This window comes from Amblyomma americanum, chromosome 4 (assembly GCF_052857255.1).
Source record: "Amblyomma americanum isolate KBUSLIRL-KWMA chromosome 4, ASM5285725v1, whole genome shotgun sequence".
Lineage (NCBI taxonomy): Eukaryota > Metazoa > Arthropoda > Arachnida > Ixodida > Ixodidae > Amblyomma > Amblyomma americanum.
Window position 1 is genome coordinate 98,745,790 of NC_135500.1, and position 117,502 is coordinate 98,863,291.

The window sequence follows — 117,502 nt, forward strand, 5'->3', positions numbered from 1 at the left end:
ATCCGCTCCCATCGACACAGTTCTCCCATACCGCCCTGCCTCATCTGAGTGTGCAACTATTTCTGAAGCTGCCCAGCACGCCGAAGACTGCCGCCAGATAGCACGGTCGCTCATGGCAGACACTCAGGGGCACCAGAAACACCGCCATGACGACGGTCAACTTGATCCGAATTTCTCACCTGGTTCACTTGTCTGGCTGTGGATCCCTTCCACTGCTCCCGGCCTCTCAAAGAAACTTCTTTCGAGATACCATGGCCCCTACCGCGTCCTTGAGCGCACATCCTCTGTGAACTACCTTATTGAGCCCCTCACACCGTCTTCCGATTTTCGCCGACGTGGTCGCGAGACTGTGCATGTCCAACGACTCAAGCCATACTATGACCCGGTCGTGTTGTCGGCACCCTGAGTCGCTAGGATGGCCCCTTTTCTCCCCGGGGCCATTGTGAAGAGGGGCATCATCCTATGTTGACTGAGGAAAGGAAGAAGAAGAGGTAGCCTGACTGAGGAAGGGAAGAAAAAGAAGAGGTAGCCGCACTGCCATCGCTCAGACCGAGCGCCTGCTGACCTGAACAGACGAGAGACTCGGTCGCCGCCGTGGTTTCGCCACCGCCTCATCATTAACCTAAGCCCCCGTTACTCAATATGTATCTTTAGTGGGTTAATGTCCATATATGCAGAATTGATCATTCTCAACTTAACATTCACAGAAAGCAGTGAGTCCTCATATGACTTGATTTTTCAGTAGCGCAGGGGACAAAGGACGTGACAAGTGCACGGACATGGCAGACACTTGTCACGTCCTTTGTCCCCTGCGCTGCTGAAAAACCATGTCACACCAACTTGCCCAAGCTTCTACCGTATCAGCACTCATATGACTGCCAGCGCTGTGGCGAAGCGATTAAGTGATATATGCCACTGCTAAGTGATTAAGTGATATGGGATGACAGGTTCTGTCATAGCCACCGGTGAGGATTGTGCAACCCATGTTGCTCTTCCCGAGCATCTTCTCACGCAGCTGGTGCAACGCTTCTCTGAACTTACCCGAGCTTAGCCCAGTAACTAGGGCAAGCTCAGGTAGTAATTTTGGTTGCTAGGCAACAGCGCAAGATCGTACAGTGAACATACATATGGCGACAAGATTCTTGGTCGATATTGTTGACCACACTAATAATCTTTTTTGCACGTACAAAGGGAAAAAAAAGAAGTCGTGAAGCCGCCTGAAAGGCTGCACTGAAAAAGGTGGAAACCCATATGTAGTGCGCCAGTCAACTAATTGCTTACATGAACGCACGCGCATGCACAAGCACACATGTGCGCATACACACACCAAACACACACATGCACGCATACAATGTGTACAAAGCGTCAGTGCAGGTGTTTGGTCAGATTCTGTAACTCCTCACAGTGAACAGGGAGGGGAGTCTACAGGGCCTGGGGACCGTCAAAAATTTCAGTTATAACCGTCGGAACAACATAATGTTCATGGGAGACCTTAAGGGCGTGCATGGGCTCGGGCTGCCCAGAGCGCTTATTACGCCTGATGGTGGAGTGGAGATATGAGCCGTCCAGCGCTGAATAAAGGAGATGCTCGAGGGTCCGCCACCCCAGTTGCTTGAGCCTGGTTACGTAGTGTTGCAGGGGATCAAGCCTAGCGCTCAAGAAGCTCGTAGCCCGTCTTTGCATGCTTTCGAGTCGTTTGGAGAGGTGAACTATATGCGGAGTCTCTACGGAGACGCAAAACTCCGACCGGGACAGCACAAGAGTGGTGTACAGGGTTCGGAAAGCCTCTGGACCTCAGAGCTCTGAATTTCTCCACTTTAAATTCGTAGATCCTTGGAAGTCTTCATATACCACTCCTGGCACAATGGTGTATCAGTTAAGCGATGCAGCACTGCCCTGCATTGGCAGGTGCGGCCACCGGTGGGCCTTTTGCGGTGGGCCTTTCGGAGGGACATTTATACCCCTGTCACACGGAACTTAATTCTTCACGGCCTTTAAAGTAAAGTTGTCTTATTGCACTAAAGGATAAAAACCGAAAAGGAGCAGCGGCGCTGCTACACGGCAAATCCAAAGAAGCTACAACGCGGCCTCCGTGAATGCCAAATGTCACCGCTGTGTGTGAAGCGGCGCTAGTAACATCTATGAAATTAAAGCAGACGATAGCACTTCAGCTGAAGTGATAAGTGGACAAGAGTGCCTTCGTTTATGTGGGAAGAAGTAGCTATCACGATAATAAACGAGCGTTCTGACGGTAAGAAACGGATATCTTGAAACAAATGTTTCATTTTTTTTTTCAACGTTCCCGGTCCTACCACGGTAGGCTCACTTTTCCGTCAGCTCCTCGTTGTGTGTGAGAAGTGTACTTTGTTGCATGTGTCCTTGTGCGTATTTCAAAGAAATTAGGTTGTACCTGGTTAGCGTGCTGCCGTAATCATGAGCGACGAATCGCAAGACGTTAGAACGAGGTGTGAAACTGCCATGAAGATTGCCGCTGTGGCATCATTACGCGCGGCGGCGGATGCGGCTAAGGCGCACGGTGACGCGCTCGAAGAGCAACTTCTAGCAAACATTACCCATTGCAAAGCCGTCGCGTTCCTTCCGCGAACTGTGCACCGCAGTAGGTGGGTGTATCCCCGCAACGAGCGATGGTTTGAGGATACTTTGCCGAACCTCGGAGACCAGCATTTTCGACAGGCGTTCCCCGTCGGCTCGGCTGCTTTTCGGTACCTTGTGGACCGGTGCTGGCCTGCCATGCAGCGCGAACATAAAGATATGCGGGAGGCCATCAGTGTAGAAAAGAGAATCAGAATCAGCATCGGCCTTTTCAAGCTCTGCTCAGCTGCCCAAGACGCCATAGCTATAGTCTTTTGTGTTAGGCGGTCAACTGTGAACACTATATATAGGGAGTTTGCCGAGACTGTGGTGGATGTCATCGAACCAGAGTGGATCGGAATGATGGCACCAAATGAAATGGATGAATATGTTAGCGAGTTTTACGCTATGACAGGATTCCCGCAAGCAATGGGGCCTTGGATGGCTGCCATTTCCCGTTGTCTCCACCCCACTTGAATTCAGTGTACTATAGGAACTACAAAGGCTGGCAAGTGTTTTTTTTTCTTGGTTATCCCTTGGTTTTTTCATAGTGCATTACGTAGTTAGCATGACTTATATGAAACAAGGTAGTTTTACAATATGTGCGAACTTACCTTCATGCCTACTTACAATGCAGCAGCATTCTTTCAAAGTGTATTTAATTACCATGGATGTAAAAAAATCCTTTGCAATCTAAAATCACCTTTACAGTCGGTCACCTCTATTTATAATTCTGTTTTCAGTAATCACATGTATACAAGTTCGGCTTCATTCACACACAGCCATGTATACTGTTGTCCACATCTAAGGTGAAGATGTGTGCTAATTATATTAGATGCTTACAAACTATTGAGCAGGTGCAGGCAGGGCATGGAGCTGTCATTGCTCTCATGCCTCTTGAAAAGCCACCAGGATGTGAACATTACTCGCGTTCGATGCCCTGAAGCGCTACAGTTCGCATTAGAGGACGACTACCCTCTACAGCATTAGGCTTCTTATGATCTGCTGTCTTAAGCACACGCTAAATAATTCCATCTAGTAACCTTGTGCATACAAAATGTTCTTTTGTTTTGTGCAGGTATAGTGTCATCCTTCTGGCCATTGTGGACTATATATACCGGTTTTGATACGTTTCTGCAGGCAGCCCAGGACGGTGCCACGACTCCCATGTGTACATTCAATCGCATCTGGCTGAAACAGTTGAAGGGCCGCTATTCAAGACGCCGGCCATAGTGATTAATGGCACTGCTGTGCACCAAATCATCCTTTGCGACCAGGCGTTTGCCCTGACGGGGAATCTCATGAAACCCTTCCCGCATAATGGCCCATTACAGGAGGAAAAAATACTGTTCAATTATCATCTGTCCAAAACCCGAAGGATTGTTGAAAATGCATTTGGGAGGATGGAAGCCCACTTTCGATATACCATGAAAAGGATGGAATGCGAGATCAGGCATGTGCCTGTGATTATAAAAGCCTGCTCTACTGTCAACAACATATGTGAACATTTTGGTGCCCGGCTACAGCAGCAATGGCTGGATGAGGTTTCTCAGCATGACAGTGCTTTTGAGCAACCTGCTCATACTGCGCAGTTAGAATTTGATAGTGGGGCTAGTGTTCGGGCAGCTCTTGCGCATTACTTTCAGCAGCTGCAGTACAAGGATACTGAACATGACGAAGAGTGCTGCGCATGTTTTGTACCTCTAATCAGCATACCTAATCCTAGGTAGCATTTGATGCCAGTGTGGGACCACAGCAGGTCTAGATTTGTGTCTTTTTACCTTCCACTGCAAACCTTCGTGAAGGCGTGGCTTTCTTGCACAAACAAAATCAGAAGAATGGGTTACCCCAGTCACGTCAACTTCTTAACATAGATGTCTGAACAGCCAGGTTAATTAACTGACTTCAGTGGGGTTTCCCACCTGATTTCGTTGGTGTGAGAAGCCCTCCTTCGGGGCAATTTCTTACGTGGCATAAACTGGACATGGTTAACCTCGTGCAAGACACACAAGCACTGATATGGATATATGTGTCGATATGCGTCTTGTGTGAACAAATATACAGTATCAGTATTTTCACGATCAGTTATTGCAAGTACAAGACTGTGCACGTCAATTTTGCCTCGTTCTTTAGCCCTTGCCTTTTCTGGGGTACTTTTTGTCGCTTTGCTGTTAAACTTGCACAGCTCTCAGTACTGTATCACAACACTGCCTTGCGCTTTTCACGCACTTTGCGGCCCAATAGTACCATGTACTTGGATGTAAGCTGAGATTTATACATTTTATTTGTTCAGGAAGCCCTTCAGGACCTGAACGAGGTCTTCTTCAGTTTTCACTTGTCGCTCACGGAGCGGAAGCTCTTTTGCTCTGTACTCCTTGAGATCCTGACGCACGAGACGCAGCTCCTCTAGAAAGACATTGCTGGGTCTCTTGAGCTGCTGAGAGCGGTCGCTTCCGCTTCCGCTGCTGGCGGCTGGTACTAGCCGCAACAGTGGCAGCGTTTGCTGTGCCCCGCAAGTGTCGCTGAGGCTCTGGTGCAGGGTCTTCTACAGCAGCAGATGTGCCAGCGGCCTCGGCCGTTGCTTCAAGCTCCAACGAGCTTTCATGTACGTCGACAGTTTCCATGGCGGAGATAATCTGTATAGAGAGCGTTTGAAACAATGATGAAACATTAACAGGACGTCAAGCACTTGCTCGCAAAGAAATCGAACAAATAACCCTCAAGCTATGCCTTTTTTCTGTGCTCTCTGATGAGTGTTGTCCATGAAAGCATATTTATGCTTAAAGTGGTGAACCATCTTTTTGTCTGCCGTCACAAGAGTGTTACAAATGAAATGAGAACTCTGTCCCTTACACCTCAGTAACAAACTGAGCTGTGATAACCTACTGATATGTTTTAACTTGGCACTTACCATGATTAACCAATCTTGCGTTCATATGTTTGATACACCTTAAGGTCATAATGTATGCAAAAGTGGTATCTTTTAATCTGCCGTTACAAAAGTATTAAAACTGAAATGAGCCTCTGTCCCTTACACCTCAGTAACAAACAGAGCTGTGATCGCCTGTTGATATGTTTTAACTTGGCACTTACCATGATTTACCAATCTTGCATTCATATGATTGATACACCTTCATGTCATAATGTACGTAAAGGTGTTATCTTTTTGTCTGCCGTTACAAGAGTGTTACAACTGAAATGAGCATCTGTCCCTTACACCTCAGTAACAAACACAGCTATGATTACCTGCTGATATGTTATACCTTGGCACTTACCATGATTTACCAATCTTGCATTCATATGTTTGATACACCTTCATGTCATAATGTCTGTAAAGGTGTTTTCTTTTTGTCTGCCGTTACAAGAGCGTTACAACTGAAATGAGCATCTGTCCCTTACACCTCAGTAACAAAAAGAGCTGTGATAACCTGCTGATATGTTTTAACTTGGCACTTACCATGATTTACCAATCTTGCATTTATATGTTTGATACACCTTCATGTCATAATGTATGCAAAGGTGTTATTTTTTTGTCTGCTGTTACAAGAGTGTGACAACTGCAATGAGCCCCTGTCGCTTACACCTCAGTAACAAACAGAGCTGTGATCGCCTGCTGATATGTTTTAACTTGGCACTTACCATGATTTACCAATCTTGCATTCATATGTTTGATACACCTTCATGCCATAATGTATGTAAAGGCATTATCTTTTTGTCTGCTGTGACAAGAGTGTTACAACTGAAATGAGCCTCTATCCCTTACACCTCAGTAACAAACAGAGCTGTGATCACCTGCTGATATGTTTTACTTGGCACTTAGCGTGATTCGCCAATCTTGCATTCATATGTTTAATTCACCTTCATGTCATAACTTATGTAAAGGTGTTATCTTTTTGTCTGCCGTTACAAGAGTGTTACAACTGAAATGAACATCTGGCCCTTACACCTCAGTAACAGATCTGTGATAACCTACTGATGTGTTTTAACTTGGCACTTACCATGATTTACCAATATTGCCTTTATATGTTTGATACACCTTCATGTCATAATGTATGCAAAGGTGTTATCTTTTTGTCTGCCGTTACAAGAGTGTTACAATTGAAATGAGCATCTGTCCCCTACACCTCAGTAACAGAGCTGTGATAACCTGCTGATATGTTTTACCTTGGCACTTACCATGATTTACCAATCTTGCATTCATATGTTTGATACACCTTCATGTCATAATGTATGTAAAGGTGTTATCTTTTTGTCTGCTGAGACATAAGTGTTCAACTGAAATGAGCCTCTGTACGTTACACCTCAGCAACAAACAGAGCCGTGATCACCTGCTGATATGTTTTACTTGGCACTTAGCGTGATTCACCAATCTTGCATTCATATGCTTAATTCACCTTCATGTCATAACTTATGTAAAGGCGTTGTCATCCAAAATAAACGATACAATGCCTTCGATTAGCAACTTATGAACCGTGGTTTGTTGTGCAGTGCGGCTTCAGACTCCAACCAATCATAATCTAGCTGGATTTCTGGCTTGAATAAAGGGCACCGAATTTTCACAATAGCAGTTTTCTACTCTCTGTTAGCCTGTCATTGATATTTGTTCAGATTTCAAAGGTTGAGAAGTCGTCCTTGCAGACGGAGATTCATATTCTTCCAAGAAAATTACCGCTTCGACTGTGCTGACAGGTTGCAAGCTACTCTCCTCCACCAGATAGCGGTCATTTATCGGCAGGCTCCCCAAAAATTTGTGCAGCTCCCAGTAGAATGTCCAGGGTAGACACCTTGGCCAGTGTGCTTTCGTGACCACCTCCTGCAAACAGAGTCCCATGAGCCCTACGTCCCCAACACTCAGGTAGTCAAAAAGAGTCTCTCATACAAATGCCTATTTTAACTGCGGCTACTGAATAAACAAGGCTACTGCGGCAAGTACGTATTTTCGCACATTGCACGTTGTGTGAATAGCCAGAAGCTGCCCCCAACCCAGTGCAGTAACCCCTTACACATAATATGAGTCAGTACTATGCCTTACCTGTCGCATGTTTTGAAAGCTGCCGCGCGGTTATCATAGCACAGAATTTCGCGACACTCAGCGATCTAATATAAATCCTCGGTATATATAAAAGTAGTACTTGGCTATGTTCACTACTCACCGATATTCTGTTGTCAAGTTCTCTATTTTGGAGTGCACTTGCTCCTTTGTCTTTACGATGCCTTGTTCGGCCAGTGAATTAGCAATGGCCTCGTAAACGGGCCCGTTCCGTCTCTCACCGCGCAGTTCTGAGAAGTTTTCTTCTCAGACACGGATAAGTGCCCAGGTTTCGCGCTCCGGCCAGTGGGCGCGCGGTCCTCTCGATGTTTTTTTTTTTTTTGCTGTGCACTTCTGCGCGCCCAACTCGGCACTTGCCTGAGAGGCCTCAATACTTCCTGCCTCCATTAAAATTGTGTACAAAATTAAAATTAAACACGGTTAAAAACAAATCACTATAAATATATAAAGCAGTTCAACTATATACGAGCGGGAAAATAGAAAACACAAGAAACGAAAAACGCGCATGCAACAAAGAGCAAACGAAGAAAGAACAGCAAAGCGAGATGCGCAAGTATGTATATGTCGATAGGGCTGCTGAAAAGCGTTCAAGTCCTTTTTTAGCAGTGTAGATGTGTTAAGTAATAGCCTCATCTACGGTTAATTGCACTGTAACGCAAAATTAACCATTAAATAGAATAAATTATATACTTTTTTACGTTTTTAAAACTAAAATTACGTCAATTTTTTTTTTCGAGCTCTATAGCTGGCGCTGCCATCTGGGTTGCCCTTTTAAGCAACTTTAAGGCCGCTGTCGGCCGCCTTTGCGGCTATGGACCCTTTTCGCAAAGGTCTCGACGCTTTGCCGTGTAGATGCGCGTCCCACGTCTTTGGGGCGAAGGACCTCAATTCCCAAGGCCTTAAAAGTGCCCGTGTGACAGGACTGTTAGACTCCACCTTAAAGATATGACACGAAAGCTTAATAGGTTTATGACCATATCTACTGAATTTCTCCAGTTTGCATGCATAGATCCCTGGAAGTCTTCATATATACCACTCCTGACACAATGGTGTAGCGGTTAAGCGATGCAGCACTGCCCTGCATTGGCAGGTGCTTCAACCAGTGGGCCTTTCGCGGTGGGCCTTTTGGAGAGGACACTTAGGCTCCACCTTAAGGATATGACACGACAGCTTAATAGGTTTATGCCCATATCTACTGAATTTCTCCAGTTTACATGCATAGATCCCTGGAAGTCTTCATATATACCACTCCTGACACAATGGTGTAGCGGTTAAGTGATGCAGCACTGCCCTGCATTGGCAGGTGCCGCTATCAGTGGGCCTTTCGCGGTGGGCCTTTTGGAGAGGACACTTAGGCTCCACCTTAAGGATATGACACGACAGCTTAATAGGTTTATGACCATATCTACTGAATTTCTCCAGTTTACATGAATAGATCCCTGGAAGTCTTCATATATACCACTCCTGACACAATGGTGTAGCGGTTAAGCGATGCAGCACTGCCCTGCATTGGCAGGTGCTGCTACCAGTGGGCCTTTCGCGGTGGGCCTTTTGGAGAGGACACTTAGGCTCCACCTTAAGGATATGACACGACAGCTTAATAGGTTTATGCCCATATCTACTGAATTTCTCCAGTTTACATGCATAGATCCCTGGAAGACTTCATATACCGCTCCTGGCGCAATGGTGTAGCGGGTTAGCGATGCAGCACTGCCCTGCATTAGCAGGTGCTGCTACCGGTGGGCCTTTCGCGGTGGGCCTTTTGGAGAGGACACTTAGGCTCCACCTTAAGGATATGACACGACAGCTTAATAGGTTTATGCCCATATCCACTGAATTTTTCCACTATACATTCATAGCTCCCTGGAAGACTTCATATACCGCTCCTGGCGCAATGGTGTAGCGGTTAAGCGATGCAGCACTGCCCTGCATTGGCAGGTGCTGCCACCGGTGGGCGTTTTGCGACCCTGGTTGTTCTTCCTGAGTGGTCAATCATCAATTAATTAACTGTCATCGGCTACGGTGGGCAGTTTGCTCACAACCCGGTGGGTAGGTGATGTCACCGCAATATGTCACGTGACCTAGGTGGTTCATCTGCCTCCTAGGTTGCCTCTCTGGGGATTTTTCGTGGAATTTTCGCTCGCGATCAACGACGCCGGATTTTCGGCGACACGAGCTCCTTAACGATATCGCTTTAAAAGGAAAGTCTCACAGCATGTGCTCGGGCGGACTTGACAGCCCGGGTCCGACTGCTGGCCTGTCTCGAACACGCAGTCGCCGGGCCTGGGGCAGGCCCGGGCTGGGCTCTGGCTCATACACAGATGGGACTGTGTCAAGACTTTTGATTCCTAGCAGTCCTATGGAGTACACTCTGGGCATTCTGGCAGCACAGCCAGCGGCAAGCATGAAACAATGCTTACGACGTGAGCTGAGAGACAGACATATTCAGCGCTTATTTGGGGTTTGCCGCTCTTCTCACGCGGGGAAAAATACAAAGAATGCTCTAGTTTTTATGGCCTTCCTGCTCGTGACATTTTCTGAAAATAAAAAATGCCGGCATTAGAAAATTGTCAAAGATGTTTATTGAAGAATGAGGGAAATTTAATTTCCTCATTTGTAAACCGAGTTTATGCGACCTCATCCACCGGCTGGATGCTCACACTCGGCCATACTGAACTGCAGCCGAACCCGGATATATAGATCTCGAATGGGAACGCGAAATAGATCGATATATATATATATATATATATATATATATATATATATATATATATATATATATATATATATATATATATATATATATATATATATATATATATATATATATATATATATATATATATCAACTTCTAGCTAGAAGCGAGAATACATTGCTACCACGCTAGTAGGCGCGCATCGAGGCACCTTACAGGATGGATGGATGGATGGATACGGCTGAACCCTTTACATCGGGCGGTGGCTCAAGCCACCTAGCCATGTCTTGTGAAATTTTACTCCTGTCTTGCTTTTAGCCACCAATCAGATAATCTCCGCTTGGTTACTTCTAACCTCTTAAAATCCACTTTCCCTTCACTATCCCTAAACCCCAATGCCTTGGGTAAGTCAGCCCCGCTGCCTTCCACTGTAGGGTGAAGCCCTTTACAGAAAAGTATCAAGTGTTCAGCTGTTTCCTCCTCCTCTCCGCACGCAATGCACAAAGTGTCGATCTCCTGGTACCTGACTCTATACGTCTTAGTCCGCAAAACTCCAGTCCTGGCCTCAAACAACAAAGAACTTCCCCTACAATTATCATAGATATTTTCTTTGACAATTTCCTGTTTAAAGGTCCGGTATGTTTCTAGTGCCGATTTCGTCAGCATCCCTGTTTTCCACAAAGCTCTCTCTGTTCCTTTAACCTTTTTCTTAACCGATAATTGCTGATTTGCCCCCTTACTGCTGTCCAGATATTTGCTTGTCAATTTTCTAGTTCGCTTTCTCCATTTCGTGTCAATATTCTTTATATACAGGTATCTGAAAACTTTCCTAGCCCATTCCTTTTCCTCCATCCTTCTCAATCGTTTCTCAAATGCTATCTTACTGCTAGCCTGTCTGCTCTCGAAAGACGCCCATCCCATATCACCCTGTACCCCCTGATTTGGTGTATTGCCATGTGCTCCCAAAGCTAACCTCCCTACTCCCCGTTGCCTAATTTCCAGCCTTGCTTGAACATCTGGCCTCATACACAGGACCGCATTCCCGAAGGTCAGGCTAGGGACCATCACCCCTTTCCAGATCCCTCTTACCACCTCATACCTATTGTAATTCCACAGTGCCCTATTTTTCATGACAGCTGCATTCCTACTAGCTTTATTCATTACATATTTTTCATGCTCTGTCAGATACTCAACACTGTTATTTATCCACACCCCAAGATACTTGTACTCATTCACTACTTTTAGCACGAACTCCTGTATTCTATGCTCGCCGCCCTCTTCATTAAATGTCATGACTGCAGATTTTTCCTTACTATACTTGAAGCCTAATCTATCTCCCTCTGTACTGCATATGTCTAACAACTTCTGCAGGTCTTCCTTGTTGTCGGCCATTATCACTATATCGTCCGCATATATTAGTCCCGGTAATGTCTGTTTAATCAATTCCCCTTGCTTGAAAAAAGATAGGTTGAAACCTAGTCCGCTCCCCTCTAGCTTGGCCTCTAAACCTTGCAGGTACAACATGAACAACAAAGGGGACAGAGGACATCCTTGTCTAAGCCCCCGCTGTATCTCTACAGGCCCTGATACATTTTTTTCCCATTTTATGAGCACTCTGTTACCTCTATATATATCTTTTAAAAGATTAATTACTCCATTTTCCACATCCAATGTGCCCAATATGTCCCACAAATGCTCCTGAGTAACGTTGTCATAGGCTCCCCTAACATCCAGAAATGCTAGCAATAAAGGCCTATGTTCCTTTTCCGCAATTTCTATAGACTGTGTCAATGAAAATAGATTGTCCTCCAACTTCCTTTGTTTCCGGAACCCATTCTGTAGTTCCCCTAGCACCCCTCGTTCTCCACCCAAGCCTGCAGTCTATCCTTTATAATTTGCATCACCACCCTGTAAGCCACAGACGTCACTGTTATGGGGCGATAGTTACTTACGTATGCTTTGTCCCCCTTTCCCTTATATATCATGTTCATTCTACTTAATCGCCATTCATCGGGGACTTTCTCATCCACCATAATTTTGTTCACTACCTGTATTAATGTTTGCTTGGATTTCGGTCCTAACTTCTTTATCAACATAATCGGGATACCATCTGGTCCTGTTGATGTGCCACTAGGAACCTTCTTCTCTGCCCTTTCCCACTCTCCTTGCTCAAGTGAAGCTATTGCTGTAACCGGTCTATCCTCCTTCGATAAATTATGTACCACGTGCTTTGCTGAAAATTTTTCCGTCATCCTTGTTCCTATGTGTTTTATTGCTTCATCCCCTTCTAGTCGAATACCCTCATCTGTAACAATAAACCTTTGTTCTAGCCTAGTTTTATTACTCATTGCATTTGGATGTTTCCAGAATTTTTGGGCTGCTTTTCTATCCTTTTTATTTACTTTTGACATCCATTGGGCACCCTTTCTTCTAATTTTCTCATTAATCAAATAGGATGCGTCCCTTCTACACTTTATGAAGGTATCCCATTTTTTGTCTACTTCGGGTTTTGGTTCCCCCCTCTTCTTGGAATATCTGTGTTCCCTGGATGCTTCCTTGCGCTTTTCTATTGCCCACTTGACCTCCTCATCCCACCAACTCTTGGGTTTGCATCTTTTCCCTTTTAGCTTTACTCGCACCTTAGCTAGCTCTAGCTCCAGTAATCGAGTTAATTTGGTATAAGTCCATTCTGTTTCACTATCCTCAAAAATTACTTTCTCGATTTGTTTGGCTGCTACTTCCAATTGCTTTTCTGAGTAAAAATTTCCCCCTGATTGTTTATCTTGATTCAGTCCTACATTGCTTTTTCTTCTGAAGCTCAACTTGATACGCTTGTGGTCACTACCTAGACTTCTGGAACCATCTTCATCTATGCTCATTACCCCTAATCTGTTATACATCCTCTGTGACATTAGTGCATAATCTATTGTCGAGTGCAGACTCCCCGCCTCCCATGTTATGAGCCCTTCACACTTCTCGGTGCTGTTGCATACAACTAAATCATGCCTGTCACACATGTCCTGCAGCATGCTTCCTGTCGAATCCGTGTACCCATCCAGGTCTTCTATGTGTGCATTCATGTCGCCTAATATAATTATCTCGCCCTGTCCTCCTAGCTCATCAATGTCGCTTGCAATACATTCTAACATTTTCCTGTTTTCCTCTTTGGCATTAACCCCTGTCCACAGGTATACAAAGCCAATGAGTGTTTGCTTGCCTGCCACTGTTCCTTTTAGCCATAAATGTTCCCTGCATCCCAGTCTAACCATTTGAAAATTCATATTTTTATGAATGACGGCTAGTGACGCGCAGCGCCACCTGCCGGCGTGTTGGCAGTGCACCGATTTCTAAGCCACGGCCGGACTAAACATGTCTAGGTATGAATTTGCTCGGTCTAAGCTATGTAGTTTCTAAATATTACCTAGAGGCAAAGCGGCGTCACCGTCTATGCGAGTTTCTGAAAGAGCCATGTGTGACATTCCTTGTGTGCTACGAGGTACATTCCTTGTGTGTGCATCGAGTTGGGGCTTAAGGCCGCCCCTCTTTTTCAGCTGCATACCTTTGCAGAAAGCAGGACGCCGGCACACGCGGAAACCGCTCCCCAGTATAAGCGAGAGCCCCGAGTACATACCGGGAACGAAAATTGTCGCTTGACGCACGGACCCCCCACCCCCTTACGACGTGGGCTATCGCCGGGAAGGCATCCACAGCTTCCCGCGGTGCCTCGGGAACAAAAGCGCATTCCCAGAAGGGCCGTGACGGACACCTGTCAGACAGACAGGCAGTACTCGCCAAGAATGTGGAAAGACAGGCGCAAGTGAACAAAAGCGCATTCCCAGGATGGCCGTGACGGACACCTTTCATGGCGGACAGGCAAGACTCGCCAAGAATGTGGGAAAACAGGGGCGACCCTCAATATGGTTTCCCGGAGCGACAGACGAACCCCTTCATGATTATTAGCTGTGTCCCGCCGTCGGTAGCGCGGCAGCATCGAGGGCGCTTTCGCCCCCTCCTCTGTGGCTGACGAACGACGCGGACCGATGGTGGGTGGCGGTATGCATGCCTGAGGCAAGGATTAGCTCCGAAGGGAGAGCCTGTGGATACTCTCACTTGAGAGAGAGTGGTGACGTTTTTGTTGTTTATTTAGTTTGTGTTGTTAACAAGACTCTGGGTTCGAGGCTAAGCCCAACCCAAGGGGTTGTCCCCATCTCGCATGTTATTTTTGATTGGAGAATTGATGCTTTGGGCGGGCCACTGAAAATGACCGCCCTTAGTCCTTTGTTAATCAAGTGCTTAAAAGCGCATGCAAACGGATGCAGTCCAGTCTGAGCTGGGGCTCCATGCTTAGCATGTAATGTGATGCTACTTAGGCACTAACCTGCCCGGTCGATGAGTAAAGTAGTGCAAAGTTTGTTCTTTTGTAAATTCAGTTCTGCTTTTTCCAGTTTAACTCTCTGTATATGTATGTTGTAAAATTATGCTCTGCTGTCATCATCTACAAGCTCGCCTCCTGTTCAGCTTCCAAGCCGAACGACACTAGAGGAAGGGTTTGTGAACCATCCTCGAAGAAACGGACGACTATTGAAATTCTACTGCATACACGCTCAGGACGACATCGTTCGCCAAGAGGGCCTTCAGCGCCGAAGCCCGACGGCGTGCAGCTTCTGCCAGCAACCGCTCGAGCCCAACTCCGGAGCCACTCCATCGCCCCCATGAAGTCGTCGGCACGTAAGCTCGGACGCCCCAGCCTCTGATGTATAATCTTAATCATGTGTAATTATTGAATATACCTGTTTGTTTAAACTGAGCCATACGGTGTCTCTTTGCCTCTCCGTCCCGTGTGGACCTGCGCATTATGGGGGTCATCACACATGTAAGAGCACTTCATCCGCCGTGGGAATGCCGGGAAGACAGCAAGGCGCACTTGGCTTGGCCTTAAAACGTGACTACGACTGCAGAAATACAAATTTTCGCAAATTATATGCTGCAAAAAAGCATTGCTTCTAGTCAGTATGTCCTGTAATAAAATATAGTATCTGTACATTACAATAAATGATCAGAAAAGCAGACAAGCCCCGAATTGACCATGGCGACAGATGGGTTTCTCTTCATGCCGCCAAACATAGCTAACCGTGGAAATTATATTTTTTTTTTGCGTTTCACTGACACGTTTTTTTACTGCAAATATTCTTCCAAAAATTGTGAATTCTTAAAATACCACACTTTTTTTTCGCATTGTATAAAGTAGAAACGTTTCATTGTTATAGTCTGATATTGCAGGACGCGACATATGCCTGTGCATAGGATATGTTTGTGCCTTGGGAAACTGGCCCGGTCCCCCGCTTTTCTGTGAGAAACTAGTTTGCGCGCACTAAGTGGCGGCTCTTGGCATGTCCTGGCGCTGCGTTTACAAATTTTTCCAAGCACAACGTCAATTAGGAAGCGCAAACTTCTCCTACCATAAGTAGATGACGGCCGTACGTGTCCATGCTGACAAGTGCAACGTGCGGGTATTTGCGTGAATTGATTAATGAAGTGGAAGTCGTTCCTGCATGCAATGTGCGGCCACCGCCAGTCTTCGAAATGAATCAAACGCAATCCTCTGCGACTGCGGTTATCATAAGCTGTGCTTGTCGAAGTACTTCATTTTGCGCTTTAAAAGTGTCTCCGAGACTGCTTCCAGAAATTTGCAGAGTGGTCACAGCAGCGGACAGCTGCGTTCTCAGTTCACACACATGGAAAAAAACTTGTTCCCTTCTTTCACATTTCAGTGCACAGGTTGCGCCGGTTCGCGCTGAGCATACCCCAGCTTGCTGCATAAATGGCTCAAAGGGAGGGGGAAAACGGAATTTAGTTCTAGCAGACACCAGACACTGCTCAGCTCACTTAGATTCAAGCGCCTTCGGGTGCTTCGTATCTCAAATGAACTGCGTGTGTAGCTGCAGTACACAACCACAAAGCGCACAAAACGTCTGCAAAATCTGCAGTGATGAAAACCAAACTCAACAACCAAAATATCCAATTCGTTGCACAGTCAACAAGCCACTAGATGCCAATTCAGTTTGCTGTCTTCCCAGCATTCTTCGGGCGTCCATGGTGGAAGAAGTGAAAAGCCGCCAGCTTTCCCTCTATAGTGTGCAGTAAGAAATTCTATGGTCTATGCCGCTGCGGACGGTGCATTGAAACGAGGCACTGCATATCTTAATATGTGTGATCCTGCTACCAGTACACTATAAATACTATACTCGCTGAGATAAATTTAGGTACAGTTGGTTTCCACAACGCCTTCGACAGTGAAGCGCTTCACGCGAGTGCCGCCGCTGTGGCGTGGAAAATTGACTGCAAGAGACCGAAGGCCACCCGCAATCAGACCCCAAGTTTATTTCGTCACGCGGTTTCGCAGCACTTTAACGCTGACAGCTAATGAAAAGACCGCGCCCGCGTAGGAGAGTTATTTGGAGAGTGCCGTTGGGATAGTTAGAGCCAATTGCGGGCCGTGGCGCGCAGGTCGATGCATCCAATGACTGGCAATGTATATATATATATATATATATATATATATATATATATATATATATATATATATATATATATATATATATATATATAGCAGACAAAGTTAAGGAAGTGAGGGGTTCGTTTGATAAACTTATGAAGGGAGCCAACAGTCACCGAAACCAAGGTGCATAGGGGAATGTTTATTTTTTTTCTGTAGTGCTGATCAGTGGGATAATAATACTTCGATTAATCTATCGCTTAAAGAAAATTACTTATAAAGCAGCAGAAAAACAACCATGCCGCTGGTGGGATCCGAACCCACGACCTCCGAAAATCGCGTCCGGTGCTCTACCAACTGAGCTACGGCGACGGCTGTCCAATCTGCTGCTCTCATGGGTATTTATGTTTATTGGGTGTAAGCGAACCTTGAGAGCGTTCACCAGTGCCGCCCTCGACTATAGCGGCGGACGTATAACGTCGGGTATTATCGCGAGTGTGACGTGGAACGTCATCTAACGGCGAGGGCGGAAACTGTGCGAGAGCCCTCTTATGCTACCTATGGCATCAAGACTGCCAGAACTGAGACCCTCGTTAAGCTATTAGCAGACAGAGTTAAGGAAGTGAGGTGCTCGTTTGATAAACTTATGAAGGGAGCCAACAGTCACCGAAACCAAGGTGCATACCAAAGCCGGGGAAGCCGCCGACAGACCTCGGAAATTTCCCGCCTATATCGCTTACGCCAACATTATGCAAGCTTACCGAAAAAATGCTTGCCACACGACTGTCGTGGTGGCTTGAGCATCATGGTTTCTACCATCCCGCCCAAATTGGCTTTCGCACGTCCATAGGTACAGAAGATGGACTGACTGCCTTGGCGTCAGCAGTTCTGGTCTCAACTCGCAGCCACAATGTACGTACTGTACTGGCCATGGACGTTGAAAAGGCGTACGATAATATCAGTCATGCTGCCATCCTGGAATCACTTGACATGCTGCATTTCCCCGTTAGAGTGCGCAATTCTGTCAAATCCTTCCTTGAAGGCCGACACATTGGCATACGCATCGGTGGCGAGGCCGTCGGATCATCTGTGCCTCTTCGCGGCGTTCCCCAGGGATTGGTGTTCTCGCCGACATTATTTATTATTGCTTTTATCCCCCTTGCTTGGCGCTTATATGATGTCTCTGAGATGAAGTTCTTATTGTATGCTGATGATATAACGGTGTGGAGCACTCACAACGACCTGATGACTCAAGCAGCAGGCCTACAATCAGCCACAGATATTACGTCGACTTTTGCTTCTTCAATTGGTGTGCAGGTTTCAGTGAGCAAAATCACGTTCGTGTCAGTCGCCAACCTCTGGGGGCGCCGTAAACTGGCTGCAACACCAATTCGTCTCCGTCTATCCGGAGCTCCAATTCAAGAATTTTCGACCCTAAAAATCTTGGGCTTGACAATGCAGGAGTCAGGAACAGGTACTGCTTGGCTTTCTCAGGCTAAAAAGCAAGCAATTGAGGCGTTGGATCTGATTAGACGCATTTCTCTTAAAACATACGGAGCCTGCTCTCATGTTGCACGACATTTGGTGCGGGCGGTTGTGCAACCGCGCCTCGTTAACCAAGCCCAATTCCAGCATTTGACGAGGGCTCAATGGGATCGCCTAGAAGCTGTTAATCGAGAGGCAATGAGGGTCATCACTTGCCTTCCCCGCATTACCCCGATCGTGGCGCTCCAAAAACATGCGCAGCTGAATACACTAGATGAGCTGGTGCAGCAACGACGCGATGCTTGCCGCCTAAAGTCAAGCCTTACACACACAACGTGTGCACTCAGGGCATATGCTTCATCGCACTCCATTCTACAGCCGCCCCCGCCATTTCTTCCTCCTTGGCGCTTTGTGCAGCTTAGCGACAACAAGCCAACTGATCTACGTCGGCCATCATCTACCCGCGCGGCACCGTCGTTTCGCGACCGAATTACAGAGCAAGACGCCAATCTGCCGCATGGCTCCATCTTTATGTACGTTGACGCAAGCATCCAGGCCTGCAAACCAACAACGGCAGTTTACTGTCCTTGCAAGCCTGCTCTGAACAAAACGTCAAGGTTTCGCCTCTCAGAACCTCCTTCCTCCTCCTGTGCGGAGATTCTTGCGGTTCAAGAGGCACTTTGCTCTGTGGCCGCCGTTCCCATGCTACCCACGGCCCACATTGTCATTCGCACCGACGCCCTTCACGTCACACGCCTACAACGGCGAGTCAGTCGCACCCCAGAAATCTGCCAAGACATCCATCCTCTAGCGGCACGCATCCCGCAGCAAATCCGTATTGAGTGGGTCCCGCGTGACCTCCTGAGCGCACAAAGCCGCGCAGGTTCTGCGACCCGCCTTTCGACCCCAACCTCGTATTTGCCTCGAGTCCTCACTCTGGATGACACCAACCTCCTTTTAACAAGAAAGGAACACCTCCGGCGCCACACACGTGCTCTAATCCCTCCGTTTGCGGTAACCCTCCCCCGTGGTCTTACCCGTGCAGATGAGGTTGCGCTTCGGAGGATACGGGTCGGGGTTTCCCTAACTCCAGCTGTGACACGCAAGTGGCTGCATTTCAAAGATTTATATCCCCGCCCCGGGTGTCCAGTCTGCAAGAACAGAGACTGTGAGGCGGATATCCACCACCTGTTGTGGGACTGCCCGGCGCTGAAGCCGACGAGAATTCGGCACCTGTCGGCAGTGGGACTCTCACCGGACAATCCGGATTGTTATATTGTCTGGACACAGGGTCCATATTATCGTTCACTTCTTGTTTTCATCAAATCAGCCCGCCTTTTCTCATTTATTTAAGCATCTTACTCACTACATAGTTTTTATGCCCCCAGGCAATAAACATCGCTTCAAGAAAAAGGTGCATAGGGGAATGTTTATTTTTTTAATCTGTAGTGCTGATCAGTGGGATAATAATACTTTGATTAATCTATCGCTTAAAGAAAATTACTTATAAAGCAGCAGAAAAAACAACCATGCCGCCGGTGGGATCCGAACCCACGACGTCCGAATATCGCGTCCGGTGCTCTACCAACTGAGCTAGGCGACGGCTGTCCAATCTGCTGCTCTCGTGGATATTTAATTTCATTGGGTGTAAGCGAACCTTGAGAGTGTTCACCAGCGCCACCCTCGCCCATAGCGGCGGACATAGAACGTCCTGTATTACCGCAAGTGTGAAGTAACGTCCTGTATTACCGCAAGTGTGAAGTGGAACGTCATCTAACGGCGAGGGTGGAAACTGTGCGAGAGCCCTCTTATGCTACCTATAGCATCAAGACTGCCAGAACTGAGACCCTCGCTGAGCTATTAGCAAGTTAAGGAAGTGGGGGGCTCGTTTGATAAACTTATGAAGGTAGCCAACAGTCACCGAAACCAAGGTGAATAGGGGAATGTTTATTTCTTTTTTTAATCTGTAGTGCTGTTCAGTGGGATATATATATATATATATATATATATATATATATATATATATATATATATATATATATATATATATATATATATATATATATAATTGCCTATTGTCACAGTTCGGGAGAAATGCGAAGAAGCACCTTCCCGAACCGAGGCAAAAGGGGGTGAGGTTCACTGACGCCCGACGTTAGCCGTTTAAGTTCAGCGTTGTGAATGAGTCACAACCAGGAATGCAGGTAACAGATTCTTTTTTCACGAAAATAGACAGCGGCAAATCAAACCTGGCGTCACAATAATCATGGTATACGAAGGGATCACTGCAAACAGAGCACTATATATATGCACGTATTTACACTTGCCGCTGAAGTGCATGCAGATTACACACACGCAAGCGGATACAATCAAAGAGGACAAACGAATAATAAAACGGAGCGAACAGGTCAAATTGAAGGGGAATTGAAAACAGGCATACGGTGACCGGGGGCGCAGCGGCAGTCCATTCACCACGACACGGAGCGGCTCTCGTAGGCGAAGGTCCTTCTGGAACAGCTAGCAGATTGTCTAGGGAGATGAGCTGTCGTCGGCGTTTTGGAGTCCCGGGAGTGCTCGGCGTCGGTTCTACCCCGCATCTGCGTATACAAGGTGAGAGGTTGCCATTGGTTAGATTCTTTCAGACGTCGGGCAGCTACCGTGGCCGCGGCCAATAAGCCGCTTAGCTCCGGCTGGTCGGGAAGCTCCGCTCCCAGAGGGGGGTCGGCAAAGGAACCCCTACCTTCCAGCATGCAAAAAGTGACGAGAGAAGGAAATGCGCGAAAACGCTAAAATTCAAATTTTAACGGCAGATAACTCAGCTTCCACAAAGCGCATTTAAAAAACCTTTGCTGGACACTATTCGTGAAGCGGCGTGCTTCGTTATCTCAGGCATGCCGCAACTTTATTAGAACCCCCTTCACTGCCCCTTTAACGGACGGGCCTCTTTTTATAGGCTTTTCAGTGGACGACAGGGACCCTCGTGTCTTTTGTTCACCAATCACTGTGACCATCAAACATCGTCCACGTTCACACAACACTTTGCCACCAGTTGGCCTTCCAGTTGCAGCGGGGTTAAGGTCACTTTGGTTAGGGGCCGTGGTTGGTCACGGCGCCACCGAAAAAGGTGCATCAGAAAAAAAAAGAGAGACACGTAGACCCTTACTTTGGTAGTGCTAGGGGTCACCTTGAAGACCAGAAAAGAAAAATACAAACAGAAAAAGCTTCGCGTACATCCTCATCTGTATCCGGAGTGGTTGACTAGAAACCATATGCGGCTTATGCCGCGTATTCGTACATGTGCACAACGAATATAGAACGATATCCCAAAGCTTAATTAAGCCAAATAATATAAAAAACATGGGATGCCTAAATATGTTTAGTTAAACATAAATTCCTAACTGCTGCCACGTTTATGACACGAGTAATTCGGAATACCGGGTTCGATATATCCGGGCTCGATTGTATCAACTAAGGTAAGTTAAATGGCGTTTTTCGGAGGCTGAAGATCTAGCAACGAAATACTGCTCTCGCCTGTTCTAAAGCGCAAAACGAAAAAAGTTGCCCGCCTGGCATTTTCAGGGCCGTCGGAAAATGGCATTACGCGGAATATTATTGCGCATTCAGAGGGAGCTTCATACCGCTCGCTTTTCTTGCCATGGAAGCATAGTCCTGGACATCGCACCTGGCACGACATCGCACCTGTGATGATGCACTCACGCTGCTTGATGTTGCAGGCCGTTCTCACCTGGACGGTCTGTTCATGGCTCCTTCTTCCAGTCCACCTCCCGTCACCGTACCTGCTACTGACTTCGTCGAATTCCAGTCGAAACGCGCCACTTCTGGAAGAATCCTACCCTTTCGTGTGGCAACCCGGATCTACAACACCAGCGTTCGAGGCGGTTGGTGTTCAGTATAAGAACAACCCAGCAAGCGCACACTTTGGGCACGACATCGCACCTGGGATGATGCACTCACGCTGCTTGATGTTGCAGGTTAGTTACTTGAACAACGCGACTTGTGTTAAGAGTAACAAATGCTGTCTTTTGCCGGTGTCGTGCCCACTTGCTCTCGAAGACACGTTAAAGCGAATGTTCGCGTTTTTTAGTGCTTTTTTTTCCGGCTTGTGCAGCATCTTGCTAATTAATGCTGTCTGGTAATGTTTAATGCAACCCCGGTCCCATGTCTAAAAGCGAAGCTGACACATTTGCCGAGGCCCTTGAAACGATCCGTAAACTTGAAGACGGTTGTGCTTTCCTACTGGAGGAGATAAAAGCTGCCAAAAAAAAACAGTCAGAAAGTGAAAACAAAATTCGGCTACTTAGTGCTAAGGTAGCGACGTTAAAAGCAGCCATCGCATCACGTAGTACAACAGAGGAATAAAAAAAAATGCCGACATAGTGTGCGTCTCGAATAAGCTGACAGCCATTGCGTCAAGGTGTGACGATGCGGAAAATAGGATGTGGAGTTCAAACCTTCCATTCTTCGGAATAGAAGATGAATCGGATGAAGACTAGGCAATGTCCGAGGAGAAAATAATGAAATGCTGCGCGGAAAAGTTAGAAATTACCGCTACCAGCCATCAGTTAGAGCGGGTTCACCGACTGGGGAAATATAAAGCTGAGAAGCGGAGGCCAATAATTGCAAAGTTGACATTTTTCAAGGACAAAGCACTTATCCTGTCATCAGGGCCTAAACTTAAGGAAACAGATTTTGCAGTCCGTGAGGATTTTTCGCTTACAACGCGCAAGGCAAGGGCAGAGCTGACTGAGTTCGCAAAGCAGCATAAGTTGAAGTATAAGTTATCCGTTGATAAACTGCGCGTGGGCTCAAAAACGTACATCTACAATGTCGCTACTGATGCTGTAGTGCAGTTAATCAGTAGCTCATACGAGGCAATAGTACCCGCATCCGCAAAAAAAAAACAAAAAAAAAACTAAACCTTTCATATCTTCCCCTTTATCAGTATCATTTACTAATATCCGAAGTATCTTATCCAAGAGCGCTCATGCCTCATATTTTCTCGAAGACAGTGACTCTGATATTATAGCTTTCACCGAAACATGGCTACATCCCGATATCAAAGACGGCGAAGTTCTTTCTGGCTGCAACTCATAATATATACAGGCGTGATCGCATTCATAAGCGAGGCGGGAGCGTACTTGTAGGCATAAAAAATCACTCGAATCATTTGCTATCAATACCGATTCCGATCTTGAGATTATATGGACAGCTTGCATTATTTCCTCCGTCAAACTTTTGATAGGCAATTGTTACCGCGCGCCGAACTCCGATGACTCATTCTCAGATAAACTACGTGTAAGCCTTACGAGGGCATTTGAGCTGTTTCAAGCTGATGTGACTTATCTACTCGGAGACTTTAATTTTCCACAGATCGACTGGGCAAATCTCTCATCCCTTTGTACTGCTTCAACAAGCTTCATAAATTTGACTTTAGATTTCAACTTATTTCAACTAGTTACCCAACCCACCCGTGGTCCCAATACATTAGACCTTATCTTTACATCAGCCCCCGACACAATGTGTGACATAAATTACTTAGGCGATTTGAGCGACCACAATTTACTTCAACTGACAATAAACATCCCACTTCCGTTCACTGGCATCACGAGGAAAAAGATTCGCGGCTATAACAGAGGAGATTATAATCGAATAAATGATGAACTTCAAGTGTTTTCTGATAATATCCTGATGACCTCTTTTCAAGACAGGTCAGTATAAGATAACTGGATTCTTTTTAGAGACAAGCTCGCAGAACTTGCAGGCAAACATGTTCCACTTATCACGCTATCAAATGACAAATCTAATCCCTGGTTTACAAGAAAGCATCAACGCATGAGAAATAAGAAAAAAACGATTGTACAAAAATGCAAAGCCGGATTGTACGCCATGCGCGTGGGGTAAATATAAAACCTACCTAAATCTATATTGTTCCCCCCTTTGTGATGCTAAGAATAAATATTTTTCACAAGACCTTCCTGCGCTACTTAAGAACAATCCAAACAAGTTCTGGAAAACAATACGTCAGAATAGCGTCAGTAATGATATCTCCTTACATGACGTTAACAACACCCCTTACTCCGATGGAGACTGTCCTAAAGCATTTAACTCGTTTTTCGCATCTGTTTTCACGGAAGCTAATTCTAATATCCCGTATGTACCAGATGTTGGTTACCCCGACATGGCACCAGTTGACATTACACTCGATGGCATAGTACACCTGATAAATAAACTTAAAGTATCCTCTTCCTCTGGTGTTGATGAAATTAATTAAAAAATACTAAAAAATACAATTTCTGTCTCCAGCATCATCTTACTTCATATCTTTAAGAGTCAATATCTACAGGTGAGCTCCCCTCCGATTGGAAAATAGGAAAGGTTGTACCGGTTTTCAAAAGTGGCAACAAACACTCGCAAGACAACTACCGGCTCATTTCACTTACCTGCATCTGTTGCAAGATGCTTGAACACATTTTCGCATCACACATCTACAATCACCTGGAATCTGATCATTTTTTTTTCACTAAGCAGCATGGTTTCAGGAAAGGCTTTTCCTGTGAGACGCAGCTATTTGAGTTCACAACCGACCTACACTTCAACATGAACAGTAACTTACAAACTGATTGTATCTTTTTGGACTTTGCCAAAGCATTTGATCGGGTAGCACATTGCCGACTAATATCTAAACTTTCTGCGCTCAAATTACATTCTTTAACTCTGTCATGGGTCCGTAATTTTCTTTCTAATCGCCGGCAGTTCACCGTTGTTAATAATTGTTCCTCTCGTCTCTCCGACGTTACATCGGGCGTGCCGCAAGGAAGCGTCCTTGGTTCATTGCTCTTCTTAATTTACATTAATGACCTGCCAGTAAGCATCTCATCTTGGATACGCATATTTGCTGACGACTGCATTATTTATCGACCAATAAAAAGTACTAACGACCACCTTGCACTTCAAAGTGACCTCGATCGCGTTAACGACTGGTGTAAAACGTGGCTAATGACCTTAAACATTTCTAAGTGTAAGATAATTTCTTTTAGCCGAAAATCAGTCAATTCGGCTTTTCCCTACCACATTAATAACGATACATTGCCTCGGACTACACACTATAAGTATCTAGGCGTCCATCTTTCACCAAACCTTTCTTGGGCTGAACACATAAACACCATTTTCGCTAATGCTTCCCAGTCACTAGTGTTACGTTTCGCCTACGACGCGCGGTATAGCCGGCGCGGATGCAACGGACGCCGGGGCTTCGTTCAAAGTGGCGGTCATTTTGGGCCCGTTCAGTGCTGCCGTAACGCCTCCCGCCAAGCGCGTCCAGGCAGGTTTCAATGCCACGTGTCGTCGTGTGTGCGTGTGTGTGTGTGTGCATGTTGGTGCCCACGCTTGTCAAAGCGCGGCAGCCGGGGAGAGGAGCTCCCCAACTGGGAGGCGAGGAGGCCTGACCGGCGCCGGCCCGGCGGACGCGTCACTTCACGTCTCAACATGTCCGTGCGTCGCCGTCTCGTGCGACTCATCCCAAGCCGTTCCTTCTTGCCCTCGACTCCGAGGGTATAAAAGCCGCTGCCCCGGACGCCAAAGAGAGACTTCGATTTCTTCCTTCGAGTAAGGTGGTCGCCCTGACCGGCTGCTCTTTTGCGAAGCCAGAATAAACTTGTTCTGTTGCCAGTCGACTCATCCTTTGCCGGGACCTTCGGATGTTTCCAGCTGTGCCCCAGGCCGCCAGGCCAACGCTACCCTTGGGGCTTGCAACCCTTTTGCAACAACTGGTTGCCAGCGGTGGGATCGCGACAACGGAGGCCAGCAGCGAAGATATACGGTCAACTGTATGCTGAGCAGCACAACGACCATCCGGGAGCAGTGCAACGAGCCCTGTTTGATGAATGGTTGCCTGCAGCGGAACGACTGCGCTGAATTCTTGGCTGCGAGGTTTGGTGAGTGCGGGACTTTCTTCTTCTGAGTTTTGCCAGGCTTTTGTTAGTGTCAGAAACAGAGCTGGTAATTGTGGTTGTCGTTGCTGCCGGGTTAGTTTGCGGCAAGACAATAGTAGGCAGTAGAAAAAGCAGCATTCGGAGCAGCCATGGATTTGAAGTCGTTGCGCAAACCGAAATTGCTGGAGCTTGCAAGAGAGTTGGGACTGGATGTCTCAGACAAACTCAGAAAACCAGAACTGCTAAGGACTATTCTTGAGTTGGAGGCTGAGGATGACGAGCTGTCGGAATGCCTTGAGACCATTGAGGAGAGGGAGCAGAAAGACGAGCGCGAACGTAAAGAGAAAAAGAGGAGCGCGAACGTAAAGAGCAAGAAGAGAAAGACCGTGACCGTCAACACGCTTTGGAAATGAAGCGTCTCGAGGTAGAGATGGAACGCGCTCGTAATGGAAGTCAGGCACACGGTGCAGGAGAGCGGGTATCGTTCAAAATGACTGACCTGATGCGGCCGTTTAAGCTTGGAGAGGACATTGGTTTGTTCCTGGTTAACTTTGAGCGAACGTGCGAGAAGCAGGGGTTCTCTCGGGAAACGTGGCCACAGCGCTTGCTCACTTTGTTACCCGGCGAGGCGGCCGACGTAGTCGCTCGCTTGAAGAGAGAGGAGGCAGAGGATTTCGACCAAGTGAAATCGAGTCTGCTAAAAAAGTACAGGCTGTCAGCGGAGGCGTTCCGTCGGAAGTTTCGGGAAAATGAAAAAGGCAGAAGTGAGTCATACACAGACAGGCTTATGTCAAACATGCAGGAGTGGCTCAAAGAAAAGAAAGCGTTTGGTGACCACGAGAAAATTCTGCAGTGTTTCGGGCTAGAACAGTTTTATAGTCGGTTACCTGAGAACGTGCGGTACTGGGTCTTGGATAGGCCAGACGTTAGTACAGTGGCTAAAGCCGCCGAGCTAGCCGAGGAGTTTGTGACGCGTCGGGCTCGCGGAGCTAAGGACGGTCAAAAGGGTGAATTTGGCTCCAAGTCTGAGAGGCCGAAGTTCACACCCCTGAGAGCAAGGGGGGACACACGTAGTGCGGATGCGAGCGAAAGCAGTCCGACCGAACGTAAGGAGACGGCGGCAGCCGAAGCCGAACGCAGAAAGCGGTTCGAGACGAGGCAAGCGCGCGTGTGTTATACGTGCCAGAAGCCGGGTCACTTTTCGGCGCAGTGTCCAGAAACAAAAAGAAAAGTCGTGTGTTTGTCATTATGTAGCACTGACGAGAACATGAAGCTTCTCGAGCCTTACATGCGAGACTTCATCGTGAACGGGAAAGAGTGCCGAGTGCTTCGTGATTCCGCAGCTACAATAGATGTAGTTCACCCCTCTTACGTAGAACCCGATATGTTCACGGGCGAGTGCGCATGGATCAAGCAAGCCGTGGAAGCTCATAGCGTGTGTCTGCCCGTAGCAAAAGTGCTTATTGAAGGACCTTTCGGAGCACTTGAGACGGAAGCCGTAGTGTCATCTATGCTGCCCCCCCAGTACCCGTACCTATTTTCGAACAGGTCCGAACACCTCCTGCGCGAGAAGGGGCTTTTGTTTGGTGAGGCTAGCGTTCAGGCCTTAACCAGATCGAGAGTTCGGGAGCTCGCTGCAAAGGCGGTAGTTGCGGGGCCGACGTTGTCGAACAATGAAAAAGGGTCGGAGGCGCAGCAAGCTGGTATTCCGAGCACGTCAGAACTGGATAAAATTGAGCCTGTAGCGTTGAAGGCACCAGGTACTGGAGAGGAAATGCCCGACACGGGAAAGTTAGAAGAGGTTCCGGTCGAGCTTCCGGAACTAAGCTCAGTGACGAACAGGGAAGACACCGATCAGGTCATTAGTGACTTAATCGGTAAAGCACCGCTGTCGCCTGAGCAGAAAACCGAACTACACCAACTCTTACAAGAGTTTCAAGGTCAGTTCTCTGAGAGGCCTGGTAGGACTTCTGTCCTTATTCATGATATAGAACTTACCTCCCCAGAGCCAGTACGATCCAAGGCGTACCGGGTGTCACCCCGCCAGCGCGATATTATGGAGGCTGAGGTAAAGAAAATGCTACAGCTCGGTGTTATTGAGGCGGGTGAGAGTGATTATACCTCCCCTTTGATTTTAGTTGAGGTACCGGGCAAGGAACCTCGTCCTTGCGTCGACTACCGCAGGCTTAATTCCATCACTAAGGATCAAATTTATCCGATCCCTAACATCGAGGAGCGCCTTGAGAAAGTTAGTAGCGCTCAGTTTATTTCCACCCTAGATCTTGTCAGGGGTTATTGGCAGGTTCCACTTACAGAAGAGGCTAGTAGGTATGCGGCGTTCATTTCACCAATGGGAACATTCCGTCCTAAAGTTTTGAGTTTTGGTTTGAAGAACGCGCCATACTGCTTTTCAAGCCTCATGGACAAAGTGTTGCGGGGACAGGAAGAATTCGCTTTACCGTATTTAGACGACGTAGCGATATTCTCCGCATCCTGGTCTGAGCATATGGCACACTTTCGGGCAGTGCTAACCCGCCTGCGCGAAGCGGGCTTGACAGTCAAGGCTCCCAAGTGCCAGTTAGCACAGGCCGAGGTTGTCTACCTCGGTCACGTGATTGGACAGGGTCGTCGCCGCCCCTCTGAAATAAAGGTGGCCGCTGTGCGAGACTTCCCGCAACCACGCACGAAGACCGATATTCCGTCGTTCTTAGGTGTCGCCGGCTACTATCAGAGGTACATCCCCAGGTACTCCGATATCGCGGCTCCCCTGACGGATGCTCTAAGAAAAACAGAGCCCCAAACAGTCGTCTGGAGCGAGACAAAGGAAAGAGCTTTTAGCGCCCTAAAGAGCGCCCTAACAAGCCAGCCTGTGCTACGATCGCCAGACTACACAAAAGGGTTCGTTGTTCAGCGCGATGCTAGTGAGCGAGGCATGGGCGTTGTACTGTGCCAAAGGGAAAATGGAGAAGTGGAACACCCCGTCCTTTATGCTAGTCGTAAGCTGACCTGTCGTGAGCAGGCGTACAGCGCCACCGAGAAAGAGTGTGCGTGTCTCGTGTGGGCCGTTCAGAAATTGTCATGCTACCTAGCCGGCTCGAGGTTTATCATTGAGTCGGATCACTGCCCTCTCCAATGGCTGCAGACCATCTCTCCCAAAAATGGCCGCCTCCTGCGCTGGAGCCTCGCTTTGCAACAATATTCCTTTGAGGTGCGTTACAAAAAGGGGAGTCTCAACGGTAACGCCGATGGCTTAAGTCGAAGCCCCTAACGTAGGAATCCGCCTCAAAGTTGTTTGTTACTGATGTTTTCTTCCTGAGGCAGGATTTTTAACATATTGCTTTTGTTTAGTGTTTCAAAGTGATTATGTGCTTTCTAGTGCAATTTTCCCATTTGTGGACGCGTTCTGAGTGCTGCTTGACTACTGTAAGGAACTAGGCAGTAGTATAAAAGGGGAAAGAGCCTGGCATAGCTTAGTGAGGGTTGTCTCGTGCTTGCTGACTGAGCGGTTGCGTTTCGGCGCAGTTCTAACGCTTGCTGGGAACGAGCACAAATACGGCAACTTTCCCGAAGTCACTTTGCAGTGCCCTGTGTGAACCTGAACCTGAGAACGAGGCCTTCTCTGTGCGCTGCGCTCATGCAACGCCGAGGGACGACCGGTTTCGATTACGAGCATCATCGAGCGACATCCCTCTGGACAGCGGATGCAGTCCCCTGACCATCGGGATCTCCTTCTCCCGGCGGGGCGGTCTGTTACGTTTCGCCTACGACGCGCGGTATAGCCGGCGCGGATGCAACGGACGCCGGGGCTTCGTTCAAAGTGGCGGTCATTTTGGGCCCGTTCAGTGCTGCCGTAACGCCTCCCGCCAAGCGCGTCCAGGCAGGTTTCAATGCCACGTGTCGTCGTGTGTGCGTGTGTGTGTGCATGTTGGTGCCCACGCTTGTCAAAGCGCGGCAGCCGGGGAGAGGAGCTCCCCAACTGGGAGGCGAGGAGGTCTGACCGGCGCCGGCCCGGCGGACGCGTCACTTCACGTCTCAACATGTCCGTGCGTCGCCGTCTCGTGCGACTCATCCCAAGCCGTTCCTTCTTGCCCTCGACTCCGAGGGTATAAAAGCCGCTGCCCCGGACGCCAAAGAGAGACTTCGATTTCTTCCTTCGAGTAATGTGGTCGCCCTGACCGGCTGCTCTTTTGCGAAGCCAGAATAAACAAGTTGTTCTGTTGCCATTCGACTCATCCTTTGCCGGGACCTTCGGATGTTTCCAGCTGTGCCCCAGGCCGCCAGGCCAACGCTACCCTTGGGGCTTGCAACCCTTTTGCAACACTAGGCTTCCTTCGCCGTAACCTGAAATGCACTACCCCTCACGTGTGCAAACAAGCCTACATTACTTCTGACACACCGCAGCTAGAGTACGCTTCATCCATCTGGTCACCTCATCAGAAATATCATATAGAGGAGTTGGAAGCTGTCCAGAATAGTGCTTGTCATTTCATTTCGCAAAATTACAACTATCATTTCAGTGTATCCCAACTAAAGATAGAAATTTCACTCCATCCGTTGCAAATTCGTCGTAACATTGCCCTTTTATCTACCTTTCACAAATACGTCCACACCACCGATTCACCGCCAGCACGTCTACAACGTCCCTCCTACTTATCACATAGATTACATGATAACTACAGCTATGCTCGCATTTATGGCAACACACATGCTTTCAACTTCCCGTCACTCCCGCGTGCCGTTCGTCTCTGGAACGATCTTCATGACTGCATCGCCCTGCAGGGTAATCAGGACACATTTCGCAGACATGCGTGATTCAGGAGTGCAAACTGCTGGGCTAGTTGGTTCATATTGCATAGAAAAGGAACCAGCGAAAATAGACGCAAGACAAGAACAAAGGAGGCACACACCACACACCACGTCATTTACAGAGTCACGATTCATACAACTTCGTTTTCAGCTGCTTGAGAAAGCCTCTTTGTTCTGTTGATGCGCAGCTGTGCTCATGTATGCCTGATATACTCTTTTGCTTTTGTATAACTTTTTGTGCATTTCCCCTATTTTTTGTTACATGACGCGTAGTTGTTTTTACTTTTATCTCTTTTTGTGAATTGCGAAATCGTATCCGAACTGACCTGTTTTTTGTGTGTGTTTTGCTGCACTTTACTATGTTTTTTTATTTCTAACCTTTTTTTGCACAAACTTCTGTATTTGCCCCCCTTACACAATGCCTCTCCGGTGGCCTGTAAGGTATCTGTAAATAAATAAATAAATAAAATATAGAAAGAATGGTAACACTTGGAAGCTTGATGCAAGCACGCAGCCTTGTGGTCGCTACAGTTTATTTTCTCGTAAAATAACAAAGGAAGCACGTGCTTACAACAAGCTCTGTTTTTAATCTGTTTTTACTGTGTTCCGGATTTGTAAATAAGAATTAATGGTATAATCACCATTTTCTTTTGTTCAGTTACAAAGGGAAGCGCGAACCTCCATAAGTTGTATGAAGCAAGCTGTGATTTGCAAATAAAGCACATCAATACTGAGACCTATTCCAACTGCTTGTGTTGATCGTCGCATGCAGTCTTTGAAGACGGAACCCGTGGTGGGAAAGAGCGAGAGTGCCCTGCTTTTCTTTTACCTATATGCGACGCCATTCCGGGTTAGATGTTCTGCTCGCCATTGAAAATTAATGGGGGCCACGACGCGGTCTTTCCACCTGGACAGAGCCAGCCGAGCGCTCACTCAGCATGAAGGTGTATACGATATCCTTCACCCGCGATCGCGATGCGTGGATCGCAATCGACTGGCCCCTAGTCGAATAAAATATTGATAGGAAGTTTCCATGTAGCAATAATGAGTCCGGACCATACCCGATCGTTCAATCACAACAACGTAATGCGGCTAAAGCATCACCTTTCGTTGCTTATTTCAAGTTGGGTACCTCGCTGAACATTAGGCAGTCGGTATGACCCGCGGTTCACCACAAAGAATAAACGAATAAAAATTTAGCAAGCTGGACCTGGTGGTACGTGTCAAACGCTTCGGCGAGCGCTGTTTCAGTCCAGGATTTTCTCCTGGTAATGCCAGCACGGTAAGATTGTCTGCAGCCAGTAGTGTTTTTATGCAGAAAGTGCTCTCAAAGCGTTCAGAGACAGGCTCTCGTAGTGAAAAGCGCAGCGCACCACCGCCAGACTTGCCGCGCCTACGCTGCCTCGGCAGCGAACGCGGCGTGGTGGTACCTTAGCGACTGGCAGCGCCACCATGACCACGGCGGCCACGCGAGCGCGCGCCCTCGGCACACTAGCAAGTATATTTATTTATTTATTTATTTATTTATTTATTTATTTATTTATTCAAATACTCTAAAGGCCGTCTTGGAAGAGGGTATTACATGGGGGGGGGGGGGGGGGGGGCACACGAAACACACTAATACGCAAACACCAATATTGGTATTAGATTAAAGTTCGAATGAAGATAAGAATAAAGTGTGAAAATTGAAACACTGGGGGTTCAAGGATAACACAAAAAGAGAAAAAACTGCAATACAATGTCGAACAAGATGCAAAGGTATTAAAATAGCCCTGAAAAAAAAAAGCTAACACCAAAAACGCACAGAGACGTCAAATTCAGATATGAGCCCACAGCATTTGATGAAATTGATCGGTGTTAACTTCAGTGGCAATATCTGATGGTAGGTTATTCCAGCCAACTATGGTTTTGGGGATGAATGATTGTGCGTAATGGGCCGAGTGGCATGCTGTGCGTTTGACTATTAAGGGGTGATCACGGCGAGGAAAAATGACAGGGGGGTGACTGAAAGAAGTCGTCGCGCAAACGATCGTGATGATAAAGTTTGTGAAAGAGAGATAGGCGGGCGTGTTTCCGTCGTAGTGATAGCGGATGCAGATCAGCACGAATTTTTAAAGATGTAACACTGGAGTACGGAGAATAATCTGAAAAAATGAAGCGAGCAGCACGGCTTTGCAGGGATTCAATGTTAAGTATAATGTAGTCCTGGCTCGGGTCCCAGATGGCACATGCATATTCAATTTTCGGCCTGATTAACGTGGTGTACGCGAGTTTTTTTAGGTGTGAAGGCGCTTGCTTTAGTCTGTGTTTCATGATTCCGAAAGTACGGTTAGCAGATGCAAGAGTAACGTTGATGTGATGATGCCATGTTAGACCCGATTGCAAGTTGATTCCTAAGTATTTGTACGTGGTAGTAAGTTCGACAACATTGTTACCTATAAAGTATGAAGTTGGAATACGGGAAGAGGAGTGTGTAAATGACATGCACTTAGTTTTAGTATGATATAGGGTCATTTGCCAGTCTGAACACCATCTGTTTATTGTATTGAGGTCTGACTGCTATGCTTGATGGTCAGTGTCAGTAGAAATGGTACGGTAAATTAGGCAATCATCGGCGAACAGTCTCACTCTGGACGATATGCAGTTAGGCAAGTCATTAATATAAATTAGAAAAAGCAAAGGGCCAAGCACGCTCCCTTGTGGAACGCCGTACGTGACAGGAATAAAATGGGAGTTGTAATGATTAATATTTGTGAATTGAGTTCGAAATGACAAGAAATCCTTTATCCATGCAATGACTTGTGCGTCAATGTTAAAATGTTTTAGTTTCAGTAGTAGCCTGTGGTGAGGAACGCGGTCAAAAGCTGTGGAAAAATCTAAGAATATCGCGTCGACTTGGTTGCCAGCGTCAATACATGAAAGCAAGTCATTAGTAAACCCTGCAAGTTGCCCATCGCATGAAAATCCCTTGCGAAAGCCGTGCTGGTATTTGAATATTATGTTATGTTCTTCTAAGTATTTAATGATTTGAGAATGTATGACATGTTCCAGTAGTTTGCAAACGGTGCTGGTTAACGAAATAGGCCGGTAGTTAAGCGGTGATGAGCGATCGCCAGATCTAAAAATTGGTATGACCTTGTCTGTACGCCAATCATTAGGAATTTGGCCGATGACAATTACTGTGAAAAAAGAGCGCACAAGATTCCCGAAATACTTTGAGATGTACTTTTAAGCAACTTGTTGTTGAACCCAACGTGGTCAGATGCAGATGATACCTTACGATTATTAAGTAGTGATATGATACCGGACTCGGTAATATTTATCTGCGGCATGATGATATCGGAAAGTGTACCTATGTTTTGGCATGAAGGGACGTCCTCGCGGGTGAACACAGACGAGAATGCATTGTTTAATATTTGTGCACACTTTAACTCGGGAACAGTGGCGCCTGTGGGATCGGTAAGCACAACGTCAGGGTGATTGCTTGGATTTATTACTTGCCAAAATTTACGAGGATTGTTAGTCAGCATAGATGACAGGTCGTGGTTGAAAAAGTGATGACGACTGGATTTAAGTAACTCTTGGTATTCTTTGTCACACTGTTTGTATTTAAGCCGCGATGGTACAAGACTGGATTTCTGGGCTTGCCTGTACAATCGCTTTTTTTGTTGTTGTTTAGACGCCGAAGTTGCTTGTTGAACCATGGCGTAGAGCTCCTACTCCTAATTGTTATGGACGGTATATACTTGCTAACGACATCAGTAAACATATTTTTGAACGCGACCCAGTTTTCTTCAACTGTACGGGACAAGAAGTCATTAAGAAACTGGTCTGCAAAAAGAGATAATTGTGCTTTCATTCCATCAAAGTTAGCTCTGCTATAGCATTTAATTTTTTTTCAATGATCTTCCTACTGTTATGCCGACAAACATTGTTCCCAGTAATGAGGTCATGATCGGAGAGCCCATCTAGGTGACTAATGTGGGCGCAAATGTCAGGGATATTAGTAAGGATTAGGTCAAGAATACTGGAGCATGTGGCAGTGCGCCGTGTGGGTTGCATGATAAGTTGGGATAATGAAAAATCTAAACATGACTGAAGAAATGCATTCGATTCTCTTTCACTCTCCGTGACAGATAGAGTTGCCCAATTGATGCGTGTATAATTAAAATCCCCAAATATTAATAACACACAATTTGGAAATCGGTTACACACTTCACTCAAAATGCGATAGAATTCTTCAACAAAAGCACTGCCCATATCAGGGGGGCGATAAAAAAACACCAATAAGTATGTCAGTACTGCTACCTTTTAACAACACCCATACACATTCAAGAAACGTAGAAATTATGATGGGTACACATGATAATTCTTTTTTTATTGCCAACAGGCACTATAGTCAAACAATTAGAACCACCATCGAGTCAACCGCAGCCACTGTGCCTCGAACAACGCAAGCACAGCTGCTTGCACCGAGCAACAGCGCCCGCCCGCCGTCATTCAAAATGGCGTTGCAGCGAGAAGGAGGCGGTGTGGGAGCGGTCAAAGGATGGCACCTCCCTGAACGGCGGCGCTAGCATCGAGGCACCGTACTAGCCACCCTCCGGGATTTCCCCGTGGCAGCCACTATCCAGGTGGCGCTTCGCTCGGTTGTTCCAGTGGCAGTGCTGCGCCGCTCCCCGCTATCGCGTGAGACAGGCAATGCGGGGCTGCATTTCCGGGGCATACCATGAGGCATCACGTTCTCGAGCTGGGCTTCTACGTTGCGGTGTGCAGTTATACGGTGCATGCGTTGCCCGAGTGCGATGCGCCGAGAAGGCACAGATTTAGCGTTCACCTTGGTGCCTTGGTGCTTTAGTGCCTTTGAAATTGCACTGGACTCTCGAATGGGCATGATTTCCGCGAGTATAATAACCGGCCAGTATGTGAACAGGCAGATTTCCTTTGTGGTTCCGGTCGCCTGTGAAACACACTCTCCAGTGAGCGATATGTAATCAGCTAATGCGGAAACAACGCGCGCAACGGGGATGTTGAGCTCCAGAATCTGCTGCCAAACGACACGTGCCCGACAGCCGCTGGGTGACTGCATAGGAAAGCAAAGCATGCTTCAATGCGGACCTAGAAGTTTGCTTTATGTTTCATGGTGGTTTAACGTCCCATAACGACTCGGGCTATGAGGGACGCCGTAAGGGAGGAGGGCTCCGGAAATTTTGACCACCTGGGGTTCTTTAACGTGCACGAACATCGCACAGCACACGGGCCTCCAGAATTTCGCCTCCATCGAAATGCGACGACAGCGGCCGGGATCGAACCCGCGTCTTTCGGACCAGCAGCCGAGCGCCGTAACCAATCAGCCACCGCGGCGGCCAAACCTAAAAGTAGACGCACCTTCATTCACTGCGCGTTTCGGAAGTACAGAGTGAGTTATAGGCACCTACTGCGGTTTTTTTTAGGCATGAGACATGATGCCCTTTAAAGCGGGCGGGCAGTTTTTAGGGCGGCGGCAGCCGCCAGGCACTGTCAGTGTGGACGAGGCGCAAAATCAGAGAGAGAAATACACGAAGTAAGACCATATGAATATGTAGAACAAAACGACCAGGCTATATGCCCGATCCGGGGCGAAGTAATGACGCTGAGAGCTGTAGCGTGTTATCGAAACTGACGGATCAGTTCGGTCTGCAACGTTCTTGAGGGCAGGAGGGGTCCAAGGACCGCGTCGCCACGTCACTTGCGTTTCCCGTAACCGCCTGAGCAATATGTACAAGATCATCACGCGGCTCAAAAACAGTACATATAGTCGTCCTCGCAGGTGCCCAGTATCAGCGAAGTGATAAGCAGTGCTGTGTGGGGCACGGTGATCACTGCTATTTTTGCAGCAGATCGTTATCAGCGGGCACGATTGTTAATTCATTTGTAATACATGAATGAGCTACTGCATCGACGGAAGAATAAGTGATCAGCTCAGAATTTCTAAATAATTGCTAACTAACTACTGGCACTGTGTGTGTGTGTGTGTGTGTGTGTGTGTGTGTGTGTGTGTGTGTGTGTGTGTGTGTGTGTGTGTGTGTGTGTGTGTGTGTGTGTGTGTGTGTGTGTGTGTGTGTGTGTGTGTGTGTGTGTGTGTGTGTGTGTGTGTGTGTGTGTGTGTGTGTGTGTGTGTGTGTGTGTGTGTGTGTGTGTGTGTGTGTGTGTGTGTGTGTGTGTGTGTGTGTGTCAGTTTTGTGTTGCCCACCCAGGTACGCAGACTTCCAGTGATCTATGAATGTAGGAAATGGGCATTTTGGCACATCTGGACATTAACCCATTATGGCTGTCCGAACAACTATCATCAGTGAACAGTAGATCTGAACACCGGAACCAAATTGAAGACTGAACTGCTAGAGCTCCTAATTCGCATAAGTATGCAAATCGACCATAATTTTTTCTTCGGGACGTTTCAGAATCCTTCGCATCCCTGATCACAAGCCCCTTTCAACGCGTTTGTTAATAAAATGACTCCATTTGTTAAGAGATCACCCCGCACTTCTTTCCACTCTTAATTCATTTCTTTCGTCTCACTGGAGGAACCCCTGAAATTGGCAATATCGGTTTCGGGGAAAGTAAATGGCGCAATATCTGCCTTACATATCGGCGGACACCTGAACCGAGCCGTAAGGAATGGAATAAACGAGGGAACCCATCTCTTGTGATCAAAAGCTCCCTGTTCCTCTCGCAACATGCATCACCACCTTGCTTGCCTTTGGGGGTTACTGCGTTCCGTATCTTTTTCTTGTGTGACATTTTTTATTGGTTTTTGGGGAAAGGAAATAGCGCAGTATCTGTCGCATATATCGTTGGACACCTGAACTACGCCGTAAGGCAAGGGATAAAGGAGGGAGTGAAAGAAGAAAGGGGTGCCGTAGTGGAGGGCTCCGGAATAATTTCGACCACCTGGGGATCTTTAACGTGCACTGACATCGCACAGCACACGGCCGCCTTAGCGTTTTTCCTCCACAAAAACGCAGCCGCCGCGGTCGGGTTCGAACCCGGGAACTCCGGATCAGTAGTCGAGCGCCCTAACCACTGAGCCACCGCGGCGGGTGACATTCCGTGGAGGAAGGAAAGAATTTAGGAGAGGCCGTTACGTCACACTTTTTGAAGCCGGGCGTGAGGGCACCCCCCTCCCTATTCGGCCGCTGTCTCAGCGCACTGTTGTGCATCCAAAGTTACTATTGCCTGCACCATTGGCCAAAGACTACCAGTAGTCTTTGCGAAAACGCTTGACTTCCGGCACATTTTTGTCACGCTGTTCGGACAGCGAGGGCACGGGTGGAGAGAATGTGACGGAAAGCACAAACCGATAAGCTTGCCTAACGGACCGCTCCACTGCCCTGGCATGCTCCTGCATGAAGCCTGCCTTCCTTTGTTGCTTTATTTTCCCCCGCGTCACACGATCCAGACAGGGAACCCAAGTCGCGTGTGCACTCACAACAATACTGCAGGGCGAAAAGCAAGGCATAAAAAAGCTAGCGCTCCCCGTGCTTGCGCCGTCGGTGGCGCAGATGTGGCCACTGAGAACGACTTGCATTCGGACCAGGGAAGAAAGCTGGAGAGAGTGAGGAGACGGCAGGTGGGGGCGGGGCTGTGCAGGGGAGCAGAATGGGGGGGGGAGGAGGGGGGCAGAACGACCTCTTATTTTTCTTGTTTGGTAGTTTCCTCAGCCGAGGGACACTGATCACAAAAGGGGAGGGCGTCCGCCCGCGTCTCTTCTCGGAGGCCGGAAGACGCGGTTTCTTCCCTGCCCGCCCGCCTGCACTTCCCTTCGAGCTGGCCTTTGCATAGGGGCTATACCTGTGCATGGAGCGGCAGTGCGCCGAGAAGCATGTCTAGGTCTGAGGCGTTCGGACCGCAAGACAGGAAATGATACGGCGATGTTCCAAGTCTGAACCGAAAATTCGCTTACATAGGCCGAAAAATCCATATTTTGGGAACATTTCCCCCACGCTATTTTGTAAAATCAAGCATTTTCCCCTGTGTTGCTTAAAAGTATTTTTTTTCTTTAATCATTGCAGTTCGTCGAGGATTAAAAGGCCGAAATGCAGGACCTGTTTTTTTTTTTTTTTGCTCTCTTGTCTTTCTGCGTGTTTGAAGTATAGAATTGGCCGGTAAGAAAATTTTGTCACCACCGCCACAAAAAACCTATATGTTGAAAGAAAAAGCTATCAAGAATTCATTTTCGAGCTTTCTTCATGTAAAATTCATTTCTTGGTTAAAGTGAAGGAAAGAGGTACGCAAATGACTAGCATAAAGGTGAATCTCGCCCAGTATTCTTAAAAATTTGATTTGTGTAAGCTTAACATGACTGTCATATGCTATACTCTCAAACTGGTTCATCGGTCATATACGTCGGCGCCCAAAGTTTAAGAAACTGGAAAAAAATTAAGTTGAGGTTGGATATAGAATAGGTCACCTAGCTAAGGAAAATTTGGATCCGCTACAAAAATGCGATGAACACTGCCCTGCACAGCTTAGGGCTGATGCAGTGGTGCCGTGAAAAAAAAAAAAAAAAAGAACGTCAATGGAGACAGAGTCACACTTGCGCACAGCGCAAATGGCGATCGTATACTGCAATAGAACGCGCGTAATAGAACCGTCTTTTTTCTTTGTAATAACATTCAACAAAGGACATAAACGTGTACATCGGCAACGCTGCTGTGCATTAACAGTGTAGCTTATCGAAAAGCGAAGCAACCGTAGTGGGAACGCGGTATCGGAGTACAGACGGGCTCAGTGCTGATCGCCGCACCATTATCTCGGAATCTTTTTCGCGGCTCTCTAGAAAAACATTGGCCGCCTTAAACATTCGCAAAGTAGCAGTTGTGGCGACTGTCTAATTTCGGAAGGTTGAAAGGATTTTCGCATCGATATCGATTTCGCCATCCTCTCGCTTTCTTTGCTGCGTTGCGAGCTTGGTTAGTGCCTTGTCTTGGCCGTGATCTTCAATTTCAGCCGGAAATTTCTTCAGCAATGAAAATTATCCCGATTTCCCTGCTAAGCCTTAAAATTCGCTGCAAACTAATGGAGATCTCCGTTTCTGTTTAGGCCCAATTTTAGATCAGAAAACTTTCCTGAAAAGGAAAAAAGATAGCTGGCCGAATGGAATATCAAAGTGCGCGTTTCTATGATGGCGAGAGGTGGCAACGATAGGGGTCGTATTCTCCTCTCAGAAGTACCTCTCAAAACAAACATTTTTTCGCGGAGCAGTTGTAATTGGTTAAGAAGTGAACTGCTGCGTTATGGAACACTTTCATCTGCGGGTAACATTTTCTACACCAATTCAAGGTAGGTAAAGGCACGCGAAGGTTTATGGCTCCCTCCTTATTTGATCGCGGGGAACCCTGTATATAACAGGAACAAAAACTTTGAACTGACTCACAGCTTCTGATTATTCCGGTCCTCTGCTTGTTAGCCACGTGGCTTCGTGTTAAAGTGTAATCACGGCCGTCAGACGCCAATGCTGATATTTGCTCTAGGGACCTTAATAATCTTCCCAGGACAGAAAAACTGCCAGTTTCGCAGAAACGAAGTTGGTATCTCGAAGCTCTATTTTGTGGTTGGAAAGAAAAAAAAAACTTAAAAGATAAATAATCTGGTTCAGAATTCTCGAGCCATTATTTGTGTCTATCGTACTGATGTGCCTCTTATGAGCGGGTCTCACTTTCTGATAATTTTATCTTGCAGGGCTGTCGCTTGAACGAGTGCCCCCTCCCGAGTCGTCGGCTGAATATTTTTTTTTTTTTCTCCGTGGTTCTCCACCCCATGATTTCGCCTAGGGACAGCAATGACAACTGCCATCGCACGCTGTGGGCTACATTCCAGGAACGAAGACAAGCTCGAAAAAGAGAAAAAGATAGCGGCGTCGCTGTTGCGCTAGCACGGGGCAAAGCCTGACGCGGAATGCGCAGTCTGCATGGCCGCTCAGCTTGAAAGCTGCATACAGCGAACTACGTACGCATCAGCAAGCGGGCCATTATTCGAAAGCTTAGACATGTTTGAAGCCCGCTACCCAAGTCCGAATAAAAGCATAGTGAGCTAAGGGTACACATCTTGTGTAGGTGCGCAGCATAGGAGAGACACGGGTCTCGTTTCACTGGCGCGGTGCCTCCTCATTGTGTTTCACCAACTTGACCAAGCTGACATCGAAGAAGAATTGCAGCCGGACCTTCAGCGCTTGCAATGGAACCAGCATTGCATAGGATTGGCAAGTAAACTATTCACACCGTACCGTGAGCATAGTCTTCCGGATTTCTCACTTCCTTTGATGGAAGTCAGCGCCCCAAGGAATGGTTTCTCTGCTGAAAACCAGTTCGGTCGCAGTTTCGAACAAAGACATTCACTACAGTCGGCTTCCTTCACGGACACTTTCAGGCTGCATTTTTCCCCAGCTGATGAGCGCAGCCGTGATCTGTGCGACTGCCGCTCCTATGCTGCCACTCCACGTACAGTGAAGGAAACGAGAGCCCATCGGAAATCGGGGAGCAGGGGTTGTAAGCTGGCTCCAGCCAACTTTGAACTTGCACGGAGATGCGATCCGAAGGGGAAGCAGCATTACCCATTGGAGGGCGTCGCGTGGAGAGGGTGAGCGCTGTACCAGCATCCCGCTGTTATTCAGCGACGGCATTCAAAGTTCGAAGAGCAGAGGGGAGAGAGCGGGGGTTGGCGGCCGTAGCGGACGCAGCTGTTCGGGGTGCGGACCTGTTGGCTCGGCCGAATCCACCCGCGGTTACATGCTCGGTGTGTGCGCACCAGCTCCATGTTCCGAAAAGCCTTGCGGACAACAGCGCCGAGTTTTCACATGCGAGTCCCCACTCCTGCGATCAGTGGAATATTGCTCGTGGACGCGAGATGTGATTTGCACCCGCAAAAGGCAAAGGTAGGCTCATCACTCGTTTGACTGCTGCGTTGCTTCGGAGTAGCGGGCATTATCGTTCTGTGTCGTTTTATCGCACATTCTTGCCGCGACGCGGAGTTACTCAACGTGTTATCAGGACTGCGCTGACTGTGTTATCGGCCCGGATAGGAATGTCTCTCTGAATGAACAGTCGTCACGCCGTATGTTGATTGATTGAGGCTAGCCGCACTGACAGGCAGCCGCTCCTGCGACACTCGGAGCTGGTCTTCAGTCCCACGCAAATCTCAGCATCGACTCATTTAACGACGCCTTCATGAGTGGGTCGGCTTTTGTGATAACTGGTTAGATGGAGCGTTGCAATTGCATCCACTACCCGGGAGAGGTTGTACCATTCGCGGAGGCAAATCAGGGTGGTTCCCCGTGAAGAATAATGCTTTTGTGTCAGGCAACCGCCGCCCCTTCATGAGGCGAACTAGTGGCAGTTGTTCGCGAAGATCTCCAGGTTGAGCTGCTTCACTCGTGGTCGTCACAACGCGGGAAGAAATGTTGCGCTTCACGAGAGCCACACAGCGCACGCGCCTTCTGCTCGTGGTCGTCGTGGCGTTCACCCTACTCTTCATATGCGGGGTTGCCGACGACAACGACTGGGGCGCCGTGACGCGGCCCGCGCCGGCAACTGCTCCCGAGGAGAGGGCTCGGGAGAGGGCTCGCGAAGCGGCGAACAAGGGAGGCGCACTCTCCTCTGCAGCAGCAGCCCGTTCGGATTCTCCGCTGTTGGAGCAGCGTGCTGTGCTCGACGGCCGTCGGCTCGCTGTGGTGTCGCGCGGTGGTAGTGACGACTCGTCGGCTGCTGCCGCTTCAGTGGCCGCTGTTGGTATGGTGCACCCGGAGGTTGTGGAAGGCGCCGCTGTCTGGCAGGGCCAGGCCGTCACCGTGGTCGGCTTACTGGGATTGACCGTGTTCGCGGTCATCGTAGCCGTCGTCGGTCGCAAGCTGTACCGATCTCGGAGGGAGCGACGGAATGGTGAGTGATGCGCATTGCGCTAGCAGTTCGCCATCCCTGCCCACTTTCTTGTGTAGTCCCTACAGCAGTACGATGGAACATGTGAAGTGATTTCACATTTAACGGCGGAAACTGGCGAAAAAACGAAATGCGCGGCGGCTCGATTAGTTCTTGGAGCGGAGAGAAGACAGATAAGGGAAATGCTTGACAGTTCCACTGCACGTTTTATCATCGTCATAGTTTGGGGCGTTGTTACAAAAAAAAAAAAAAAGAACGTGGTGATTTGTTACCAGAAGCATATTACTCTAGTGTAGTGTACTGCAGTGAAGTATGTAGTTGCCTAGTAGTCTGGTATACGCCGCCTAAGGTGGAATCGATATTTCTAGTTCAAAATGGCATTGCCGTGTGTCGAAAGTGCGCAAGCAGGGCTCCGCAGTGAACGACATTGTATGTCGTTTCCAGCGGGCCGGAATGCATGTGCAATTGATGACGACGCAATGCTCGGAACTAAACTGTTCCCCTTTCTGCAGCGCCAGTTCCGTCATTCCGCTTCCGGAAGCTCGCTCACCGATGAAGTGAATTCCCGAGCAGGTATTGCGCTTTTTGTGATAAACAGTTCACGTCGCGGGTCTGGCAGCTGCTCCTGGAATGTTGTACCAGGCACGAACTTATCGAAGCCAATCGTGTTGTTTGCCTGCGGTGAGGAAATTGGCTATTTTGTCCTTATCTTGCGGTTACAAAATCAGCCTGTCCTGTAGATAGTCCGGCTACATCCTTTTCGCGTCGAAGTCCCTCGTCCACTGTCGCGTACCCTGGGCTCCGGATAAAAAAACTATTGTAATTCAAGTGGACATAATAAATCGGATAAAGGCGAACCTAAAGAAGTGGCAGTTAAAGAGCGCCCAGCGTAGCCTCCCCCCCCCCCCCCCCCCTTTCAGAGAGAGCTGGGAGGCCGACGTCGCCCGTTCCCAAGTCGTTTCCTTTTCGCGGAGCCGCGTTGCTGTGTTCTGAGAACCGCTGCGCGGTGCGGCAGGGTTGGGCGCTTTCGGAGATCCGGTTTTGTTCGTTTTGACGCCGTTGCCCGCGGCAGCGTCCACATACGCGACCGGCGTGTGGGAACGGGACGAGCGAGCGGGGGGCCCGCGGCGGGACCTTCGAAATGGGACGCGGCCAAGCCAGCCTCTCCCCGCCGCCTCTTGGAACAATAAACGCGCCTGTCGCGATAACGCCGCCCGCGAGAGCTAAATATCCTTGGCGCGCTGTCGGTGCGGAGGGTGCTTTTCCACTCCGAAGCGTGAGGGTTTGCGCTGGCTGGAAAACCGCTGAGCGAAAGCACGCTCGGCACATTATTTTCCTGGTTCGGGCCGCATTTTTGTTCGCTTCTGCTGCTTCACTTTCACCGGTGTGCGAGGTTCCGCGTGGTGTGCACTCAGCGGGCGGACTGCGTGTGCGCGACACTAGTCACGTACTGGGGCTGCTCGCTGTCAACGGCCGCAGACAGCATTGTGTGCGTGCAGCGAACGCCTCCTGATATCACAGTCTGGCCTTGTACTCGAAAGTGGCAGGCCTGCCGCGAGAGAAGGCTGCAGATCCGAGCCAATTGTCGCCGTTAATCTCTATATGAACTGTGTTGAGATCATCTGTCTAGTCAGCAGCTAAAGTCTGCTTTTTTTCTCCAGTCCAACTTTTCTCAAGGCAGATTGACGACACACTCGCCCTTTGAGACATGCGCCAGGCATTGGCGGAGCACTGATGGTTAGGCAAGATGGATGTCCTTTCTCGCTGCAGAAGTGATGTAGAAATGCAGAAAGTGCTATGTCAAACTGTGCCGCGAAGTGTATGACGTAATGGATGCAGAAGGGCGGCTCACGGTCTTACGAAAGCGAATTGCAGGCGGTCAGCATGGCCTCTGAAACACTAACGACGTTCCTTGTGAGCGGATCTCGGGGGCCATGGGACGAGAATACGCGAAACGGCTGGCTCCAAGAACTCGCGCCCCCTGTTATTCCAGCAGTGCCAAGAGCAACAGCGATGGTCCATCGCCTGAAAGAAAGTAAATACGCGATCCATCCTCCTGAGGAATCGGCGTAACCGGAATTTTGTTTTCTCGCTTGCCAAGTTCTGGATGTAGAATGGAAGCTAGAAGGTCAGGTTCAGAGTAGCCCAACTTTTCAACACTTGACCGCTAACGAGGAGGGAGTCTTGCGTCCGCAATGAACGGCCGCGAGTGAGGTAATCGGCGCGTCAGACAAGCCAAATTTCGCCCTAGCAGCCGGTGCGACGACCCTGTCGTCGGAGAAGGGGCGATAGTAAGTGACGCATTTTGTTCGTTGAATTCCCGGTGCGTCGGCCGTGCCCCGGTATCGCTTCGGCATTGTCGTCATCGCCGTCGGATGTTGACACACTCGGCGAGACGGGAGAGAAGAAAGACACCGTCTCCGGCGGGGGAAACCACTCATTTCGCAGCTGGGCGTGCGGTCGTGACGAGTGCCGCGGTCGTGATGACGTTGCCCGCTTTGCAGCCTCCTTCGCCGCGGCGCGTTTCCGTATTTGGAACGAGCTGTTGGCGCTCGTTTTCGGAAGCGCGGCGCGCTTTTCAAAAGTAGCGATTTTGGAGCGAAAGGCTGATTTCTCGAAGGCTTCGCAAACGGTACTAATACAAAGCGGAGCATTCTCAGAACGCATGATCAGTTGATGGCTTGCACTGAAGACCGTCGTAGGGTGTCAATACCGTTCTCTGATTACGTGTTTGTGTGGCGTCTGTACGATAATGATTTTCAGAACTCCAATGTGTTGATGCATTTTCTTTCCGGGCCCTGCGCACATTCTTCGTCGCTGTCATTCATTCATTCGTTCATTCATTCATTCGTTCATTCATTCATTCATTCATTCATTCATTCATTCATTCATTCATTCATTCATTCATTCATTTCTTTTTCATCTCATCTGCACTCCGTTAGCTATTCCGTCTTTTGTTGGGGAGCGGTCTCCTTCAGTTCTGGTTGCGAGATTGAGCGCCTTGGGAGCCTCCGGGGAAAAAGGAATTTTTTTTTTGCTTTTTGCATTTCCTTGCATTTCTCGTTTCGCGGCTAGCCCGTTGGGTACCGCCGCTTAGCGCCTATTCTTGCTTCGGGGGAAAACAAGCGGAAAATAAAAACTAAGAAAAAAAAAGGAGCTCGCTCCGCGGCCGCCGCACAAATGGGAGCGCGGCTAGACCGGCCGGCAGCAAAACTTGTTCTCGGCAACTGCGCGAAATCGCGAGGCTTCCCGCTGTGTTTGCGTCGGCGCAAAAGCGCGCGTTGCAGCCGCGATCCTTGAATGGACTCGAGGAGGCCGCTGCGCCAAACACCCTCTGGCGAACTCTGTACGGAGTCGTTTCTCCTCGCCGGCGCGGGGTGGAGGGTAGCGCGTACTCTTTTGTGTGCGTTTGTCTGTACGTGGCTATGGGGCGGCTTGCAGTTTAAAAAGCGCCGTTACTTTTGGCGAGTGCTTGTGTGCTCACGCATTCAGCGCAGGGCGTTTGGAGGCTGGCCACTTTTAGCTGAAGGGGAGTGTTTGCTGTTGGAATCGTTAGTGGTGGTGGGGGACGCGGCGGTTCGTAACGCCGCCGGAATTGTCGCGTACAATGCGCTGTGCGGAAAACTGCTCGGCGTCATTGAAAACTGCTGAGCTGTTGTGTGTGTAGGGCTGGAATTCGATCGCGATGACTCCTTCCGCTCTGTACGTTAAGTATCACCTTTGAAAAGAGGGTGAAATAGTTTATTTCAGCAACATTTGGTTTGCCGAGAAGGCGACAAATGTGCCACCGAAATGGCCTGACGAACTGTCAGTTCCCTCTCATCCTGCTTCTGCTTGCACTCAGAGCAGTGGACGAGTTTCGAAAATTTCAGAAATAGAGATCCATAAGGGACGGATGGTATATGGCATACATTACACTCGCAGCATTCATGCAGCACATGAGGCACATGAATATACACAGGATTTCGCGCAGAAGTAAATTAATCAGAATGGTTACCAGGTAACGAAAATAATTCTGCATGATATCAGGAAGTGAGCAATGGTCAGCAAAACCAGCGCGCGCGCGCGCGTGTGTGTGTGTGTGTGTGTGACGTCATGTGTTTGGTAGAGATACGGAGTCTGTTGTGTTCGGACCGGTCCATATGTAGCGACAAGCCAGCGCGCCGTGCCAAACATGAGGAAAGGGGCAGCAGCTGCTGACCAAGGTCGCGCGTTGACTGAATACGTCACGGGTGGAGCAAAAGGCGCTCTCCATACTTCGGCATTATACGAACACGACGTACAGTTGCGTACCGTGATGTTTGTGCCTTTCTTTCGCTAGCGGCATTACTCGCGTAAGAGTCGGATACCGGTTACTTTTCGCTAGCTAACGCGTCAGAACAGTGCTACTTCCAAATCATGGTTCGTTTTATTTTGTCCGTGACTGTGTTTGGTGTTTACAGCTGCTCGAGCGTCTGCTGGATGAAAACTGGTCTCCACAAACGGAGCCGTTATAATATCTACGGCATGAACCGATTGTCCTTACAAGGGTTACGGGGCTGCGTGTGTATTGTCGGCTCTCGTTATTGCGTGGCATTTCGCTGTCTTAGCATTGCGTGGGAATGTAAAGTTACTCTTAATTGTAAATACGAGAAAATAACGAGCATGGGTGCTTGTCCTCAAGTAACTTGCTAGCGTGGCTCATCGGGCTAGCTGTTAAATCATGACAGCTATGGAAAACAACCCAGCTTAACTTTTTAGACAAGGGCGAAGGAAAGACGGGGCACCAGCGCGCGGTGGTGGTTTCCCGTGTTTTTTTTTTGTTGTTTTTTCTCGTCCAGCTGTCATGTTCTTTCTCAGAAGCGAAATAAATTGTTATCCTCTTTTTACTACTGCGAGCGGGAGTTTAAAGGAGATTTAGTGACGCAAATGTAAAATTTGCAGAATGAGCAGCGTCTTTTGAGCCTTCGATTTACGTCACGTGAGCATCGGTGAAGTCAACGTTAGTTTTTTTTTTTGTGCTTCTAAGCTTCGAAAATGATTCCAAGGTTTTGGGCGTGGTAGATATCATTCGGTCATACGCTGATTATTCTACAACGTACACCCATTATCGAAATACTCTTGCGTGTCCCTTTAAATGGAATATATCATGTGATTGTTTATGTGCTGTTTTAGAGGTAGCATGCGCATATTTATTCACTCAAGTAGGGCTGCGGCTCCTTGAACGTAGAGGCGGATTTAGAAGGGGTAGTTGCACTAGCCCATGCGAGGAATTTACGTACGATAACCTTGCTGAACACCGTTTTGTTTCGACGAAATCAGTCGAAGTACAAGGGTCAATCAAGTTCATGGTTCAAATGGAAAACACGACCCCCCCCCCCCCCCCCCCCCCCCTCATCCGCCCCGCTCAAGTCATCCATAAACCAGCGTCTGCTTGAACGTGCGGTGATTAATATTCTATGACGCTCGCCGTAACCTCCGTCGATCCATGTTGCTACCCACGCTCTAACTGAACTCTGGAAGCTCGGCTTTTTCTTGCTTACACGAAAAGGTAGGCATCAACAGATGACGACTCTGCTGAGCAAATGTCGTTTACACGCCGTGCTTGAAAACAGAAAAGAGCAAACGCCGGATCCTGTGTTGTGCCTCCGAACAGCTTTCTGGAAACGTGCTGCGGCGGGCGAACGTATCTTCCGCTAATCAACTGCCCCGTGGAGTCGGGTCAGATAAGCGGCGTGTGCTAGCAGGGCTGCAGTGCTGTCCTCGGCAGCGCTCGGTCAAGGTCAGCTGTAAATGTCGGCCATTGTGACACGCGTATCTTCTTGGGCCTAGATTCTTTCTTCCTACTGACCTCGCCCGGGCCTGTCTGCCGCTTCACAATATCCGCTTTGTTGTGGCACGGCGCAGGAAATTCCAGAGCTAGCCTCATTGCCTCTTTCCCGATACGGCACGTTGCGAAGCGGTTCCGCCTCCGATGTCGGCCTGGCGCCCATTAATGAAGGCGCCTAGGTTGGATGGACTGGTTTTGGGGATCCGTTCAGCTGGACCGATCCGCAGTCCAGACATGCCGCAGTTCGCAATGGCAGACAGAAAAGACTAGTGGTCTTTTGATAAGTACTGAATTGTGGACGGTGCGTTTACAAATAAGAGCGAATTGTAAAACGGAGTTGATCTAGTTGATTTGCGGCAAGTTGCTAACATCGTTTGTAGGACTGAATAGACTTGATAAGAACGGAGAGGCGGGGTTAAATGGCTGTGGAACTGGCGGTGCCATACGTCTCCCTGTGATATATATCTTGTATTTTAGACACCTTTAGTCTTAGTTATGCATTTGGGATGCATTCTTTGGCTGCGAGTTCTGACGAAGCTTACAACCGTCTTGCCTTTTCTGGCACAGCTTAAATTAAAAACAAAAAAAAAGAAGCGTCAGCCTGTTATATTGAAACGCCCTGTTTACGGAAATCCACATCTCTTCATCTTCAGTACTTCCAAAATGTGGCGTACGAATTTCCTGGTGTTACTTGCAAAGCAACGAATTGAACTATATTTGCAAAAAAAAAGGAAGTTTGATTAGTATTGGTACGCTTTCCTCTGTTCTTATTAATTCGCGAGTTGCCTGCTGTTCACTCCGTAACCGGAGGCGCACGCCGAACGTGCCCTGGAGGCCAAGATTAATATTCTGCTGCAGCGAACTCGAACGGTGCCAATTGGGAAACAATTGATTGAATGAATGAATGAACGAATGAATGAATGAATGAACTTTATTCCGCTTCAACTGCGCGCGCCTGCGAGCGTAGCGAGGCGCGAAGGAACGAGCGAAAATATATCCGCTCCGGTGTTGGCGGCCGTCGTCCTTGCCCGCCTTCCTGAGCCCAGGAGGTGGTGTGGCTTTCCTTCTGAGTGTCGCCCTGCGTGCGACGCCTCCGGCCGGCGTCGCGCGACGCGATTTTTCTCTCCGGCTGACGCGCCCGTTTTGGCGGGTGTCGTGGGGCCGAGATCTGTCCCCGGCTGCTGCTGAGCTGTCGCTTCCCGCGTAGTCCTCCTCTCGCTGCCGCCGTACGGGCTTCGGCGGAAGGCGGTGTTCTTTGTCGTCTTGTCTTTTCTGCAGCCGTCGCTTCTGTGTGTCTGTTCCCGGATCACGCGGAACGACGGACCGAGCGCTGTGACGTGTCTACAAGCAACGCGTCATCCACTGCTCTGACTGTGCATACGTCCTTGTTATTTTCCGTCGGACATGACCGCTGTGGCACTGGCGTCTGTTTATCCAGCTAGGTTCTTTTTAGTGTGTTTCTAATCTAGGTCGCGGGAATGTAGCGGTTACGTTGCTGTTTCATTCGATTTCCACTTGTTTTCGCATATCATCACTAGCTGAGAATCCCCTCCAGTTGAGTGACGCTGACAGCGGAGGAAAAGCATCGTTTACGTTTCATTGCGTTTCCTTTTCCGCTGCGGAAGTGGGCAGCGTTGTGTATGCACACCGCGAAGGCCGTGGTGCACGAAGGTCTGGTTACAATGACCTTCTACGTTAATGCAGTTCACGTGCAGGGGTAGTGTGCTTCTCGATCCGATGTCGTGTTTTGAACTGCTTACTCGTGTTTCCTCATCACATCTCTGATTAAGCGCTTTCTGTCGCGTTACCAAAAGTTAGGGGTCTGCCTTGTATGACAGGTTGAAAATGCGCGGCTTGTATTAAAGTGACATTACTTTGTGTGGTATGAAAGTTTCGCCAGCCGGTCGTTTCCTTTGCAATGTTGCTCCACTATTAGGAACAAAGACCTCCTAGATGCCATGCGGAAAGTTTTACCCTGGTCTATTTCACAGAGGACTCCGCAAACAAGTGTGCACTGTACCAGCGACTTCGGCTGCTCCCGAGCGTTGCTGCCTGGGGCCGTTGAACCCGACGCACGTGCGCTCCTCAGCCGTTGAGCACGCTGTCTTGCCATCCCCTGCCTTGCTCTTCAGGGCGACAGCACTAATTTCCTACGCCGCGCGTCTGCAGATGAGGGGGGAGGCATGGAGGCTCTGGAGCAAGACAGAAAGGAAGAGGAGACGCGCTGCTCTCACTGCTCTCACATCGACGGAGTGAAAGTGACGGGGGAGGTTTTTGTGTCCCCTCCTTTCTCCTACTCTCCTTTCGAGTGGGGGGAAAGGAAATGCCTTGGACCGCTGTCGCTGTAGCGGCATGACTGGGCTGTTGTTGATAGTTATTTCTTCTCCACGGGAGGGGGACCGGTCCGTCCCCTCTGCGCGTCTTTCGTGCATTCTCCGTGCCCGGGAAGGTTGCGAGGGGGGGTCGTCTTCATCGTCGGCATTTCCGGAGGACGAACGACGGATGGGGGAGGGAGAATGCTTTCGCCCCCAAGACGAGTTTGGCAGTCCGTTGCTTCTTTTCGGGTTCGGGCGGCCGTTCGCTTTTTCCCGTTTCTTTGTTGTTCTCATCTTCGAGGATTGTTCTCGGTGCTCCATCTGCCCCCACCCCACCCCCGCCGACCCCCCCGGTCGAGGAGTGCTTCGTTAGTTCCGCTCCGGGCAAGAGAGGTATCGGCGCACCCTCCTCCTATTTACTCCCTCCTCCTCGGAATCCGCGGTTGTCCTCCCTGCATCCGACGCGTGCAGTTATTTCGTTCGCTGATGCAATGCGCAGAAGGCTGCAGCACGAGTGGCTGCTCTTTCCGTTCAGTGCCATTGTCTGACGAAGGGAATCTGAAAAAAATTTGAAAGGGAAAAGTGACGTCATAAATTAGAGCTATTTAGTCGTTGCATCGTCTCACTGGATAAGTGTTGTACGTTCAGGTCTGAAATTATTTATGACGTTAGTTTTGTGAACTGAAATCGAGGGCAGTTCAAGGCCAGCGGCTGTTAAGTTGCATGAAAAACAAAAACTACGCTTGGTACAGCACGCGGCTTGCACGGAGTGTGTAGAATTATCCCAGAAAGGAACTCGAGTAAAGAGGCTTCGCCTACCGCGTTACGCTTCGCCTACCGCGTTACTCTTGAAGTGTAACATTTAAAACTCGTATTAGAGCAAAGCGAGTAATAACGGAACTACAGTAACATTCGTCGAATCATCCAATCTCGACAGTCATGCTTAGGAAGGGTGACATTTCGTCCTGTGCCAGGCGCATATTTCAGCTTCTCGTGTGTGGCATCCTGGCAAAAGCTCTCTCTCTGGCGTCAGCTGCCGTTTCTCCAGCGTGCCCATTACTGCTCCACCCTGCAGCCACGGATAGCTCGCGGCAGGGTGGTAACCGTGTTCTGCGCCTGTACCATGTTCCATTTCCACTTCGTTCTTATTTCTTCTTTTTTTATTTCGGTCTTCGTTATTGCCCGTGGTCGATGTTCCCTTGGGACAGTAACGGCGAAGACCAAACTCGGGCTCATTTCAGTTACTGACGAAGAGCGGGAAAAATTACTGGGGAACGGAATCTGAGTCGAACCGTTGCCGGCCCGAGAACCGCAACAGCACCTAGTACTTGAAATACCTGGAGCGGTATCTGCACTTTGCGTCAGTACTGTATTATGGGTATTTGTTTCATTTTATTTCGCCACGGCGCTCTGAATGGTGCCAGGCTGTTATCTGGATGATTAATGAAAAAAGGGGGTGTTTTCCGTCCACAACCGACCCAGCCACATCTGGTTATCGCGTTGCAATCGCATCAAGGCCAGCGCCGGCGTTCGGAACACGCCCGCGGGGTGAATGTAGCTGGCAGGCCGGGCCAAGAAGAGCGCACACCGACCCCGCGCGGGTCCCTGGCCTAATTGGATTAGAGCGCCAGACTCGGGCCGGGTAGGGGGTGGGGGTTGTGAGTCAGCGCAGCGCTTCGCCGGCCTCCCCTGTAGCCTGCCGCTGCTCGCGCTGCAGCCCGACCGAGCGATCCGCATGGTGACCGTGCGGCGACAGTGGATTAGGCAACCCTGCGGACTCAGCAGAGCAGTCTTCTGTGCCGCCGGTGGTGGGCTGTTGGTGTCGCTGCTTGCTTATGCTGCTGACAGCAGCGACCGCTGCGTCGGCGCTCTCCTGAGCGCGCGACTAGGAAAAAAAACAAACGAGAAAGAGAACTTATAGGATGGCCTTTAGTTTTCTTTTTATTTCACTTTCTTGATCAACAATAACACTTTTATTGTGGGTGGAAATGAAGGGGGGGGGGGGGGGGCATTCCTAGGAATACGCTTGGCGACAAACGGCGCACAGCGAGAGACGCGTTCGCTACTCTTTCATCTGGTCCTAGCGAGGTTACGGGCACTTGTAGCCACTTCGTTTGCGACACGTCGCCGGCAAGCTGCACCCCCCCTCCCCCCCCCCCCCCCTTCCCCCGCTCGCTCGGGAGAGCGTGGCACAGGACGAATGCATACGGTCGCGCGTGCACTGTTACTTCGCAAACGAGTTCGTGCTTCGTCTGTTTCTCTTCGTTTTTCTACCGCGTGTAGCACAGCAGCGAGGCGGGAGCCCTCGTCGTTAGCGATGCAGTCGACCGGACCCATCGGGGCCACCAATTAGTCCCGTTTCTTACGTCGTTAGCGCGCCGCTCATTCAAACGAGAACACAACAGCGTCCGTGTTCGTGGGTCCCGTGTGCGCACACGGGGACCCGGCAGGTCCTGTGGGACGTCGTCGAAGTTTGCCCGGGTGCGCACGGAGGAAGGAAGTGTAATTTGGGCGGCCCCCACTGCCCCCCCCCCCCCCCTCCTCTTTTAATCCAGGATGGGAAAACGAGCAGTACGGGGGGGGGGGGGGGGGGCGCCAGAATGTCGCCCGAGTTTCTAGTAACGTTGGTCTGCGCACTGCGTCTGTCGTCTCCGGGGTGCAATAGTTGGCGGAACCGAGGCGTGCCCCCGCGAGGAGGGGGGGGGGGGGGGAACCCTGCGTCATTGCCGGCGCCGTCTATTTCGGGGCTTCCTGGGCTGCGCGATCCATCTGATGCCTGCTCCTGGGGGGCGGAGTCGCGGGCACGTGCTTAGCGTTTAACGAGCTGTAGCGAGCCCAGCTTGCTGGAACAGTCTGTAAATGATTAAACTATTCGTAAGACTGTCCGCAGTCACTGTATTGGCCGGCCTGTATTCCCGGATAGGTGGCATAGAAAAACAAAATGCGCGTGGAATTCTCATTAATTCGACACTGTTGCGAAGTGCTCCGAAAGTTGATTTTTCACTCAGCAGCTTTCTTTCTTCTATACAGGCACAAACTGCACGGGTGCTGGCTTGGGGAGGGGTGGGGGGGGCTGTCCTGTTTGTTTCATTGGTCCCGGAGTGGCCAGTTTAATTATGGATTCAATTTGAACGGGTTAGGAGCTGAGGCTCGCCCTGATTGATTAGAGGTCTGCTTGTCGAAGTGCCAACACTGGCGCGCACGCCGACGTGGGCGCATGTGCTGACTCGGTGCGTTGTTCCTGACCTTGCGCGTCGTCATTCCGTCTGGAGTAAATTTTAATTCGCCTCGGCGTGTCTTGTTACATTCATCCTTGGCTGCGACGTGCGGGAGCATTCCATTTGCTTCGCGTCTCTCGAGCCCCCCTCAGCGGCTCCGTATCGCTTGTTCACTAGCACCCCTTGCTTACGACCTGCGAAGCACATGTCGAGAGTTGCAAATGCGGGCGCACTCTACACGGGCTAAGGACCTGGCGGTGAATAACTGAGCAACTGTCGTGAGGATATCAGAAGGGGCAGGAGCCTCGGACAGTCGCCGCCTCTCTCGAATTAATCTATTAATCGCCACTAACGGCGGCGCGGCATTCCTCTTGTAAACATGAAGCGACTTGTGCCTACTGTAGGCAAGTTTCGCGTCGCATTAAAAATAAACCTCGTCCTGTAGGTGATAGCAGTGAGCTCGGCATCCTTACGGGGTCGTTCGGAGGATCTTAGGCAGGTCACTAGAGCCTTTCGTGTCTGACGGTAGTCGTGGCGTCGCACCTGTCTCATCGTACCGCGTTGTGCACGTATCCACACTCCCACACCCACGTGCAGTCGTTCGAGTGTTGCGCTGTTAAGCGACATGGCACCCCACGCGACGCTCGTCTCTAGAGCCCTGGATCAGAGCCAGCAGGGCGGAGCACGTGGCGCGTACCCGAGGCTTGCGCGCCGTGCAGGCAAGTGCACGGGCAGCACAGCGCGACACTTCAAACCCCTGCCAGTGTCTCGCGCCGACGACGGCAACGATATGCGAGTCGGTGACCGGCTGTCATCGCTCGCCGGTTCCTCTCTCGGGCGTTGCGTGTGGCCTCCGCAACCTCCGCGTGTTTCCGCCTGCGCCGCGTCACTCGGCGCAACGCGTAAGCTGCCTCGGAATAGAGCAGCTACCGTGTGCGTATCGGTGAGTGATGCTGTTTACTAGGCGCAAATAACCACGACTGGTGCGGGGAGAGTGATTTAGTACGGTGCACTGCCCGCCGAGAAGCCCATGTCTGTGCACTGTCTGCCGCGCGCGTCACGAAGCAGGGTCGACGCACCGCGTTTCTCAAGCAGGGGGGTCAGCGTGTCAGGAGGAGGCGTGACGTCCTGTGCTGTTTGTCACCACCGAGGCGGAGTCACCGCGGTGCGCTGTTCACCTCTGTCGCCTGTCTGCCTGCTGGCCCGACTGAAAGCGCTGATGTAACGCGGCCGGCTGCATGTGTGGGGGGCGCGCTTTACTTTTCTGTTTCCGTTCTCCTCGGAAGAGTGCGCCATCGGTTTCGGAAACCCTGAAAGTGTCGACAGCCTGCGTAGGAAAACAGCGTTGCCACGGAGCGCGTTTAGAGTGAAAACAGGCTGCCGGGGAAACAACAGTGCAAACGCATTGCGTGGGTTGCCTAACCTTCTGGTGAAGCCTGCACTGTTGGCTGACTCTGCACAGGCCGGCGATCTCTGGCGCTTTGCTGCGGGCCGGTTTCCAAAGCTTGTTACTTGAGGCTTATAGCACCTTTAAATCGAAGACGTACGCGCACTGGTCCGTATGCGTTGCGCTGACGTGAGGGGCGGTACGCTACTTGCGCATGCGTTCTACCACTTGTCCACGTTTTCTTTTCAACAAATGGGTCTTTGATTCCGACTGAATGTCAGCAGCGCCACAAAAATCCAAATTTCACTGAGAAGAAAAATTGGATCGAGTCGCCCTTACCGTCCCTATAATAGGCTGGTTGTCTCGCGCACATATTCTTTACACATTTTCCAAGGCATCCACAGTTACAAAAGTTTCTCTAGAGAGACTATCGACTGTCTTTAGACTTGTGTCTATAAATTCTATAGACTTTTTATAGACAAACCATAGAGAACAGTCTATGGGCAATACAAATCCTATAGACAGTCTATAGACAACGTATCGATTTATGGCCATACACTCTTAGTAGACTTTTGTCTCTAGACTATGAATAGACAAAATGAAATATCTATAAGAAGGCAATAGAGTCTATAAGAAGTCTATAGACTGTTTATAGACCATTTTTGTAAGGGGTGCACTCTTGTCGAAGAAAAAGTGATGTACGTAGACATATGGTACGGTTCTTCTCTAAAAAAAGCAAAAAAACAACAAATCGTTCTCCTCCCGTCCTGATTGGCTGGAGACACTTGTGCTTCCTCCACGCGTAGTGGATTTCTGTTTTCTTTTTTAGCAGCGATACGAGTGTATTCGTGGCGACGTGGTCGTTTCGGTTGCCGGTGCGCTGTGGCCTGGCATTTTCATTTCACCGTTGTCGGAGTACCGGAGTGCGCGTGAAAAGGGTTGTGATTACGGAGGCAGGGTGCGGAATGGTGGTCGGGACGTGTGCGATAATTGCCGGCAGTTCGCGCGTACAACCGAAAAAAGATCTCAAAGCACCCGAAGGCTCACGGGGAGGGAACACCGGGCGTGTTTAAAAATAGAAACAGTACAGAAGACAACAAAGAAACAGGGTTTCGGTACTTCAGAGCTTGTACGTGTTAAAAAGCGGTGACCAGGAAGTGAAAGTTTTTAAAAAAGACCTGCTTTCTCCGCCACCACACGACGCGCATCTGACTCGGCCGCTTTCGCGGAAGTGGCCACGTGGGCATACGCGGTATGTATATCAGGTGACGAATGGGAAAGCCAGCCAGGTTATCTCCCTCCGACAAAACAATGCGCGCGTCTCCACACTTTCACGCGGGAGCCAACGCCGACGGCGGCACTGTGAATAGGAGGAGTACGAATTCCGGCCACCCGGCGCTTATTCAACGCGCGCGCATGCGCAGAGGGGAGCCAGACACTGCGAATGCTCGCGCGCATAATGCGCCGGCGGCTTCCTCTTCCGTTCGGAAGAAGCTTCCGCTCCCATTGCGGCTCACTTCCACCTCTTCAGCGCTCTTTGTTTTGGCACTCTTGTCTTCACCGTGCCCGCTTCGGCCGGTGCATGCGTCCGGCGAGCCAGCGGAAGTGCGGGTACACGGTGCGGATAGGGGAAACGCGCTTATGCGTTCGGCTACATTAAGTATGGCGTACGGGAAGTTGGTTTCCGTTACGTGACTATAAAGCCGCGTAATTGTCTGGCAAGGCCGTGCCAACCTTGCCTGAGCTCGAGGAGGCGAATAGGCGGCGTTTGCTGGTCGCCAGAATCTGCCGGCATGTTGTCGGCCGCGGGTGAATTCAGTGAAGGAAGGTAGACCCGACACAGAAGCGAGGCGAGAGCTCTGCCTTGAGGGTATGAAGCAATAGCGAAATGAGTAAATTGCCATATATGCAGAAGGTCATTGTCGTCTTTACGCTCGTAGATCCCTGGGAGTCCCCTCCTGGCCCAGTGGTGCAGAGGTTAAGCGATGCGCTACTGCTGCCACCAGTTGGGCTTGTGCGGCCCAGGTTGCTCGTTTCGAGAGACAAATAATTAATTTAACTGCCATGGTGGGCAGTTTGCTCACAATCCGGTGGGCAGGTTGTGACAACGCCGCAAGGTCACGTGACCTAGGTAGTCCACCTACCTCCTAGGTTGTTCTCTGGGCACCACCTTCCAAGGTCATGCTCGTGATTTTTCACTCACAACGCCGACAAAGCCGACGCCTGATTTTCTAGGTACCGGCGGTTTTATGGTTTTCGCGTTATTACACACTGCAATAGTGTAATGCTGGACTTTTGTTATGTTTTTTTGAACGGACGTAATTTATGCGCCAGCTTAGACACCGGTTTTGTGATGGACGAGTGGGGCAGAAATGAAAACAATGAAAACATTGCAGCAAAAAATGCAAATCAAAGCCAACCCTGGGCAACGCCAACCCGGCGCATTTCGGACAAGGCGGGAGTTTTGAGCCGAGCGAAGCCGACGCCCATGAGGGAGGGGTCTCACCAGGTGACGCCGCCAAGAAGGGATTGGCAGTTGCGTCCAGGCCAGGCCTAATGCTGCGTTTACACCGCGGAATTCACGAGTTGGGCCAACATGCATGACGGCTGCAAGCCGCAGGGTGTTCCAGCCACCACCGGTGTTTGCTTATTTAATTACACCTGCCGCTTTCGTCGTCTTCTGGACAGTGACCCATACAGGTCGAACCGTTGCTAATTGGCTTCGCATAATACGCGCCTACTGCGCTCCCCCCCTTTCATGGGTGTCGGCTTCGCTTGGCTCGAAGATCCCGCCTTGCCCGAAATGCGGCGCGTTGGCGTTGTCCAAGGCTGAGTCGTTTGCGAGGGGAGAAACGTGACGTTTTAAGAGGGCGAGAGAAAGAAAAAACGGGACAGTGAAAGAAGAGAGCGTCAGAGCGATGAAATATGGGCCAGGCGAAACAAAAGGCGGACAATTGAATGGGAAGGATACGCTGTGTGGAGCCCTCATAACGAGAGCCATGTTCCGCGTCCGCTGCAGTGCCAAACAATATGGCGCGGCGAAAACCAGCTCGGACAACACCGCACCCAGCTGCTCGCCACGCCCCGCAAAGCGAGGAGAGAGTGCGCGCTTTTCCACGGGGCTGAGGCGCATAAATTTTCGGGCGTGGCCCGTTCGTTGTTCCCTTCGCGTTCTTCGTGTCTCTGCTGGAGCGAGGTCGTGTCCCCCCCCCCCCCCCCCCCCCCCCCCCGCTAATCAGTCGGCGCAGAGTTACGAGCCGCGTAGGTGCTCAAACTCGGACGGGACACGCGGTGAGCAAACCGCAGGTGAAGGCGCCGCGCCGGTCCACAACGGCGTCGCTGAGCGCCGTAAAACCTCGGCTGCGCCGTCGCTATAAGCACGATGCTCGACGTTAGCGTGCTCTCGTGCCGACTGCACTTAACGGTGGTTCCATTTTCCGGTGTCCCTCTAAAAGGCACTTTGCGAGCGCGTTTCATGGGGATGTCAGGTGCGGGGGAGGGGAGCTCTATTTTTAAGCCCCTTTACCTCGGGTGACACGCCATAGGCTGACGGCCTGGCACTAAACGTTTCGCAGTTATTCGTCAGAATCTCGTCTGCACTTCCAGTGTCCTGGACGTACCTGGGCGCTTGCGACGGGGCTTCCTGTTGGTCACTAGCCTATTCCTGAAATTACACGTGCCAAGGGGGATTGGCCTGTGTTTGGACATCAGTGCCTTAGAAAGGCGAATGGTGGTAGATTAGTATTTGATATTCCACTGTTTACAATAAAATTTCCTCCCACTTTAAGGGACAGGGGAGGCTGTGTGCAGATGTGCAAATAATTGGAAAAAAATATGTGGAAGACATCCAGAATCTTATTAGTCTGAGAATAACTCTGTGCGGACAGCAAGCTTGTTGTTCTCCTCTGCTCCCTCGAATTAAAACCCTAAATAAAAAGCTCAACAATGGACTGCAGTCTTCCACTTGTATCTGTTGCTGTCCCAGGCCTTTCCTGAGAGGTTTATAAATGCTTCAGTTTGTTATCGTGTTCACTGGGGACGTTGTCGCTATACAGAGGTGCGCGAAGCGGGCAGGTGCGTGGTTCTGATACTCCCCGCTATGCGGCTGCAGCGCTACTGCGCATGCGTGACGGGATTTTGAAAAAGGGAGGGCTGTGCGATTGCACGGAGTCGCCGCTTTTTTCTCCGTGGCTTAGCCGAACCTCGGCCGAGCGCGGTAATTTGTAGGACTGAATTCAACGTCTTTTTAACTGTGCGTTGCTCGGAGCTTTAGTGATGGATGAAGCCATTCGGTCCGCGGCGAGAGCTTAATACCAGTAACTTCGGCAAATCCCGGATTCGTATAGTAGCCACTCGGACAATCCACTGGATGGCAACTCGTGATTTGTGCATGCAGTTTGAAGTGTCATTTCAGTGCTGTCAGCAGGCAGCCATGGTTCTCCATCTGCTTATGAACGAACGCGAAGGTGCGAGTGCGATAGAAGCAGGGTGTTATGGCGTTTATGATCGTGAGAATCTCCGCATGCGAAGCTTCTCAAGGACAGCTACATGCACCGCGTTCAGCACACCCCCCCGCCGCCCAATCTGCAAATGCTATACAGGGATGCCCTTAGTTAAGTTGCCGAGCTGTTGCTCAGGGACCGATCGCGCGCGCACCCCGAAGCCGGTAGCTTGGCCCCCTTGGTTTTATGTGAGTTAGTTTTTAAAGCGAAAGCTTTACTACGCCAGCCAAGCGAGCTATTTCGGCTCGTCGCGCACTTCAGCCGTATGCCGTGGCCGACGAACGACCTCGAGCCTCCGTTGCCTAGCAACGCCGCAGCCGCGCTCCAACAGATGGCGCCGCCGTCGACGCTCGCTCCACCAGATGTGCTCCGCTGGGGTAGAGGGAGAGGAGGTGTCGCCTCCCGTGGGAGATATATATATATATATATATATATATATATATATATATATATATATATATATATATATATATATATATATATATATATATATATATGCGCGCTTCGCCTTATGGCGCGTTCACACTTGGACACTCGGCGGCGAGAGGGAGCGGAATCCGCGGCCGCCGAATTGCTGTCTCGTTCACACTTCCCGGCCACCGCATCGCTGCTCGTCGTCTGTGTGTCGTCTGCTCACGGTGTACACAGATGTGGCAAGAGGTTAATCGATGCTGTCTACATACCAAAACCGTATGCACGCTTGCGTACGCTAAATGCAGCTATTTTGTCGGATGTTACGCCATTTATAGCATTCTCACATTTAAAACGCCTAGTGGTGCCATCTGGTGATTAGGAGAGGAACCATTGTTGTCAACAAACCGACGCCCTTCTTTAGCCTAAAAAGCGAAAAATCGTCACCCGAAATAAAATTTAAAGCAAATTTATTGCTCAAACGTTTTCTTATGGGCGAGATAAGACAAATCGAAAGAGCGCTAGCTCTTTTATTACCAGTAAACGCGCTAAAAAAAGGCAGTAACAGCGACGAATTCAGTCCGAAGCGAGGCGTCCTGCATCGAAGGGCGCCGCCATGTTTGTCGCCGCGGGTACTCGCCTTCCTATTGGCTGACGAGATTCGGCGGATTTTTTTCCGGCGGCAGAATTCGGTCCCGCACCGATCGGCCTTTCCGCTGGGTATTCCGGCGGAATCTCTGCCGCGGCAGCGGTTTCCGCTCGCTCTCGCCGCCGAATGTCCAAGTGTGAACGCGCCAATAATGTATTGTAGTCTTTATAGAGAGCGCGAAAGAGACGCAACAACGGCAGACCGAAGCGAGGAAGACACAACGCGCTCAAGAGACGCCAGAAGAACGCGCCGCACGACTCGAGAAGCGTCGTAACGAAGATGCGGCTAGAAGAAGTCGTGCCACGTCCCGGAGTGACTCTTCAACTACGAAAGAGACCGGTTTGAGTTCTCGAGAGTGTCGGAATGAGACGCTGCGTAGACGACGCGCCGAGGAAACGAAGCTTTCGCAATTCAACTAGGGTTAAGCAGAGCTAAACCACAGCCAGTTTTTTTTTTTTTTTTTGACGAGGCTCCGTGAGAGGCTGTCATCCCGGCGCCGCCGAAATGGGCTTGTTTTGAGACAAACGCGGCAGATGGCGGCAACGACGGTTAACCGGCAGTGAGGAGGCCCGTCCCTCTAAGGTCGCGCTCGGGCCGCAAGACGCTGCCGACGCGCGGACCCCTAAGGGTTTCGAGAGTGGGTCGCGTGTAAGTTTATTGCTTTTAACGGCGGACCGCGGGACGGGCCGGACGCCTCGGAGCGGGGAGCAGAAGGGGGAACGCGACCAGGGCAGTGTGCGCGGTTCGGACTGGGTGTTCGGTTTCCCTGAGCTTCCGCTGGCGTTTTTAATGTTTTCGTGTCTGTGTGCTGTAACCAAGCGGAAATGCGCAACATCTTCGTGGAATTCGCGCGGTGGCCACTAGACAACAACAACGAGGGACCGTCGTGCTATTGGCTCCTTCAATTTGAACGAAATCCTTCTTACTGGGCTCCGAGAAGCGCATTTCCTATTGGTTACAGAAAGGGTACCCAGAATGCTGGGCGAAGGAATTTAAGGGCGAGTTTTTGGTTCCAACAGGGGAGATGGGAGGGCAGGTCGCCTGTGAGCGCCCGTGCAATAAAGAGATAGCGTCCCGATGAAGTTGTCCAGCCTGTTCCGCAACGTGTCGCCGGATTACCAAACTATCAAAAGACTTCAAGGTCAGCACCATCGATCTGTCGATCACCAACATCGATCGATCATTCCATCACCATTTTCAAAATGCGCTCCCGGGTAGCATGTCATGCATTTTGTGACTGTCCGCACATTGAAGCCACCGTCTTCCGACCTCTGTTGCAAGTGCCCGCTTCAAACCGCTCTCTTCCAGGGGGCGAACATCTCTGCACATGACAGGAAGCTGTGACCAAGCATATAAGTTCCGTTCCGACATCATAACACCGGATTTGGTGTCTGTGTCATTTTGTCCGCCTCGAAGCAATTTTTTTTTTTTTTTGTCGTCCGTTCCTTCGTCGTTAAGCCGGTCGCGGTCCCCACTCCTCGGACGCGCCTTCGCTTGAGTTGCAGCGATCATTATCCTAACTATATCCGCTGTACTAATCAATGCACAGCGCGTCTCTTTGCCCCGAGCGTGACCCGGAAGAAACGCGTGCAGTGACGTGTGGGCAGGCACGCGGCTAACCACTGGTGGCGCGCCTAATGACGGTGCCGTCTTCTTGTCGCGACGCCTCCGGCGAGCTAGCCGGCCGGAAAGGGGGCCGGCCGCTTCCTCGGTCACCGCGTCTGGTCGCCGCCTCGGGCCCTGTCCACGTCCTTCCTTCGCCGCATGCTTTTGGCCCGGTTTAATACTGCCTCCCAGAGTATAGCGGATTCGACGGATAAGAGCACTGCGTGTTTTTAGCGGTGCCTATACAGAAAATCGATGAGGAAAGTTATTGAGCCTGCCCGGGAAACAGGCTTGTGGCTTTGAGATGGAGACTGCGGTGCTTGCTTCTGTGTGCTTACGCTGTTGAAGTCGCCCTTTTAAGTAGTCTGACTGTATCGTTCTGCGATTCTCCTCTGCGGTTAACCTGCCGCTGAATTTCTAAGCAGCATCTGCATTGTTTAGTGGCAGTTTTACATCGGACTAGTGACTTAGAGAAGTGGCGAGAAAATTGTGCGCCAGAGCTCCCGCAGCGAGCCGACGGTTGTTTACATTTTGCTGTTTGAGGCCAGCGCGTGTCGGCACCATATCTGGTTCGCACCAAAAGCTTGCCGTCGCCACATTAACGGATGGCAACGAAACACGGAGCTGTTGAGCACACTCGGAGTAGCTTCTGATCCTCGCGCCACATCTCGGCATGCGTGTTCATCGACCTCTTAATTAACATTGCTGCGATGCGAAGTTTCGCTGCGAGGTTAAACAAGCGACTCTTCGACAGTGCGGCGTATACCTCACTGGTGACGCTGTTGTGTGACCGTCAGTCGCTCCCATACTTCTCTGTGTTGGTTTGTGATGTGTTGCTCGGCGGTGACAAAGTGTCATCGCATCGTATAGGCAGTGATAAACCCGACGATTGGCACTTGCGCAGAGCGGGGCGTTGGCCTTCCGAAGGGCGTGTTTCCGCACTCGGGACTTGGAGTGCTGCCAACATTCAAAACCGCGCGCTTATCGGCGTATGAACCGCTACCCATTCAGCTGCCGGGCGGCGTTCGTGTGATCCCGTTTTCGATCGGTGCACTGGCTTCCGCAGTGTACAGAAGGGCGTTAAGTCCCTGCTGGCCCTAACACAGTCAACATTTCACTCGCGGTGCTTCTAACGTTTCCTCAAAGGTCGTGGGTAGTCCGATTATCACCAACGATGCGCGGCTGCGGTCAGAGAATCCGGAAACGCATTGTTCGTGACCGTAATGTGCCATTAGTACTGACGCACAACTCCAAATACTTCACGACATTGCAGGATGCCGTTGTTCCGTTCACTACTGGGCCGCTAAACGCTTAGCCTTTGAGCACCACTGGGCTTGAACGTCTCGTGAAGCGAGCCGAGACCATATTTGGTGCGACTGCAGCACATGCTGGGGGGCGTAGTGCGACTTCGCAAAGACGCTGACATGCTGGTTACGATAAATCTTGCCATCGTGATGACAGGCGTGTCAGCAGTGACATATAACGGTATACACCCTGTACTCATTGCGGGAAGGGGAATTGTTTCGGCGCGCGGCAGTCGCGTGGGGTTCGTATTGGCCGCCTTCCGTGGCGTTGTCGCTTGGTACGCGCGAGCATTAGTGCATGCGGCTGCGTGTACTTAACGCGGAAAAGAGAGTGCGCACATTGGATTGAAGGGGCCACGCATGCGTGCGCATTAATTTGGGCGTTATTCGCATTACTGAAAACAGCGTGTGCACATTCATGAGGCAAGGTTCATCGGTCGGGTTGTGGACACGACACGGCACGTCGCCCTCTACATACAGGCAGCTCGTATCTTAAATGGAGAATATGTGTGACAATTCAACAGACCAATACTTTTGATTGACACGCACACTTTTTCGTGTCGTCCGAGTGGTTTCCCGCTGGACGTATAACATTCATAACATGCTTTCAACTTTAGTGCAGAAGTAAGAACACGATTCGTTCTTGGATGCTTAACTGACTGTTTGTTTTCTTTAACACTGGAGCTACGTGTACGTGGGACCGATTGGCGACCGCGTTGCGTTGATAGATAGGACAGCGGGCAGTTAGTGCACCTCGACTCAGCCCAAGCGATCCGCCGCCTCCAGTCGCTGCTCAGCGCGTTCTTGTTCACGCTGCGTCTTAACTATCTGGACGGAGAAGCAGAAAAACCAGGCGGGACAGGTGTCCTCCTCTCTAGCTCCATGCCCTACTCTGTGCTCACTCTCCGTCTCCTCGCTGGTCTCAGTAGACACAGGGGGTGTCGCTGCGTGCCGACATCTCTTCTCAAGAGTCCGCGGAGAGGCGCAGGCAATCATCCTGCCTGGACTCTGGGAGGAGAGGGAGAGAGAGCGCGAGGCATGCGGGGTCTGCTCCGCGAAGGTCGGCGACCCTGCAGCAGGAGGGAGCAGTGCGCTCGGGGTTTTCTTCTGCCCGAGACCAACGACTGCGCTCACGCGTGCGAAGCGGCGGCTTTTCTTCCGCTCCGCTCGTCAGCTGCAGGCGCACTCTCACGCGAGCATTGCTGTCCCCCGCCGCGGCTTTGTTCTGGGGAGAACAAAGGACGCGGTGAACCCCCCTCCCTGGCGTCGGCAGAGCTCGTCTCGACTGGTGCCGGGGGGGACTGGTCGCAGGTGCAGCCGGGATCGCTGCGCACGTGGCAAAACCCTGCAGGGTCACCGTATGGAGGAGAAGCCCTGGGGGCAGTAAATTGGCACAAATTCACGCGCTCTTCACCAGTGCCTATGTACAGCGTTTTGACGCCGCCTGGGAGTTGAAGCGTTTACAGCGCTACAGGCTCAATTGACCGCTCACCTGCGTGAGGACGAGACAAGTTTCAGAGCCTAGAAAAAAAAAATCCTCCTTGCCGCCGCGTGCTCTTTCGTGGGAGCTTCGTGGTCGCTCTCTCTATCGCTGCAGTTAAAATCGTGCCAAGCGAGCGCTAATAAACTGCGCAGGCGGCGCGAGAACCGAGCGGACTTGCGCTTCGCGCGTGCGTACGTGCATCCATCGGCTGCAAAAGTTCGCGCGACGGCGCGGGACCCACGATAAGCACGGATCCACTCGCAACCGACACCTTGTTGACAGCCTGCCGGAAGATGCACTCTGTCATGATGCGCGCGGCCTGCCGCGTGAACCGCAATTGAGATCTTCCTTTTCCCCTCGCAATCACTGAACCAAACCCTTCGGTCGCGTCGTGCGTAGGAACGGCAGATGCGTGTCCCCGCTGAAGCCTGGTCGTTTCGGGGCCGCTCCTCGCGTGCGGATGCACAGTCTCAAGGTCGTAGCCGCGCTCGTAAGCGGGGCCCCGGCTGCTTTGCGCGAGCAGCACGAGCGGGGTGCGATCTGGGCCACCGGTGCGGCGGCGCCCCGGGGCAGGCGCTGGTCAGCGGCGCGTGCGACGTGGATTGGGGCCGCGCGGATGTGCCGCGTCCGCATGGCTGGCTGGGCCCCTCGGGGCTGGCTTGCTTGCCTACGGCGGGGCCCCGGCGCAAGGAGCGTGGTCAGCGTAGCGCATCGAGCCGTGGAGAAGCCCCCCTCCGTCGTTGCATGCCTTGCGGTGGCTGGGCTCATGTGCATGCGTGTGTCCGCGTGCGTGCGTTGGTGTGCACCAGCAAACTGACACCGGGGTGTCAGCGGCGGCGTCCCGCGAGCCTAGCGACCGGCACCGCTCCCGGCGCTAATTGAAACCTACAGGCTCGGCGCGAACAGCCAGGCCGTAACTATACAGCGAGGTTCGGTGTTCGCGTATGCAGGGTGTGGGAAATCTGGGCAGTTTGAAAGAAACGCCTTTTACGATCGTGTAGGGGGAAACACGTTTTCATACGGTGTCGGTGTTCGACTTCGCTGCAGGGCGAAGGAGGACGGATATTCATGCGCGTAGCGGGCAGTAGCCATGCGGGGCACAGCAGAGTGCTTGGGAGGAGGTCGATGTTTGGGGCTGTGCAAGGTACAGTGAAAAGTCTTACCTTCATCAAAGTATAGTGCCGCCGTGTTCGGGAACACTACCCGCTAACTCTCTCGGCCTCGGCAAAACAACGTCGCGGCCGCTGATTCAGCGCGTAAGTCGGGTTCAGTGAGCCTCTGTCGCGCCGCGAAATCTGACGCCGAGCTCGTACGCACATTTTGCGGCGTCGAAAATCGGTCACCGCACTGTTCGATCCGGTGGGATCGCCGGGGAGATTTTCTGATCCTGCGCTTCGCGACACCGAAGGCTGGTAGATCAGGCGGGAGATACTCGCGCGAAAGGAGCGGGCGAGTGCGCGGGCGACGTAGAAAGTGGCGCAGCCGGTAAGAGGTTGGGGGGTGGGGGGGTGGGGGGGGGGGGGGATGAAGCAAGGAGCAGGGCCGGCGGCTGCCAAGCCAGCTCTCTGCGCGATTACGGCGTCCCAGAGCGGATGTTTCGACACGCTCATGCGGCGGCGGCGGCGCTAAGTGGTCGGACGCTCGGGTGCTTCCTGTTTCGAAAGGGCCGCCTATGTTTAACTCGCATATGCACCTCCTTCTTGGGCGACCTTTTATTTAATCCTTCCGGGACGGTGCGGTGCGGAAGCTGCCCTGTGCGTGCGCCAGCTGATTTGGATAACGCTTTGGAAAGGATACAACTTATGCCGATGCGAGCGGAACTGTGCCGGCGGATGCCGTTCCTTGGCGCCTGTGTAACGCGCAGTGACGCTTTATAGGCTGCCTGCCGAAAATACTCCGGTGCAGGTATATCTTTTCGGGATACATATGCTATTGCGTAACACGCTAGCCAAGGTGGCTTTTACAGATGAAGGCGGTTTTCGCTGGTTGAACCTCTGTTTAATCGTTGTGTAGCGTCAACGAATGCACGAGCGCGTGCAAATAGGACGCTCTCGCGATATTTACGGGACATAGGTTTCCGGGAGAGCCGTCTGTATACGTGGCGGTCGCTTTGGCGCGCGCCATTGTTGTTCCGTAAGTTACTGCTGCCGAAGGAGACTGACTGCTGAGCGGCACGGATGACGATCCGGGAAAGAAAGCAAAGCACTACGTTGCATCGCGTGCGATCCGTATATGTGTGCCGTCTCGTGCATCTACGCCCGGCTTTGCGTGACGCTTGTTACACAGGCGGCAGGTGACCGGGCCGGCTTCGCTTTCGTTTGCATAGCCACGGGTGCTGCGAGTGCGCGGTTCGGTCGGTCTGACCCCGATCGAACGAAGTTCCGACGTCGTCTCGTCAGCTGCGCTCTGGCAAAGTGGGACCCGGGCGTCGGCGGCCTTGATTGCGAGCACGATACAGAGAAAGGGAGAGAGGAGGATAAACACGCTGACGTGCAAGCCGCTGCAGTCTCCCTACGGTGCATGCGTCACGAAACGCTCCCTGCGTCGTGTGCGGTGGCGGGAGCATTGTTCTTGGGACAAAAGGCAGCTGCTGGCGGCAATGTCCTCCTCGCTGAGCGTAATGTGACGCAATGAACGCATCCACTGTCTCTCTCTCACGCTGAGATGGGTGGAAAAGCGCGGGTTCGCGGCTGCCGAGTCCCGCGAGCGTCCATTGAGAACGGATTGATGGGTGTAGTCCTCTGACTGTCCGACGATAAGTAGAAGGAGAGAAGAGGTCCGGAGCTACACGTGCGCTTGGAGGGACGCCGTGGTCCAGACGCAGCGCTGCGTATTGATTTCGACCACCTGATCTAAACTGTTTCACCGCCATCGGAACGCGCTGCCGCAGCGAATGGGATTCAATCCCGTGGCCTTGCGGTCAGCAGCGGAGCCCCGTAGCTAATTTCCACCGTCGCGGGTGCACTCCCTACTGTCAGGCATTACTGTTCTAGTGTACAAGTGTGTCGTGTTCTTTGGCGGCTGAGACAACGACGGGCGTATATTGTTCCACGCGCCCACGTGAGGATCCTGTAGCAGGCTCTACTCTTTCGCTGCATAGAATGTGCTGAAGTTAGTTCGACACGATTCAAGCGAGCGACGCCGAGACAAAGTATATAACACACGCACGTAAGGCGCATTAACAACTGACAGTTAACAACTGGCATTAACAACGATAAACGCGAAGAAAAGATTGTACAGTCAGGCACAGCACGTTAGGACACACGATATACCAATGCTGTTTATGCGCTGCATCCTATGCCGACTCCTTTATTTTCACTGCAGATGTGAACAAACCCGGCGATCGACTGACTTAGTGTGACGATTGCTGTTCCGGCGTGCTGTTTCGGGAGAGCTGTAGGCTTGGGGTGGGGTCTGTCTAGGTCGCACCTATACGACTACCTAGTCGTACCTTCGTTCACTGCTCGAACGCAAAATTCTGGCGAAGCACGCTGCGGGACGTCGTAAGCTTCCAGCGACACGGTACATTGCCGAGTTGTTGCTGTTTCTTCACTCTGTGGGTCAGGGTGCTTGCCGAAAGATGCGAAGAGTCGATACAGCGGAAGCAAACAGGCGCAGAAGCTCACTGTGACGAAAGCAGACTCGGCACAGAGACGCCACGTTGGAGCCTGCATACCCATCGTTGAAGGCATGATGGAAAAGGAGAGCGCGTATACGGCGCATCACAATTTCATGTAGGGGGCATGGTTGCCGGATGAACGTGCGGCCGCATAGAAGCGCCTGGCGCGCGCTTTTACGGCTGCGGTGGTGCAGTAGGAAATCTCGGAAACGCTCAGTCGGAGCACAGTCGTGGTTACATGCGGTGCCTGCGCACGTACGACCGAGCGGTGCCTACCGAAGACCCAGGCAGCGCGAGAGGCCGGCTGGTCACATATGTCACGACATCTCGCTACACTACCGCGAAGAACGTCTACTTTAGCCAACGACACACACATCGCTTACAAAACAACAACAGACGACCTAGAGGCAACTCCAGGCTCGCACCTTTCCCTTCCCAGCGCTACTTGCGCTTTTCTTCCCTTCTGCTCCCAACCCCGAATGTTCCCTCTGTGGAACACATGCGTTCCTCTGCCGACAACTGCAACCACCGGCACAATGGGCCCTCGCGGACTCGGAGACCGGGTGGGAGGTCGTGGTCTCTAGCTCCGACCCGGCCTCGCAACTGAGGCTGGGGCAGTTGGTGCAGAAGGTCGCCGTCAGACACGGGCTGCCGGTCATATCACCCACGACCAGCAGCCAGCCCAGCTCTGAAATGTTGATCTATAAGCAAGTTTTTTCACCACGGAAATCTTCAGGAGATCGGACATTTCCATCGGGCGAGGAAGATGTCGAAACGCCTCCTCTCTGGGCTGTTGCAGACCGGTTCCGCTACCGCGCTAACCTCAAGTGCGCACAACAGCCCAGCGAGCAATGTGGCGACGCCCACGGACTCCTCAGCGGGAAGAGGAGCTGGAGTTTTCGGTTTTTGTGTTTTTTTTTTTGAAAATTTGGCGTACTTTTTTCGTTGTTTATTTCAGAGCACAGTTTTCAGGCGGGGGGGGGGGGATATTTTTTTTCCATGGGTCAGTTGCCGTTTCATTGTTCTGCCAGTGATGAAATGCTGTCACTGTGTGGTCAGAATTCACTTAAAATTTATTTTGGCCCTTTTCTTAGCATGATCGAACAGTCTGTTTACCAGTAATAATGCACGAAGTCGTACGAAGAGCTGTTCGTGTTAAAGGAACTTCTATCGCTTATAAAAACGAACTAAAGTGAAATGAGAATCCACTGAAAAAAAAAACGCGAGTGTTCATTTGCATCTAAGAATCGCCATGTTAGTGTTAAGCTGTTGCGCTGCGTTGAGCGGGAGGGCGGATAATCACGTGGTCTGCGTTTGGCGGCAGCGATGAAACTGTCGCTAAACCGTCGCGGTAGCTATACTTTCGTGACGCTTGTGCATAATTTCGCGTCACTGTACTTACGTGCAGTGAAGAAACGTATATTCAGCCATTGTTTTTTCTGATAATCTCAAATTGAGAGTTCAGGCCGCGATACGTTAGGCCAATAAAAATACTAAGCCGGAGGAGAGCGAGTGACTTCGACCTGGGCGACTTGAGCCTGAAATATTCTGCCCACTCTTTTAGAGGCCCGTCTACTGTGCGTTCTCAGTGCACGCATAAGAACCCCAGGTGGTCGAAATTATCTGGAGCCCTCCGCTACGGCGTCTCTCATAGCCTGAGTCGCTTTGGGACGGTAAGCCCCATAAACCGATAAACCAAACGAATTAGCAGCCTGTGGCTTCTATTCTTTGATTTTCTCCTTTGACTGATGTCAAATCTTAATAATCTGCTAGCTGTGGCGTGCATGTCAAGGATACACGACCTTTCTCTGTTTAACTTTAATTTCCAAAATTGAATTAGGCGTAATTTTCCTCTTTGAACCGAAGAGTTCAATAGCGGCCACCCGGGCTAGACCGCTAACTCTACCTACACCTAGACAGCCGCCGCGGTGGCTGAGTGGTTATGGCGCTCGGCTGCCGGCCCGAATGACGCGGGTTCGATCCCGGCCGCGGCGGTCGAATTTCGATGGAGGCGAAATTCTAGAGGCCCGTGTGCTGTGCGATGTCAGTGCACGTAAAAGAACCCCAGGTGGTCGAAATTTCCGGAGCCCTTCACTACGGCGTCCCTCATAGCCTGAGTCGCTTTGGGACGTTAAACTCCCATAAACCATAAAACCTACCTACACCTATAGTAACGGGGTTGGATGTGTACGTATTGGTTGCTCCGGCTTTTTTTTTTTTAGGTAGGACTGCCACTTTAAGCGGCGTGCGCTACTACCTGGGAATTTCGGAAGGCGTCTCGCATGGTCGAAAAATTTTCGGTTCTATTACCACTTTGTTTTTTTTTTCTTTCTGTACAGAAAGACATGTAGGGGCTCGCTGGCCAGATCTTTAAGGCACCACCCTTGCGGCAACAGATTTGCGTTGGCACTGCACAGCTCACCTGGATGAGGATAGGGTTGGGTAGAACATCCGCCTTGCATTGGGGAGGTGATGGGTTCTATAGAATATCCCCAGTGCCCCCGCGTGTACTCACCGCTTTTCTAATGGGTACAAGATTTCAGCCGGCCTGGTGCTGGGCTTTTCTGGTTTTAATGCGTGGAAAAAGGGCTTTGAGCCCAGGTCTTTAAACACATTGCGTACACAGCGACGTACATAACGTACGAATTGCACAATGGCCCCCGTGTGCTGTGCGATGTCAGTGCACGTTAAAAACCCTCAGGTGGTCGAAATTATTCCGAAGCCCTCCACTACCTCCGGCACCTCTTCTTCCTTTCTTCTTTCACTCCCTCCTTTATCCCTTCCCTTACGGCGCGGTTCAGGTGTCCAACGATATGTGAGACATACTGCGCCATTTCCTTTCCCCAAAAACCAATTATTATTATTATTATTATTACACATGGCCGCACAGGTGAAATGATATGGTATCTGTTGTATCAAGGTTAGCTGGTAGCTGTATGCAGGCGCTTTCAGCGTCCATTAAGGCGCTGATCTTTACAATCGTTTTCTTTTGCACTCATCTTCAGTGCGTTGCTCATCAGCCCATTTCATAAGAGGCCAACAGCAACAACGTCGGCTTCTGTGAGCAATCTGATGGGATGCATTTCCGTAGAGTGCATCTATCTGCACACGGCATTTCCCACGTGTAGCTCAGTTCTCTTTCCCCCCTTTCTGTTTCTCCGCATGTTTTTGCGTAAATTGATGCAGGCACGGCGGGCGGCGGCGGCCTTTGCACGTTTCTTCATCCCCCGGCGCCGCGCATATAACCTGTTCCTGGTCCGCCGCCGGTATGCGGTAATAGCTAAGCTGTAGTCTGGGTCGCCGCGAGCGCCCTCGCGTGGCCACATGATCGATACGTCTGCTGCGCGAAGGCCGCGGCTCGTGTAATCGCCAGCTATGCATATACTCATCGGCAACACGGAAGAAAAGTCCGCGCGCTGAGCAGTCCACGCGGCCGGGCCTCTCAGCCAGACTCGGAAGAGGAGAGGCATGGGTCGCTCTGGGGATCGGACTTCCTGGAGGAGTAGTGAAACTGTCCAGAAGAGTGCTGCGAGTGGCTGGTTGGTACGACGTTATAAAAAGAAACAAGAACTGCGCAAAAAAAAAAAAGGACGGGACAAGAGATAAGTGAACACACGGGACTATCCGCTCTCGTCGAGCGAGACGGACCGTGGCTATAGTGTCGGACGGGGGCTCGTTTAGAGCGTCCAATACATTGCAAGCGCACTCTATTCTTTTTTTTCTTCCCCCGGAAAGGCTGTGCTTTGCGTCTTGTTATGCCTTGTGGTTCTCTCTGGCCCTAATGCGTGTTCACTTTAACGCGACACTAATCAGCTCTCGCTAGCTTGTAGCGTCTGGGTATGGAGTGTAAACGGTTAAGGAGCGCGCAGTAAACGGCTCTGTCCTGTCTGTGGTTGACATTTAAGCCTTTCGCGTGGTCGTTGAGTTACTTCCTGAGTGCGGAAGCAGGAAGACTACACAGCGAAACAACAACAACAACAAAAGGAAGCGTGTGAAGTGGAGTTGCAGTGTGAACTACAGCCTGTGTTGGCCCATTTCGCTCCATGGCTTTAATAAGCTGGGCGTTGGGGCGCGAGCTCTGCGTGCTATAGCTGCAGGAAGGCCTTTGATAACGTTTCCTATTTTCGCTCACTTAAATCAGCGGATCGATCCGCCATTGACCTGTAATCTGGACAACTGACAACAGATGGACAAACGATACTATGAGCTGGACCCAGCGAAATGGGAGAAGTCGAGACAAGCAGGGGTAGTTAAGTACGTAACATGACAAAAGCGTATGAATGGAGGTGTAAATAAATGATACAGGACTTGGCATGGGCGGTGATGAAAATGGCTATTTGTTTGCGAGTACGGATTGATGCGGCGGTAGATATCTTGTCAAGACTCATCAACCGGCTTGCGTATCTCGATGAAAGCCGCGCTACATAGCCTTCTGTAAAAATTGATCGTGACCGTTGTACTTGCCCAGGCTGTAATCCACGAGTCCCGTGTTTAAAGCATATTTGTGGGGAGCTGCGAGAAAGGAGTGCGGCTTTGAAAACAGAACAATGTTGTGCGTCTCTCATTTGTATCGACATGCCGTCGCATGTCTCTCCACGCGCGAAGCGGAAATCCGAGCACGCGCAGAAGCTGCGTGGCATTCACGAAACGGTTGCCGAATCCCCGGTAATCGCTTTTCTGGCCGCCAGTGTCGTTGTTGTTGTTGTTGTTGACGTCCTCACAAGCACCGAGTGTTTTTTTTTTATTTCGTTTCAGCCGTGTCTTAGTGTCTACTGCGCAGCACACTGTCACCTAATGGCATCCTATCTCTTCCCAACGGCTGCACAGATCGCGTGTTCTCTGGGACACGCTTATCAGTGAGCGTATGTGCCCCATTACCTTTGCACTTCCTGTTCGCTTAATCTGCTTTGTTCCGGAGCGTGGTGGACAGTGACTGAAGGTCGGAAAGAAAAAGAGAAACCGTACAGATACGGGAACAAACGTTTCAATGCAAGGGCGCCGCGCGACGTCACTGTTTGACGCAACGTGCTAAAGGAGCATCACTAGCGATCAAATAAACGTACATTCTAAGCCAGAAACTATAGCCATTTGGGACTAAATGCACCACTTAGCTGTTCCGACAAGCGGTAAGTCTGTGAAGGTGACCTCTTGCCGCTAGTCCCGTATTTCAGTTAGAGGTACGATGTACTGCAATACGGTCCTTTGTGGCCACATTACAAGTGACCTAAGCGGCGCCCTATAGTGTGTTTTGAGCATCGGGTTCCCATTCGAGAGGTTCGGGGTTCGATCCCCAGTGCCACCGGGCCGGCTTTCTGCTGGGTACAAACTTTCCCCTCACCTGTTGCTTGGTTTCCTTGGGAAGACGGGCATTTGGCTCCACTTCGAGCTGACGAAGCACGTTGACCCATGACACTTTTTTGGCCAAGCTGCCTTTAGTACGCAAATGAAATGAAAAACTTCAGCAGCAATAGCAACAGCCACGGCGGCATCGTAGACCTTGTTGTGAGATGTCGTTTTTTGCATGCTACTTGCATACACCTACAGGGCGATAGCGGGGGTCAGCTGTTGGGAGCCTCGAGATCTTTGCCCAGCCAAGGATGCTAGCCGAGGTTACCCGACCTTTTAAGATTCTGCTAACAGCCATTTATAAAATTTTGTCCTTTATCAACTAGGTGGTACGAAATAACTTTTTAGGCCCTTTTACCCTACCGTTGTTTTACCCCCTTTTTAAAAATAAAATTCTGCACAAAACAATTTTTCTATAACTTGGCCTTGGTGCATGACAGCCTCAGATGCTTATGGGCCAGTAAGCCCAACACAATAACGGATGCTTGGTGCTGGTTTGCTGTACAGAAACCTTGTCTGGCCGATACTGAGAACACGAGACTTCCTCTGCCGTTAGTCTTGTGTTCTCAGTATCGAGACTTCCTCTGCCGTTCTTTCGCTTAGTCTTGTGTTCTCAGTATCCGTCAGGCGCGGTTTCTGTACAATGTACACGACGCGTGAATCGTCCTGGTCGTTGGTAAAGATGTGCATAGCTGCCCGTGCGGATACTGTATGCACTACACGTCGAGGAAAATGAGCAGTGCACACATTTGCGTTCCCACCCTCGCTGCTGCGCGGGAGGGACGTGCTCGCGGCTGCAGCGAGCCGGTGAAACGCGGTCGCCGCGTCACGGCATCCGCGCGGTCGATTGCGCCGCGGCTTCCGCGTCGCCCCACGTGCCGATGAAGACGGACCCCTTGCCGCGGCATCCCGACGGCCGTACGCCACCGCGACGGGGTGTCAACTCTTTCTTGCCGCCCCCCTTCTTTTTATAGAAGGGGGACCATATGGCGCGCGCGTATCTCGAGCTGTGTGCCCTGCGTGCGCTGGCTCACCCAACGAGGCGCCCTATATAATTGGGCCGGATATAAGCGGCTGCGCGAACTATAGTCTTCGGAGCCGTCAGCCCCCTGTTTATGCCCTTGCAGTCCGGAAAGCTTTCTCCTCTTCTTATGAACTATCTTCAGTAGCGGTTGTGTTGGTGGGTCGAACAACATTTGCGGAGCAACTTTGAACCCCGTCGGCAGCGCTTTTTATGCCGGGTACGAGAGGCCTTGTCGTCGACAAATCACCCATTGTAGATGTAGTGTCACGTCCTGGCGGAGAGGCTGAAGGGACATGTTTTGAGTGGTGTAATGAGAGAGTAAACAGCCTTCGTTGCGCCGTTTCCATTGTCTGATGCGATTCCTCACGGCCCCGTACAAATATACAGTCGGCAGCAGAAGTTCACGGGACGCGCATGCTCGGGAAATTTAATGTATAGCGCCTCCTCGTGACCCGGTACCGATACGAGCGGATGGAACGTGCACGCCCGCTTACTCTTGCCGGCATTTCAGGAGATTCGCTTGCGTGACTTCGTCGAAATAACTTTTTTTCTCCTTACTCCAGCGTCCCGCAACCTTTTTACTGCAGACTGTACAAGCTGGCATGTATCTGCACCCTCCTGCGTATGACGTCCGTCAAGGGCGGCTGCAAAGCTGCAGCATTGCAGCCTTCTTGTCTAGATCTTGACCCGCTTCACAGCATCAGCGGCCTTGGCTATAAATTTGAACTTCGCTTCTTGACCGTTCAAATGGTTTGCGTTCTTTCCATTGCTCTTGACCGTTCTTCGCTGAATGCCTCCTTCGCTGGGGTCTCGGTGCACGCATCCACCTCGGCGCCCTTGCAGACCGCCCATCTCTTTGCCAGCCAGGCGTCCATCTATTTCGCTTCGCACACTGGTGCCTGCGGGCGACCTTCTTCTCTGCCTCGCACATTACGCGCTCCACCTGTCAATCATCGCCAGCGTACGCATTCACGGAAAAAGCGAAATGAGGGGGGAAGGAGGGAGGCGTACTCTGTCGTTCCGCTCCGGCGCGTCCGTTCAGCAGTGGCGGCGAGGTCGTCGACGCGCTCGATCCGACGACGTCGCCTTTTGTTTTCCTCCGAACGCTTTCTTTCGCGTACGTACACGCGGCCGCTCTCTCGCGGACATGTGGGTCAGGGCGCCGCCGCATCCTCCGCCAGAGGACGTTCTGCGTCCCCTCGTCGTCGTCGTCGCCCTGACCTCTGCGCAGAGACAAAGCAGCGTGCGCGTCCACCACAGGTCGCCGCGTTGCTGCTGCCCCGTGTTTGCGGACGGCATTGTTGTCCGGCGCGTCTGTTCCTCCTCCCCTCCTCTTGCGTGGACGCGTTAGTCCGTCTCACCCCACGCACCTACCTGACCTGCTCCGAGAAGGTATGGAATGCTCGCCGCGGCCTTGCCGGACGGCTCGCAATATCTGTCGGTGTAGTTGCGCCGTTTAGATTGTATGGGTTCACGGTCCGCATGGCAGGTGGTATACGGAGAAGTCTGCCCCTGGCATTCCTCTCAGCAGTAACGCGCCACAGTCAGCTGGAGCAGGATTGAAGCTGGCAGCGAAAAGGAAGCGGATATAGGAATGGGCACGCGTTACCGAATCGAAACGTGCGCACTCTTCATCGTGTCGGCGTTTTCTTTAGAGCGCTCTTGATGCGAAGGTTGCCAGCCATCGTGTGTCCGCGATCACGTGACCGCAGTTTTGCCGCTTCGGGTGGCCAGGGATGCAATCAAGCTAACGTTGCCCTTTGCTGAGCACGTCGTGCGCTGAGTATGTGGGCGCGTTTACATGAATGCGACAGAAGTCGACTCCAGTCCACTTTCTGAGGGAAGGTGCAAAAATGTCGAGGAAGAGAGTAGAGAACGAGTCACGGGACCTTTCGTGGAGTCGGCTTCAGTCGCATTCATGTAAACGCGACTCCAGTTCGGCTCTTTCTTCTTCTTCCCATGCTTTCGTAATGAGCGCACGACAGTGCGAGGGATGAGCTAGAATTGCTAGCCATATTGTTCACAGAATTTGAAAATATATGACCTTTGCGGCCATCATTGGGCTGTGCTTACGGTGCTGGTCCAATATGTTTATCAAGCGCACGTTGAGAGTAAAGGGAAGGACAATGTCTACTTACTCTACATCTTGTTCTGCTTATAACTATTCTGTAGCCATCCTATCTGCGGCGTAGTCTATAATTCATTCGCTTTGTAGTTCCTGCCGCATATCGTATTAAGTGCATGGAACGCTGCTTCTTTGCAGGCGGCGCAGAGAAAGAAGCTTGAAAACTGCAAAGTGATAATGATGGTCGCAAGTGCAGGCGTTTGTCTGCCATAATTCATTTGCCTGCGGCGTATTTCGTGGTTGTGGTGGGATACACCTCGGGAAGAAGCAGCAGATGCACCTCGCAGGAAGCCCTCCAGCCAATGTCGTGGACCGACTTTCTTGACGTCGCTGTTAAGCGTGATATAGGTGAAAGAGGATCAACCGTTCATTGATTACCTGGATCAGCTGCGACGTCATGACAACAGGTGGATGCCATTGGCTGGAGGGCCTCCTATAAGGGGCATGTGGAGCTTTGTTCTGGAGTTGTTTCCGACTATAGCGCTAGTTGCAACAAGACGCCACGAAACGCCTTGAAAACGCCGTTCAAGATAACGTCCTCAAATTACTGCATGACGTGGCGTGCTGCGCATCTGCTCAGTCGCGTTTCCGGACGGCCGTGGATGGATACCCGAGTGGGAGCCTCGTGTTCGGAACCTCAGTTACTCTCAGCTGGGCCTCTATGATTTTTACATAAGTATGAGCGGTAAAGAAACGCGGATGGCACGGCAGAAAGCGCACACCAGTTGGGAGACAGCTCACGCGTCCTGCTGTCCACGGCGTCGCTTTTTCTCGCGGAGTGGCCTGACATGGTGCAGGGTCACTGGCGCCCCTTGCGAGGGGAAACCCCGCCGAGACGTAATCGTGATCGGATTCAATCCGTTGCACCTCATCGAGCAGCTGGCACACGGCTGTTGTGGTGCGCCTCCGCTACATCGTTGAGTTGAACCATGGCGCGCATGACTGAAGCTGATACGCCGACGCCGATCGAGGTGACATCGCTTGTGTTCCAACTTTGGATCTCCGTCCGTTGGGGACCTCCGGGAGACCTCCCTCCGGCTTTTGCTCGTAGGAAGTTTTTTTTTTTTTTTCACGCGAGAGCGTTAGTGCTGCCAAGTCGGGAAAAATTGTCCGGCGTTGTCGATTGTTCGAAGCCTCGCAGCCGAAGCGACTGGAGCAACCGGCCGCTCCGGCAGCCTATGTGGGCCACTTAGGTCACGTGACCTACTGGATTGTGACCAAACTGATCACCGTGGCAGGCGGCAGTTAAATTAATGATTGGTCGAGAGATGTTGCTCGGGGAAAGCAAACTGGATCGCACAAGACCCACCGCGGTGGCAGCATCTGTCATCACAGGGCGCATCGCTTAAAACTGCTGCACCACTGCGCCAGGAGTGGTATGAGTATTCCCAGGCATGTATAAATGTTGAAGTAGAGGATGACCAATACTGCATATGTATTGACATTCGTCCTTTAATACTCGCTTTATATCTTTCGGGCGGTGCTTAACGGTCCCCTGGAATTTGTTTCCTCTCCTTCTGTCTTCTTTGTTATTTTTGAAAGCACTTATCGATTTGAAAAGGGAGAGAAGAGGACTCCGAGATATGTTGCCACTGCGTCAGGCCTCGGGTGACGGGAGAATCTGGGTGACGGGATAACCAAATCAAATCTAACGCGCATCTCTCTTCGCTGTGTCACTCCCACTCACCCACAGTGCCGTCCAGTGAATCCGCATGGAATTTGAAAAGGCTGCGAAGGGATAATGCGAGTAGAGGGGAACTGCTTAAAAAAAAATAAAAAAGTTACAGCTATGCTTATCGCTCATTTTCGGCGTGTAATCGTGGATTGCATGCTTCCCTTCGTAATAAAGAGTTGTTTTCACATGCAGGCATTTTGGACGTAGCGAAGATGCTCGGGAGTGTACGGCAAACTTGTCAGGCGCCAAGGGTGGTATATCGCTGCCGCAGTCTGTCGGAGCACAGTTCTGTGTTCCCGAGTTGAGCTTGCATGTATTGATGCGAACGGTGCCTAAACAAGCTGCTGCCTTTTTGCGTTCTATCCACTGCTCATATGCATCGGCGCCAGCGCATGGTGTCTGAAGAATCCTGCGCGGACCGGCGGTTTGAACGGAACCGTGTTATTGAACGTGTTGCCTTACCAATCTCAAATTTCAGTCCTTATGCAAATGTCTGTGATGTTTGGGTTATATCTTTTATGGCGAGCACTAGAAACGTGCAGGCTCGTCAGGCTAGTTCGAGTTCACTGATTTATGTAGTATTTAATACGAACTTTAATGCAAGGAGGTCATTATAAAGTCGTCTGTAGACTGTCTATGCATGGACTTCTTTTAGGCTCTGTTGCCTTCCTATATATATATTTCCTTTTGCCTATTCGTACTCTATAGACTGTCATAAGAAAAAAAGTCAACTAAAAGTGTATGGCCATAAACATATTAGATTGTATATAGACTGTCTATAGGACTTGTATTCTCTATAGATTAGTCTATATGATTTGTCTGTAGAAACTCTACAGACTTTGTCTATGGACTCTCTAAAGAAATTTTTGTAAGGGGGTGGTGTTGCACCGAGTGACACACGCCTTACGTGTCTCGTCTCGTCCCCTGTCTGGGTTCGTAAGCACTGGTTTTTATTACGATGGATAACCACCAACTCGCCCAATCCTCAGTTCTTCTACAACTTAATTTTTACTCGAAGCACTCCCTGGTTGCGAAGCAGAGCGCCCTCTGCAAACCCGTCGACTAGCCTTATGGGAAATCCTAAAGGAAAGTGCTCGGCTTATGACGAATTGCGTTCCCTTTGGGAGGGCACGGTGGCGCGCAGGAGACAGGCTCGACATCGATCTCTCTCCCGGCTCTCGAACCCTGCTCGCATATCGGGCCTGTATTATGTATGGCGAAATAAGTGAGGCGGCGGGAGCGGGGCAAGGAACCGGATCACCTTGGCGCGACGCCAGCCGGATAGCGAGGTTCTTCCACTGCGCCCCCCACCCGTCTTCCTCCTCTTTTCGTTGCCTTGACGCGCCCAGCTGGCTGGGCGATGCAGCGCCGCCGCTGCTGTCTTTGCTCGCTAGCGCAGCTGCCGGCGTTCATGGTAAAGAGCAGGAGCCTCCTTGGCCTCGTGCAGTGCGCCGTCGCCTTATTTGCGTTTTCCGCTCGAGTGACCGCTGCTGCCAGTCGGCGTGTATGTTCGCTGTTTGCTCTAGTTTACGAAGAGCACCCATTGACCACGAGGATGGGGTCCAGCGATTCCGCTCTGGCCTCTACTTTGTCCAAATAACTAGCGGTTGTCGGCACGTAACTCTTTTGTTTCGTGCCTTCCACAGACGTTCCTGCAGGATGTCCTGAGGGACCTCGTGGAGAACCTCCTGCATAACCTAGAACCCCGTGAAGAACCTCGTAGAGAACCTCCTGTAGGGCTACCGTAGAAGTTTTCCCGAACCTCTTGTAGGATCTCCTCTAGAACGTCCTGCAGAGGAACACATGCGGGGCTTCTTGCAGAATGTTCTCTCGCGAGTTAGCGCTGACGGACGTGCAGTGCGCGGAGGTATTGAGAAGCATTAATTCTGTGTGTGCTGGCAGCGAGGGGCCAGAACTGTCGCGATTCGCGAATGCCCTGGCGCTTCACGCCCTGCGTTACGATGCGCCTTCTTTTGTGGCTCTGCTTAGACACCGAAGCTTTTACAAGCACGGGCTAGTAGTCGCACGCGAGTGTGCTGCACTATGGGTTCACCCACTTGTGAGCCTCCAGGAGCAGACAGCGCCTGCGTTCCACGTGTCCCGTGGAACTCTGCTTGGCCTGAGCTCGGCAGACAGCTGAGCAGCAGGAACAATAGCAGGGTGACCACACAGGCTCCCTAGCTTGGTCGAGGTGTGCCTATAGGAAGGAAGCATGCCTGAAGGGAGTGATCGATGGCGTGTGGAGACTGGGCCTAATCGAGGCTGCCTCTCCGGAAGAGGAGGAGGCCGCCAGTGACGGGCGCGTGATTGTCGGGGAGACAATGGACCTCCTTGATAGCGCGCTCTTGGCCTTAATGCGCTCGCTTTGCCACCCACGTAATCGCCTCGTTTCTTGTGCCGCGGTATCTGAAAGGGCATCCCAGTCCCGTCTGCGTTGTTCCCTCGTAGGTATTTCCCTCTTGCGGCGAGGCCACCGACGAGCTGAATGGGTGAGTGGCGTGGGGACGAGGAAAGGATTGATGGCAGGTCTTGGAACAGTGCCAGCGTTGTGCACGGGAACCGAGACGTCGCGGCGATGGCTGCACGACTGCCAGCGATTGGTCCCCCCATTCTAACGGCCGTGTGAGTTGGTACGCTTCGTGATTGAGAATATTCCCCCGAAGCTTAATTGAAGAATGAAATCGTGTAGAAGACAACGGTTCTTGACGATTATTTTGCGCGCGTATACAATTGCGGAGAAAATAGGTTGGCTGATGCGGAAGTTGCTGGCTCTGAACGGAATATTTTAACCTGATTAACGGATATTATGATTGTGGTCAAAAATATGTGCGGCGCTGGTGAAGTGCCACCCGGAAGGGCGTCGAGGATTCAGCACCTGGTCCACTCGGCTGTCGTCAAAACTCGCGAGGTCCAGTAGGAATGGAATAAAAGCATTTTGTAAGAAGACGTGCCTTTTTCAGTGTAATGTTTCCAGTGTGACTTTTCCCGACGTTTCTCCGTTCTGCAGTTACCTTGTTTGGGTAATTGCCCGGTATTGCTTGCACTGCGAAGCAGCTTGTTCGATTGGCGCAGTGGCGAGAATGTCTGTGAAGAGCGAAACTTCCTGGATCTCTGCTGCAGGAGTTTTGGTTGATCATTTATCGCACGCACTAGTCAATTCGGATGGTGGTCAGTGAAAACAAACGAAAGAAAACGCGTTGCCATACAGGCAGCCGTTGAGGCCGGTTGTCCAGCTTGAGGGGGCTTCTCGGTCTGCATGAAGTCTCGTCTCAGTCGATCGTCGGCACCCGCCAGTGCTGTCACGCCGTGGGCTCGGCCTTGATTCCATCTGCACAGCATATCCCGATGGACGCCAGCGAGTGTCCCCGACGCGAGCCATCAAGCCCGAATGATCTCGGGCAGCGACGAATAACCCACAACTGGCCCTCTCGTATTTCTTCGCGCTCCTCCGACATCCGGGGCTATCTCCCGCGTGTCAGCGCCGCGGGGAGTGGGCTGCTTTGCATGGAACGCCGCCAGGGCATCCCGGCACACACATGCAAGCCATAAACGACGGCGCCTTGTATAGTACCCCCCCCCTCCCCCCCTCCCTCTGCGCGCGCGCTCGTGCTGCAGCACGGTCGTCCTTCGACGGCTGTTTTATCGCGCTGCTGCTGCTCCGACGCATGCCAACGCGAAGGCGGCGGCATCGGCCAGACGCAACGCAGGGGGGGAGGGGGGTACTCTGGTCGGCCTGCGCGTGCACGCAGGCTCTGCCAAGGGCGTTGGCCGCCTCTGCTGCTCCTTGCGCTGCTCGCCTGTACCGTCGGCCCGCGTACCGGCGCTGCACAAAGACGCTCGCAGAAGATGCCGCAGAGTGACGCTTGGAATGCGTTATGTGCATTACCACTTCCCCTGTTTTCCTTGTTGCGTATACTTACGCGGTGACAGTTACAGCCAGCGTACACTGCGGAATGTGTTAACCCTGTAATCGAGGGGCATGCGTTGTCCGTCCTGCATTCCAAGCGTCACTTCACATTTATTCTGCTGTGCACACCGGCTATGGCCGTGACCACGGAAATATGCAACAAGGATAACAGGCGAAGGGGATGTCCATACTGCATTGCAACTCGTCTCTGAGAGAAGCGCTTTAGCGAGCACTAAGACATGCATGCGCCATTAATGCTGGTAATCGGGAAGTTGGGGTGAAGTCTGCAGCGAAGGAGGCAGACACGATGGTCCTGTCTGCCGTGGTCGTGTCCCGTCTGCCGGCCTTCATTGCGCAGTTCCAAAATGAACAGCCTAACAGCCTAACATGTTCGTGTAAGGTACAGAATTGGTATTTAACGGACGTGTTAATTGAGATGAAAGTTAGTTCTTGGGATTAACGAAACTGGTTCGTGCGTTCTTTTCATTTACACCCTCTGGACATTCGTTGCCTTCTAATGTTACGACCACTTAGTAACGTGTAGGCTTGGGCTAGTTAGTCGAACCCGTGCTCGACACAAAGCGCAGTGTAAACACAAGAAAGAGTGAACGACTCACTCGCCCTTGTGTTTTCTGTGCCTGCGAGCCGGGCAGCGCGAGCGGAAAGTGTTAACTGGCAGTGTTTTTGTTCCCATAAGTTCTTGGGTTCTCCGTACAGTTTTCCTCGTCGCACAGAATTCGTTTTTTTTCTTCCGGAGCTCGGTCTCGATGCAGTCGCACGTCGCCAGGGAACACGTGCGTTCCTTCACGCCTGCGTTGCGCGCATGCCGGATGAGCCGGGAAATTCTCCACGCGCTGTTCGCGTCAGCACATGTTCTTGCATCAGTGCTGTCCGCGTCGCATTGCGTCGCGAGTTCCTCTCGGTAAAGCCGATGTGCGGCCTCGTGCTTGGCTGTACTGTGGGCAGCAAAGACAATCGTTTTCAAGCCCTAAAACACACACTGTGGCGGCATACATGTGGTAGTGTACAAAGCTCTCCCCTGTCCTTCTTTCTTTCTTGCTATAGCTCCTCTCTCTACTTCTCCTCGCTATCCTCTCCCTTTCCCTATCACCTTCGCCGGCTGCAGCTCGGGTGCTTAAGATATTTGGCAGCTGTTGCCGCGGCCGCAAACATTCTTTTCCTGCGCTTTTTTTTAAAATGAAACCACCACCACTACTACTACTACTACCACTACTACAACAACAACAACTACTACTACTACCACTACTACAACAACAACAACAACAACTACTACCACTACAACTACTACTACTACTACTACCACTACAACTACTACTGCTACTACTACCACTACTACTACTACAACTACAACAACTACTACCACTACAACTACAACAACTACTACTGCTACTACCACTACTACGACTACAACTACTACTACTACAACAACAACTACTATTACTACACGTGCTCCATGGTGTTGAGGAAGAACGCAATGTATGAATGCAAAATAAATACCATTCTTCGCAGGGCTGGAACTCGTCCGCAGAGAAGGAACGGCTGTGTTTGTTTCGCTCGCAAACCTCGCAGTCGGGAAACCGCGGGGATTTGCGATTGTTCGCGAAGCTTTGCCCTGTAATACGCGTGTAAAGTGTATATGAAGAGTAAGGGATATTGAGCGGTTGAACAAGTGCTGCGCAACCGACTCTGCTGCCGACTGGCTGCGCGGTCGGTTCGTAACACAGTATATAAATCGAGTTGCGGCTGGCATAGATGGCGAGCGGCTGTGCACAGTTCGCGCCTGTGTTTTGTATGGCGGCAGTAAATTATCGAGAAAGCTCGTTAAGAACAGGCAATATGAGGAAACTGAACGAACCATTTAACAGCTTGGGCTCACCATTATTCTTCTTAACTTTTTTTTTTACTTCGTGGTGTTGCATGCCTAACTGCATGCTTGGATGGCTGGCTTAACAGCTCCTTATACCCCAGTTTCTCCGCCCCTTTCGCCAACAACTGTCGATCCCTCACGGTCGGTCAGTACGCGTTTCTAGAACATGGTCTCAAAAAGGAAACGCGTTTTCGTTTTTTTTTTTTTAGCGGGGGAATGTCATCGATCGAAGGAAATCGGCGGGGAAAAAAAAGTCTTCGCCTCCGCAGGAAATCCTGGGCGGCCAGCAGTGTGTTATATTTAGTATAGCAGAATGTATAGGAAGTGGCGGAGGCCCAGAATAATGCACTGACTTCGAGTTGCAGTGCATGTTCTGCGTAAAATCCGCATCTAGATGCTAATAACATGAAGCGAACTGGAATACAAAAAGAAATCGAACCTAGGATGAGTAAGACTGCAGAACTGTTCACAGGATGTGCCCTCTTGGCGTCCGTCCTGTCTGCAATGTTTTTCTCACGTTGCCGTGCGCTTGTGTGGTTGTTATTCGCTGATTTCCCGTCTTCGTAGCAGGCGCAAGACTCGCCATAGCCGGTCGGAAGTGATGTGAGGAATGGCGTGCTTATTGACGCACGTTCAGAACACACCAAGGACATATTTTTCGCATTTTTCCTTGGACATGTTTTTTCTTTTCGCGCTGTTGCGTTGACAGACTCGCCTTGCAGGCTATCAAAGCCTAGCGCCAAGGCCGTTGTACGTTTTAGGCGCTGCAATCGCACTGTATGCGAAGTGGTTGGGGGCAGCCAGTTTTTTTTTTTTTTTTCTGCGCTTCAGGCTGCCAGCGCTATAGCAGGGCGCCACGATGACTCCTCTTGCATCCGGAGGTGAACCTGCACTATAAACCAGTTATAACGCGCGGATATTCCAACCACAGTCCACAGCGGCCGCATTCATCGTGAAAGCCAAGCCGTTTAACACCGTGCTTATGTTAAGGCGGCGAAAATTCTCTTTTCTTCACGCTTACGTATTCAGCGAGACGGAGGCCTGTGTGTGGTTTCAATTACGCCCCAGCGACGGCTATGCAGCGCCTGCCTGGCGGCATTCGCAGCCCTGACCTCGGTGTCAGCTAACTGATCTGGTGCGGAAAACCGTCTCCCCCCTGCGTCAGCGGAGACCGCGTGCGCTGTCGGATAACGTTGTTCCTTGGACGGCGCGGCACCCTTGGCGCCGGTTCCTGCGCGCAGCTGTTTAGGTGGCTGCCTCGTGCCAGGTGGCGACTGAAGCTGTCGGCGTGGAGAACGCCCCGGGCTTGTGGCTTCGACGCCAAGAGGCGGGAGGGCGTTTCGTGCGAGACCGTTGCGTGAGTTAGGTCCGTTCGCGGTTGCTGTATTCCAGGGATGAGTGTTCGCGTTATATAACGAATCACGTGAGTAGTTCGTGGTGAGCTCGTGCCGACTGTGCCGCGGAGCAGAATATAAGCAGCGGCAGTCGTCTCATTGAGGCTATTACTGTTGCTTTCTTGCCCTTAGACTATATATAGGTTTGCTGGGTCCGAGTATATTTGCAAATTTAGGACGGGCAAATAAAAAAAAAACCAAAGCCGCTCTTCCTCAACCGCGATTGCACCGGCGCGAACTGTCTCTGGCGTGAGGAGCGATACACGATTTTAGGTGATTAAAAGAATGACATTACTCCGTCAAATTTCCGCAACCTGCGTGTTCTGCCACAAAACTTCAAAATCTCCAAGAAAAAGAAAAAAAGGAACAATAGATTGAGGTAGAGCGTTTCTAGTGCCCGCATGTCCCTGTAATCGCCTTAACAGTGTTCAAAACATATTCAGAGATCTCTAAAGGCAATAGATTACGTAAACAAGAATTGTTGTATAAAAAAAAAAGCTGCCCGGTAAACGTCCGGCGCGTTTTCATTCTGTTCGCCTTTCTCTATGCGCTGTGCCGCTTCTCGGCCTATACAATGTGATTTGTCCCGTCGACTTGTATGCTGTGCTACTTCCGAGGTGGTGGGTCCGCTCTCCGCTCCCTTGGCGCTTGGAAGAAGCATCCAACGAGAGCAGATCTCCGCAGATTGCGTGCGCTCCGGTTCGCGCTTCCGCCGGGCCCGCGCATAATCGATGGGGCATGCGGACGAACCGGCCTTCGCGTCTTCCTCGAAAGGAGAGAGTGCGCGTGACGAGGGGGTGGGGGACTAGAAACGGGACGTCGGCTTCTGACGCCCGGGCACTGCATACCGATAAGCGAGCGTCGAGAAGCAGGGCCCGTTGGCATGAACTGTCTGCTCTGATCTCGTTTCTCGTTTACTTATTTTTTTTTATTTTCCTCCGAAATGGTGGTTTTGCGACTCCGCTCGTCATGGCATCGTTACTGGCTCGGTTGCATATCGCTCTGTTCTTTTTTTTTTCTCCGTAACTTCACCAAGTCATTGCAGTTAAGTTCGCCCTCGTCAGAGTCGCGATAGCCGGGCGTAATGGGACGACAGTGTTTCGCCGTCGACGTCGATGCAAGGAGGTCGAGCGTGGTAAGAACAATAAGAGGCTGAGTAGTTGCATGTGAAAGCTGTAGCCCTGCTTCCGACAGACCAAGCAGAGACGGCGTGTAAGTGTTTCCGAGGCACGTCTTCTATCAGCCGACTCGTTCGTTAACGGGCACGCGGTGGGGATGTAAATAGAAAAAGAAAGATGTCCCAATTGATAACGCGAGGCTTAGCTTTTAGCATGCGCTCGTTCTACTGCTAGTTGGGACATCCCGCGTGCCCGTACACAAAGTTTCTGTCACAAAGTTCGCCCTCGTTGGAGTCGCAGTATATTGCACATAACAGGAGAGAGTTTTGCGCGAAATGTCTGCACTGTACACGCCTGTGTGCCGCGACCGATTTCTTCCCGAACTAATATGCGCGCACGAGTGGCGCCAAAAGCAGGCAGGCGAAGTGCGCGCACCGCGCTATTACAACGCGCTAAGGTGCGACGTAAGGCGCCGGACACGGGGCGAAAACATGGACGGAAATAACTCGATCGCTGGCATCAACGCACACGCTTCATCGCGCTCTGTGCAGCGGTAACAACAAAAACATCAGCAGCAGCCGCAAGCGCCCCGGAAAATTGCTCTGCCGTCGATGCAGCACGCTCCACGGTTGTTCCGAAGGGCCGGCAGCCGTGCTGCGAGCCGGCACGATCTCCTAACTAGCCGGAGAAAAATAAAAGAGCTGAAGCTGGGAGAAAAGTAAAAGATAAGAGAGAGACGGGGGGGGGGGGGGGGAGATTGAGGAAAACTGCGGCGAAGGCGGTGCTATGAACCGTTTCGAAGTTTTTCTTTGTGTGCTCCGTTCTTTCGCCAGCTATGCGGTTGGTTGGAGTCTCCCGCGAAGGGATTCTCTCTCGGCAAGCGAAGACGAGGCAGAACGACCCGGGAATAAACAACGGCGAAAAGACGGTCGATCGCGGAGGCCAGCCAGGCACGCGAAATCCCGCCGTTTTTTTTTTTTTTTCATTGGCATGAATTCCGTAACGAAGAGTCGGACCCCTCGTGCATATATCAGTGCTGTGTTGGGAGGCTTTGGCAGCCGCCGAAGCTTAAAGGAAGCGGGACAGTATTTGTGGGTTCTTTGCTCATTTAGAACGCGTAAGCGTATAGGCGGACAGATTGAATCCGATGTTTATTCGTTGCTGCGCGGGCGTGCATTTGCAGCCGGCGTCGTCAGCTGCCTGGCGGTACGTCTCTGGATTTAAAGCGCGGGGATTTTGAGTGCATGTGTGGCGGCTGAATACGAATGAAGCCCACAGCGAGGGCTACAACTCTCGTTACGGATACTTTGCTCGAGTAAACAGGCTCTCTCTAGGATGTTTTTTTTTTTAATTTATGGACACTCTTTCGTCATCGTTCGCGGCACCTGTGATTGGCTCTAGTTGCCCTTTCTGCATGTCCGGTGACGTATAGCTTTGCCATTCGTCTCCGAGACAGTGCAGGGTTTGTCCTTGACTGTGCACGGCTGTTGTTAACACTGCAGTACAAATCCATACAATTATTGTTGTCGGTAATAGTATATACCTGTATCTCTTTCTGGTTAAGTCGTTATTTGTTCGGCAGCATAAGACACATTAATCTGCGCGAGAAAATTGGATTCAAAGATTCTCCCCGTCAGCCGATTCACTCTTGATGTCCTTACCGAAAGGTACGGGTAGCCACCATATTAAATTGAACGGCGATCCGCGCCCAAAAATCGCGGTCGAGGCACTCGTTTTAGTTGCGAAATTGGCCGTTGGTGGCAACACCTGTTATTTAGTTTTTGTCTATTCTACGTAGCTTACAAAAGCTCCGTTTCGGGTGAGTGTGGTCTCTGTTATTGGAAGGTGTTGCCATATCGGCCACAAGACAACTGCTGTTTACTGTGTCTCTCTAAGCTCATTTTCCCTTTACTATACCAGCCACCTCAGAAAAAAAAAAAAAAAACAGCCGCCGCGGTGGCTGAGTGGTTACGGCGCTCGGCTGCCGGCCCGAAAGACGCGGGTTCGATCCCGGCCGCGGCGGTCGAATTTCGATGGAGGCGAAATTCTAGAGGCCCGTGTACTGTGCGATGTCAGTGCACGTTAAAGAACCCCAGGCGGTCGAAATTTCCGGAGCCCTTCACTACGGCGTCCCTCATAGCCTGAGTCGCTTTGGGACGCTAAACCCCCATAAACCAGAAAAAAAAAAAACAAACGAGGCCACCATTCTGCACCATGTTCTTTCATTGTATATGGTGGTTCTTTGGCTGCCAAAGGCGACAGTACTTCGGTCAACGGTTTTAGGGATTGACTTTAGTAAGTCGGATGAGCGGCTTGATGTGTAGAATCTGGCTACGTACACGTTGCCAACACACTTTCGCTTGCTGTATCCGGTCTTTGCATTGCTGACTCACTGCAAGCGAAAGCTGGATCCGAGTTAAGGACCGGTGCGCAACGTCGATCCGCTGTTCGCCGTCTTATAGCTACCTCCTTTTCTCGTGTTCATAGGAAAGCGGTTGAGTCCCGGATTGTTTGCGCTAGGTCTGGGCTATAACCAGGCTGTCTGGCCGTTTTCGCACAGTTAAGAAAGGGTCAGTGTCGCAGTATGAGTGCAGTGCTGCTGTGGGAGTGGCCGTGAGCATTGTGAGCTGGGCGAAAGGGCCGCTCAGTCCTTGGCACTTTGCTGATGGTCCTGTGTTGGAGCCTCGGTGTTATTCGGATGGTCTTGAAAGAGCAAGGAGACCTTGAAAAGATGCATCATATGCTTCTGTGGAAGCGATCTCGTTGTAATGCTTCTGGTGCGTGCATTGCGCTCTTACTGCTCTTAATGCATTTCCTGAAGGTTTTTGTTCTTATTTTTTTTAAGCAGCTAAACACATGAACCCTGGCACAAGTGAGGTTGAAAACAACTTTCCAGCCTTTTTGAAGCCACGCAGGTTTTTTTTTTTTTACGGGAGACGGGGTGAGAGAGGAAAGAACCGGCGAAAAAAAAAATAAAATCGACCACAAAATTGTAGGCTATAGAAGAGCCCACGTAACGAATGCGTTGTTTAATAACACCGGCTTGAAATGCATTGGCCAACGAATGTTTGTCAGACAGTTGTGTGCAGGAACAAGGTATTCGGCGACCCGCCTTACTTCACTTGAACATGACAGTGAATCTGTGTGGCTGTAGCGAAGTGTGATAAACTGTAGGGGTGTGCCAGTGTTCGAAATATTTTAAAAGCGAATCGGGTGCCCTTCTGTTCTGTTCTCGGAACGAATCAAATTGTGCATTTTCTAACTTACTCTAAACTATACGAACGTGTTTTCTTGTAATCTGTTAGTTTCTGAGTAAAGGAAGGCCATTTTTTTTCGACCGCTGCTTCGAAGACAGCGCCCACTCCGACGCTGCGCAGCTCAATGCCGCATTAAGTCTACGAGACGACGGGTTGAGCGCCGAGACACGGTCCGTTCTTGTGGCAGCGTTCATTTATACATACATGCATGCCTCCGAGGTTTGACGCCGGAGCAGGGTTCAGCCAGTTGTTAATATACTGACTGCATTGCGTCCCGTATGCTGGTCGTCAATGTTGCGTCTTTTGGCAGATATAGCAATAACGCCATAAATTATAGCGCCATACCGCAGCGCCCCCCCCCCCCCCCCCCCCCCCCCCCCCTATATTTCGCTGGTTTCGCTCGCACGGTACAAGTCGAGTCGAATATTCGATTTGTGTCGTGTTCAATCACTGTGGATTCAAGGATTCAATTCGGTTTATAGGTACACTATTCGTGTTGGATGCGGTCGGAGGACATACTGTTCGTACTCGATTTTGTCCCGAAAAGGTACTGTTTGCGCACACCTTGTATTGAAAGATCCGGCGCCTCACACACGTATCTGACGGCCCTTGGCTCTCATGAGAGGGGGCAGCGCAGCCTTTTGTGCAGCCTTTTGAGCGCTGCACAGAACTGCCGACTCACCTCATTTTGGCGCGCGTCTGTGATGTTTTATTTCTGTCTTTCGATTTCCGGCGCGACCGCGCACCGTGAGAACGGCATACCGACAAGGCGGCATTCCCTCTTGTTTTTCGCCCAGCTGCTATTGCTGCTGCTTCGGCGGCGGGTATCCCACGCCCAGCCGGCTGGCTGGCTGTGCGGGCAAGCAGCGCCTTGCCGGCCGCGCGTCAGGGCCCTTTCTTCCACTCGCATTACCGGAAGCGGCGCATTAGGGGCTCGTTTATGCGCCACGCGTGCGCGCCTCGCATTGTGCGGGGAGAAGAGTGCGAGCGTCTTATCTCGGGCCGACTGCAGAGCAGCTCGGCGTCGTGCAGTGCGCGCTGTTTGCGGAAGAGTGATCCGCCGGATACTGAGAGGCACGTGTAGGAGCGCAGTTTCGGTCCGACGGGTGCGAAGCGATTTGCCAGTGGCTTTGCTGATTCGAGGCGACGCTCGCGCATCGAGTTATAGTCGGGATACAACGCAAGAACACAGCGGCTTTTCCCCATTCAAAGGACCCCCTTCAAGCCAGTGGCGTCGGCCGATCCTCGTGAACCGACCCTCGTGAACCGACTAGCGTGACAACGCAGGGAGTGGAAGATGGAAGGGAACAATCCTCCTGCATTCATTCGACCACTACCTCCCTGTTTCAAAAAGGAGGCGTTCTTAAAATACATCTGTCCATCCATTCCGCTATGATGCTTTTCGGTTGAGGCGATTCTTTTTCGGGGGCCCTGCTTGTTTCCTCGTAGACCTTCTTTGACTGCATCTCCCAAGATTTCTAGATTGTACGGGATGTCGCGAACAGCGCGGCGATTACTACCCCTTGTTTGCAAGTCTCTCCGCTCGAGAGGGTGCACATGCGTACAACCCGCGCGTGGAACGAACTATCTTGACGGCCGTGCATAACGAAACCGGCGTAAGCTATATGTCTACTTCGTTATTCGTGCAGCCACCTTCCTTTGTACGATTCTGTGGAGAAAGTGCAGGGCTGAGCACACTTTGCGGGAACACGTGAGCGCGTTGTTCTGCGGCTCACGCAGCGCCATCTTCTGGTGAGTCGCTTACGCAGCGTGAATCTACAGTGTGACAGGGCGTGGACACTTGTAGTGCGCCGAGTGCGCTCCCAGCTGCCTCTGCGTCGGCCACAGAATCACGCGCTCGAGTGTTCCCACTGTGTGTGACCATCCCCGTACGTGGCGCAGATGGCTTAGAAAGAGAGAGATAGATAGATGGAGCAAAAGAAGAAAGCAGGAAGGCGACGGATTTTTAACAGGAATCCTTTTTGGAGCCTCTAGGGTGAGGCCAGCGGGCTTCCTGGTTGGCGCCCCCCCCCCCCCTGCTCGTGGTATCCAGCCGCGGCTTCCGTTGTGGGCACCTTTCCTCTCGCGGTCTTTTTTTATCCCTTCTAGGCCGACGCACCGAAGATGCAAAACGGTGTGTGCGTGTCTTCTTTCTCGATCCGAGTGATCGGCGAAGCGTGTCGGACGTGTTAATGCCGCTCGCGCGAGTCGCCGCATGTTGGTGCGCTGACGTGGTCAGCGCGTGTTCTATGGGGCGCCAGATTAGGCACGAATCCGCCCTCCTCTTTTTTTTTTCTTCTAAATCTTTGTTCCTGTCCGTGACCGCGGAGCTAGCTGGCTTCTGCCGTGCGCGTAGCGTGACGCCTGTGCTCAGAAGTCGTCGCGTACGCCGCGAACCAGCGCGCTACTATAGCTTGGTCGGGGAAGAAGCCGAAGCCTAAAAATAAGACCCTCCGCTGCGCGCGGCTGCCTTTTGTTCTGGGCAAATTCGGCGCCGCTTCGGGGCACGCTGCATGCTCCTCTTTTTTTAAGCGCAAATTTTTTATACTTAATTTTTTTTCGGTCCGCTTTGTTTCTTCTTTAGTTTTGCTTCCCTTTGTGGGCCACGCGACTGCTCGCTCCTCGAGCCGTGTAAACTCGCGATTTTCCAGCGGCTGCTGCGTCCTCGCTTCTTCGGGTCAGTGTGCGGTGCGGCCTTGGAATGTGTATTCTTCTTCGCCGTGGCGGGGCTGTCGAGGATTACGCGGTTTGGATTACACCTGCACAGCGCGCTGGTGCACAGGGGCTCTGGGATGATCCGACTAGAGTCACTAAATAAAGACTTAGAGTACCGTCACTGCAGCACGGCGGTAAGCAGGGGCGGCCATTTTGTTGTTTATCATGGTTGCCAGATTGCCGCTTCGGCGACCTCGCCGCTAACTTTGGCCCGGCCATTTTGTAAACAACGCTGTTAGCCACCCTGCGCTGCGGCGGGGATCGTAGCCGTACGGCGTGGACCCGCTCAGATGCAAACGGCACAGCTGTTGCCTTCAGTTTATGCTTTCGTCGTGCGGAGCTGAAATGCTGCCAGGCGCGGAATGCCTGGTCACTGAGTCGGTCACCGGCAGCACTCGCAGCGTCGCAGTGCTAGGACTACCACAGTTGCCCAACTGAAAATGCATAAGCCACAAAATGGCAGCCCCCATGAACCGTCGCAGTGTAAACAAATATCACGTGATGCAAACTGACCAATGATCGTGGCGGCGGCACAGAACAATAGGAGAAAAGAGTGCCGGTACACTAAGTCTTTATTTAGTGACTCTAGATCCGACCGGTCGCAAGGCCGCCTGCGTTACGCTTGTCTGGCGACTTGTTTGCGCATATTCTGGAGAGTGCGTGATGTGCGGTGGTGGGCTGAATTAGATGTGCCCCACTGTAGTACAGCAAACAATAGCGATTGCTGACCTCTGTATACGCCTTCTCAAACCGTTGCGCATAACCGTCACTAGGTGAAGTACTGCTGTACAATGACGCAGTTAACGTCTAGTGGGGAACTATTAACTTCGAACCAGGAACTAACTCTGCCTACGGCACTAGCAAGCACGTCTCCGCTGTCTGATGTATTCTGCCGCACTGTATGATCTGCCATGCGAGTTTTGCTCGAGCGTCGATGAGTAAAAGGGACTAACAGTAAAGTCACTTATGGGAGGAAGAGCTGGACGGCTTGCGTGGTATTATAGTTAGGCTAGACGCGGTGCGAAAGATGTGTGCCTGATGCTTTGACAGCGACAGGACAGGGCGCTTCCTGCTGGAACAAGGATAATCTTTCGCGGGGTTCCTCGATATGCACGTGCACTAGACGGAACAAGAGGCGCGTTTTTTCCCCGTTTACGGGGCCAGTGACTGAAACGCTCTTTTTTTCTCGCCCCGACGCAGGAGTGAGCGGCTCCGGATGCCAGCAGGCGTCCACGTCGGCGGCTGGCGCGACCCGGTCTCGGCTCTTCTCGCGGGACCGGCTGAACACGACCGACTACATGCACACCCTGGCGACGCTCGATCGGCGGCTGGCCATGGACGAGATCCTGGAGAAGCGGCGCCGCGCCGTCTTCCTGCAACAGATCCGGTGCCACGCGCCGGGAGACGAGGACGACGTCTTCCTCGAGGAGGGCCTCTTCTGTCCCGAGCCCAGCAGCGGCAGCAGGCCCCCGGCGCCCGCCAACGTCGACGACACGGCCTCCTCCTCCGGAAGCCGCCTGCAGCAGCACGCCCTGCTCTAGGGCTGCCCCCTCCTGCCACGTTCTCCCGTTTTTTACCGCTGTCCACCCGATTGTGAGCGCGCCGCTGCAGTGGCGGCGCAGTCCCCTTCATCCTGAGCGCGAGCGTAGACCTTTTGGAGCGTCGGCGAAAGGCTTGCATGTGAAACGGACGAACGGTATACACAGCCGCCCTCACGGAAATTTCTTCACCCAGTCCAAGGACTGTCTGTTGAAACTTTGTGAGGATGTCCCGGTACAGGGCCTGCTGCACTTTCAGCACTGGTGCAGCGGCTGCCGCCCCGGCTTTCGAAGCACCGTTACTAGCAGCACGGGAATTAAAGTGAAGCAAAGCCCATGTTCGCGTTAAGGCTGGGGGCGACTGTCACCGTGCTCCAGAACACAACCTGCGCCCAGACGACACAAGAGGTGCGCTTTAGTGTGCAAGGACACAAGTGCCGCTCTGGTCGTGGTTCATGATTGTCCATCGACGGCACTGGTCTCGAGAGCTGTTACTATCACTGTGCTGGACTGGTTGCGCTGTTCAAGCCCAGCAGCGGTTAGTGAGGCACTCTGCTGGCTACTTTACCCGTAAACTGCGGGACAGAGTGGAGGCGCCAGTCTGACGCGGCAGTGAAGCACCCTCATCGTGAAGCTACGACCGCAGTGAACTAGGGAAACGGTCGCATGCTTCTCTGGTGCGCTGTGGCCGTGCATGGCAGAAATAGCGGCGTTGTCTCGTGCGCGGTCGAAAAACGACCCCAGCTAATTATTTCATCTTTTGTGGTCTGCGTGGCGGGTCGTGTTCTGGTTACACGCGCACTAGAAAGAACCGCCTCGAATCGGTCTCTTCGATATGCCGGCAGCTCCGAACTCCGAGGCATCAAACGCACCAGAACGTCGGGAGAATGGCGGTAAATTTTCCCTCCAGGGGCCGTGATGCCAGAATCGTCGAGAGGTGGCGGTACCAACAAGAGAGAAGTAGGGGTGCTGCGCTGGCATCGAGGCTCCCTAGAGAGATCCGATTCAGGAAAAATACCGGCCTTGCAGAATCGAAGGGGCCGGCGAGGAGTTCTACAGGTTACAAAGCAGACTCAGTGGAACAAGTCCTCAGAGTACAACGGTCCGCTGGAAATACTTGCTGAGGTAAAGCTCGAAGAATCTTCCGCGTTTCTCCAGGCTTTACCCCGCGAGCAACTCAGTTGGGCTGTCAATGTGCACGTGACACGTGACGTCAGTGCGTCACTGGCGACATTTGTACAAAGCGTATTCAGCTGACTTGGACGATCTTTTGGTTTGTTTTACATTTCGCGTGCACACAGTTGTACAAAGAATAACTATAGGCGCCGTGCGAGCTCGGTGACGCCGCGGCCAAATTAGTGCTCGAATTAGTGCGCTCTGTGCTCGAATCTGGCTCCGCGAGTACATTTCCCTCTTGATTTTTTTCGTTACGAGTATGCGAGCTATCGGACAATCGGCTAGCTGTTCTCACTTGCGCATCGGCTGCAGGCCGACGCGCAGCCCGCCACTGTAGCGTCGTTGTCGGCGGCGTACAAAATCCTTCATAGCTGTCGAACACTGTTTTACCGTCGTACTTGTTATAACCATGCGTCGTTATGAAGGCAGGCAACGTAGGCCTAATTTAAGCGCCTGAGATGAAACTGAAGCGATCGAGGGCTGACGAGGGAACAAGTTTGAGCTCATTGTAAGGCTATCAGTTGATGTTTTTTTTGTTTGTTCGAAAGGACCAGCGATGCGGAAACATTGAGGTAAAAGCCGGTGGACAGGGTAGGGACTGCTTTTCACGGAGCTCGTTCTAAACTTGAGTGGTTGATGAGCTTCGTGATAGGATCGGGGAGTCGTATTTTGTTCTTGCATAATTTAAAGATGATCTGCGTTCAATTGAAAACTGAACTGTCGTGTCATCAGACGTGCGTTGATTCTAAAAGCGCTGCGAATCTACGTTCAACAGACAACGAAGCTCTGTATTTTGCGAATTAGAATCATATCGTAACTATATTTTCGGAATTTTTAACATGAAGCGACTACGACCGTATTCAGTTTACCTATCAGTCAAAGCGTTGATACACCCGCGGTGTTCTCCGGCGTAGCCGCTTCGGCGATTCAAAAAGCGCGCTAATCTCAGCGTCTTCTGGGAATGCCGCGCCACCTATTGGAAGCGCTGAGCACCAAAATTCCATTCGCGCCAAATTCGTCTCGCTCTACGATTGACGCCTAAACTTTGGAATAAACGAAATTCGGGTTACGCAACAACCGCATAGAGACGGTAGATGCTCTGTAAATCATACTATGACATGCATATGGAAGGAATATTGGGAGTCACAAGCTTTTTATTTGCTTTTCTTTGGCAACACATCGAACTCAACTCGGCGCACAACCTTGACATGTCTGTGGAAAGATGGCGGGTCAGAAGCCGCATGGCTCTTTCTTTGTTTATTTTGTCCACACTTTTGAGATGGCGCGTGCGAAGGCATTTAAATGGACGTTTGCAGAGCTCGCTGCTACTGCGTGGGCCTTGTTTTACGGGCCAAATGACAGACAAAACGCGTTTACTTTTTGTGCGCGTCGCGTGCGCGGAAACGTTCTATCTCCACGAATCTTTGGTATTAGACGGTCACAAATGAACTTTTTTTTTCCCCGTCCACAATTTAATACTAAACGGCTGTGCTCATTGAGGCTTCGTGCCAAAGGTGTTCGATCGGGGAAGTTGCCTACGAGACCCGTCCGCGCTTTAAAGAAAAGGCGTGTGCTATTCGAAGTGCCTGATTATGGACACGGCTCTTGCAACGAGGGGTAATTGAATATTCTCGCCTTTAATACCGTAGTTTCCTTCCCTACCGGTTTCTCCGCCGGCCGTGGTGTGTTTCTGCAGCTAGCCTTCTTTCTTTTATTCTTTTTTTTTCCTGTTCAATAGTGTATAGGTTTTGAAGCGTGTATTGGAGCTGATGAGATGTGGGACGTAAACATTTGGCTAATTTGAGAGTCTGATCCAGCGTCCTGACCAACGTATATTTTGACCAGGTACATGTAAATATTGATGGCATGAGCGCTGCTAATTGTGCCGGGACGCTGCCATCCGCGGACCGCATTGAAAACTTTTTGAGTTCGCTGCAGCGTGTAATGGTCCCGCAAACTTTAAACATATTCATTATGATACGTATACTTCCGGAAGCTCGCGTAGCGTATTTTTTGTTTTGTTTTTAACGCTCAAGGCACGCATTTGCCCAACCGCCACCCTAGCTTCGCGATGGCAGCTACGGCGGGTGTTGTGTACATTTTTTCCCCCTCCTTCTTGTCTCTCACAATGAAACATGATCGGACCCCTAGTGAATTATTTTTATGCAAGCGTAACTTGACTGGACTAAAGTTTCGTGGTGCAAGAAAAAAAGGCACGAAGACTTACTGCTTCTACTTATTTGTGACAGCGCCACTTGGAACGTCTTTGTTGTGTGTAAGAGTCGGCAGGCGCACATGTGTGGCGAATGTTTGCAGAAAAATAATAAAAAGTGTTCTGTGCCGAGTGCAGCCGCTGCCACAGATGCAGCGGCATTGTTGCCATTTCCAGCTTCATTGCCGCCGTTGAGACTTGAGCAAAAGCTACTGTGACGACTGCGACGGGCGATGTTTGTTCGCGAAGAACGGGCTCTTCCTTTCGCATTGTCTTCAGTCCGCCAATCAGATGAATCTATTTTTGGTAAATAAAAAAGAAATGACTGACAAGAAAAAAAAAAAGAAACGAATGTTGCCTTCTTGTGTCCGTTGTCCTTCCTCTCCGCGGTGCTGTCCTGCCCACTCTAGCTGTAGAATGTCTGACTCTTATTTGCCTGAGTGCATTGTTTTGGTGGCCAGAAGGAGAGGAGTGAGAATCCGGCATGGAAGAAAGGAAACTGGGGAGGAAGTATTTACGTCATCGGCGAAGCCAATTTGAAGCCGTTCTTTCTATCTCTTTCTGGGAGTACCAAAGTTGGCCCTACTTCAGGCTGTGGCCAAAGCGCTGTGACGTGGGGCCGACTTTCTCATTTCTTTAATGGCTGTATAGGCTTCAAAACTGTCGCCTGACACACCTGCACACACTCGCGACACTCCTGGAACAGAAGAGCACATTGCAGTTCATGGCACCGACAATCAGCCCGCGGGTGCCTTTTTAGCCTACGCCGTGCACTCGGGGTGTGGATAGTACAAATATTGCAGTTTCCATAAACGAGGGAAAGATATGTGCCATTTTGGTGTTAGCGCGCATCTTCAGCGGTCAGGCGGGAGCAGGTGGCGGTAAGCCGATTAGACACGGCGCGCTGACTTCGTTCACCTACACTGACATGGCGGCCACCTAGGCTCGATTGAGTTATGGTGGTTTCATTATCTCCTATGTGTAAAAGCGCACAAAAGATATTAAGCTAAAGGGAAAAGGTGTATGGCAGTAATGCAACATTGTATATCATAGGAAGACAGGAGGTATAAGCTGCAAAGAGATATTTGGGAAGGGGCGTGGTTCCAGGATTTGCTTGTAGGAAATCGATGTTGTACTTGATATCAGAGTAAGAACTAGTGGTCCTTAAGGGTAACGGAGTGGATTCAAAGAGAACGGAAGTAAGCGTAGTAAGAACTACTGGTCCTTAAAGGGACACTGAGGAGAAATTGAAGTTGGCTTGTATCGATAGAATACCAGCTCCTGATCACAAAAACGCCGCTCTTACTGAAAACAACACTCTTGAAAGGTAGAAAATAGCAAGAACCAAAATACAGGTATCGCCACCACAGGCCAATCTCGCAAGTACAAGCGTGGTGACGCCATAGGACAAGAGACGCCACCTTGGAGGAATTTTCCATCCTACTTGGTTTCGCGAATCTCTGAGGCCGACAAAGGTAGGTTGCGCAGATCAATATTGAAGTAAGTTTTGTTTTAAAACCAATAGTGCATTTTTATCACACAAGGAAGGCAGGCAAAAGACAACCTGAATGTTGGAAGCAAAGCAAAGAAAACGGATGCTTGGCAGCGCCACAGGCGGCCAGGAGAGTTACGATTTGCTATGGCGCTTTGCGTGCCCCGTGGTTTTGTTTTTGGCGCGCCTCGATTTACAAGCGCCGAACAGCAGACGAACTCCAAGTGCCGCTTCAAGTGCTTGTCAGATGATCGCCACAGTCGATGAAAAGCTATGATGGCACGATGGTCGGTGATCGTACAAGGCAGCACTTGTGTATTCGTACGCTTGCCCGGCGAAACATTCCCGGCTGTGCCAGTCAACTTCAAACTACTTAACGGAAATCGTTTATTAGGGACGGGAGACAAGGTACAAGGCGGTTCAGAAAAAAATTGCTGATGGCCTAGCTCTGTTAGGCCAGGATATACCGAGCGAAAGCGCGAAGATTTCTGCATCAAGAGTGCATTCACTAGATGCGCCTTTATAGACGGCTGTAAGTTGAGCCGTCATGGCGGAGCGGCAGCGTTTCCGCCTCGAACGCCGAAGGCCCTGGCTCGATTCCGATCCTCGCCCCCGGACTTCTTTTCTTTTATTTAGTGAGTGGGCGGGGGGTATCAGTGGCTCCCATGGATACCGCCGCTGAATACGTTGGTTAGCGGTTAAGCGCAGGCTCTGTTAAGGCGCGTTTATGCTGCGACGAAGCGCGCGCGCCCTGCACGGCGAAGTCACGTCGGTCAAAGCAAGACCCTCTATACTCCCAACTGCGCTTGACCGCCGACGCATTCGGCGGCTTCGGCGCACTCTGACCGCATTGGCGGGGAGATTGGAGTATGCATCTATTTCGCGCCGAGTACGCCAGCCCCCGCTGGCCCGGCCAGACTGATTTCGCTCCGCGGCGAGGTGCGCGTTATATTCGATAGCTGCGGCAGTTCGGCGGAGCTGTTCTTTTCGAGCTCGGATATTTTAATCCATTCACAGTACATATCTGAAGGTACATGCAAGTTGGCGAGAGAGCCAGATCCAGTGGACCCGTTGGATCTAGAGGAAACCGTTGAAGCGTCGTGAGCCGGCTTTGGTTTCAAGACGCCGACTTTAAATGCGACCGCCCTCGAGCACCCGTTTGTTTTTTTGCGGCAAAAAGTAAATAAATAACTTGGCCCTTGCAACCGTGGGATACCTCGACGCCGCCTGCTGCGCCGTGCAACCGCTCCGTTCAAGGAATCACAAACCGTTGGCCCCAAAGCGCCGGCCAGCCTCCGATGGGCGCAACGCACACCTCGCGACTCCCCGCACTGAGGTTATGATATTCAGTTTGCAACGGCTGCTCTCTGAGGAAGGGAGAAACCACCCGCCGGCGCCTAACCTAACCGTGCTCCCTCAAAAGCATCGCACGCTCTGTGGGGCTGAGGTCGCTGAAATGCAGGGCACAGTTTTTGCGAGAACTTCGTCGTCGGGTTCGGGAACGGGATCGATCGTAACGCTGGCAGGACGCCGGTGCAAACGTAAACGAAGTGACGGTGGCGACCCCCGATAGATCCCTTCAACGTGCGGCGGCGGTAGCTTTCACTTCGGCAGCTCCTAGACCGCACCGCTAGCCGCCAGTAATCACGGAGTCTTCGTTTACGTCACATTTCACGTCACTCCGTTCTGTGTCGTCATAAGAGTTCTCGAGTTTGAATTGGAGGGGCGGGAAAAAAATTTTGAACTTCTAATCCAAATTTCTTTGAAATAAATGCACTTTTCGCTCCCGGACAAGCGTCAACAAAGCCATGAAATGCCGAACTATCTGATATTGCTAACAAAAAAATTTTGATAGGGTTCTCCTCAGTGTCCCTTTAAGGGTAACGGAGTGGATTCAAAGAGAAGGGAAGTAAGCGTACCAGAGGGTGCAGGTTAGGCGGGCGGATGAGATTAGGAAGTTTGCGGGCATAGGGTGGGCGCAGCTGGCAAAGGACAGGGTTAATTGGAGAGACATGGGAGAGGCTTTTGCCCTGCATTAGGTGTAGTCAGGCTGATGATGATGATGATGAACTAATTAGGAGCTATGGGGAAATGATACAACGCGCTGACAGCAGAACCACAAATAAGGCTGTGGAGACATGAGCAGGACACAGTTGTGAGCGCTCATTAAGATATTCTATGAGGATCAGCTGAGGAAGATGGAGGAAAACTGCGGACAGATGGGTTCGTCAGATATTTCTACAGGGGGGACGTTCTCTCGCGATGGAGGAAAATAACCAGAACACTAACCGAGTAGGTACGAGGGAGCAAGATGATTAAAGGTGTTAATCGCAGGGCTGGAGGATGTGCACAATACGATGGTGCTTTATGAGACACGGAGTAAAACGCAGCGAGTATGACTCGCGTGCAATGTGTATTAAACAGAAATGGCATCGTTTCGTTTAAACGCATCTAAATTCGTCTAAATGATGCGAGGCTCAGCATCCTTGAGGCCATATGGACGAAACGTGAACGTATCCACGGTAGGCGGCAATATAAGAACGGTTCGAGGTTGAACGAGGGAGTAAACATGGCAGGCAAGCAAATATACGAGGCGACTGCTGGCGTGAAATTAGGTATACCCAATATTTTGAAAATTTATACCGGAATGGGTGTACATTTCAGAAATATTGATAGTTCGAAAAGTGCACGTAGTTTCAATTTACTGACCCTACAGCAGACGCCCGCCACCGCCCTTTCCAGAGGGGACGGTCTTACAGGGGAGTTTTCACCAACATGATTGCGGCCCCCGACGTCACGTGAGTAACGACGTCACGTAAGATAACGGCGGTAAACTGCTGGAGGTGTGTTGAAAATTGAAAATTGGTTTTTGGGGAAAGGAAATGGCGCAGTATCTGTTTCACATATCGGCGGACACTTCAACCGCGTCTTCAGGGAAGGGATAAAGGAGGGAGTGAAATAAGAAAGGAAGAAGGAGGTGCCATAGTGGAGGGCTCCGGAATAATTTCGACCACCTGGGGATCTTTAAGTGCACTGACATCGGTCAGCACACGGGCACCTTATCGTTTCGCCTCCATCGAAACGCTGCCGCCGCGGTCGCATTCGAACCCGGGAACTCTGGATCAGTAGCCGAACGCTCTAACCACAGAACCATGAGCTCCTGTATATGCTCGCGCAGAGTACACAGTTCCGCCCGTTTGCGCAAAGGTTCTCGTAAGTATTCTTTCCCGCAACACAGGACACAAAGTTCTGCGGGGAAGCCGCTTCTCCTGCGGCAGGGTCCTTGAAGTCCAGCATACTTTCAAAGTAAAACGCTACCTAATTAGAAAAAAAATGTGAAGGTCATAAAACGCGCCTATTATCGAGGTGATGTTACCAGACCGGTTAATTCCTTTTGTCTAGAGGAAAGTGATGCCAACGAAGCGTCTAATTCTGACTGGCTGGAAGGAAGTTGCATCGGCTGATCTGCAGTGAGGTCACGTGCGGTAAAGGCACCAACAGCTTATAATGCTATCGCAATACCAACACATGAGGTAATTAGGTGTCCTTGTGAATCGTTCGTCCTACGTACTGCACTAACATTGCATGAACTGGATCGCCATTAATTTAATTAAGTGCTCACATAAGTTCTGTTAGCAGAAGCCTGCGAATTTTTACACTGGCCAAGGCGTAAAGGCTGGGGCTATTACGGTATTACAGTAGAAAGTGCGTCTCGCTGTCCTCGCCTCGGATATATCTCGTACATACGCGGTTTTGTCGCCGGCGCTCTGGTAACAGACTACACGGGGGGCAAAACAGTGTGACAGTGCGCTGCGCGTCTCCGGAGGCCCGCTATCTCCGGCGACATCTTCCCTTTGTGGGACCTCGGATCCGCTTGAACAACAGACTGTATCAAACCAGGAATCGTAGGCTGTCGGGGACCAAGGCGCATTGCGGGTCTGAAGGGTGACAGCCTAGCCGTCATCTTTATTCCCACTCACGCCAACAAGCATTCAAATGGTCAAGCACAGACCGCAATAGTGACAGTGGCGCCCCCCGGAGGAGGAAAAGCCCAAGACACTGGGAGTCGCGGGGGCGCTGCAGTCGCGGGGGCGCTGAGAGGAGGGCAAGGGAGACGGTGAAGCCTGGAAGGAAAGATCGCCCAAATAGAAGGGAAAAGAAAGGAGAAAAAGCCAGCCAGTGGTGTGACGAGCAAGGCCCGAGACAACAGCGCTGACGAGTCGGCCCTCCGTAAAGTCACTGGCATTCCAGTGACTTTAGTCCTCCGGCGACGGAAGCGCCAAAGACATCGGAGACAGTGAAGGAACAAAGTCCACTCCACAGCCCCTCCGTTTCTTCTTAGGGAGACTCCAGCGCCAACTCAGCAGCATGTTAGCTTGGACACCTCAGCTTCTGCATCATGTACTCAATAGTATGTAATTATTGAATATATCCGTTCCGTTCAAACCAAGTATAGCGTTGCCTGTCTCATGGTCCCATGCGGACCCGTGTAATATGTGGGGTCATCACAATAGGAAATTTTAGAATAGCTTGTACCGCCACCGCTGCCGCGTAGCACCTTAGGTGCCTCTCGCCGCCAGTGCCTCCGCCAGGGAGAGAGCCAGTACCAGAGCGTACGTGCAAGTGGCGCCTCAGGGAAGGAGGAGAAATCTTCATTCATAGGGATAGCCTTTTGGCCTCCATGGAGAAAGGGCCAGGGTAAAGCAGTTAATTGCATGTTACGTCCAGCCGAACAAGCGGCCCTCATGGACGATGACACCGGTACACACATCGTCCCACGGCGCTGGCATCATTTTTTCTTCCAGCGGAGCTACTCCGCGACTTGTATTCTGTTCGTAATGGTTCCAGGCAGAGGCAATCCCACAACTGGATCCGGATGGTCGGCGTTGCTCCGGTGTCTCAGGTACAGCAAACAGTGCACTCTGGGGTGACTTCTCCGTTTTTGTGGTGTCATGGTCTTATCGTATAAGCGCGCAATTCGCGAGAAAGCCTTCCGTGAGCGCGAAGCCGGTGCACGCGCACATTGCGTAGGCACCTAAAATTCTGGACAAAATCATTTTTTAACGGGAACCAGTTTATGAACGCAATTTTTCATCTATTTTAACCTTTCACTATAACAATCAATATACCCGCAGATCTTCCGTCGGCAGGTTGACATTTTTTTGCCAGTAAAGGAGTGTTACACCTAAATTTGGTAGCATGTTTTCTTCTCTACAATGACGCGGAAGACAGTTATACATGACTCACCGTGCGGTATTTCCCTAAGACCCCTAAATAATTTGAAGTCAGATTTTTCCCCAACTGTTTCGGTTTCGGTTTCAACAGCCGAACAATGGGCGACGTCAAAGTGTGGTTATATGTCACGTGAAACGTGCAAAAACTGCGATATAACCGCTGCTTCATCGTTTTATTTCACTACAGTGCTTAAGCCAACCTTCCTCAACAGCCGGAATAACAACGAATGTAGAGGCAGCGACTATATAGCTGTTTTTTCATGCCTCACGTGACCTGTAACCCACTTTGACGTCGCCGTCATCGTTCGGCTGTTGAAACCGAAACCGCCTGAGAGAAAAATTTGATTATAAGTTATTTTCCGGTCGTAGGGGAATACCACGTGGTAATCCATGTATAATAATGCCTTAAGCCTTGTAACAAACAAAAAAAGACACTCACCCGAAAGGTGTGTGTCTATACTCCTTCACCATTTTTGCTGTCGTCAGTATTGTTTCCCATTGGTTTCTTTTGGCTGCCTTAACTGCTTGATGGGAGTGATGGAAACACTCTAAAAGAAAGATTTTGCTACACATCGCCTGAAGAATGGACCAATATCTTCAGTATTTCCATAAGAAAACCTTACAATATACCAATATTAAAAAAATATTTGTCGAAGAATGTTGGACATGCAAGCTACTGGGAACAACGGGACAGTCCTTCAGGCAATGAGTGAGGGTTCTCGGGAACCGATTCCTGCAGTCACCGCTTGCCTGTCTCTTTGAGTGCTGCGCGAAGCCTGTCAGGGCCCTGGCGCGGTGACGCACGCAAGTTGGGAGTAAATGTCACTCGCGAGTCTCGGTCTCTGAGGCATGGGCAACCTCGTCGAGGAGACCGCCCGCATTCCCAGGCACCCAATCCACGCACACACTGGCAGCAAAATTTCGGCGGAGCTGACGACGGAAGTCCTTTATGCCATAGTCTACAACTTGCCAGTCCAGGCAGTGCCTGTCAGAGCCCTCAGAGACTCCATGAGTCCTTGCACACTGTTATTTTCTTGACGCGAACTAAGTCTGCGTCATTCTTTGCGGACACTTTCTGACCGTTCACCCCCCAACGAGGATCGCTTGCAATTCAATTTCGCCGGAGGTGCCTTGTAGTCAGTGGCGCACACCGGATAATCTCCTCTTGTGGTTGCAACGGCTGCCGTTAGTAAGGTAGGATCTCGGGCAGCGTGCAGGTATATGGCCGCATCGGTCGCATCCACTCATAGTCTAATTGTTTTGCGCGGTAACGTCTTCCACCCCCCCCCCCCCCACACACACTCTTTCGTCCGGCCCGCCTTGGTCAGGGGTCAGCGGCCTTGGTACAGCGTCGGTGGTTTTTCTCCTTGCGCTTCCACGATGGTCTCTAGCGTCGGTTGTCCCTAGTACCGGTGTAACCCCTCGAAGCTGGAGTGGAGCGAGACTTCCTTGACAACTCGGGAGACTTTCGCTGGGCAGGATTTTCAGTTTTGGGGTCTGCGCCCTAGTTGCGTCGAAGCACGTCGCGCCGTAGAAGGTACGCGATGTGAGTACGGCCGTAACCAAGGTACGGGCGATCTTAGTGCCGGCACCGCTGGCTCGCTGGGCGATTTTCTTGATGAGGACGTGTTTACAAGTCGCTTAGAGCAGCTTGAGCCATGGTGCGACGTCACCATGGAGATGGCCGCATGCCAGCGGTCAGGAGGTGGTCCGCCAGTGTGTCCAGTGCTTTCTGCATCGTGATGATGACTTCTTCCGTGGTGGCGTGGTCTCCGGGCTCAGTCCACAGATTCATATCGTCCGCGTTCATGGTGAAGTGGGCGTCGAAGGCTCGCTTCAGGCGGAAGTTAAGGGTCACGCCACCAGGTTGTGCTATGTAGCCGAGTGTATCGCTCCTGGGGGACGCACTATGGATGTCTAACGCCTTGGGTTCGCGACTGCCGGTTTATATTTCAAAAGCGCGGTTCTCTAAGAATGGCCTGATGGTACTGAAAATGCGCTTGCCGGGGTGTATCTCTTCGAGCACCGAGATGAACATCGTGTTTGACGCCGCGTGGAAAGCCCTGCGTGTATGTCAACTTTCACCATGCATGATGCCTGGACTGTTGCGTCGCCCTCCGCGCCGTTTCTTTCCTATCCGCCGGAGCAAGAACAGTCTGCCTTGCGCGCAAAAGCCCGGTCGGAACCCGGTCTGTGCCATGTGGAAGTAACAGCCTTTAACTTCAGGATATTGCGTAAGTCTGGTGAGCACGAGTCTTTCTAGCAGCTTGCATATCGTAGGTGTGAGTGAAATACATGCAGAGCTTGAGATAACGCCCGGTGTCTTCTTTGGTTTTCGATATGGTCATCACCATCGCGTGCCTCCACTCCCGGGGTAAATCCCCACTCGTCCACACGCGGTTGAGTTCGGCGAGGAGCTTGTCCTTGCCGCCGCCGTCCAGATCCTATAGCATTTGCACGCCACGTCTCCCGGTCCTTGACCGGTGCGCTCCGTGCATTCGCAGTGTAGCGCGACAACAGGAGCTCTTGCATCGTGAAAAGTGAGTCAACTCCTCCTTAATCCGCGTGTGCCTTCTTTTCATAGATGTGGGTATCCGGCAGTGAACGAGATTAGGGAAAAAAATGTAGCGGCCGCTCTCTCCTCAAATTCCTCGCGCGTCCAACCTTCTTTAAGAAGTACGTTCTCGACGGTATTGCCATTCTTTTGATTTCCGAACATTAGTTTATATGTGCGCCGCAGCTTTCGGAGGCCCGTGAGCTCCTCAAAAGGCCGCGGTTAATGCAAATAAGCCGTGGTTGCACCCCACCCATCTCCCACCCCTGCGATCTCACGCTAGGCGCGCACCAAGGGGATCGGTCAAGGGAGCGAGGGGAAGAATTGGTCGACGCCACTCGCTGGAGGGACTCCTTTGAGAAGCATGTGCCGCTTCGTTATTGAGTTGTATCCGACCAAGGTCTACTTTATACGCCTTCATGAACATCGATGTTTCTAACTGCCTTTCGAGCGGCTGTCTTGAGTTTTTGCACGAACGATATGGGCTGGACGTAGTGTTCGAAGCGGAGCCGGAACACGTCCGAGTCTGCGGCCTCAGTACAGCAATTTTACGTAGAGAAGACGTACTGCCTGCGCATGCGCAGTGACCACACCTGGCCCGCCCTTGCCACTGTGGGTGTGCAGAAGGCAACCGGTAAGGTGGTCTTCGTCTGCTCTAGTACGCCTCCGCAATTCTAAATATATCTTTTAGGGCATAGGTCCGGAGTCCGCACCCGCATCTTACTCCTCCCAGGTAGGGTAATGGTCGCTGGTCAAGTTTCCATTCCTTCACGGAGCCGGGTGTCGTACACAGTCACACAGTGCCGTACACGCGAACCACAGTGGCTGGCGCAGACGCTCACCGTTGAGTGCCTCGTTGTGAGAGCTATCGAAGCGGCACCTGATGCCGGTTCCTGTCAATGCACAGCACGCATAAGACAGGAATGAGGGCAAAGAGCTGCGTGCAAAGGATGAGAAAGCGGATGAATGCCGTTAGGTGGCGTGGAGCGCAGTTTTGCCACGGGCACCCACGTCCCGCGATATTGTGTTCGCGACAGTACATAGATATCAGGTACAAACGGTAATCTAATCACTACAACTAACTTGAAGCATGAGCCAACGTGATGAGTTTATGAAAGCAAAATGTAAGTGAAAGGAGGTCACAATGAAGCAGAGCACTTGGGAGTACTACAATAAGCATCAAAGTACGAACTATGTCAAAGCACCTTATGGCTTCGAGACTTGTTTTCACTTATGCTTGGCGGCCCGATTCGGTAGTTGTAGTCAGAACTGCAGTCCAGGTTACAAGTTAAACAAAGGGTTGTTTGGGGTTGATAAATATTTACAGCGATATATGTTTGTTCAGACGGGAATTAGAATTTTGGCCAAGTTGTTTAGGTAGTTTCTCCCACGCCGCTTCGTCTTGATGAAAATCCTGCGGACGTTCGACAGCGCGAAAACTACTGTTCCCAACGCTGTGTCTGCCTCTGGTGCCAAAAGAAATCACTAAGTTAGGTCACTTAGCAGCTCTTCAAAGTAGCTTCCTTGCAAACATCTGTGTGAAAGCGCTTACAAATTGAAATTTTTTGTCTCGAAACTCGGGCAACAATGTCTGAATGTGCACGCCAACCACTCACGCAATGGAGCGAACAGAGCGGTTTCGCGGGCGCCGATCCATCTTGGTCTTGTTCGCGGCGTTTCCGCAGCGTGGTGTTGGTGTCGTAGTCACCAATCCGTTAACCGTCGATATAAGGATATAATTTGTGCAAAGCTGTATTATATATATATGTGTGTGTGCGTGTGCGTGTGCGTGTGTGTGCGTGCGTGCGTGCGTGTGCGTGTGTGTGTGTGTGTGCGTGCGTGTGTGCGTGTGCGTGTGCGTGTGCGTGCGTGCGTGCGTGCGTGTGCGTGTGCGTGCGTGCGTGCGTGTGTGTGTGTGTGTGTGTGTGTGTGTGTGTGTGTGTGTGTGTGTGTGTGTGTGTGTGTGTGTGTGTGTGTGTGTGTGTGTGTGTGTGTGTAAAACACAGCACACCGTAACTTACGCCTTCCCGCCTTCCCAAAGAACCTGCAAAGTGACCCCCGTGTTTGCGAATTGTCACCTTCGCTGGTGAAGTGAGGGCGTCCTTGTCATTGCAAGTGTCCTGTATCTCTACTGACCCTGATGGATTTTTGGTCAAGCTTATGGCATTACCAGGAACGTCGAGAACAGAAGCAAAAGTGGAGATGTGATATACGCATTCGAATGGTAGCGTGCGTACGAGCTCGACACTCCTCTGAGCAAATGGTATTTGGAAGAAGGCCCCTGCGAATCAGCATCTGAAAACACGAGCCGATTTGCGCTCCTCACTATATGAATTGAAACACTGACATTACTTGATATTTGATCAGCATAAAAGTCGGATCGAGGAATTTGCAGGGTATACTTTTTTGAAGAAAAAAGCCGTAGTCCTCGCAACGTTTGGTTTTGGGTAGCGCGGTAGAGGTACTGGGTTTAGAGAAAAACTAGCGCCAAAGCATGCAAACCACAAGAGAAGAGAGAAGACGAGACACGAACGCTAGCTCACAACTGAATTTTACTGAAGCCAGGATGCCGCTTATATAGGGTGAAGCTTCAAGGGGAGAGAAGGGTGACGAGGAGGAGAAGGTGAACAAAGGGAACATCGTTTCTCAGAAACGGGCAGGCAGCCAAAAACACACAAGAAAAAGAACAGTTCCATGAGAGCTGAATCTAGAATGTTAAACTCGGAGGCAAAAAGAGATAAAGAAGGAGATCTAACACACCTAAAGCCAAATTTCTTTATGTACAATGCCTCGAGACTAACACGTGAAGCCTTATCAGTGCTCTTGCCAAGAATCTTCGTCTCATTCAAACGCGCCTCGCACCCGTCGCAGCTCATTACGTGCGCAACCAAATGTGCGTACTTGTCTTTCAAGTCTGATAAATTTCGGGCACGGCCCCCCAAACACTCGTTGATGCAGCGGCCAGTCTGGCCAACATAAAACTTCCCACAAGTTAAGGGGATGGCGTGGACCACTCGTACGGAACACTTGGTAAACGGAGTTTCGTGGTTTATCTGGCAACCCCGCTTCCTTGAGTTGCAGATTCGGGGGCAAACCTTTTCCAGCTTGTTAGGAGGCGAAAAAACGACACTCACGCCATACCTGTTGGCCACTTTCCTCGAATTGTGCGAGGTCTTGTGTACGTAAGGCACAACTAGCGGCTTCTATGTCCTGAAACGATATTCTCCGGTATTTCTTCGTGTTCTGTGCTTAAGTTTTTGAAGAAGGGTCTCGCAAACAGCAAGCAACACAGAGCACGGGAACCCAGCCACCGAAAGTCGGCTCATCTGATTATGAAAGCTGTACTGCAACTCATGCGGGAATGATTTCTTGAGAGAAGACTCCAGGCAATGCGACGCTATTGCTCTTTTTACAGTCTTGGAGTGCATTGAATTGTAAGGTAAAATATCTTTTTTTGCACGCGGGTAATAGCCCCAGCAAACGTGTCTTCCAAGGAAGGTTATTTTCAAATCTAAAAAGTGTAAAACATTAGTGTCGGGTAGTTCATGCGTAAACGTCTGCCGAAGTACATGTCTGTCAAAAGCATTTAAAACTTCACCTTCTGTAGAGGGGTATGTGAAGAAGTGCTTTTTTAAAATCACTAAAAAATCGTCCACATACCTAAAAACCTTTAAAACCACCCTCCCCCATAAATTAGTTTATCTAAACATTGATCAACCTTGTTAAAAATATATCGCAAAAAATACGGGCCACGCAGGACCCTATGCAAACACCGTTGCTCGGCAAAAAAGGCAGGTTGTCAAAATGTATAAAGTAGCACTTAGGTAAAACTGCAATAGAGCGATAAAATTATCAACCGACAGTCCTGAAGAATTCTTGAAAGACACGTCGCCGTTTGATTCTGTGCATTCCTTTACAACCAGCAGAAGCTAGTCTTGAGGTACAGAATGAAACATATCTTGCACATTTACCGAAAACCCAAAGCCGATGTCGTTAGAACTCTGCAGGTACTAAGCGACAACTTTCGAATTTTTTGTGAGGAAGGGGTCGTCCAAAACAAGTAATTTAAGATGTTTTGCTAGAAGCCGCTGACATTCTTTTGCCATGAACCTTCTTCGCTGACTATAGCTCTGAAATGAATTTCTGGCTTGTGGGTCTTGGCTGTAAAGAAAGCCTTTAGACTGTTACCTATGCTCTTTTTTATATCTTTGGCAAGAGTTTGAAGATTTAAATCTTTGCAAAAGTTCACGAACTTTTTCCTAACTCTAACAGCACTTTTCATGACCTGTACAAAGTTCTTATTGACTGCCGCACGCGCTTTCTGACCATACATTTCCTCAGGCAAAACAGCAAACCCAGTCTCTTTGTCAGCTTGAACAAGCTTAAGGCTGTTCTGCCTAAAGAAGGAAACAACACCATTCAGCATTCTGTGGCTGTGCGCACCTACGCCGCTTGGGGAACAGTTCCTTAAACAGTCCACACCCTCTAGGAGGCACCGGTCCTGGTTCTCTCCATCTCTTAATTGTAGGGCCAATTTCCTGTCTTTTCGGCTCCTAACAAGCTGGAAAAGTTGTGCCCCCGAATCTGCCACTCCAGGAAGCGAGGTTGTCAGATAAAGCCCGAAACTCCGTTTACCAAGTGTTCCGTAAAGTGGTCTACGCTATCCCCTTAACTTGTGGTAAGTTTAATGTTGGCCAGACTAGCCGCTACATCAGCGAGCGTTTGGGGGACCATGCCCGAAATTTATCAGACTTGAAAGATAAGTACGCACATTTGGTTGCGCACGTAATGAGCTGCGACGGCTGCGAGGCAAAGAATGAGACGAAGATTCTTGGCAAGAGCACTGATAAGACTGCACGTGTTAGTCTGGAGGCGTTCTAGATAAAGAAATTTAGCTGTAGGTGTGTTAGTACTGCTTCTTTATCTATTTTTGCACCGAGTTAAAATTTTTAGATTCAGTTATCATGTAAGTGTTCTTTTTCTTGAATGTTTTTAGCTGCCTGCCTGTTTCTGCGAACGATGTTGCTTTTGTTAACCTTCTCTCCTCGTCACTCTTCTCTCCCCTTGAAGCTTCACCCTATATAAGCTGCATCCTGGCTTCAATAAAATACAGTCGTGAGTTAGCGCTTGTGTCTCGTCTTCGTTCTTCTCTTGTGGTTTGCATGGTTTGGCACTAGTTTTTCTCTAAATCAAGTATGCACCAACGAGCCCAAAAAGAGGTGTTAATGGTAGTGGTACAGGGGAATCAAATAGCAGGTTTTAAATTGACTACCGGCCTACTGGTTTTGATGCGACTGATGATCAATAAAACACACATCCCCGCAATTTTTAATCCCTCTGCAAAGTGGAAAGCTGAAACACTGCTATTTGAAGAGCGGCACAGTGGACAGGTAAGATTTGAGTTCGAACGTGTCGAGCTTCCAACTCCTGCTGAAATCTCAGTAGACTGAAATTTTTACATATTGGTATATAAAGGAAATGCGAGGCACAATGCAAGACTGGAGTGATAATATCTTTCTGAAGAAAGGCTTAGTTTTCAGCTTAGGGCATGAAAAACGTACTGCTGCATCCTTGACGAAAAAAAAAATACTATGCAGGTTTCCCCTGAGAAGAGAGAGAGCCAGAGAGATTTTTTTTTTTAGAAAAAGGTGGATAGGTCGGCCTTAGCTATGATCACCTGGCCTGCTACTCGGTACTGGGGGAGGGAAAGAGGAGAAGAAACGGGGATATGTAACTGTGGATAGAAGAGAGATGGTAAATATGCGACCACATCTGGAAAGCGACAAATTGCATGCCGCAAGTCGAGGCTCTTTGAACCCTAAGAAACGAAGCAGCCAGTGCGTTGCCTGGAAAGCTGCCCAAGTTTCCAGCTAAGAGTCCCATTCAAGGTCCTCCTAGAGTGGCCCGCCCTCGAAACGCGTCAAGAAAGCGGACAACTCCTGTATTTCGAACGCACATTCAAGGCAAACCGCAATTACATGGCCCACAGTCTCAGTGACGTGACGAATTCGTCAATTAACTACCGCCCAATACGCCCGCTGTTAACATTTCATGCATAAATAGCGAATGGCATTGTGTAAGGCGTGTGCCACATTTTCGAAAGCGCCAGTATAGGAGTATTCGATTCATAAACATTTCGAAAGAAGACGGCATTCGCAAAGGGTCTCAGAGAACGACAAAATGGGTGCCAGCTCTCAACGCTCTGGCGTATCTTGGAGCCTGCCTTTCGCGTTGCAGTTAAGCCGAACAGACTGATACCACATCGCATCTTCAGCGTCGTCTTCAACACCGCGGGACATGTGGTTGATTGTAGCGAGGTTCACTACCACACGATGTGATCGGTTTCTCAGTGGCGAATGCGCTCTGCTCCCAACCGGATCCCATCTGGGTCATCGACGAGAGCGACGCGCAAGGCAGTCAGCTCTCAAGAGCTTCCCACTGCGGCGTGTGCTGCGTAGGGGGTGTAGCTCAGATGGTAGAGCGCTCGCTTAGCATGCGAGAGGTACTGGGATCGATACCCAGCACCTCCAAGACTTTTTTTATTTTGCTTTACGTGAGTTTTCACACTTATTGAGTAGACTATGCAGTCACCTGGCTCCTGGACTATCGCAGCCGCCTGTGAAGATCTCGCGCCTCAATTCCTTCATTTTCAAAAACGTGCGTTATTTAGCAGTGTCGAACATAGCGTTGTCTATTGATCTATACGGGAACAGGTCGATAATACGGACTGGAAATCGCCTGCTAAAGCGGCTTCAAGAACACCAGGTGAACCATGGAAACCAACAATATTATTCAGTCGCCCAATCAACACTTCCACAGCGGAAAACCACTCTTAGAGCTGCAAACTATGACGGTGCTTCTGAATAAGCCACCAGAGCACCGGTGGGTATTGTCTGTTCTCATGCATCTCAAAAACAGTGCTTTGCGCAATGCTTCCTTGCTGCGAAGGCAGTTTTGACAATGAAGTTTTTATAATGCTCATTCTGACCTCATTGAACCTCAATCGCACATCCTTCATAAAATCCATGCAGAAATTCTCATCAGTACTGCCCGTCTCTGCCTGCGCCACCTCTGTTCCGTTCAGAACCCTCGTGATGTTCTTCCTTGTACGCTCATTTGAACTATCTTGTTTCTCGATCTCCGACGCACACCAATACAGCCATTTTCTTCACCGCTTTCCACCTTGCTGGCGTCAGCCCAACTGGACGGTCAGCTGGCGATAATCCGGCAATCCACCGACTTGCTCGGCTCTAAATATTCCGCTAAGAGTGAAGTGATTGTCTTTATAACTTAGCCCAAGTGTGATTTGCCGCGTGCCGGGCTGTGCATTCGCACACAGGCTCAAGGAAAGCAGCGCATGCATTCGACTGTCGCAACTGCTTGCGAAACCGCATGTCCTCAAGTTCCAGAAATTAGGGCCGAAAAGCTCGTCGCAATAGTTACCTCAATTTAATCAAAAGCTGCATCTTTTCAGTGTCATCGGTAATAGTCAGGCTGCTGCAGCTTACATTTCTATCTTGATCATGTCATGTGCATGCCGTCAGCTTCGTGACTGATGTGCGCGCCGCAGAAACATCGTAATGACAACCAGGGCATTAGTGACCACAGTGCATTCTGAGAGGAGAAAGTGCCATAAAGAATGCTCTCGTAAGTGCAAAGAGGAATGCAAGAAAAGCTGGGAAATGTTTGAACTTAGGGAAGCGTCGCAATGCACGTGAACTACGTAGCTGCGTAGGAGAAAAATAGAAATGAAGCACAAGACGAAAATGAATGCCCGCCTCGGTGCCTGATGATATTAGCAGCGTGATGTTGACGGTGAAATGCGTGGGTGTATTACGACAACGCAAATATTCTCCGCACGCAGGCTGTTTGTAAGTGCTTTACACCCCTCTTTTCTGAGAAGTTAATTCATCAGTGGAGTTTTACCGCTGGCAGCGTAATTGTTATCGCTTTATTACTCATGCTGAACCCGGCATTAATTCAAGATGGCCACTCCAGCGCTTCGCATTCGGGATGGACCTCGCCCGTTGTGTCGACGTTCGTTTCTCTGAATACTGTATTGTGACAGAGGATAAAAAAAGGGGGAGAGCGATAAGCAGGTTCCCCCCAAAATCAATTCTCTGATTTGTATCACTAGGAAAAGAAAACCATGGAAGGAATAGAAAGCTGTGACAGCTGACGGTGTGGATTGGTTCGAATAGGGCAGTTGTCCAGAACTCACGTGGAACCGAGGCACTTGAAGAAGCGCACATACGACTAAAAAATTCATAGAACACAAAATGCCAGGAGGCGTCATACTGTACGGTTATGCACTTTTTTGCCTGCTCGGTTTTGCATGCTATTCTTTTTTATTTCTCGCCATATTATCTTAGATATTGTGCATTTATGTACAATGCGTTTTAGCCATATCGATTCTTTACGTTAATTTTCTTCAATTTTCTAATTTATTTTACTAATCCTTGTTATATGGAATGTGCTTATCAATGTCTTTATGATTTATGTGTACTGTTCTTATAGATATGAATGTGTTTATGAATTCTGTGCAAAAATTGCCCACTGTTTTGAGTGCAAGAGTGAAAACGGAGTGACACTTCGTCAGGCAACTTTGTTTTGCTTTTTTGTAGCCTCCTAGGCAACCAAGTGGTGCTGGAAATAAACTTTTGAATTTTGAAAATGCTTTCAATCCCCATCAAACCACGCTGACAGCTTATGGCGAAAAATTCAGCCGCTTGAATGGAAATGAACTGGAATTGAAAATATGAATCTCTGCTAGGGCACACTGAGCGGCGATCACTGTAAAAATCACTCGAAGTTTTTTTTAAGAGAACACTTGTCTTTTGCATCAGTGGTAGAGACACCCTCATTGAAATAAGTGACTCAGGCGGAACAATTGCCGACATGTCACTACAAGGCTAATCCCGCCTGTGTGTTAAACCACCACCCTTGGTAGGTGTGCTTCGACATGTCTTTTCATATATTAAATGCCAAAACACTGCCTTGTTCAGTGAAGGCCGTAGCTGGGGTATACTAAAGGGTGACCACCACGGACTGTTTTAATGACAGCATGTGAACACGCCTGGAACGTTTACTCACAGCCTGATCAAGTGGAAAATGTCTGCGGAAATGTGCCACTGACGTGGGGTTGAATTTTTGACAGCGTTTGGGAGGTGTGTGACAACAAGCCATTCGAGCTGTTACGTCAAGTGTATGGGGACGAAAAGAAAAAAAAAAACCGTGCTTCATTGTTTCAGTAAAGAAATCTCATCAAATATAGTAACACAGGACTGACGGATAACGCGCTAGAGGGCAGATCGCCTGCTGCAGTGACAGATGCCAACACCTTGCATGCTGTGCGACGTGCTCCATGATTTCTTCTTTAATCCACAGCTCCTTCTAACGCAGTCATCTGAGCGGGGAAACGCCTTTCTGTTAGCTTTAGTCTGATGCAAATTAGGCCTGCAGTGACCGCCGCGCAGAATTCCTTAATGGCAAAAAGTAGTCCTTTTTCTTTTCCTGCCTTCTAAACTAAAAGCTAACCATCCCGACGAAGTTATAA

The 117,502-nt window shown here is 50.5% G+C and overlaps 1 protein-coding gene and 1 non-coding gene across 2 annotated transcripts; both read left to right on the top strand.

Moving 5' to 3' along the window:
* The first annotated feature begins 42,496 nt into the window (after window positions 1-42,496).
* Window positions 42,497-99,024, top strand: LOC144128170 (uncharacterized). The gene is made up of 2 exons (XM_077661272.1): window positions 42,497-42,992; window positions 94,941-99,024. The coding sequence occupies exons 1-2, from the start codon at window positions 42,512-42,514 to the stop codon at window positions 95,279-95,281; spliced, it is 822 nt and encodes a 273-aa protein (XP_077517398.1). The 5' UTR covers window positions 42,497-42,511; the 3' UTR covers window positions 95,282-99,024.
* Window positions 99,025-114,403: 15,379 nt separating this feature from the next.
* TRNAA-AGC (transfer RNA alanine (anticodon AGC)) lies at window positions 114,404-114,476 on the top strand. The gene has a single exon. It is a non-coding gene; the product is annotated as a tRNA-Ala (tRNA).
* Window positions 114,477-117,502: the final 3,026 nt, after the last annotated feature.

Excerpts from the sequence above, each read along its gene's own strand:
- LOC144128170 (XM_077661272.1), top strand. The coding sequence starts at position 42,512 with ATGTTGCGCTTCACGAGAGCCACACAGCGCACGCGCCTTCTGCTCGTG. Across the intron at positions 42,993-94,940 it reads TCGGAGGGAGCGACGGAATG|GAGTGAGCGGCTCCGGATGC; the intron begins GTGAGTGATGCG and ends GCCCCGACGCAG.